This window comes from Cornus florida, unplaced genomic scaffold (genome assembly GCF_030987335.1).
Source record: "Cornus florida cultivar Cherokee Brave unplaced genomic scaffold, ASM3098733v1 CherokeeBrave_3.0.0_Hap2_Chr02, whole genome shotgun sequence".
Classification (NCBI taxonomy): domain Eukaryota; kingdom Viridiplantae; phylum Streptophyta; class Magnoliopsida; order Cornales; family Cornaceae; genus Cornus; species Cornus florida.
In genome coordinates, this window is record NW_026775572.1 from 1,194,818 (window position 1) to 1,337,640 (window position 142,823).

Consider the following 142,823-nt stretch of genomic DNA (forward strand, 5'->3'; position numbering starts at 1 on the left):
TCATAATTAGATGTTTAGTTACCGAGTGACTTTGGTTTCCCAATTCGATTCATATACCCCGATACCCTCAAAGTATGAGACCTCCTCACAATCCAATATTAGTAATGTTAAGGACTAGTGTTACGGGATTAGGACCTTGACAAGCCCCCTGACAGTCATGGGATGCTGTCAGCGTGCACTGGGGGTACCCAGTGGCATTTTAGTAAATTTGGCAAAAAAAGTGAAGCTTGAAGTTTTGGCTCGGAATCTTTATGGGAGGTACCTTGAGTCCATAGAAGATGGTTGGCGCAGACGGCACTCGATTTGGATGTCGTGCACTTTGAGACATTTATATGTGGGTGCAGATTAGTGGACTTGGCACAGGTTAGTTCACAAGGTTGGCTCAGATGTTGCTTAAAGCATGGACCACACAAGTCATGGACGTGTGGCATAGTTAAGTCAGGGACATGGGCACAAGGCAATGGGCGTAGGCAAGTCTCAGCGTGAAAGGTTGGCTCAGGGGACTCAGACATGGCTTATGGTTACAGAAGATGGCTAAGTAGGCTCAGGTGGTTGGGGAAAGTTACACTTTCCACTAAGTGGGCTCAGGTGGTTGGGGGAAGTTACACTTCCCACTAAGTGGGCTTAGTTGGTTGGGGGGAAGTTACTAACACTTCCCACTAAGTGGGCTCAATTGGTTGGGGGAAGTTACACTTCCCACTAAGTGGGCTCAGTTGGTTCGGGGAAGTTACTAGTACTTCCCACTCATGTGGGGAGTGGGGGTATGCTGAGTAACTTCCCATCCATGTGGCACAGATTTGAGAGGACAACACACAGGCGGTTGGAGATGGTTTCTTCCACTATGCTGAGTGCAACTTCCTGTGGACACGTGGCATGAGCAGAGCATACCAACAAGCTAGTAGTTGGGCTTGTCAACTACATATGTAGTGTTAGCACACTTAGTGGGTGCCAACATGACCCTAGGTGGATGGGGGTGTCATCTACTACTTTAGTGGGTAGTTGTGGATGGATGGGGGTGTCATCCATCACTTTAGTGGGCGGTTTTGAGAGTTTGCCTATATATTGCTAATGTGGGTTCTGTAGAGAGGGCAGATTGAGAGTGAGACACAGAGTTGTGTTGTGAGAGACTCTTGTATGCTTCTGCAGGTTGAAGCCTTTCCCTGTACTGTTTTGTGAATAATAGTAAAAGGTTGGAAGCCTTGTGCTTCTGTAAATTCGTGGGTGTTATTGCCTTTACATTCTTGCAATTATACTTGTGTGTGAGAGTGTTTTACTTGCTGTGTGTTCCATGCAGCATGTGTGAGTTGGTTGAGCTAAGTTAGAAATTCAGATAAAAGTGTTTCATATTTCTGGCTTAGTGCCATCACTGGCCACTAGGTTCGTATTCAGAATTTACCCCTGTGACAACTAGTTTGATGTGATGAAATGAATTGGAATGGAATTAGAATCATTTCATTCCTTTTGTTTAAATATGAAATGATTTTGATGGAATGATCATTTTCCAAGAACAGTGGAGAATAATGATTACAACTTTAAAATTGGCACCAAACACGAGAATAGAATCTTTTATTCCATTTTGCCATACCAAACTAGCCATGGTGGAATGGAATAAAAGAAAGTGGAATGGAATGGTTTTTTTTTCCATTCTCGTGTTTGGTACCAATTTTAAAGTTGGAATCATCATTCCCCACTATTCTTGAATAATGGTCATTCCATTAAAATCATTTCACCTTCAAACAAAAGGAATGACCATTTCATTCCATTCTTATTCCATTCCCACCTCTATTCTCATTCCATTCCAATTCATTCCACCACACCAAACTAACCCTAAAAGTAATGCTTCGCTTAATCAATTTTTTTGGCTGGCTCCAATTAGTTCATGTTCAACAACAACTCTTACACAATAATTACCCATCAATATTAATGGAATATTGATTCTTGTAGTTCTACACTTGCTTAATAAATAAAGTAGAGAGCTCAAGTTCCTAAAATGTGGAACTTCTTTGTCCCAAAAATAGGTAAATGGAGTAGAGGGTTCGAGTCTAACAGTCCCTTATATTCTTACAAGGTCTCGTATTAATGATGGCAATATTTCAATTAACAGTCTCTTATTTTCTTACAAGATCTCGTATTATTAATATATAAAAAAAAAAAAATCTATTTTAAAAGTTTTTTTTCGTACTAAATCACTTAGTATATGTTTACGTACAACATTTATCTTAACGACGGTCACATAATTGATAACAAAAATCAAGCAGAGTTTCTATTACTTTTTATACTTTAAAATGAGATTACCATAATTATCAAGTAATAGAAACAGAGCTTATTTTCAACTAAAAGTGTCTTAGTTTTTTATACTTCAAACAGCTTCACAATGGTGGTGGGTTGGTGTCTTAAGTAATAGACAAGGGCAATTTTGTCTTTTCAATTTGTTGATATTTTGAATTAAAAAATTAGAATTAAAATTGTCTTTTTAACTGTGTCAAAAAAATAAAATTAGATCTAAATAATAATAATTTTTAAAATATATTTAAATGTAGTATTTGATCAAAATTTAAAGGAATGTTTGTGAAATTAACCTATATATATATATATATATATATATATATATATATATATATATGCGTGCGCGCGCGTATCATCACCTGTCGCCAATTGCAAAGCCATTGTTATTCTAAGAACATGTTCACATCATTTGCGAGTCCCCACCAAACAAGTGATCCGGACACGCTTGCACCACTTCACGAATTTTCTACCCTTCCAGTTAAAAAATAATAGTATTTTCGAATGACTAATTAGACTTATTTGTGCAGGCGCGGTTCTAGTCAGCCTATGTTGGCGTGTTTCGGCCGTGTACGAAACTCACCGATATCATTAATCCTTCTCCTTTAACATCTAATTCTTCAATCTCACTAAATATTGTCAAGTCAAAAAAAAAAAAAAAAAATAGACTTATTTCTCAATTAAAGTGAAATAATTATGGGATTTGATGACTTGAAGTGGAGTTATTATAATTTTTTTAAAAATTCTTATTATTTGTTCAGCTTGTGTTGGATTAATCAAAACCGTCTATGGTTTTTTTTTTTTTTTCATGGAAAATGGAGATAACTTTGAAGAACAGAGGAATTGTGATTAATCATGCATTGTTTTTTCATAGAGAAAAGTTTCAAATGCATGATTGGGTCAGTAGAAGTTGTGATCCAAGTTCACTTTGCACCTTTAGATATTGAAGTCCTATAATTGTATGGTTGACAAATTATACCCACAGAGATCATAAAAAATTGTATGATGCACTGTAAACAAGGGCACGCTTGATGCACCAACCACTTAAAGCCAAAATGGTCAATCAAGGTGTTCCATCCATCCATAAGGTTTTTTTTTTTTTTTTTTTTTCTTTTTTCGGAAAGTGCATCTATCCATAAAGTTGTTACAATCATCTTTTAATAGAGACCAGTCAATACGACTTTTTATTAGGCTCCAATTTTGACTCACTCCCCACATGTATGATATTATTTATTCAGGATTTTATTTTTGAATTTTATCCTCTAAAAAGTCTTATATCATTTGGAAATAACACTGATCACATTCACCGCACCCTAATAATGTAAGATTGTATATCCATAATTTATTAATATGATAATCTGTTAGTATTTCACCCTCGCACACAAAGTTACACAAACGATGGAATCTAAGTAGCTAAAGAATTCCCATTGATGGAGTCCCTTGTCAGCATACCAGGGAGAGAAAGAATTCCTGTCCAAAATTGACTTTAACCGTGAAAAGTCGATAATTTCAGTGTATAACAATATTATACTTATATTTTGATTTTCAAAAATTAAAAAAAGAAAAAAATTGACAATTTTGTCATTATAAAATTTAGTCAAACAAGTGTGGTGAAAGTAAAAAATCTAAAAGAAGATTAAAGTAATTTGTCCAAATCCTCAAAGTGCAAGTGTAATTTCCGTTAATAAGAACTTAGACACTGCTATTTTTTTATTTTTTCGGAAGGTAGAACTTAGACATATTTGACACCGCGTCCTAGAGAATCTTGAGCGATGGTGAACCAATTGGAACAATCGCTTCACTTGAATACTGTTGAAATATACAAGGTTTTTTTAATAAATATATAATTTATCTTAGTTTTTGCTTTCTTGCATACATTCTCCAGATTAAGTAAAATATTTAAAGTAGCAGTAACATTGCCTGGCTTAATAGAGTATGATAATGATATATTAAGACCAAAATATCATATTAACACAAATAAATGAGGGAAATTATTAAAAAAAAAAAAAGAAAAAAGAAAAAAAAGAAACATTTAACAAAAAAAAAAAAGTCGTTCAAAAAGTCCTAAGGTGTCACAAGTACCGTTTGATTAAACATCATATACAGTACTATTCTAATGAGTAAGTTTAGATTTTAATTAATCTAACACCCTGTTAAGCAAATGGGAAAGGTCAAAGCTTCGAGAATGATGAGTTTGGTCAAATTGTCTCCGTGTTATTAATGTTTTACGGCAAATTCCCCAAGTATGAGTCCCATTTAAGACGGAAAATGTTTGGATCAAATCCAGAATCCAACCCCAACAAGGCAACTCCAACACTACCTACCAGAGGATACTTTTTCTGCACTCAAATTAGAATCATATTGATGCACTTGTGCTAGAATTGCTGAAGTTAAACTTATGCTAATCATAACTCTTGCTCTCCCAAATTTTTTATTTTATTTTGTTTTTTTATTTATCATTTGAACGCTCAGAGGCCAAGCCAAAGTGACAGTACAGAGACATAAGCCAAACTAGATAAAGACATACAAATCATGAAGCAAAACAATAAAATGAAGGACAGGCTCCAGATTTGTTAAGAAAGATCCACCGCCTTAGAACGAAAACTACCAAGAGAGAAGAGAGCAGCAGCTGGAGTGACCAAAGGTCAGGCCATCAAAAAAACAACAACTCCAAAGCTGCATCCACAAGACATCTCCACACATCTAACAGCGAACAAGATCAAATCAAGTCAAAGAAAACAAAAATCGACCTAAATCATAAATCTAGCCTAAGGAAAAATAAAAGATCCACCTTGTCGAGCCGGAAACAAACCAAATAAGAACAGATCGAGTCACCCAAAAACAAAAAACAACAAAAAAAGACGTAAAAAACTACTCACATAGCGAACTTATTAAAACGCCGAGATTATTAATCTGTGAAAGACAAGTAAGATCACCTCCCCACTCCAATGAAAGGGAGCAAACCGGAAGGGAGGAGCGGCTGAGACAGAGAAAGGGAAGAAAGAAAACAGAGGAAAAGTTAGTTTGGTTTTATTGGATATCCGTGCTCTCCGGATCAGAGAGGTAATATGGATAGGGTATAATTACACTTGGGTTGTTTGACACCTTCGTTAAGTCTAATCAGTAGAGAGCTTGTCATTAGGGCAAGCTTTGGTACCAATGCCAAACTTAATCTTTAATTCGGTGTTTTAAGTCAATTTTAGCAAACGCTATTTCAGTTTCTATATAGTACTACGTGATGCCCTTGAATTGAAGTACAATTTTATTTTATTTTTCATCCACGGTACGCTCTCTAATCCACTACCACACATGCAAGCTACAATCCAAGTGGCATCCGATAATTACCAAGTCCCAGGTGCATTGGATAATTACAAAGAAAAATTCCTGAGTTGACCGCAATCGGGCCTTCCTAGAAATTGCATTTGCTGGTTAGGCAGGTTTTAAAAAAAGGGAAAATTACATATAAATGGAGTTAAAGTTTCATATTTACTTAGAGACTGAGTCAAAGTTCCATATTTCTCTAAAATGGATTGCTGAGGTGGCACATGGTTTTTTACTGTTTAGAAAATTGTGATGCCTAAAATGCCCTTCCCTAACAAAAAAGTAGTACCTTCAGTTCAAAAAAGTAGTACCTTCAGTTCAAAAAAGTAGTACCTTCGAAGAAAAAGTAGTACCTTCGCGGGTGTTTAAAAAACATGGTACCTGGACACCAAAAAGTAGTACCTTCAGTTCAAAAAAGTAGTACCTTCGAAGAAAAAGTAGTACCTTCGCAGAAGGGTATTTTAGGCACCACAATTTCTAAACAGTAAAAAACCATGTGCCACCTCAGCAATCCATTTTAGGAAAATATGAAACTTTGACTCAGCCTCTAAGTAAATATGAAACTTTGACTCCATTTATATGTAATTTTCCCTTAAAAAAACACTGTAAAGTCTGTAATAACACTGAACCAAAAAAAAATTATTATTACAACGATGAAAGTATATATCTGTCTCATACCCGAAAAAGAAGTATTCATCATTACATGAAATCTATATGCATGCAAAATTGCAAAAATAGGAAGTACTTAAATTGGATGACAGGATGGTCGATTACTCATCATCATATATATATATATATAAACGACAGTGACAAACAGAATCTCCCTACTTAATAGATCGATCAAGCACAGCCGTCGATTGATTTTTTTTTTTTAAATCTTCCTCTCCCATTTTTTTTTCCGTTAAAGTCATCCTAAATACCACAACCCAAGTTTGATTTGCATGAAAATTAAAAATAAAAAAATAAAATCAAAGGTCTACATATCCGGACCAGCATGATGGATCTTGATCATCTCTGCTGCTCCATCATACGCGTGAAGTCCTCGAAGCACACGAACCCGTCTCCTTTGCTATCCACCCCTCTTATCATGCGCTGACAGTCCTCTAACGTGCACCGTTCATCTCCTATAGCCGAGAAAACCCTATGGAGCTCAACCGCCGTGATCTTTCCATCATGATCCGTATCAAAGAAATCAAACGCGTCCCGTAGTTCCGAGTCGCACGCCGGCGGCCAGAAAGCGGAGCTAATCGCTCCGAACGCCTCCAAGCTGATGGAACCATCGCCGTCCCTATCTACCTCGCTCAACATCATCATCAGCTCCTCGTCGCTCGGCGGCTCGGCTCCCACTTGACTCAGCAGAGCCTCCAGCTCCTTCCTGGTCACCTTACCATCACCGTCTTTGTCGATGACCTTGAAAGCTTGTACTATCTCGAAGCCTGAAAGATCTTCCGATATCTCCTGAGAACTCGACGGCAAAACGCTGGTCGGAGTCGCGGAGCCAGCTGCGATTTTTTTGCCGGAATCTGACTTGTGTTTGGACGACGACGAGTCGGACGAGTCGGACAAGGAGGTCCCGGAGCTGAACGACAACGGGTCGGATCTGGCGACGGAGCGGCTTTTCTTAGAGCGGAACAGATTTTTGGGACTGTACTTGGTGAGTTTCATGACTGAAACGGAAAAGACAGAAGAGAAACAAGAGAGAGAAAGATGAGAGAGAGAAAGCAGAAGAGAAGAGTGGGGGGTTGAGTGGAAAGAGAGAGGAAGATGGGGTGGTTAAATGGTGGGAGTGAAGGGAGAGCCATAGGCAGCTTCCAGGAAACTTCGTAGGAGGCATTTCGAGGGAGTTAAAATTTCTTTGTGGTTTTATAGTGCAGGAGTCTGACAAATTGTATATTTTTATAATCAAATGATGGAATTAGGAACAACCAAGATGTACTGTACTTTATTGGAAAGTTATTCATCTTTTATTTATTTATTTATTTTTTTTTTTTTGTCACTTTCTTTTCTTAAAGGGAGATGGTTGGGTGTGATTAATTGTGTTTGAAGTATTGGGTTAGGTAGATACGTGGCATGTGTTTAGTGGTTTGTTAATTATGTTGATGGACATTCTACCAAGCTCACTGCCAATTGGTTGGTTTTGTTAGATATTCTCAACTCTTTAATACCTTGTTTTGCTGACTTTTCCGGGTGAACGGAGAGGTTCAATTGTAAATTTTACTAAATTTTGAGGTATTTTATCTACCCATCAAAACATTATAACTTAATTTATGTTTCATTTATTTTGAAACTAATCATGTCAAACCCATACTTTATTTAACAAGTGGGACCCACTTATATATGATTTTCAATTGTTAAAAGTGCGGCTTCTTTAAGATGATTGTTAAAAACTATGAATTCACACCTTATAATATACTACGTAATTAGTAAAACTGTAATGATAGGCGGACAAATTTTGCTAATTTGTAGTATATGAATAGCGATTGATGTTATTATAAATTTAAGAATATTAATAATATTATAATAATATTAATTATTATTTTTAGTTGGTAATCACACACATAATTTTATTGAACTCTCAAACTCTGCTCCGCCTGCTAGTCAATTTATTCACTTAAAATCAGCATGTCCGAACTTTGAACTGCAAATTATTACTCTTAGTTAAAACATAACTTCTTTTTTTTTAATTTTGATGTGTTGTGGTTATAATTAATTAATTATTTTTTATTCGGGATTACAATGAATTAAATGTAGGTCACCGAAAGTTTACCGTTTCATGAATTTAGGTGGGACAGAGTAAAAGTAAGAAAGGGGCAAGTCTTAAAATTCAATCCTCGTTTTGGGACGTTGTTGTATGTTATAGACTTTTAAATGCATTGAATAACAAAATAAATAGACTATGAATATGAATCTACCCTTTTCTTTGGGTTTCCAGTTTCCACGAAAGCATACAACGCAATAGGCATCAAGGTCCCCACAATGTCATGTCTTTCAACTTAGACCCATGTACTGAGAGTGACATGAAATTAAAAGTTCTACAAGTGCTTAATTTGCAAAAACGTTTATAGTATGCATGCATACATACATATATATATATTTTATATTTTTTTAAAAAAAATAATAATAATAAAGAAATAAAACTTTTGGTTTTCATACAATTTTCAAACTTAACCAAGAATAATTAGTTTTTCAGCTAAATTGTCTGATACAATCATACAACAATTGAATTGGCTTTAATCATGTTACTAAAAGAAATATGAATCCTTAAATATTTGCAATTAGAATTTGTAATAAAATTAATTCAACTATGTAATTGTACATACTTTATTATAATTATATATTAATAATTGAGATAAAAAAAAAAATAGAAGAACTATTTTGTAAGTTCGAAAATAAAATATCTAAATATAAAAAGATGCAGTTTTATAAATATTTTATAATACTTTTACAATGGTGAATTCATTTCATCAATCTTGATATGATTTTAGTCTTAATTTTTGAGGAAAAAATCATAGGAACACGAGCTTCTATAATTTTCCTGGATTTTGTTTTTCCTCAAACAGTTTCAGTACATTGTAGCAGATGTACCAAAAGAGTGTTTTGCTTACAGTTACAGAGTTCGTTTTTATACACCATTGATAACGCCCACATTATTTGGTGGGTGGTTGGCCATGGCTGGTGTGAATTTCATTAAATAAAATAAAAAAATTAAAAATTAAAAAAAAAAAATGGAAGGAAATAAGATTGGTAAATTATTGATATATCCATCAGTGGGGCCAGCTATTATTGAATTATGTATGGCATGATTATGCGTTTGAGCATGAGGTGGAAAATATTAGTAGCAAGTAGCTCCAAATATATCATAAAAATTTGGCGGTGCCATTGAAAGGAATTAATTGGATGATGTGACAAATTCCAAGGGAGGCCCCCTCCCCTGTATTTTCTCCGAAACAAGAGGAACACTGTGCTGTCACATCTTATTGTTATCAAAATGTAGCTCCAGCTGCCTTATTTTGACAACTGCACCCAATTTCTGTATTTTGAGATTGAGATAGAGATTGAGATTGAGATTGAGACACCAGATGCTTCCTTGTTACTAGCATTCATTTCAAGAGTAGATGATTTAACGGTTTATGCATATGGGAAATGCGCAGTCATGTGCAAAGTGGAAACACCTCCCATAATGATTCTGTAAAAACGACTACTTTCAAGGAGTTTCTATCTCTTAAGCCTCATTTGAGAATTCTTTGTATGAATGATTTGTTAGACATGATTAATTCCTTTCACTGCACACACTGAAAGCCTCGTCACATTACATTAGCACAACTATACAAGAAGTATACGTAGATATAACAATTACATACATTCACAAACAACATAATATTTTACAGAGAGATTTTCACTATTATGAATTAAGAAAGATAATTTTGAAATATTCTCCACTTTCCTCACAGTACTCACCTTAAATATAACAATCACATACATTCACAAACAACATAATATTTTACATGATTCACCAATTATGGAATTTCGTAGAGATTTTCACTATTATGAATTAAGAAAAATAATATACAATTAGATGTCAAAATTCCCCCACTCACTCTCTCGTCATTTTTTTGAGATATTCTCTACTTTTCTCACAATACTCACCTTTAAACTCATTACATCTTTTTTTCACTTCTCTTTCTCTACATCTTTTACACCCATCTTAATTTATAAAGTCTTCAAACCCAATTTTTATTGTACAAGTATTCTCCAACTTGTTACTATATCAGTCAACTCTAAAGTAGAGAGTCTTCTGACTTCTGAAGAAAATATTAATCTGGTTCCAAATGGCTTAACATGATTTTCCTTATGTGAAATAATTTATTTCTCTTGGAATATTTATGGTACAACAGTACTCATTCATGGTAGCAGTCACTTATTGGATAAAATGTATGAAAATTAATTCCGATCAAATAACAATTAATCGTGTACATTTTATCTCCAAGTTTTTCAAATTTATTTTAAGGATTAATTAAAATCAAACACATTAAGGTAATTTTGAAGTAGACATGACAAAGGATGATGGGCCCTAAAGTCCCTCAAACATGGCGAGATTGGAGTGGAGAGAGACGAAGACACAGACAGATGCACGCTTCCAACATTTTAGAGAGCTGGACTTTATTTTGCGCCAACTGACAGCACACAGCACAGCACGCGGAAACGCCTAAAGCACACGGTTTCGTATGATCAGTGGCACTACTTATGTGGTAGGATATTTTTTTTTTTTTTTTTTTTTTTTTTTTTTCATGAGGTGAATTTATAATAATATATTTTTTGTCTCAAAAAGAATGTCTTGTCAGAATTTTTTTTAAAGGGAGCTTCATTGAAAAATAAATAAATTAAAAACTAATATTTTTAAAAAATAATAAATATAAGAATTTTAAAAAGTTAGTGGGGGTAAAAATGTGAAATGGAGTATTTTAAAAAATGTGAAATGGAGCATTTTAAATTTTAGTTGAAACTATAGGTAATAATGTAAATTGAGAAAAATCCAGTGGGGGCATTTTTGAAATTTTAGTTCAAACTATAAGTAATAATGTAAATTGAGAAAAATCCAGTGGGGGCATTTTTGAAATTTAGTTAAAACTATAGGTAATAAAGTATATTGGGAAAATTTGAGTGGGATATTTTAAAATTATAGGTAATAATGTAAATTAAAAAAAAATCTAGTGGGGGCAACTGCCCTGGGGCTGAATTGGGTCCGTGCCTGATTGTCATTGACCTCTTTGTTGTGATTGTGTTAGAGGATCATACATTCAAATTTTTATATTAAAATTTATTTATGTTAGATAACACTTTTTTCTTTTTCTTTTTCTTTTTTTCTTTTTAATTCTCGGTTATGGACAATGATAGATCATCGTTACATTTTGTAAATGTGGAAAATTGGATTGATAGATGGAAAGGAATGCTTGATTTGTAGGAGGATAAGTTTAAAATGTTGGTTGCCAATGAGGAATAAACACATATATAGTATAGGTTTTTTGTAATTTTTATTTTTTTTCGAACACAAATACACTCATGGGGAGAATAAGCATATGTCTTACTAACTAAGAGGAATGCTAATTGCAGTCCCGACTGCACATCCACAGTCGTCAGTTATGATAGGTTAGTTTTGAATGTATTAATTAGTTTGAGATTCTATTTTTATGGGACTCTACTAACATTATTTTTTAGACAAAAATATCTTTTTAAATTATCTAATCTTTCTTCTTCTCTCCTCTTTTAATCGAGTATATGTGGTTAGTTATGTAGTAGGATAATTCATTCACAAGAGATGGATGGATTTGGAAAAAAATAAAAGGAAGAAGAAAAAAAAAAAAAAAAGAGCGAGAAAAAAATCCAAAAAGAATAAAAAGAAAGGTAAAAAAAAAAATCGATTATATATTTCTTCCTTTTTGTTTTTTTCCTACATATATATATGTTTCTTTTTATATTAATTTTTAATTTTTACAACTATCCTTGTATAAATGGATTTAAAAAAAAAAAAAAAGGAAATAATTCCTTCACCAAAAATGAAATATATGTGTATAAAACTAATTTTGTATATATATATTTTAAATCTCAGAATCTATCTTATTCTTTTTCAGACTTTTTTTTTTTTTTTTTTTTTTCAGCATCCATTCATATCACATTAGTTATTATTATTATTATTATATATATATACATATACATATACGCACACATCCCTATATAAATTAATTAAAAGAGAAAATAAGAAGAAACAATAATTTAAAAGGGTATTTTTGTCTAAAAAGTAATGTTATTAGAGTCCATAAAAATAGAAACTCAAAATAATTAATGCATTCAAAACTAACTAATTTTAACTCACGGCTGTGAATGAACAGTAATGCAAGACTGCAATTAGCATTCCTCACTAACTAATTCATCGAATACACTTGATGTGATTTTATTTGGGAAGTAGGAGTGGTCTTTTGGGGGCGACAAATAGTCCCACGCGAGTAAAGCTTGAGAGTAACTGGACATATATATATATATATATATATATTGATGCACTCAAACAAAAACCAGGAGACTCTATCAGTGTGACAACCCACAACCAGCTGAGGAGTGAATTGGTGGGCCGCCAACAATCACACGCACAAAATGAAATGATGTTTTGACTGCTTGGCATCCACTGCTTTTCCTTTTGTGCCCTTGTCGATCTGTCCCAATTAACCAACTTATTTGGGAGCTGGGCCAACAAGAAACCATGGTTCTGCTGTGCCTTCCTCACAATATACATACACATATATATATATATGATGGCATTCAACTTGTAGATGGATTACGAAGTGACCTGTTTTGAGTGTGGGATGATGATGAGTGATCGTCTCCCCACCTATCACAACACCCTTTTTTTGAATCCAATTATAAAATGTGGGTAGTGGCCGGCCGCTTCATGTTCTCAACATTTCAAATTAAAATGTGCCACCAATAATATATATATATATATATATATATATATATATATATATTTCCTTTATGCAAGGAATGTACCTCTGCATAATGATCACTTCGATTGACATGCTGCAATTTCCCTTCAACTTCTTAATAACACCATAAAGTATTTATGCACTGTTCATATAGCACAAGTTATCTATTTCTTTCGTAACCAATGGCAACACTGTCATTGGTCCACGGTAGTTACAAGTTTTAGCAAATGTAATTTAATACGTAGTTGGAATTGGATTAACATTGTTGAGTTGAATTTCGGATACGTATTATAAAAGAATATACTTTTAACAACCAATGGATCCCTGGATGTCCACCTAATTTTCAAAGCACTCACCAAAGTTGTCCGCACCGTACACATTAGTGAAGACATTCACATGATTAGGTAAACATATACCATTGAAGGAATGAAGCAACTTGTATTGCTCCTACTGGATATATCATATATATATATATAATATATTCAAAGACACATCTCCTCCCACATTCTGTCAAAGAGAGGAATATCGTTTATAACAGTAGTAAGTTTTAATTTATTGAGAGTGTAACTTAGCAAACAAATTTTGATATTAATTTTTACCAGGATCAAACTGATAATAGAAAGAAGAATTCCCGTGATTTGTCACACCACGATGACCCATTTTTTGAAAAATAAAAATTTGAAATATTCGATTTATTTATAATTTTTACAGAAATTCAGATGGTTGACATAGAGATGTACTCTTAATACCACCTAATAAAAAAAATTAAAAAAATAAAATAAAACACTATTTCAAGTACCAACCACTGTGGCTAGAACCTTTACTCTTACGTTGTATTTGGGAGCATTTAATCGGTGTCTTGAATTTGCGATTGGAGGAACTTTAGTTCAAATTTTATACTAAATTTTTTCCAATCCCAATCCTAGTCACCGATTAGGTGACGCCAAACATAGAACATTTGATTATGAACTAAGAATGACAATAACAGTGCATTCCAAGGAGGTATGGAAGTGGAACTGCTTATTTACAAGTGCGATTCTAGCGTGGTGATGCTCGACTACTTCCCTACCCTTTTCTGCTTTTTAGTAGAACTTTCAGTTCGACTCCAGCATTGAATCCCAGTGAGTTCCCCATAGGATCACTAAACAAATAAAAAAATAAAAATGATCCTCAAATACCATCCACAACACTCTTATCATTGCCATCGTCTACACCAGAATGATCCTTGGGGTTGCAACCAGGATCTAATTCGATCGGGCAGTTTTCTCCAGTGACGTCATTCTCGCCATACTCAGATACTGAACTCTCATCCATTTCCCGATCTGGGGATTCAAGTTGCATACATTCAGCAGCAGAATTCTGCAAGGTGCTGCTGTTTTCTGAATCATGACTCCTATTAGATGGAGTTAAATCTTCCTTCCTCACAACATTGAACAAAATCCCATTTTGAATCCTTTCAGGCTGCAAAAGATCACCTTCAGCCACCATAATGGTAGAACTATTCAGGGGAAATCTGCTATTGAAATCCCTCTGATCGAACTCCGTGTCTGAGCTTCTATCTGATGTTGTCAATCTTGGGCTTTGATAATATGAATCCTTTCCCAACATCTGAAACACAACATTGTTGGTGTGAACAATCATTCCTTTATTCAGTTTGGCATCCGCATCCAAGTTCTGGACAAAGTCAACAAACTTATCTGCTGATCTAGTCCTCATCAAAGGACCACCAGATCTTGTCCAAGAATTGTGATCAAGATTCTCAGATTCACTATCACTTCCATCGTGTATGTTATGCGGGGTGGCCCGCAAATTCCGGCCAGAGGGTCCTTCTGTGGACCTTCCAACTCCTTGAGGGAGGGGGGAACTAACATCTGCAACGAGATCTTCAAGGGAGCCTGATGAGTTCTCGCGAGCAATGCAGTTCCAAGATGGAATTCTTTTAGAGGCATTAAATCGGCCTGTGCTAGCAAGGCCATGGGAAGCTGCAGCTGCTCTGTCCGCACTCCTTTTGAGTCTACGCATATGGTTGAGAATTGCAACACACTCGTCAAGAGCAAGCTCAATCCCACAGTTGGCTTTTATGGCTGAAAGCTTCTCCCAAGTGCACCTCCTGCCTTGGTTTGCTGCCTTTTGAAGCTCCAAATAAGATGGATTCTGTATAATTTTTGAGTACTGAAATTGGAAACAACAATTCGAAGAACCAAAAAGATAGTTAATTCACTAGAAGAAAAATTATCTGAAATATTTGACTAACTATGTGGGTGGGTGTGGGTTAAGGGAGGAGGGCAAGGGTGCCAAAATGTTGAAACAAGTGTGGATAGAGATTTCAACTTGGGGAAATGTAGTTCATATAGAAAACTCGAATGAGAGCATTCAAGTAATGCAACGCAGAGGAACTTAAAAACTAACTGGGAGAATGGTGGTTATTTTATTTAGAAGCCACTTCAGTCCATAGAGGAATTTATGAATTGTTTTCTAATTCGTATAGCATTGCTCAACAACAGTTCAAAGTCGTTCCTCAAATTCTGCAAACTGGATCATGCCAAAACTGAAGGAAACAGTTTTTTTGTCTTGTTGAGGCTGGATGATTTGAGAAAGACTATCAAATCAGGGCCACAGGAATAACCTTCTGTGTTCAAGGAGAGCAACTACCAAAACTTCAATAATCAATAATTAGGAATTACAGAACTTCAATATTGAAAGCTATTGTGGCAATCCCCTATTGTGAGACTCCTGTTTCCTTCCTTTTTTCCACAAGGAAAAAAGAGGAAAGAGAAGATAACAATAGAATGGAAAACTAACTCTCTTCAAAACCAGCAGCCTGCAATCAACATCTATCAAACTACTACTAGTGACAGCCTCAACAAGGAAGGACGGACCAGCAAACTAAAAAAACAATGGCTGCAACCCACTTGGCCAAGGCAGGTGGTTTACAAAGACAAACTGAAAGAAAAAGGTGGAGTGGTGCAAACGCTCCTTGCGCATTTGTGCATATGTACACTCAGAAAATCAGTGCTGCTTCCCACAAATGTGTTGAATTCATTACGATTTGGAGATTGGTTAACTTTGAAGTAGATAATTAAGATGAGGTTATACTAAACATTTTCTAAAGAGAGTTTACCTCTTTACAGGCTTTGTTTGTTCTGTTGTTCACATTTAAAGGAGAGCTCACTCCCCTCTTTCTAATTTTCTCCTATCTAGTGACTGTTGAAGGATTTAAATATTTAAGTTACACCCTCTCTAACATCTTAAGCTTTTGGAGTAAGGTCTCGAGTTCAAACCTCACCGTCACACGTGTTGGACCAAAAAAAGGCCACACGTGAGGGGCGTGTTGAAGGATTTAAATATTAAGTACACCCTCTCTAACAACTTAAGCTTTTGGAGTAGATGGTTGTTAACAGTGACTAAAATAAAAGAAAAACAATAAAAAGAAGTGGTATTTTGTCTAAGAACTTTTAAAAATTAAAGAGAAATTCAATATACTTGCACCGTCAAATTTCTCTTGAAGCAAGTTAAAAAAAAAAAATCTCTTAAAGAATTAAAAGACAATCAGGAAAGAACATAATAAGCCCATGTAATATACCTGAGCTAGGGTTGCAGGCATGACAACAGTGACATCACCCTCCCAATCTTGAGCAAACAACTTGGCAAGTCCGTTTAATGGAAAACCACCAAGTTCCAACACCTGGTGGCATCTGTGTTTCACCTCCATCTCCGCTAGATGAGCAAGCTGCACAGTGAAATGAAAGAGCAATCACATTTTTTATTTAATTTTTTCTTACTCATAATAATAAATAAATAAATAAATAAAAAGAAACTAAAAAAGCAGACATGCTGACTTCAAAATCCAACAGCATTGATATTCAATCTTCAGACCATGCATCGATTAGTTAGCAATTGTTCTTGAGTTTAGATTTCTGGGCTTCAAATCAGGAGTTGGAATGCCAAAAAATAGGCGACATTTATCCAAATGATGAAGACTGATTTGCCAAAAGAATTTTAAATGATGGTCATTGAAGACACGCTTAAAAAACTTTTTGCAAGGCATGTTTGCATTGTGATCATTTCTCATTAGGATGTAAGAAGTCCAAGAGTACATGCATGTGTGTGTGAGAGAGAGAAAGATACAGAGAAGAGTGGTGGTAATTTCCTTTTCTTTTTTCAATAATTGATTTATCTGTATGTTCATTAGCCCCTAAACTCCACTTAATCCACTAATGCAGATCTCTCTTCCACCTTTATAAGGCATCAAATGACTGATTTACCCGTGAGCACCAATGCACAATATATTATGCACCACTGACCCGGAACCAAATCAAGATTTCTATGGAGGAATATGTAAGGTTTCACCCCCCCACCCCAATAGCCAATTAATCAACCATTCTATTTTATCCTCCACTAGCCATCCAAAAAAAAAAATTGTTCTTTAATTCTTTTCCTCCTCACATATGTATCCTCTCCAATCCTCCACAATCATGTCCTATTGAACAAGAAGAAGAAGAAACAAACACCTGTGTTACATGGACTAGGGAATGTGCGTCGAGTGTGGGTAATGTGTCTAAGCGTTGGACGTATCAAATCTCTAAATAGGACACTGCTAAATTTTCATATTATTTGATATTTTTCTTTTTTTTTTTTTGTCTAGAGTAAAACAATTTATTTTATGTAACATAGCACTCAATATAGGTATTTCCCTCACTTTGAAGCAATAATGTAATAATATTGGATTATAATAAAATGTGGTTTTAGGTGCATGAACATCGAACACATATGCTACACGGTTGCTTGAGAATCTTATGTTCAAGATGAGTACTACACACTCTTGAAGAGTTCATGAAACATATAGACACACGAGCATGGACATCTTCAAAATATTTTGCGTATTTAACTAGAGTGACCACACAAAATCATATACAGAACAAGAAATGCCAACCAATACCAATAAAGATAAAGATAATTTTATTTTCGAGTCCACATTACGTACCTTTGCAGCAAAGTTGCCTCCATAAGCTCTCACAAACTCCTTCAGCCTCAGGAAAGGTGCAATATGAGGATTTGCCTGACTCACAATAAAATGATTAACATTGAACAACTCCTTTAACTGCATCGTGGGTAAATCGATCTCCAAGCTACCATCCCTCCAACGGCGTGCAGATGTGCCAGTAGCCTCTTCAGGATCCAAATGAAATGGGGGGTGATAAGGAACAATTTCTCCACTTCTATCCTTTGCCATGAGTTCCTGAGCTTCAAAAAGGCCAGGAAAGGCACAAGAAGCAGTTACTGCACTCCATATGACAACATGAGGTGAAGTCAAGTAGTTAAGGCACCTGGGAGGTTCATGCTTCCTTGGGGAGCAGACTGTAATCCCAAGAATTCGACCAGTCATGTCATAAGCTTCTTGGAATGTAAGATTACTTGTGAGATGCCTTAACATCATCTGCAATTGTCTGATCTCATGAACTGCCCCTTGTGTCATAACTCTCTTAAAAACTGTAAAAATCCCACCAATCTGGTCGAAAAACTGCAAAGAGTGCCAAGAATCCTCAAAAAAACTTTGCAGCTCGGGCCAAGACCTGGTGGCAACAACAGAGCACATAATGGAACCCACACTGGACCCGGCAATTATGCGTGGCATAAGCTTATGCTCCACCAATGTTTTCACAACTCCAACATGAAAAGCGCCAAGGGAAGCACCCCCACTTAACAACAATGCGGTTCTACCAAAAGCATGTCTTGTTTCATGCATAAAAGCAAGCTTCTCCTCCAATTGAAGCTCCTCGGAATCAGAGTCACAAACCATTCTCAACTGAGTGGAGACCTCATCGATATACTCCTTTATGAGTTTAGGCACTTGAAGCCTCCCCTTATGGAGCTCGGGGTTGCACATATTACCAAGATTTCTAACAAGATCAGCCCTCATGAAAAATATAATGTCTCTGAGAGAACCCTCTTGGCGACGGTGTCGAAGCTCTTGGAGCTTATTCCTCACTAATTCTTCATCATAAAGGTCAGACTCATTCATCTTGGGGGTCTCTTTATCCATCATCTTAGCAGCATGAGCCCATTCCTCATAGGTTAAAGCAGCTGTCATCAAATTTCTCCAGAATTTCCTCCGATAAGCCAATTCAGCCTTCAATTTTACATTTGTGTATCTTTTCAACAAGAAAGCTATCATTGTTACCATTACCAATATCCCTTGTGGGTTCCGAGGGTGAAACCATGAGATAAAGGGTGACAAATAGCTTGTCAAACACTTGTTAACTCTATGAAAGTAAAATGAAAGAAAACGAAACATTTGATTCCTCAAATGTGACAACGACTTGCAGAATAAGATTCTGAAAGCAATTGTCCGACCAATAATTGTGGAAGGTCCAATTGAGAATGGATCCACACTCGCCTCATTACTTATCTCCATTGTTTCAGGGGCAACCAAAACTCTTAGGATTTCTAATATCAAGTAGATATAATTTACACCAAAAATCTTCAAAATGAAGTTCTGGGTATTCAATTTATCAATAAATTAAGTGTTTTGACGAAGATGAAGATTAAGAAAGACAAGAATATTACGAATGGGTTTCTCTTTGCGGATTCAAACTAGAGATTTTTCGACAGATTAAAGGGAAAACAACCAAAATTAAATATTTTAACAAAAAAAAAAAAAAAAAACCAAAATTAAATATATCGATTAAGCTATAAAAAATAAAAATCAAAGAAAAAGATTCCAACTTCTGAATCCCAAATTGGGCTTCTAAATTCAAGAAATTGAGCTCAACAGGAGCAAAACCACAAAAATGGAATTACAACATTTAACCTGAGTTTCTTCGAATTCCCAACAATCGGCAAATCAATGGCCAATAGGTTCACCAATGGAACACAAAATTTAGAAATTTTGTGGGAACGAAATGGATGTCTTATAAAAGGAAGAAATAAAACCCTAGAAAATTTTGAAGATAAAAGAGTTTTCCGTAGAAAAGAAAGCAATAAACAAACTAGTGCATGTGTTGGAAGTTGGAACAGTCAAAAGGCGAGAGAGGGAGACGAATATATGAGGAAAGAGAAGAAAGTGATGTGGAAATGTCTGAAAGCGATGATATATAAGGATATAAGATAAGGATATGGTTATGGTGACGTCTGATGCGTATCCAGTAATACATATAATACATACATTCATGTAATGACAATGACATATATATATATATATATATATATATATATATATATTCACAATTTCACACACACAATGTTAAAAGGAGGAGGATAAGGAAGAGAGAACTCACTCTCTCCCTCCTTCTGTACAACAAAGGATAAAGGGTTGTCAAATGTTTGGTTCGTTGGAGGTTACCATCATCAATGCCATTCTTGGCTCTCCGTATGGACATCTTCTTTGTTTTTTTTTTTTCGGGTTTTTATAGCTTTCAATTAATAACAAAGACGTGGGTGCCACCGTCTATTTCGGTGTTGATTTCACTTTTCATATAATTAGTATTTATGTCGCGAGAGAGAGAGAGAGAGATCCTTAATTTTTTTAAATTGTAAAAAAATATTCCTTAATAAAAAATTTGACATAAAATAATATTGTAATACTCTTTACCATTTTATTCTTCTAAAAATGCTCAAATGCTATATATTTTACTAATCTTATAATATAGGTATAACGAGTGGGCGCTTGCCAACTATAGGGTAGTATTGTATACCCACTCATTTATACCCAATCACTTTCCTATCCGAATTCGATGTGGGACAAATGACCCTTATAACATTCTCTACTATCCGAACTTACAACGCACTCATTACGGTCAGGCCACCCTGCCTACCTGAGGGTGGCTCACCTGGACGTCTCCTGAGTCGGGCGCTTGGCATGACACCGGATCAAGGATTTGGTTTGACTTTAATACCAACTGTAACAGGCGAGCTCTTGCCCATTTACCCAAAATCTCAAACTATTGGGTAGTGCTGTATACCCACCCATTTGTACTCAATCACTTTCTTATTCGAATCCGATGTGGGACAAATGACCCTTGTAACAAGAGGGGTGTTATGTCAAATGTGCATATTACCTTATATATTATTTTTTTTGAAATTTTTTTCTCTATATATATATTTCTAAACTTTTTTTTTTTTTTTTTTAAACTTTGAGAATTTGTAGAATAGGATTTGAATTTTTTGAGATTTCACTTTACTATTTTTTTTCTTCTTCGTACCAACACTATTAAACAAAATATATATATATATATATCCCAACATCTGTGCACTGATTTTCACAGTTTGGAGCAAATTTGTTTTCTTTAGTTTGCACTTTATTTTGTTTTTTATTTTCTGTTTTTTTCTTTACTTTTCTTTATACTTTTATTTTTTATTTTTATATTGTCATTACCGACGTTCTCCAATAGTGTCTTTTTTAATTATTTTACAAAATTATTTATTTATTATATATTTTATAAAATAGTTTAGTAAAGATAATTTAGTCAACTTAGGGTTTAAACTTATTTGCACTAAATTAAAACTTTAAAGGTGTTTTTGTACCGGGTGTTTTCTCCCGTTGATCTATCTATCTATATATATATATATATATATATATATATATATATATATATATATTAAGCGGAGTAATGGTACAATGTCCTGAAAGTGAATTGCATAAATTTGATAATTTCCTACAAGTTAATTGGATAAATTTGATAATTTCCTAAAAGTGAATTGGATAAATCTGATAATTTTTTTATGGGAGACAATATTCACACTTTTTGTACGATTGCACTTAAATAAATAAATAAATAAATATATATATATATATATATATATATAGAGAGAGAGAGAGAGAGAGAGAGAGAGAGAGAGTTTAACAAAAACTTCTTTTTGTCAAAATTAGATAAAACATTTTTTTTATCAAAATTATCCTATCTGTTTTTTTGGATTAGGCAGTTTTTAGATGCATCAAGTGAGATTAGATGTATCTAAAGTGCAATTGACCGTTTTGTTTGAGATCAATTTGTTTTTAGGATTTGGAATTGAAAGAAAAGTAAATTTTAATTGGATTTGAAATGAAATTTTCTTTGTGTGTTTAGAATAAGCTGAAATTTAATTATGAAGAAAAAAGAAATTATACTATTTTATTCTTATCTTATTAAAGGAGGACCTACTCAGTGTTACTTTAAAAAAAGCAATTTGATAATGTCAAACTAATCTAGTTACAAATTTCATCAAACTTCAACATTTTTAATGGATTTGAGGATATTTATGGTTTGGGATTTGGACTCCCGTGAAATCTAATTATATCTAAAATTCTTTTTATTCCAAACACTAAAGAATTTCATTTTGAATTTCAAATCGCATTAAATCTCAACATTTCAAACACAGTGGACACCATTTTAACTTCTCTAATCCCGCTTATTTGTTTGCAGTTTCATAAAATCTTATTTTAAGTTAAGGCGCTACATTACTAACTATACATTAACTATTTGTGATAAGTAGGAGGAACTCTTTTTCATTCAAGTTAGGATAAAGTGCAAAAAAAACTCTTGAACTATATTTGAATTTGCAAGAACTATATTTTGTGCATAAAACTCCCTAAATTATCTCATTTTATTGCAACATACCCAAAGACTATATTATATTTCATTAAATGACCATAATGACTATTCTTATTGAATTATATTTAATATATATATTTCTTAGCTAAACAAATTATGAAAAAATTCATACTAATTTGATGAGATATTTTTCATTAAATTTGCATAAATTTACCTTTAATTTTTTTAATTAATTATTTAAATAAAAAATTTTAGTAGAATTTTTTTAAAAAATTAATTAATTTTTAAATTTTTAATGAATATATTACATGAAAAGAATGCATTTTTTTCAAAAGTATTTTATTAATTTTTCATCAATATATTGAATGAAAAAAAATGATATTTTTTACGATAAAAATGTTTAAATTGGTTATAATACGTTTTATTATAATAATAAGCATTTAATAATAAGTTAATCAATTTAGAAAATGATAGTGACAAATCTATTTATCCATTTTGTTTTTCATTTTTATGATAAATTGATACTAAAAATAAAATTAAGATAAATAGTATAATTAATATTTACATAAGAGAAAAGGTAATAAAAATAATTTAATAAGAAATAAAAATTTCAATGAGAAAGGGTAAAATAGTCTTTTAAGATTGATTTGTCCTTAATTGCAACAAATCAATAGTTCAGGGGACAGTTTTTAGTTCAGGTGGTTATTTGTAAAAGGGCAATAGTTTGAGGGGATTTTTTACACTTAACCCGTCAAGTTATATGAAAATATACAATAATGTTTAAAAAAGCACATAAAATAAAGACCATTGAAATATATATATAATAACATATATATATATATATACACACACACGGACACATTTTGTTTTTAGTATTTTTACTAATATTTGTGCTACAATTTTTTGACACATAACTTCCTATTTTTTTCCCTCCTTTTTTAATGCCTTTGTCATACTTTTCACCCAAAATTAAAAAATTAATGAGCTCGGACAGTTGATTGTTTGTCATAATTGTTAGCCCAACAACAATTGAGTCCCCCAACTGTCCCATACAGATAGAAAATGCACAGCCCACACTTTCTTCAATTCCATTTGTTGATACCATTCCTGCAAATAACATGTACTTACTCAGACAATTTAATTATAATGATTATTATATGTGTGTGTGCATATATATATTGATGCTGAAAATGTCAAAGAAACATGTCTTTACAAGTCAAACAAGTATGGAGTTCAGTCTTGTTTTCATACCCAAGCTAATGAGAGAACTTTTTTAAGTTTGACGAGCTTAAAGTGTAAGTGCGAAATAAATCGACTCAAAAACAGCAATAAGAGTGAATTAGCAAAGATAACAACAATTTGCACTTTTTGGATTGCGCTTGGAAACTATGTCCCACAAACAGCGTTTCTTGCTGTCCAATCACGTGGGATCCACGCGTTAGATGTTCTTGTGTTTACATCATTTCATTAATTTGATTGGTTAAATTTAGTGAACTGGCTGAGTTCTGTAAAAATAAATAAATAAATAAATTCCATCTGATGTTCTGAGAGCCACTGTCGACTATTATCACATGCAAATACTAAAATTACTCCCTCATAATTCATAATTCAAAAATATATGCCTAACTCATAATTTCCTCATTTTGATTTTATTTTTTCCTTTATGTTTTGATTAAAAATTTTAGTTGTCTAGTCTTTCTCTCTCTCTCTCTTTTTGAGGTAAGAAATATATATATATATATATATATTATATGAAAAGTAAATTAAGCATAGAAAAATGAGTTGGAAAATAGATGGCCCATCGCATGTAATGCAGGTCTTTGAACCAGTTGTCTAGCATTGCTACGTGTATGGTAATTAGAGGGGTGTTTCCAATTAATAATGGCACACAACCAAAATTACCAAACCTACACAAACATATTAAATTAATATTAATAATCATGTGACCACCACCATCTTTGTCAACAAAAACAATTTATACTCTTCTCATCTACACATCTCTTCACTAAAATAAGACCCATTAATTAATTGTTGGTTCCTAAATTTTAAGACTTAAGAAACCAAAACATTTTTGATATTAAGTGATTCTCAAACCCGCGATTGGCAGTTTAATCTTTTACAATTAAGTGGTAAAAATAACAATAACTGTAAATTAATTACTAAGTCCTACTTACAAAACTGAGTTCAATGCAGAAGCTTCCTATAAATTGAGAGTCAATTCAACAAATGCCCAGTCAGGACTCAAAAGTTTGTTTGTACAAGTCAATGCATAAACAAAGTTGGAAAAGAAAAAGCCAATCACTTTAGACCAACACCAAGCTTTGGAATCTTTGAGTTTGTCCAAGTCATCAAATAACCTTCCTTGCAAAAATCTACCATCTCATAGTCGTTCACAATTCCTCTGCTTTTATTCCAAAACCACAACTCTCTTTTCCATAAGAAAATCTCCATCTCTACCACTACACAACCAATTTACACCTAGATCTTCTTCTTTTCTCCCCCTTAATCTGGAAAAAAAACTGATTATAATCGTTGCGTGCTTGATCTGAGAAAATTTCAATGGCAATCAGATCATCTTCTTCTCAGGTTCAGGACAGCAGAAACAGAGGAGGGACAGAGCCGAAGAAGAAACTGAAGAAGCTGAGATCAGTCAAGCTCTCAAAGCTACCAAGCTTGAAATCATCCACAAGATGGGCAAATTCCCGATTTGAGCATCTTTCTATTGATTTATCCAACGATGACCACCCAGTTGAATTGTCTAATGCATCACCAAATTATATGAAGGACACAGGTTGTTGTTCAGATGCAAAGGAGAGTTTTCAGGCAAGTCCCATCATTCTGAATCTAGTTTTTATAGCAATGATTCATACAAAAAAAAATTCACATCGCTCGAAATCAAAAACCCATGAGCACCTTAACTAGAAAGCTTAATTTGAAATCCAAGAGACCTTTGGGGAAGTGCTCCAGAGTTGCTCCATTTCCAGACTTTAGCAACCATGGAGCTCCCTCTCCTTCGGCTCTTGTGGATTTGAAGTTTCCTGACTCTGTTGTGTCTCTCACCAGGGTGGAAGTGAATCTGAAGGAATTTCAGAAAGTCCATCCACTTATGGGTCAATACCCAGTACACCATCTTCTCAGATTTGGAACAGCACAATCCAGGGAGGAACTCAGGTGAAGAAGACACTGAAGAAGTCGAGATCAATCAAGCCACCAACAAGGAGACGGGCAAAATCTCTCATAAAAGTGTCAGATGCATTACCAAATTATTTGAAGGCAACAAGCTGTTCTGACGGGAAGAAGGCACATTTTCAGGCAAGTCCCTGTAGTTCCGAATCTAGTTTTGGTAGCAATGATCGTAGTTCTTCACAATCAAACTCAGCTTCTTTTAGTTTGAAATCTATAAGGACTTTATCAAGGACATCTAGTTTGAGAATTCTGATAAATAAGTCTAGTTTCAAATCAAAGAGGCCTTCAGTAAAGAAATGTTCTGAAGTTTCTCATGATTCGAGCGTTGAGAGAGCTACATGTTCTTCCACTCTCAAAGACTCGAAGTTCCCTCAACGTGTAGAGATTCATCATGGAGTAAGCGAGTCCAAAATAAATCCGATCATGAAGGTTTGCCCATACAGTCACTGTTCCCTGAACGGTCACTGCCATGCTCCTGTGCCCCCACCAAAGCACTTTGTCTCCAAAAGAAGGCGTTCACTGAAGACCCAGAAGAGCATGAAAATAAAAGGCTTATCAACCCTTGGAGTGAAACACAAAGAATTTCAATCAAGCAATTTTGAACCTGCAATTCAAGAGGGAGCCAATGGCACCACAGCAATGTCTCCTGTAGGAGATGAAGAGGGATTGAATAATTTCTTAGAGATCCATGCTAAACCAAATATTAAGTTTTGGGGGGGAGAAAGTGAAGAAAATGAAGATGCAGGTCATGTCGAGATCTTGTTTGGTGAAACATCATACCCTGAGAAGAGTTTTCAGGAGAATCTCAACCGAGTCAAAAACTTTGGTGCTGCGGAGCAAGACGTTTTGGAGACACCCTCCAACCTCAAAGACACAAGTTTGGCGAGCTGTTGCATTAAAACCGAACTGGATAAATCCATTTCTGAAGAAAGTGATATATACTGGAAGGATGAGGATATTTTTGCACCAAAACTTGATAACGATGACAGCAATTGCACCCTCATGGGTTCTGATAATGCAGATGACAGAATCAGCACCTGCAATGAGGAAGTTTCAAATTTGAACTCAGAATTATGTGAAGATGAACCATCCAATATAGACAAGAGATCAAACCCAAATGATACCCAAAGAGCAACAAAAGATAGCAGTGTGGTTTCTTCAGCTACTGTTTGTGACCCTTTGGAGAAATTTAGTGCAGACAAGGAAGAGAAAGATGCAGATTCTGAGCCAGATGGTGAATTCCATGGAGGTTTTATTGCAGACACAGATTCTGAACCCAATCCCACTACTCATGAAACATCCACAACACATTCTAACAAAGAGAAGCACCTCAGCATGTGGCACCTGATACATCGGCATATGGTATCAGGTCTTGCCACAGAAGCCAGTTCTCAGCCACTTCAGGGAACAGACAAGGAAAAACTAGCAGATGATGCCAACACCTTGCCTGCACAAAGAAGTTCTGGTTTATGTCCAAATTTCTCTGATTCGGATTTGGGTATAGAAGATCATGACACAGTCAGTCAAGATATTGAACTCCGCAAGATTTATGCCATCAAGCTGGTGCGAGAGGCAATTGAGAAAATTCTTCTCCCAGAAGTGCCAGACCAGTTGTCTGATAATAAATCAATTACTAGTGGCGTTACATCAGACCAAGAGCTGTTAGACAACAATCATGGTGACGGTGAGGAACTAAGCATCTTAACTTCCACCGTCTCTGCTAAAGATAGCTCTGAAGAGTGCGGCCATGATGAAGTCAGAGATAACATATTATTGGATCCAAAAGAGACAAGGCTTGCAGCTGATAATATCTCTAGCCCAGAAGAAAAGAGAACAGCATCACAGGTGAGAAACAACTCGGACAAGCAAGCACCCAAAAGCTGGAGCAACCTCAAAAAATTGATCCTTCTGAAGAGATTCATCAAGGCGTTGGAAAATGTGAGGAAATTCAACCCACAGAAGTCAGAAATTCTGCCCTTGGAGAGGGACACAGAAGCAGGAAAAGTTTGTCTAAGGCATCAAGTGACGGGCGAGAGGAGAAGTGCTGAGGAGTGTATGATTGATTATGCACTTCAACAGGTAGTTAGTAAATTAGCTCCAACTCAGAAAAGGAAAGTGGCGCTGCTTGTAGAGGCTTTTGAAACAGTTGTTCCACAACCAGAAGAGAAAAATGTTCTGGCAACATTTCCTGAGCTCAAAGAAATAAATCAGAACTGTTGTTCTGTTAAAAGTGAATTGGATAAATCTGATCCTAAAGCCGCAAACGTTGACAGGAAGGCAGGGGAAGGAAAAGAAGTGATTTTTTCAGCTTCTGTCTGTGACACTTCAAAGGAACTCACTGCAGTCAGGAAAGAGCAGAATACAGATTTGAAGTTGGAGAATAAATTTGTAGAAGGGTTTACTCCATCCGGAGATTCTGAACCAAATGCCAAAGCTGATGAAACGTACAAAAGTGAGTTCAACCAAGAGAAGCATATCAACTTGTGGCGCGTGCTACATCAACATATGGCATCAGGTCTTGCAGCAAAAGCAGGAAGCCATCAACTTGATGGAGCAGACACAGTAAAGAAAGTAAATGATACAAAAACTCTGCTTGCACAAGAAAGTTCTGGTTCTTTTGGGGAGTTTTCTGATTCAGATCAGCATATGGGTGTGGAAAATCACAATACAGCCAGCGAAGATATTGAACTCCGAAAGATTTATGCCATCAAACTGGTACGAGAAGCAATTGAGAAAATACTTCTGCCAGAAGTTCAGGACCATTCATCTGATGATCAATACATTACTAGTGCTGGAATTTCAGACCAAGAGCTTTTAGAAAAGAATCAAGGTGACGGTGGGGAACCAAGCATTTCAACTTCCAAAGATGGCTTCAGAGGGTATGACAAAAAGGAAGGGGGAGATGATTGTTCGCGGGATATACAAGGGACAGGGCTTGCAGCTGATAATATCTCTGACTCAGAAGAAGAGAAAATGACATCAAAGGTGGGAAACAAGTCTGACAAGCAAACACCCAAGAGCTGGACCAATCTGAGAAAACTGATCCTTCTTAAGAGGTTCATCAAGGCACTAGAAAAGGTGAGAAAACTCAACCCACGAAAGCCACAAATTCTGCCCCTAGAATCTGACGCAGAAGCAGAAAAAGTTAGTCTAAGGCATCAAGTCATGGAAGAGAAGAAAAATACCGAGGAGTGGATGCTTGATTATGCACTTCGGCACGTAATTAGTGAACTGGCTCCAACTCAGAAAAGAAAAGTGGCATTGCTTGTAAAAGCTTTTGAAACAGTGGTTCCACCATCAGAAGAACGGCATGTTGAGGTGACAAAGGCTATTAGTGATGACTGTTATACGTCTGTTTCTGGAGCCACTGATACAGGCACAAAGACTGAGGAAATTATTGTATCCAACCTTGATATTGGGGAAGATAATTCCATCGTCACAGATAAACATTCTGATGTGAGTGATTTTTGCATGTCCGCAGTTGAAGTTTCTCAATCATGTAATGAACTCCGTTTGAAATCAGATGACACTTTGAGCTTCGCTGGTTTGAAAGTGCTTGTGGATGAAAAAGATCGGAAAGGAGTCCATGAAGATACAGTTTTGAGTTTCAACTTGGGGATTCTCAAAACTGGCTTTGAATTGAGTGGTAAAAAGGTGGAGCTTGATTGTTTAAGTGGTGCACCATCTTATATAAATGAAAGCCCAATTGTAGATGATAATGGAGAACCAGTGGCAACTAACAACGTTGTTTCTTCAGCTTTTGAGTATGAAAGATTGGAGCAAACAACTGCAGCCGGGGAAGAGAAGACTGGAGATTCTGATCCACAATACGTACTTCAAGGAATTCCTCCACTTGGAGATTCTGAACCTGATTGTACAGCAAAAGTAGCATGCAAGTCCCAGATGGACAAGCAGAAGAATATCAGGATGTGGCACCTGATATATCAGCATGTAGCATCAGGTATTGCTGCAAAAGTTGGAACCCAGCTGTTTCTTGATGGAGACGATGAGGAAGAACAAGCAGATGATGGCAACACATTGCCTGAAATAAGAATTAGTTCTTGTGATGATTACTCTAAAACAGATTGTGATCTGGGAAAGGAAAATCATGATGCAAATCATGATGCAAGACGTCAAAGGACTGAATTCAACCATACTGATGCTGTCAAACTCGTACAAGAATCAATTGATGAAATCCTTCTTCCAGAAATTCAAGATGACTCATCTGATGCTCAATCAATTACTAATGACATGATTTCAGGCCAGGAACTCTTAGAAAAAAATCATTGTGAAGATGGGGAGCTAAGCATCTTAACTTCCACCAATTCTGCCAAAAAGAGCTTCAGAGAATATGACAGAAGTGAAGTGGGAATCGGTATCTTATTGGATCAAAAAGAAAAAGTGTCTAATATCACCACCACAGAAGAAGAGAGAGCAGTATTAAAGGTGGGAAACAAATCTGAACAGCAAAAGCCCAGGAACTGGAGCAAGCTCAAGAAGTTAATCCTTCTCAAGAGATCCATCAAGGCATTGCAAAAAGTAAGGAGATCCAATCATCAGGCACCACGACATCTGACCATGGAGCCTGACCAAGAGGCAGAGAATGTTGAGCTAAGGCGTCAAATGATGGACGAGAGGAAAAAAGCTGAACAATGGATGCTCGATCATGCACTTCAACATATCGTCACTAAACTAACTCCAGCACGGAAAAGAAAAGTGTCTCTTCTTGTGGAAGCTTTTGAAGCAGTCGTTCCACTGCCCGAAATTTGAACTCAACAGAGGCAAAAACTGCAACTTCACGCATGCATGAGATGCTAAAGTGTGATTGATACTGGTCATTCAGGTATGAACCATGATACTCAGTTTCTCCATTTATATCTATTTGTCATAGAGAAAAACAAATACTTACGGAAAATAAGCTTCTAACATACTTTTCCTTGGTCCTAATCAATGTATGTTATTTGTGAGAATTTGAACTAAAAAATTACTTTATCTACACGGATGGAATCTAATTGTTTTTTCATAATAAATGTGCAGGAGAGATGACCAGGCACAACTAAATATATTAAAGTACTTAAAATTTATCAAATGGGCAGATTTACTCAGTGGCAGATTGATTCTTCATGGTTGAAAGGTAAACACAGTAATAAGGTTTCTTGCAATTTTCATAGTTTTTGGAAGTCAGCTTTTGGGGAAGAATAAATTAAAGTTTTTGTTTTAGATGCCTTCGTAAGATATGCTCAGTATAGATTCTTGATGATGATGATGATGGTATATATTTTCAGAGATTGTTGGATGTATTTGTCTGTTTTCCAATCATCTACGAGCACTAAAGTAGCGATACCATTAGAATATGTTTATTACCCTTTTATACATTTTTTTGCTAGAAAGAGCTTATGAGTTTGGATAGGCGTTGTTTCATCCACCGACTTGAGATGGCCTTGCACCATAAACAAATAGCACTAGCAAAAACTCTTCCACAGAATTTCAAAGAAAATGTGCCTTATGCAGTTCATATTACAAACTCTATTGATTCCTAACCAAAGAGCAATACTTGGAACGCCACTATTCAATACTCCCTTAAACTGGATGCATGCACTAAAATGTGCCTTAAGCAGTTCACATTACAAACTCTATTGATTCCTAACCAAAGAGAGATACTTGGAACGCCACCATTCAATACTCCCTTAAACTGGATGCATGCGCTAGAACTTTGAGGTCACCTTCCCAATTGAAATAATTTTAGGTTTTCCTTAGTTCCTAGTAAACGTACATATAGTTAATAAGGGATAAGTGTTGGAAAGCTCTAAGAGAAGTTCACACATTTAATAAAGGATACTGAATAAAAAAATAAAAAACAAGAAGAGAAAGGAGAAATTGGAGATAAATGTTGGTCTTTTCTGCTCTCAACTAGTTTGACAAGTTTACATGAAATAGAAATGGAATGAATAAATGAAATAGAAAGGTGTATTTACTACTCCACCCTTCAAACACATATACACAAAAAGGAATCAAAATAAACAACGATTGGGGGTTTTCAGGAACACATATGGAGTACTCGAATTTTATACAAATATATAGGCAACAAAGATCTTGCATATCACAGTTTAAGTAACAAGAATGCAAGGGGTCTCCTCTCATCACCCTATTCCTCTTAGGTCAGATTTCATCCATACAATCTCTGCCATGTGGAGACTAAAGAAGTCCACAACTAAATTTTTCTGTATAAACATGTAATAAGAAACAAAATGGTGCTAATCAGCAAGTGAAACCCAAAATAAATGGAAATGGAAAAATATGGGTTAAATTAGCGGATATATGTGACCAATCCAGTGGCATCTACTGGATGGCCTCGAATACTAACACATCATCTCAGAACCTGGTTTAAATCCCATCCTAAACAAATTTTATCTCAACTGAGCTTCCTTTTGCCATTCAAGTCAAATAAAGTTGAATCCAACTCATTTAATTCTCAGAGTTGTTTAATTTTCACCCATTAAGGGTGTATTTAGAAGTCCCATGGAAATTGAATTGTGTCTTTTCATTCCGTATAACTTTTTCTTTATGCATCCCTCATCAAAAATGAGGTTGGCAGAGTGAACAAGATTATGGGTCATCATTTCATACAATTTCAGAGTTGACCCTTCACACGATGATTCTGATAATGCTCCATTGCTCCCATTTTTGCATTTCCTCAATTTGATTTTTTTGTTAGTAACTTCTAGTGCTACGTGACACAAACTAACCATTCAAATAACATGGAACATCTAAACATACACTACATTTTTCACCAACCCACTTACTCTGCATTCAATAATGTAGTACAAAAATAATTCATAGTAATATATAATGGTCTAAGGAGCATTAAAGCGTAATGATCCAAAGTGCAACAAGTAGCCATGTTTGTAGTGAATTTGTTATCTGTTTTTCTGACAGAGAATAAAATATTCTCAAACTTTTCTTTATTTACCCGACTCAGAAAGATCCACTATTGCTCCCTAAGGGGTCTTGAACCCTCCACTCCAATGTGGAAGGAGGAGATACCACTTGAAGCTAAAGTCGTTGCATTTTCTTTTTTCTATTTTATTTTTGAAAAGAAATTTCCAAAGTAAGGATACTTCGTTTCAAATTTTAGCAAAAACTATATGTTGCACCAGACTAAATTTCTTTTGAAACAAATAGAGGCTTAGAGCCGTAGGGCAAAAAGTTGCATTGTCTTTTCTTTTTAGCCTTTCAATAACAAATTCTAAATGAATAATTGAACATCAATTCATAGAGACTACACAATTTGTAAGTTGTATGCTGCAATCTTTAGTGTGTGATATTTCAATATGAGACTGCCAATCTAAGAATTCCTTCAAGTTCTTCTCATAACATGCGTCTAACTTATATTAAATAAAGCAAAAAAATATTCAAAACCTTTTAAATGTGGCAGTTAGAACATTTTCAGTAACAGATAAACAATAAAAAGAAAATCTGAAAACTGAGTGTAAACCAACAAAAACAAGGAGAAAAATCAAACAGCTGAGAGAGAGAGTACCTGGTTTTCCATTAGCTTACCTCGTGTGTAGCTTTTATTTGAAAATGATATATTAAATGCATGGTCTCACTACATGTATGTTTTTCCTCCAGTTTCACAATCATTTGTTGCTGCGGAGTCCTCACTCAGAGAAGGTGTGTGGCCTTCGTTTTTCTCTCTCAATTTATTTTACTTCTACAGTGTTCCATCCATCTACTCTTGCCCCGGTAGATTCCTCCAAATTGCCATGAAAACTAAAGAAAAAAGAAAAAGGAAAAAAACATAAAAGAAAGAGGGAAAAAAATCACAGTTCTTGTTACAGGCTAGTTAGTTGTCCGCGCGTGTTACTCCGGTAAGGTTAATTACAATTTTATGCACATATAAACCAACTTGTTCCTCACCATAATTAGAATGAGTGAATAAGTAAATCATAATTTTGGTTGCTTGTATTGTGTTAAGCTACGACATATTATTTTTCCATCTTATGTGATTGAAATCACGAAAGCCAATTAAAAAGGAAGGGATGGGATGGAACATAATAGGAAGGATGGTTTGTACTTTGTAGTCTTTGGACCAAATTCAGCTCTGGAGTTTGACAACAGAACAGGGTGCCATTTAATGGATTAAACTGGTTTATACTATCCTTATTCGACTTCTCTTTTTAATATACAAATAACCCATAAAGAGTAGATATACAATGAAGCAAAACAAGAGCATCAACATTCAACACATCTCACATTCTGAAAAATGGGCAAGAATATCTCATATCATCACATAAAATAAAAAAAAATTCACATCTAATTAAAAAAAAAATTGGTAATTTGATACATTTCTGCCATTGTAAATATCCACACAGACCAACCAACAATTTGGAACAATTACACGAATCAACTTAATTATAAGCAAAAATTCACTTGAACTTCTATTCAAAAACTCCTATACTGTCGAGTGTCATGTTATATATAGTATTAGCATTCTTCTTCTTCCTTTTTTTTTTTTCCTTTTTTCTTTTTGTTGCTGCAGAAAGTTAGAACCAGTCCATTGGTCTGATATAAGCAACAATGACAGTGATGTCATCAACTTTACCTCCCATGTATTCCATTCCTGTCTCCTGGGCGGCAATTTCGAATGGACTAGAACTAAATCTGTCGATAGAATAACTGTGACTAAACCACGCTAGAGACCAAGCTAATTGTTGTGGGGTGTACTCTTCTTCCACACCATGTTTCACCAATTCTTCAATCTCACTTGTATGCACATTGTCAAACAACCCATCACTTCCAACAAAAATGACATCTCCGAGTTTTAATGAAATGGTGAGCTCCTGTGGACCAAATATTTATAATTAGTACCAAATCAAAATGTTAAAAATAAAAAGAACTATATATGTTATATATCCAACTAGTATTCTAAAGAATGTCTTCTTCAGGGGACAACAATCCCAATTTGACCCGTATTAATATTGAGCCTAAATAACAATAGATTAATAATAGCACTACCCTGCGCTGAGCTGGGGGAATCATTGTTGTTTCCCAGCTGATATGGGCAGTTAAATCTATGCTGCTGCACTGGTGATTGATATACAACTTCACCACCTCTTAGCAGCAAAAAGCCACTATCTCCAATGTTCGCAGCATGCAAGTTCTGCAATAATTAAAAACAAAGATTGCAAATTAGTTAAAAATATATCCTTTTGCCTCAAGTGAATGAAAAGAAAGCATATATATAACGAAGCAAGGAGCAAAAGGATTGATGACATACATTGCCTGTGAGGGTTATAATGCAAGCAGTGGAGGATCCTTTGAGCTCAGTGTTTAAGAACCCTTCATTCAAGACAGTCTTTGGATCAATAGGTCCTTCGATTTGATCACAAATTGCTGTCACAGTATTAGCCATTAATTGTCGCGCATAATAGCCTGCGTCCACACCCTTCTTGCTCCAACCACCAACGCCATCTGCAACTCCAATTGTTTTCTGCTCCGAACAAATGAAATGGACATCCTGCCCTGGGGCCGTCAAGTGCTTGGGTATGTAAAATGATCCAGCATCCATCTTCAGAAAAAAATAGAAAAGATTGAATTAGGAAACTTGAGACATTCAGTTGGTGTTTAAAATTAAAAAAAAAAAAAAAAAAAAGAAAAAAAAAAAAAGAAGAAGAAGGAATTCAGTTAGTGTTTTGGAAAATTAAAATGTACCAAAATATCACTGATATGTGTGTGGAAGTGTAACCCATATATATATATAATAAAGGAAAGGGTAAAGTGAAAACACAAAATTCTATTATATACAGCAGAATGTGAAAAAAAGAAAAGAAATAATAATAAATAAAAACCCTGGCAATCAAAAACCCTCTACGTGCGAATTGAGCAAATAAGGACAGAGCAATTTGATACAAATCTTCAAATTATTGGAATTTATATTCACATACCAAATAACAGTCATATTCTTTATATATTGCAGGGTTTTTTTAACACTTCCCAATAAAATAAAATACTCAAAAACAAATAATACCATGTTTGGGAGAAGGAAGAAATTAAAAGGGTTGGGGATGAGGAAAAGGAGAAGACAAATTGATGGCTGATGGAAGATTGATAGAAGGGAGAGTGAGAAAAAAAATGATTTCCAAAAGTGAATTGAATTAAGTAGGGATTTTTCTTTAGACTGTCGAATGATTTACATACTAATTAAGGATGTGTCCAAATCCAATCACCCCCAAAACCACACCGAATCATTTTAACCCTTTGTGGTTGAAGGGTTAAATAAATTTAATTGAACAAAATTGTAGATCGATAATAACAATTTTCAAGTAAATGTATACCTTTGCGAAAGGTTGTAGGGATGTAGTGTGGCGTAGTTCTCGTAGTGATGGTAAAAGTGTTTCCACAAAACCTGATCGAGTATATTGTCTGTTCTTGATTCCGACGACGAGGACGAGAGAAGACTCCGGCGCAAGAGACAATCGTATTTTCTGTTCTTTCCTAGTCCTAGGAAGAGGTTGCGTTCCGACGACGAGGAGGAAAAAAGACTACGGCACAAGACACGATGATACTTTGTGTTCTTTGTTTTAATGTTGAACTGGTTGAAATTGAATGGTACAATGGTGAGTCTGAGGAAGAGGAGGAGACAAGACTCCGGCGCGAGACAAAATGGTGACTCCGGCGAAGACAGAGAAAACGGCGAAATGACGTGTAAAGGTATATGTAATGCACTCTTGGCCCCCAAGTGAAAGGTGGTTTTTTATAAAATTGAAAATTTTTAAGTGCTAAATATATTAATTTAGAAATTTAATTTGATATTGTATTAATTTTAGCTGTTGAATTCATTAAAAATGTTTATTAAATACAAAAATTAAAATTTGAAGGCTATATATATTACATTTTTGCCTTGAATATATACATAATATTATTATAAAAGATATTATATTAAAATATAAACATATATGTAAAATAATAAATTTCTATCAAAAAAATATATCAATTTAACAATGACAAAACTGATCATAAAAATTTCAAAATTAACATATAAAATAAATAACATATGAAAATAAAATATTTATAAGAATGAGATTAAAATTTACACACAAATTAATCATTCAATTTTTATTTATATAGTAGATTTGCATCATAACAATGGTGTGAGAATTTCATTGCATGATTATTGATTATAAACTTGAGTGAATCATACCATATATATATATATTTATTTATTTATTTTGTTCAATATTATTTATATTTATATTATTTGAGAAGAAAAGTACAATAAAACCTTTGAGATATTGGACTAAATAAATAAATAAAAAATCCATCAAAGAGAATAGAAACGCAAAGTGGAAGTTTTCTTTCCACCGCTTATGCAATTTGTGTTATCAACTCTTGTTTATTTATTTTTAAGTTGTAATTGGATTTATGTAATTTTTAATTAATATTTTAATAATTTAGATATTAATTATTATTATCAAATACTAAATACAATAATTTAATGATACTCTTGCTCCTCACATTCTAAGATTAGGAGTTCGAAATCTTCTTGGGCCATCGGCTATACTCCTCACATTCTAAGATTAGGAGTTCGAAATCTTCTTGGGCCATCGGCTATAAGAATATTAAATATATATATATATATATATATATATATATATGCATAAAAATATTTATTTTGAGATTATATGAACCAATGGTGAATTATGAAACACTCTAAGAAATTTGACATCACCATCCCGAATTAAATAAATTATAACAAACTTTAAAATCTAAATTTTATTTTATTCTTATAATTCTCCTCCAATCATAACAAACTTTTCTTACCACCTAACCTTACCCATATAATTTAACATAGGCAATGTAATAGGTAAAATTCACAATTTAATAACTCGTTGGAACAAAGAAATTTATTTATTTATTTTTTTTTAAGGGCATACGTGCCTTATAAACTCTACTAATTGATTCTCTAGAGCTTTACTTCCATTTAAATTATAAGTAATTTTAGTTTATTTTCACCAATATTCAAGTTATACAATATATAATGGGGAAAAAAAATTACTTTATATACTTTGTGGACAGATTTTTATTTTTATTTTCCATCTCTCACTCTCTGCATAACTATATATTTGTGAAATTTAAATGAATAAAATAACCACAATGATAGTTTTAACTTTTAATCACATTTATCGCATGGGTCTCTTTACTAGCGCACATATGTACACATTATCAAAACTCCTTTATGCATATATGGACGAGGGTGTATTTAGAAATAACTAAACTCAGGGTTATCTTGGCGGTATTTGACGATTTGACATACGGGTCCGTGTCGAACACGGCTAATGGTCTTTTAAAATTTAAATATTTTTTTCCACACACTTTCAGGATATAATTTTTAAATTTAAAAAAAAAAAAATGAGATTCATTGCAATTTAAAATATATTATTAATTAATTAAAAATAATAATATAAAACTTTTAAAAACAAAAATAACAAAAATCTAACTCTAAGCTCCAAAATAATGATTTCATTTAGGATTGTTTGAATAAAATGAGACAAAATGTATTATTATATATAATATATATTTTAAATTTTGGACATATTCGTATTGTATCGTATTCATATCTCATGTCCATATTTATGCTTCTTAGGTGTGTGTATATATGTATGCATTCAACCATTATTTAGATAATATATTCTTATTTTTTGAGATTTATTGTATCTAGAATGTGTTGTATTCATATGTCTTATATCTATAATGTGTTGTATTCATATGTCGTATTAGTATTCATATTCGTACTTTCTAAGTGTATATATATTTATGCATTCAACCATTGTTTAAATAAGGATTGAGTTGTGATATAAAGTTCAAAAATTACCACATTCATTACCTGAGCCAGGAATCTGGACGACAACATCTATCATTTATATAATAATAATAGGGTAAATTGCACTGACATCTCCTGAGGTTTCGGTCAATATCACTCAGATGTTGGTCAATAGATTTTTTTGGCAATGACACCACTTCAGGTTTCACAAATTTTCATTGACACCCCCTCTCAATTGAAATGTCATAAATGCCCCTGAACTTGTAATTCAAAAAAAAAAAAAAACAAAAAAAAAAAAAATCAACCCTATGAAATGACCAAACTAGCCATCCCTTAAAACTCTATAATACATTTAACCTAAAATGAGCTAACCCTAATTACAAACAACCATAAAACAATAGCCACAACCCCCACCACCACCACCACAACCACCATCTGTGATACCCCTCGATTCTAGAGCCACGGGTGATCAAGTCCGAGCACAGATCCGAGGGATACCAAACAATCAATATGTAAACAAGCAGGAATAAAACTGAAATAAGAATAAATTAATAATACGCTGAAAGAAAACTAAATAAGAATCCTCAAACTTGAAATAATAAATCAATATAATTTAAAACCGTACAACTCGGGAATCCACCTAATGGACCCCTAATCCCAAATCCTTGAAAAAAAATACAGTATTAAAATCCAAAATCAAAATAGAAAGGAAATCCTATGTAACCGAAAGAGTGAGTGTCTGTATCTGCATCAACACGATCAATCTCTAAGCCTGGTACTGGCGAATACCTGAAAAAATATGAGTGGGTCAGGCCCACATGCAAGTTCCAATCCACTACTATCCGTACATAAACCCGATACGCAGATACATCCTAGATAGCTCGGCAATATCTACAATAGTCCATATATATATATACACACACTATAGGATGCTCACTAGCCTATAACATAGTTCAACCTGAGTAGAAGGTGACATATAAAACACGCTTTTCAACGGCCAAGTACCTAGACCTACCATGGAACATTAGCTATATCTAGCTACCCAACCTATGCAATATACGCACCCTAACCGTAATCAGGAGACTCAAGCTCGTATCACGGTACCATAAATATATATATAAATTCCTTCCTAGTGCAGAAAGATAAAACAAATATCCGTTATGTCGTTCAACTGTTTTAGTTGACAGGACATGTATCCATGTAGGAGTTAACTATTTTAGTTAATCCATTCCGTATGTAAGAAGGGGTAGGACTTAACTTTTTGATCTAATCCATCCCTGATATGTCACCGTCCCATACCGGTACATATAATGCAAATGATCCACCAGTGATGCACATTCATTATAACATCAAGTATATCCATGAACCAGCATAATAGAAAATAGGTATTATTAAGATCCTATTATGCATCCAGTATATGATTATAATCATAAAACTCCTGTTAAATTGTTATAGTACTGTTAAACAATTTAAATTATCCACATCCATCCAATTGACAAAACAGAAACTAAATCAGTTCATCAATTAACAACCATAGCAGAGTATAATGATTTAACCATAAATCCTTCATTTAAATTGTTAAAGTAATGATAACCAACTTAAATTATCCAATTCCATACAATTGATCGAACATAAATTTTAACAGTTCATCAATTAACATCCATAGCACAATATAATGACAAATAGAGTTATAACTGTGCACATTATACTAGACTGCCAAAAATACCTCCATACTAGTCCAGTTCGTTTGCTAAAACACAACTAGTAATCACAACATACATCATCCTTGACAGCATGCCAAGTAATGCTTAAATTACATGATGTCCCTTTAATCCTCACTATAGATCCTGTGTCTGATATAACGACACTCAGAAATCTACCCGGAGTACATCTTATGAAACCCCAAAAGTATTCCCATACAAGTCCATTTAGTTCGCTAAAATAAAGCTAGCAACTAAAACTCCTACAACTCATGTCGGCATGTAACCTATCAATTAAAATTACATGACGACCCTAACCATAGCATAAACAACCCTCTTGGAACTGAAACATGTCATTTATATTATTGGTATAAATTCCTAACACTTACCTTTATAGCAGTTCATTTAATTTGCTAGCCAACCAACGATTCCAGTTCTCCTTCCTTCTTGACAGTATTGAACATTCTTATTTTAAAATTTATGTTGTCCATTCCCATGACCTGAATCAATACATCTTAGGTTTTAAACATGCTCTGTACACCATTTAAGAACCCCCATGAAGCTCCAAAATTACCTTTTTGCCCCTGAAGTATCAAAAATTACCAGAAATACCCCCGGAGGGGTTTCTGTTCAAAGGAGCCGGCTCCCCCCCATGGAAGCCGGCTCTTCATCTTCCAGAGCCGGCTCTCCCTGGAGAGCAGGCTCTACCTTCTTGGGAGCCGGCTCCCTCATTTAGGGAGCCGGCTCTCTTCCCCTGAGAGCCGTCTCTGCTCTATTACTTCGTCTCTGGTTCGTCTGGTTGCCGTCTGTGCTTCTGGCGAAGTCCAGTGTTCTATTCCATACCTTTTTAAGATTATTAAGGTTCCATTAATACTCTTAAACCCCTAGGGACTCCTCCTATCCCAATGTGAACCAATTGACAAACAAAACTTAAACTACACACACAATTTATGCAAGAATAAGTTTAAACTTTAAAACGCAGAACAGATTTCAGAAAACATCAAGCATGAATAAAGTCTGTTTTTAAAAGTTTAATTAAGTTCCTAGAGTCTATATAAGATGCACAGAACACAAGTTTACAGGAGAGGAATAGACTGAAACTTACCTTAAGATTCCGATTTGAAACCTTCACCGCCGTCTCTAAGTTTCAGAATTTCCAAGACTGCATTCCACCTCTGACCACCATTCCAGTCCTCTGTTGTTTCTTAATTCCATCTAGAAACAACCCCTTTGTTCTTCCCCTATTCTTCCCCCTTTAGCCTCACAGCTTCTCCCTCAAATCTCTCTCTGTTCTTCTCTTCTCTAGTTACGGGGAAAAGGGTTTTTCAACCCTTGCAGACATACAACATATATATATATATATATATATATATATATATATATCTGCCCTATCAACCCTAATCCTAATCCGAGCCTAACCATATGTCGGCTAATTAATCCCTATAGAAGAAAAACCCTAATCCTACGACCATACAAAAAGAATCCATACCAACTAAGTCATTTTAAAACACACGTCATTAATCCAAGTAAATCACAATTATTTTAAATAATTAAAGTAAATCACAATTACACAGCTAAAAATACAACCAACATACAATTACAGTTAAATAACTTATTTAAAGAAAAACCAATAAAATAATAATAATAATAATAATAATAATTTAAATAACCACTTTCAAACAAATAATAAATAAAACAAAACACCTAAATCACATAATTAAATCAATTAAACAAAATTAAATCCCCATTTTACCCTTTTAAAAACTTGGGGTATTACACTATCACCACCACAACCCACCACCACAACAACCTCACCATCACCACCACCCCTTCCCATCGTCACCACAACCCCCACCATCGCCACCATAACCGAATGCCACCACAATCCACTGCCGCCACAACCAATGCTACCCTCAGACCCACTACCTGACCCCCTCTTCTGCGTGACTCACCAAGCTAACCCACTATAACCACTGGTCCACCTCCAACTGGTTGTTTTCCACCCACCACCTTTCCACCGCTGCCGCAGTATGGGGAAAAAAACCAGTCTCAGAACTCTCGAAAGTTTAAATCGGAGATGAAAAAAATAAGATCAAGAAAAAAGATGGCAAATAGCTGGAACCACCAACATCGCCGCCGTCTGGAGGTCGCTGTCGTAGTAGAAGCGATTGTTGGAACAGGTGCAGTTGGTGTGGGCACAGATGCAGCCCGACCTGTGTTGGGATGGAGTCGTGGGTTAGTTTATGAAGAGGGAAGCCACAGCGCTAAAGGGTGGGGTAGTCAACGTTGGTTGGATAGCGGGCCAGACGTCATAGCAGTTATTGTTATTGCTAGGAGATCAGACGAGTAGTGCGAGCGGAATGAGTAAAAAACGATGAAGGTTGAGATTGAAATAAAAATTTAGAATCTTGTTCACAAAGTTGAAAGATCAATCATGTTGTTTTGCTTGTTTCCAAATTTTGTAGGAAGTTTTTAATCTATTAATGGTGAATTTAAGTGATAGTTTAGTAAAGGATGAGGTTGAGGCTCAAACTGATGGTAGGACTTTTCATGGGTAAGAAGGAATAGAGAGAGGAAAGAAAAGGGGTGTTGGCTGTGGGTGTGGTGGTGGCAAGTGTGGGTATTAACTTGAGATGGCGAGGCTATTTTGGTCCTATAAATTTAGGTATAAATGGTTATATTGGTAAATTTAATGATTATTGACAAGTCAAAGGTTAAATGGTCATTTTGCGTGTGGAGGGGGTGTCAATGATTTTTTTTGAAATCTCAAGGGGTGTCATTATCCAGAAATCCGTTAACCATATATGAGTGGCATTAACTGAAACATCAGGGGGTGTCAGTGCAATTTACACATAATAATAAATATAATAATTATTATTATTGAATGTGTTGGGCTCTGCGCTATTTATTTTCGTAATAGAATTATGGCAAAAGTGCAAAAAAAAACCCTAAATTATCATCAAAAGTGAAAAATACCCTTGAACTGCAACGGCCTTGGATTTACAAACCCAGTGCATCTTGTGGTGACCCGAAAGTTGATCTGACAACGGATCCGAAATGGGAAGCGAAGGATAACATCAAGGTCTCTAGAGATGTACGTCATCCCCAAGACACCAATGTGACCTCCCATGAGTCACGAAAACCAAAAGGGAAACAAATGCAGAAGCGACATTTTAAAAATGAAATGTTTAACCCTATGGGCAAAATGATCATTTTAAAATAGATATGGGTGCTACCGAGCACACCATTAGAAAGACAACGAAAAATTAATAAGATTGGACTCGAGAATCTTTTGATTTGTAGTCCAGATGACAAAGATATGAAAAAAGAACAAAGCGGCACCCTTCGATCAAAAGACACCATGACCCTATCTCACTAAAACTATCATAACTCTCACTGTAATTTGAATCTAAGAATAGCATTGGTACCATTAGAAAGTTGACTCAAAATTATTGTATTTAGACTTAACAATCACCCCATTTGGATTAAAAATGAAAGAGATATTGTTGTTTGAAGTCAAAGCAACAAAACTGTCCCAAAACTAATAAGAAGTGATCCTAAGGTATTTTGGTCGTTACATGAACTATCTGGGATCACAAATCGAACCCTCATCTATACTAATGTTATAAAAAGGACCTTCCCGATCACCGAACCACATTTTTTGGCCCCCATATGGTCAAAATTACCAAAATACCCCTACTTATTAATTTATATAAAAATTGTAAAATATCGTAAATATACAATACCCATAATACCCTTCATGGGCCATTTTGCAACTAACCAATAGTTCAGGGAGTTTTTTTTAATAATTTTGCCTAATAATAATAATAATAATAGTAAAATAACAAAAATAAATTGCTTAATTGCAAGATATGTAAATCAATTTTAGCCCCTCATCTATACTAATGTTATAAAAAGGACCTTCCCGATCACCGAACCACATTTTTTGGCCCCCATATGGTCAAAATTACCAAAATACCCCTACTTATTAATTTATATAAAAATTGTAAAATATCATAAATATACAGTACCCATAATACCCTTCATGGGCCATTTTGCAACTAACCAATAGTTCAGGGAGTTTTTTTTAATAATTTTGCCTAATAATAATAATAATAATAGTAAAATAACAAAAATAAATTGCTTAATTGCAAGATATGTAAATCAATTTTAGCCCCTGCAAATTAACAATAAGAATAATAATAAATAATAATAATAATAACAATAATAATAATAATAATAATAATAATAGCAGTAGTGGTAGTAGTAATGATTTAAATTTTGTACTTATATTTATTTTATGTAATTATCAATTATCAATTGCTCATATGTGAGACATATTTTATTAGGATTGACAAGTTATAAAAGAAATTATAGGACCCCTCTAGGGGCATAGAGGCGTTGACAGAGATTCGGGAGGTAAGTATATCAGGTATCGCTTTCAAACCGCACTCCTGACTTGAATAGTGTTTGTATTGTGGGACCGATACCCATGATATAAAAAAATATATAAAAAAATTATAAGACACTACTATTTTATAATTTAAAAAATAAAACAAAAAAAATAAAAATAAACAAAGGTTTTTTTTTTTTTTTTTCTTAATTATTTGGAGTGGTCAGATATTACTCTATTAGTCTATCTAAGACTATAATCTCAATCCACGTACTATTATATATATTTTTACAAACATTAATATTTATTATTATTACCTTTTAAAATTAAAAGAAAAACTTACTCATTATTATTATTTACAATATGCTTCTAATGAAATTCGAATCTCCTTCTTTCTTTTAAAAGGAATATTAAGTTAGAGGATTTTAGTAAACAATAACATTAACATATAATAAGAAAAGAAACACTCATTCTTTTTTTAAAAATATATATATATAGTTTCATTTCACCGACCTTCCTTGTGAAATACGCGTATCCCGCACCCAAACAACACTATGAACACGTTGAAATCTTTGCCGTCTATGAAATCAAAATTTTCCAATCCGTTGATCGTTGTGAAAACCTCTGTGGCCCCACCGGTTAAATTCAACACGCTGTACGCGCCTACCCACGACCGGCTGCTGACCAGTTAAAGCCCGTTGACGACCGGCTATTGCCCGTCATAGGACAACCAATGGCATAAGTCGGTGTTTCCGAACCTCAACTCCGAAGCTTTAAGGCTCGGACCATCCGGCCTATAAATACTGATTTCCCACACGCTAATCATACGTTGCTCTTGCTGATTGGTTCGGAAAGAAAGTTTTGGTTCGACGATTGGATATTTTGTTCTTCATTTCAGAGTATTGTAAGTTCAATTTCCAACAGATTTGATCGTAACCATTTCTGATTTTGTTCGTGTTTTTGATTCACTGATCTGATGTTTTTTGAACATGTTTTGATTGTATGGACTGGTTTTAGGGTTTTGAGAACCTGTGCAGTAAATAGTGAATTGTTATGCTCTATTGATTTTGTTTTAGTAACTGTCTGAGATATGGTCATGATGGTGATGATAGTAGTTTCTGATGAACTAATTATGGTTTACATTTTTGAACTTCTTTTTTTTTTTTTTGAAAAAATACTTGAATTTATGTATTACTATTTAAATCTCGATGGTTTTGCGAGGGAAGATTATCGATTTGTTTTGTTTAGATGAACTTAGTTGTATGGGATTAATTTTGTTTTACTTTTTACTCATCTGGTTAGTCAACTGTTCTGTTTCTGAGCGATCTTTCTGATGCAAGGTTTTTAATTTTATGATCTTAAGCTTGATCTGTGCACAAATTGAATTTTAGAGCAATTTTTGGTGTTCATGACGAGTTATGTGTAGATCTTGGAATTTTCTTCTTCTTGGTCTTTGGGCATGAGTTAAGAGGGTTGAATTCGTCCTTTAATATGTTTTATATTGACCAGTGTGTCCTGATCAATCTGGAGGTTATCCTTCATATCTGATCCGTGGTTCTCTTTTATCATTTAACTTTGTTTTGTGGAAAAAGTATTTGATGTCTAGGGGTTGACTAAATTGGTTGAAATTTGCTTTTTATTTTTAGGGAAAGGGATGGTCCTTTTACAATTTTGAAAATTTCCTTTGGGTCTCTACTCCTCCCCACCTTAAAAGAAATTTTCTCCCCGTAATTTAAATATATCTATATGGCAAACAGATACCTGGAACGGAATTCTTGTTCACAGTCCCATGTAGCCTCCTCACCCCATGTTGTCTCCCTTGGTTTAACAAAATATAATAAATTCAATCACATATTGATTATAATAGAAGTTGCAAACTGTAATAAACAACAACTTAATTAAAATAGACTTATCTTGGTTTATATATGGAGGCTGCCAATGAAATGCTTCTCTGGTTTTCTTTGCTATGATTAGACCTGTCAATGGATCGGATTCGGATCAGATCGATCAAATCCATATCCTATTTGTTAAGCAAACGGATTATCGGATTCGGATCACTAATGGATTCTCGGATTCTCGGACTGAATGTCCCAATCCAAATCCTATTTAGCTCGGACTCGGATCCGGATCGAATCAGATTCGAAATCGGATTAAATTAATATTTACTAATATATATAATTATAAAGAGTATGATTTTATTAGTATGTATATTTATTAGCATATGGATGGGAACACCACAATATTTTTATATAACATTGTTATTATTTTGGATTTTTGGGTTGCCTCTAGTACAATTTTAATACAATTCTAATAGGAGTATTGATATATGTGTGTAAAATTATTGATAAATAATTATATATATATATATAATTATTTATATATATAATTTCAATCGGATCGGATCGGATCAGCATAATCCCTATCCGATTTGTTAAGTTAACGGATTATCGGATTCGGATCGTAACCGGGTTATTGGATTTTTGTTCAATCCATATCCAACTAATCGGATCCGGATCCGGATCCGGATCCGCTCCATTGACAGGTCTAGCTATGATGAATTTTAGATCTCTTAGACTTAAGTCCATCCGAAAGGGCCTTTTGATATATACAGATATATACAGAGTGTTATTTATTTCTCTTTGATGTTGAGTCGGGTGGGATGCTGAAAGTTTTTTAGATTCACATAATTCTCAAACTTAGCTGAAATATGTGTTTTATTTATTTCTCTTTGAATGCTATTCAGGTTTTTTGGACCAAAAGGGAGTGGATTGAACGTGATTAGAAGAAGGTGGAATGGCATTAGTTTCTGGACGAAAATCTACACTGAATCCTAACGCCCCTCTTTTTATTCCCGCTGCTGTTCGGCAGGTGGAGGATTTCTCACCGGAATGGTGGGAACTGGTTACCACCTCAACATGGTTCCATGATTACTGGCTCTGCCAGAATCAGGGAGAGGATGGTTTTTATGGCAACGGTGATGATGATTTTGATGGCAGCAATGTTGCTGACCTGCTGCCAGATACAATTGATTTTGGTGTTGATGATGATTTCTCAAGTATGGATGCTCAGTTTGAAGAATTCATCCAACCTTTAGAAGCTGGAGAAGCAAACAAATTATCTTTCTCTGCTGTAAAAGGAATGCCTGAAAATGGTATGGTAAACTCATCCCCTCTCTGTCTCTCTAGAATGTCAGATCAAATTGTTGCAGAATCAGATTACAATATGACCATACCTTTTTGTATTTCTTAGCAATTATGATTAGCATTTGCAATCTTTGTCCTACTTATCAATTGATTTAATTGGATTTTATTGCACTTGCTGAAGTTGGTGCCATAAAAGGGTCTCATGAGTGAATTCTGAAACAAATTTCTAAGAGTGAATTGATTACTACCATAATATATACCTTGTGTTTGAGAGCCAAAGGAAAGAAGTACCTTGTTTAGGATATTGACTCTCAGATGCGAGAAACTGATTTCTGTAGCTAATGTAATGGTCTCCCAGTATGTATTACTATGACAATGATAGCTGGTTTTTGCATGTCGGCAATGGAGAATTAGTGTCCTTAATATTGTGGAAATTGATGTGGAGTGTTACAATTTACTTAACTGTGTTTTTTCTCAGGGGTAACAGGTTTGAACATTGATGCCGAGGGACTGATGAAGACTTTGAGCTTGTCAAAATCTGGGAAGGAAAGAGTTCCCAGGTCTCTGGTTGCACCGGCAAAGCACTGGGAGAAGGCAGCCAAGTGCATGAGCCCAAAATGCAGCCCGCGGCGCATCCAGCAGCCCCGCTGAATGTCAGCTTGCAAGTGCGCTCACTAGTTCAGTTTCAGTTTATCAACCGAGTCTTTGTTTCCTGTAACGTATGTATAGAGAGCAAGGTTGCAAGTCTTGTATATAGCCTTGTTCAAATTCTGATTTCTTCTGCTTCAGTTTAGCCAGAAAGAACTTCTGAAAAATGTTAAAAAACATAATTAACGAATTTTCTTTTTAGTGGTCAAGAGAGAACTTCCTTTCTTCTTATCTATGTTGTGGTCAAGTATCAATCAGATGACCAATTTTATTAATAGATGATACGAATATGGTTCCACAAACCAAAAAGCATGTACTAGAAAAAGGACTCTTTCGTATGTGGTAAAAACGTTACCAACAAAAAAACATGGTTACTCTGTATTTGGGATCTATAACCCAAAACAATTATCTACTTAAGTACTCTGGATAGCAGGAGACTCTATTTAAAATATAGACAAACTGGGCACATGAAGCATCATTGAGAAAAATTAGATTTAGGCATTACTGTGCCTGTTATATGTATATTTTTTATCCCGTAAAATTTTGCAATTTCTTTAGAATTGCGTATGTTTGGGAATGTGATCCAAATGAAATATTTGGTTACAAAAAATGAAAATTTATTTATACAATTAAGATATAATTTTATTTAATAAAAATATTACTATTAAATCTTAATTTTCTCTATAAAAACCAAATAAATCCTATAATATTACATAATATTAACAATAAGTTATACTTTTGAAATATTTTTTCCATTTTAGTTCTAAATAACTCAACATTTCACTTATATCCTTTATATAGTGGCAGACAAGTGTAATTTAAAATTAAATTTTTTAGAGATAAAATAGGAGGAGGAGAGAAACCCTAGAATAAATTAAGAAAGAAACAAAAAAAGCTAGTAGAGATAACAATGCTGTGATTGATATATATATTAGTGCCGTAATTAGACCGGTCAATAGATTGAATATTGATCTAAATTCAATTCGATATTCCGGATATGGATTGAAAATTACAAATAGTTATATTGATTCATTAGAAATTGGACAGGCAAGGAAATTTCTTGTTGAGTTACTTGCTTAAAAACTAATAAATCTAACTATCCTAATAAATTAAGAGATAAAATAGGAGGAGGAGAGAAACCCTAGAATAAATTAAGAAAGAAACAAAAAAAGCTAGTAGAGATAACAATGTTGTGATATACACACACACACACACATATTTGATTGATTAATAGTGTCGTAATTAGACCGGTCAATAATTGAATTTTGATCTGAATTCGATTCGGTAATCCAGATATGGATTGAAAATTACAAATAGTTATATTGATTCATTAGAAATTGGACAAGTAAGGAAATTTCTTTTCTTGTTGAGTTACTTACTTGCTTAAAAACTAATAAATCTAACTATCCGAATTTAATAATCCGTTAGCTAAACAAATCGGATATGAATTATGGTCGATCCGATTCCATAATAATCCGATCCGCAATAATATTATGTAATATATTAAACATATATAATCTAATTTTATAATATATAATATTTATATATTTTCAAAATATTTCATTATTTTCTCTTCTCTTTATTTTTTCTTATTCCCAAATTATATTTTTTAACAAAAAATAAAATATTTAATTTTCTTTTTCATATATTTTTTTAATCTTTTTAATTATTTTTCTTCTCTTTTGACATTTTTTTCAAAAAACTAAAAAATTGTACACACACTCCCTTATCGGATCGGATCCGATATCTGTTTATTAATAAAATCAGATATGGATTGATTCATAAAATATCTGTCCAATTATTGGATCGGATCGAGAGCATAGCCTTTTCGAATTCAGATCGGATCAATACTGATCCGGTTCGAATCCGACTCGTTTACGGGTCTAACCAATAGTACGGGTCTAACGGTAATATCTTGTGAATCTATAATTTACATTATATGACTCCCAAATTAAGATTATTTTTGCGATATAGTGAGATTAGGTTGTGTATATATATATATATAAATAGGCGAGGATCAGTTATGTAAGTGTCAATTGACATTGTGAACCACATACTGTGGTGTAAAAATACTCCTAAAATCTATTTAGAATTTTTGGTTAGTGTGTACGAATGCATTGTTGTAGAGAATTTGAAACTTCATGGGAAACAATTAAGTTCATGAGCCCATAAAATATTACATGGAGCACTTTGACTTTTAGATGTTTGATATGTTACAAAGATTTTTGTTTTTTCGGTCAGTTTGATAGTATGAGACAGTTGAGAAAAGGAAATTGGATGATTTAGGGGCAAAAAGAAAGAAGGTAAGAGAAAGTGATTTAGGGGCTATTGAATTTTTCATTTTCAAAATACTCTATTTTCAAAAAGAATAATTTTCTTTTTAAATTGTTTCAATAAAAATAAATAATAATATTTTATTGATTTTTATGTAGTAAAAATAATTGTGGTAAAATCTAGAAAGGAATTTTGAGATTAAACTTTAATTAAATTAATTATAATAGTATGAATTTATAATATAATAATTATCAACAAAGGGCGGTGGTAGTAGTGTCTATTCCTATTATAATTCTACATAGCTAATTAGAGTTGGAATTTGTAAGAGAGTGAGTTTGGTCTATAAATTGTTGGCATCTATTATGAAGCTGCATGTTGTATTATTGCACAAGTGTGTTCATATTTGTACGATGCGTGGCATCTCATAATTAAGCAAACGCAGCATAAAATTACAACACCTGTCTAACACCATTTATATTATATATATATATATATATATCTATATATATATAAAGCAGCAACTACCGTCTGTACAATTAAACCATCTCAAGTAAATTGGTAGTTAGAATGTCTCGTCGGAGGCCATCTAATTGCCCACTTTCATGGGAAGTAGTATTTCTTGTTGCTGACCACCTTGACCCAAAAACCCTAGCCATGGCTTCATGTGTTTGCAAGTCGTGGTCCATTACCATGTCTTCAGAATACCTTTGGAAACAAATATGCACCACCCATTTCCCCTCCATCTCCAACCTCCGAGCAGTAGACCCCGCCGTGCCCTACCGCCGCCTCTACGCTATCGGCTACGAATCCGTCAAACGCAGGCTCCGGGAGCCTCTAAAGCCCCGCCTTTCCCTCGCCGACATCATATTCACCATCGACATAGTCCACCTCGGCACTTCTCGAGTTGTCACCATTGTCAAGCCCGGTGGCGAACTCGATATCGTTCCGTACGGATTGTTTAGGTTTTATATTGAGCTTGAGGATGATGATGATGATCATATGGTGGTGTTTGATGCGTTAGAGGATGACCTGAAGTTCACATGGAATGTGGTTTTGGGAGGATTTAAAGGAGTATTTACGGTGATGGACGTGTGTAAGGGGAAGGGATGCTTTAAGGGGACGGAAGGGTGGTTCTTGGTGGACGTTCCGTCATGTTTTTCTGGTGTGACCACACATACTGAGTTTAAGGCAGAAATTAAATTAGGGTTAAGAAGTAGTAATTGGGGTCATGAAAAGATGGTGATAGAGAAGTTGAGTGTGGGTGCTTTGAGTGTCATGGGTTGGAGATATGCAAGCATGGATGATGTTCTTAGATACTTGCAACATTTTCTTTTTTGCTTACCGTATATAACAGTGTGGAAACCAAGTAGTGTAGTAACTTTATTTTGTTTTAAATACTGTAATTTTAATTTGTCCCTCGTGTTTATATGCCCTCTCCCTTTTATTTTATTTTTATTTTATCTTGTGCAAGAAACTTACACAACTAATTAATTTATTCAAGAGAGATATCACAAGTCCTTGGTAAAATAGATATCGTTATGCAAGTTTGGTACCAAAATTAAAATTGAATTTCCATTCTAATTTAGTGCACCATAAAAAAATTTGGGTTAGGTTTTGTTAGCCCTGTAAAGGGTAATGTAGGTGGATTTTGTTTCTTTATTTTGCTAATGGTTAATGACTCAGTTTTTAATTGTGTACATTTAGTTGTATTTACGTCCTCACATTCATATTTATTTAAGAACATATATCCTCACTTAATACATCCTTACTTGTGAGTATTTAATACATTAATAAACATCCTTACTTGTAAATATTTATTGTATTATTAATAAGATCAAGTGCAGAAGATATATTTAAAGTATGCTTACAGGGCATATCACATTGTACAAAAAACACCTCTAAAGTTTTAATTTGGTTCAAATAGGTTTTCTCACAAATTTAAACCGAAAATGACACTATTGGAGGACGCCTCTCACTTGCAAAAAATACCCTTAAAGTTTTAATTTGATACAAATAGATCCCTCTGACAAATTTAAACTCTAAGTTGACTAAATTACCCCTACGGACCATTTTATAAAATATATAAAAATAAATAAAATAACCGAAAATGACCCTATTAGAGAACGCGGACAATGGACAAGTAAAGATAAAAATAGAAAATAAAATTATAAAAGAAAAGTAAAGATAAAAATAAAAAATAAAAAAAGAAAATAAAGTGCCATCTAAAGAAAACAAATATGCTCCAAACTTTGAAAATCGGTGCACTGTGATATTGAGAATATATATATATATATATTTTAACAGTATTGGTAAGAAACAAAAAAAAATAATAATAATAATAATTAGAGATACATGGAGAAAAAAATTTCAAAAAAAAAATAAATTTATGAGATTATTAGCATATATATACCCCATTGGATATTTTCAGAAGAGTAAAAAGGTAAAACGGGTATTACAAAACTAATTTTTGTCAAATGGGTATTACAACACTAATTTATGTCAGATTTTTTATTGTGGGGTATTTTTTACACAATGTAAAAAGATTAAGGGTGTTTTTACACACTTTTTCAAATAGGGATAAAAATACTATCCAAAATATATTTTGAGAGTTTTTTATTTTTGCACTTATCCCTATTTAATATACATCTTTAGTCTTTACTTATGAGAATTTATTGTATTCTTAATATGAATAGAATATAGAATGTATTCTATTCTTGATATGGATAGGTCTTTAATGCAAATACATTCTAAATATTGTTATTTATTTTTAATTATTGTTATTATTATTTTTTGTAATTAAATTAGATGTGTCTACTAGTTTTAAGTTATCTAACCCTCACTCTTCACCACCTAAGTATTGTCTTTAAAATTGATCACAAATTCATAATTCAGCTATCCATCTACATATTTATTATTTATATATGAGTTCAGTCTTTAAATTATGATTAAATTAGGCCATGTGTGGTTGGTGCCCGGATGAAGTTAAATTTGAATGGAATTAATTTGGTTCAAAATTGAGTTTAATTGATAGAACTATGAATTCTTCAAAATATAAAAAATATATATATATATTAAAGAAAAAGAAAAAAAAAAAAAGTTTGTCTTAAGGTGTTCTGAAATGACGCTCATGTGATAGTCCCTCCGTCTCTAAATAGAAGTTCATGTTTAGAAATTAGAGTTTTTAAAAGGACATGTAATTAATGCATGGTCCCTTTTTAAAATAATCAAATTGTCCTTCTTAATTTAAATATAGTTACAAAGTTTGAAATAATATAATGAAAAGATATTTGACTTTTTAAAGAGGACAACTAATTTGGTACATATAAAAAGAGAAAAATAGACAACTAAAAGAGAAGGTTGGAGTATGTAAGCGGATAATTGGAACTTGTTTTGGTGTGCCAAGTCAGCAAAAACAATAATATAAAAACAAGAACTTGCTAAAGGAAAGATAAAAACAATAACAATAACTTTGAAGACGGCAATAACAACGCCAACGAGAAAACGGCTCTGCCATATATTCCCCGACTTCAGTTTCAAACTCTCCTCTACTACTCTCTCTCTCTCTCTATATATATACACATTCACATATACGTGTAGATTACATGAATCAAATTTCAGATTTTCTTCGATGGCGGGTCTCTATTCATCTCTGAGACCCACTTATTCTTCTTCCTTCTCTTCTTCGTCTTCTTCACAGACCTTCATTTCCAGACTCCTTTTGTTACTCACAGTCCTCCCTCTAACCCTCGCCGCCTTCGCCTACGTCCTCCAATGGCGAGGCGGTGTCGATGAACCCACGTCTCGTTGGTCTCCCGACCACCGAGATTTCATGAGATTGGGGATTTCTGGACCCGTCCGTTCCTCCTCATTCTCCTCCTCCTCCTCCTCGTCTTCTTCGGATTGTGTTGATGTTCTTGGTCGCAGTAATTTGCCTTCCTTTCCGTATTTCAGGGATTGGAAATTTAGTTATCCGTCTGATCAGAGGCCTAAGGTCAGTTCTAATTTTGGCTGGTTTTTGAATTCCATTGATTATATTAACACACACGCTTATTTTAAAGAGATGACTCAACATGTATTCTTGATTCTTTATTACTACATTATTTCATTTAAAGAACTCAAAATTTTTATTTTATTTTATTTTAATTTTATGTTTGTTACTACGTATTTAATCGATTTCTTGTAGTTTCCTCTCTGGTGTTTTAGTATTTTTATTTTATTGGATACTCAACTTTGTTGGGTGCTTCAGCCAAAGTTTTGTCTTTGGTTTGGTGCATTCCATTGGAAGTATCATAATTTGAAGTTTTGTCTTTGGTGCATTCCATTGAAAGATTTGTTAGTTGTTGAGGTTCACATTTGTGGTACTTCAATTTTTGCGCTACTGTTAATAGAGTTTGTTATGTAGTTTGTTAGAGGGTTTCTAGCGTCACACTTTCTAAAGACTGTGTTGTTATTACTTTAATGTATTTACATATTGAAGAATCATTGAAACTATGGCAATCGTGTGATTTAAATTGATTTGCAGAGGATCAAATACTAAAAGCGGTAAACAGAAATCTTATGAATCACTTTTAGGGGCCCTTAGCCAGGATTAGGATTCAATCTCATCATAATCATAGAGCTTCAAAGGCTTTTGGGTGAAAGAGTACACGCTTGGACACAAGGGTGCAAAAATGACCAGGGCCTGCGGGCTGGCCTGAGCCCAAACCAAGCCCGTGGTGGGCTAGTCTGGCCCAGCCATATAGGAGGATGGCGAGGGCCTGGGTATAGGGTTCAGCCCTTGGCCCGGCCTGCCAGCGCACCACCCAGGCCCATCCACCTGCCCAGCCCGTTAAAAAAAGAAGAAACAAGTCAGTTATGAGTCTTATGAGTAATGAGTAACCCTACCAAACAAGTAAAACTCACTGTTTAGCTACCTCCATCTCACTCCCACACCCAAGGTAATATAATAAGAAAATGCTCACAAAATATCTAGAACTATCCATTACTTTGATATTTTACAATCCCACACAGGGTTCACTTCTCTATTTATAGCCTTAGAACACTCCTTTTCAAAGGCTTCTTTCTCAATGTGTGTAACACAAAACAAACCAATTTAGCCTGCTATCCTAAAGCCCAAGGGCTGGGCTTGAGTTTCTTAAAATGCCTTCGGGCCAAGCCTGTCGAACAGTCCAAGCCCAGCAGACTCAAGCTTGGTTTCCCAAAACCGCCAGCCTGTCTGGCCTATTAAGCACCCTTGAGTTGGACATCTCCTGCTCCAATTGTAAAACTTGGATTTTCACTTGTGGAATCCATATAATCCAACTAAAGAACATATAGAACCCCCCACCTCACACACAACAAATATATATATATATATATATATAAATTATAAATATTGTTGATCCTTAAAAATAAAAAAAATAAAAGAAAACTTATAGTATAACTCAGCACAAGGTCAAAAACCAAAACAAAAAATTTGAGAGGAACCAATTGATTCCACATTGAGATTTAACCATTTAAATATTTCTGCATTCTTCATGCTTCCTTTTCTTGATTCTCTTATGAATTTCGTCATGGAAACTATCCCTTTCAAGAGAAAGCGGCATGATCACATAAAAATGTTCCAATTGTATTAGGTATAATATGAATAAAGCACTCTTAAAGTAATATGTGTATCTTTTTATCATTAGTTTCTCTTAAACTCAAATGGTCAATAAGGCCTTGTTGAAAGTGAGTTTATGATATTTTCTCAATATTTCATTTGAAATGTCAAAGCTACCTAAGTTTTTATTTTAGGGAAAAAGAAATCTTTGGTTATTGAAATGCCAATATGGATTGATAATTTGACAACTCAACTCAACTCAACAAAACCTTTTCCTAAACTACTTGGGGTCGGTTACATAAATCATACTTCTCGATTTTCTTCATAGTCTCAGTCAATCCACATGTTATTATATTTTTCCCTTATTAATTCTACCCATGTTAATTTTTGTAGCTGGTGCACTTAATGGTCTTGTTTGTACATAATCAAACCGTCTTAATCGATTTTCTATCATTTTATCTCCAATTGGTATTGCTTCAATCATCTCCCTAATGTGTCTGTTCTAATTCTATCCTTTCTTGTTTTAGCAGACATACATTTTATGATGGCGTTTCTTCGCTGCCAACATTCTGTTCCATAAAGAATGTCTAATAGCTGTTTACAAGACTAGTATTCTGTTGTTGATTGCCACTGAAAAACCATCCCCTTAATATTATTCCACATAAATTTGCCTTCCAACTTTTTGGCTGCTTTGAGTGTGATTTATTGCTGGTGTTATCCCTTTTTGGGGTTTAGTGGTTTATATTAATTTTGCTGTTTCCTTTGCACATCAGCAGTTATAAGTTCGTGTATATAGATATATTGTTGATGTTTAGTTTTGGCTCTTTTACCAATGGGTTAACTGTGTATGATACCATCATTCAAGAAATTTATTGCTCATCTCTTTCACGTTTTGATGCATGCCAGATATGTATTACTACAAGCACTTCTGCTGGCCTAGAGCAGGCTCTACCATGGATCTTTTATCATAAAGTTATCGGTGTTACGACCTTTTTTATGTTTGTGGAAGGAAAAGCTGCATCACCCAATGTAGCTAACGTCCTAGAATCCATTCCAGTAAGTCTATATCCTTGGTTTTTCTACAAATCTGTACTCAGTCTTTGGTTATTTCAGTTGGACACTTACTTGGTTAGGATAGTACACAATTCTATCATCTTGTACATTTCTTTGTCAGGGAGTAAAAGTTATATACAGAACAAAAGAACTTGAGGAGCAACAAGCTAAAAGGTTTGTCCTCCTTGCCAGTGGACTGTTATGCATTACATGCTAAACTTTGAAGCCAAGTATCTATTTTGTTTTAGTTAATTATTTTTTGCAAACTACTAGGCCATCTTTAACCCCCTTGATCTAGTGTTTTCACCATTGATCCTTAGCAACCAGTATCTCTCATGGCCATTCCCGTATAGCAAACCTATAGGTCATTGCTAATTCTGAAGCTAAGTTGAAGTTTCCCACACTGAGACTTTACAGATAGCTTTGCAAAGAGATCCGTACAGATTCTTGAAAGCGAAGGTGGAGATAGTTTTCTATTTCTGTAGAGGTTTGGTATTTTATTTTTGGGTCAGTTAACTCCATCTGAGGTTTGCTATAATAACCCTCGGATTGAACTTTTAAGAAAATAATTCTAACACTCCCCGTCAGATTTAGTCAGACAAAGTCGTATAGCAAGTAGTGTAAATTGCCCTTTTTACCTTTTTGTTTGCTTATTATAATTTTTTTTCATTCTAAAATTGCCTTATCATCCTTCTGAAGTTACATTTTTGACCTTATATCAATTTTTTGCCTTATTATTATTATTTTTTGATAAGTAAATTTTTGCCTTTTTCACACCTGTTATGAAAAAAGGATCGAATAGGAGTTTTGAGAACAAAGAGAAAATTAACGACAAGAAATTAAAATGGCACACACACAAACGAGACAAGGATTTACGTGGTTCGGCTATACCTACATCCACGGGGAGAAGACAGAACAATATTTCACTATGGAAATAAAAAAGATACAAGGCAAAGTGGCTCACACCCAAAACCCAATTACACCCATAATCTCTCACTCTATAACTAATATTTACAAACTCACAATTGATGATTTGGATACCAAAACCATGAGAAGGCCATGCTATTTATTGCCAAAAGTTCACACTGTTTCTTGAACTTGGTGACCACGAAAAGAAACTGGACTTGGTGACCACGCCATGGGATTGCTTGATGATCACAATACTTGGAGCCCAAACATTAATGATGCAAGGAATGATGTCATGGGTGAGCATATCAGAAATTGAGCCATAAAATATTCTAACAACACCTCATTCCACCAACATTGTCATCACTGCTGGCCACCACCTTCCACCTCCACCCATCACCTTTTTTCCTCTAGAGCCTGAATTTCTCCATAATTATCAACTAGGTTCATGGTGTTTGGTGGTGGTTAGAGAGTGCAGGGACCACTCTAATGGCCGATTTTGGATTCATAAAACATGGTTTCATTTTCTTCCTTCAAATGTTTTGCATTTTTATTTTTTCACTTCCATTTACAATAGAACACCCTGCCCAACAATCCATAAATAATACCCACACAATTGTTATATACAAGTATATGTATAGATATATATTATATTCACCTAGATCGATCAATTTCTTTTTCCTCTGTATCCATCGCCTAATGGTTGGTGACGGTGGTATTCTACATAGAGGATGGAGGATGGGTTTCTCTCTCAACATTCTCATTCTACATTCTTCTTATCTATTTCATTTAGTAATGGACACAACTCTTTCCTTTTGTATTCTCTAATCTATGTGTCTTAAGAGAGAACTACATATACATATATGTAGAGAGAGATAGGAAAGCCAGAGGTGGCGGCGGTGGGAGGAGGTGAACAGAAAAATAGAGAACAAGGAGTTGGTGGCAGTGGGAGGAGGTGGTGGTGGAGGAGAGAGACAACAGAGAGAGGAGAGAGGGGATGGTGGCAAAGAGAGGTGGTGGGCAATGATGGTGTTGGTGGTTGATGTGATTGTTATATACAATATATACATGTATATTACTGTTTCATTATTTTCATGGAATAAATTAATGGAACAAATTATATGAATATATATAATAATGGAATAAGTTATTGAGCTTTTTATTGTTACAAAGCATAGGGTTAAGTTAGTCATTTCACAATGACAATGATTAGTAGGTATAAAGAAGTTGGTCAATTCACAATGGCAACAGAGAGAGGCAATGAAGGGCATTTTTGGTATATAATTAATTATTTATTTTAATAAAACGGTTCTTTTGACAGAGTGGGGTTGACTGTAATTTGATCAAACCTCGGGAGAGATTGACTCAATTTTTTTCCTTCGAAATTCAGTTTGAGGGTTAATATGGCTAACCTAAGGGGAGGTCAGAGTAATTCACCTTTATTTTCTAATTAATTTCTAAAGATATTAGAGATTTATTTATTAGCAATGTATATTAGGGGTTCAAAGTCGAAGTTCTCTAAAATCAAAATCTCAGTCTTTAAAGGCAAGATTCTAACTTCAGAGTTAAATTAGAAATATACTAGCTCTAAGATAGCAAAGAAGTAGACCACAATGAGAAGATAATCAGCCAGGATAACTGGATCACATTGCTGTGCTAGTATTCATTAGATCTAGAAGTATTAAGTTCATGAATCTTTATTGAGATCCTGTGTCCACTCCTTCCTTGTGTTGGTTATCCTTGCTTTCTCAAAAGTTCACTTAGCTTGTGGAACGTTTATGAATAAGTAAATGGCTTCTTGCTTTTTGTCACGAACTTTTAACACTTTTATTATATATGCTTGCATTTTAAACTCGTTAAATTATGGGTTGTTTATGTTGTTGATCTTTGATGCCTGGGGTCTTTAGCCGGATCTGGAATGAGACTTGGTTAGCGAACTTCTTCTACAAACCGTGCAACAATGAGTTATTTGTCAAGCAATCCCTCAATATGGAAATGGGTATTGCCATGGCGAGGGTATGATCATATGTTTCCATTGATTGCTTTTCGATGATGTTCTTTTTTGTTCATAAATATGTCTTGATAAGGATCTTCACCTTGTCTTTTTAATTCTAGGAAGCTGGCATGGATTGGATCCTCCATCTTGACACTGATGAGCTAATACATCCAGCCGGCGCTTCTGAGTATTCTGTCAGGCAGGTGCTGTCAGATGTGCCTAAAAATATTGATATCGTTGTCTTTCCAAATTACGTGAGTGCTTTGGCTTGTTTTAAGTAATTAATTTTGTCTATTGAATACAATTGCTGTTATGTGACTGGCAATGCAAGATATTGATCATCACCAATATCATTTGGTGAGTTGTACTAAAATTATTATGGCATTTCTTCTTTACAGGAGAGTAGTGTTGAGCGTGATAACATAAAGGAACCTTTCACTGAGGTAAGATACCGTTTCCTTCTTTTTCATGCTTTTAGCTATGCTTTCTTGCAACAGACACAGGATATACAGTTTGTAAGTCAATTAACCAAAGTGCATCTACTCTGGAACTTAGGATTTGTTTAAAAAATATGGGGCTGTTTTCCCAGCTACTAGACCTAATCTGAGTAATGTCATTGCGTTTGGTAACATGAAACGTCAAAAATGCTAGTTTTGCTTCAAAATCTTATCAAATGTCATGTTATATGGCCCAGTGCATGGCTTTTTTATAAAAGAAAAAAACCTTTCATATATTTTATTGTCTTTCCAAATTGAAACATATTTTCAAATGCTCTGCTGAACACTAAGTGATGAATTTTATGTTACTGTAGGTTTCAATGTTCAAGAGGAACTATGACCATCTTCCAAAGGAGACATACTTTGGCTATTATAAAGAAGCAACCCGTGGTAATCCAAACTATTTTTTGACTTATGGGAATGGGAAAGCAGCTGCTCGCGTTCAAGATCATCTTCGTTCTAATGGTGCACATAGATGGCAGAACTACATGAAGTCTCCAACGTATGGTATTTTTAACATGTAACATCAATTACATGTGCCCGAGTATTTAATATAAATGCATCTATATATTCTAAAAGGTTACCTACCATATCTTTGGTAGATTTAGAAAGCCAAAAAAAAAAAAAAAGGACATGGTTAAGAATAGAAACATTACATTGACCTCCCTTGATGATAGGCTAAATGACAACGACCTCCGTTAGTTTAAAAAAATAACACCGACCTCCCTTGTCAGTGATGTCAGAGTAACATTGTTAACTAGTGTGAAATGACCTTGTTACCCATGTTAATAAACTTAATTTATGTGTTATGTAATTATAAAAAATTGTCTTGTACAAAGACAAGGTTATCCTCCATTCTAATAACGAACATTATCAAAACAGGATATAAGCCCTTTAAATTAATACCTACTATGACATTGTACCAAATGGTTTGAATTTCCATATATTCATATGGTCTTGGAATAGCTTGACGTTGGCGTAGAAGAGGTCACCCTTGGTGACATGGATGATCTTGATGCATAGTTGGTGGATGAGCTGGAGAATGCGGGTGGTGATGGTGGTTTTGCAGACGTGACATATTTGTGGAGGGAGGTCTTGTCTTTGAGGACGATGTTGTCTAGCTCGGGACATAGAGATTGTTCCCGGAGGAGCGAGAGGGGATAGAGAAGGAGAGGGAGAGGTTGGTGAAGGTTAGTGTTGTGAAGGAGGATGTGGATTAGGATTTGTTGAAAGAGAAAAAGAGAGAGAATATATGAAAACGTATATATTATTGAGTGAGTAATACAATAATACAATGGTGTTTATATAGGAGAAGCTACAGGAGTAGGTGAGTGGAGAACAAGTAAAACCTATACATGGTAATGCTATATATGGTAATAAGGGGTAGGTGAAGGTGGCTACAGAATACTGAAAACCCTAGTATACAATGTAATCTAACTGTACAACAGGATTCATCAACTGAGGTTTTGAGGGTGGAACAAATGAGGGAGTCGGGTTTGAGGTTGTGCTTGAAGGGGAGTGATTTGGAGATGTGAGAGTGTAATCGGAGCTGTTGTCTGCACAGTAGGGATCGTTGTCTGTGGCCATGAGAGAGGGTTGTATAGATTGAGTCAATGGCAATTTTGTCCGCTTGGATTGTGCCAATGGGGACATTATTATCATTTAACCTTACTAGATGTGGCTAATTATGTCTTTCGAGTCATCCTAAGGGTAAAATTGGATTTTCATTTTTTACTACCTATGACATCATCAAAATCTGTCCAACTTAGCTAGTGTCCATTCTGACAGGGAATGTTAGTGATACAAAACCATCACTGACAGGTGTTATATTTGAAAACAGAGGAGGTTGTAGTTTAGCCTATTATCAGGGGAAGTCATTGTAAATTTCCCTTAACAATATTAGATAGTAAGTTAGATATTAATTTGATTGGAAAGTGATGACTTATCTCACAATGTGAACAATTAATTGAATCTCTGGCATTTTATTTTACCTTGTGTGAATATTCCTATATTTTAGAAATATATAGGTTCTAGCCTTTGTATGAGCCTAGTTGCAAATATAGAGGAAGTCAAGAAAACAAATTTGCTTTGAATCAATAGTGGTTAATCTCTAGTATTATTATTCCCATCTGAGTTGCTGATTTTAGGGTGACACTCTTTTCGCTTTAACAATTAAGATGGGATCCATACACTTCTGATTCAGGGAAGCCAGTATATACACATTGCAGGGGGGTCAAAATGGTCTGGACTTGGGTCAGGACAACCTACATGGAACAGACTTTTGCCCAGAATAGCAGTATATGCATCATGCATGTACATATATACCTCGTATTTATGCACCTAGTGTATGATATCTCATTGGAATCTTGGCCATCTCATGTATTTTTTCATATAAATAGATACTGATAATCTTTTACTACTCATAAATCTTTCGGATCATTTTATCTGCCTTTTGGTTTTAGTGTTAGCACTGTGGCAAAAGCACTTTTTTTTCCTTCTTTTTACTATGGTTAAATATACTCAGAAGCACATGCCCTACTGGGGCTTGAGCGGTCAACGTCCCCTTTGGGGAAGTGAAGGACATACCACACAATACAGAAAATCTTGATATTCTTTTAATAACTTAATAGTGCTGAGATAGACAACTCAACTATGTAATTTTTATTAGTTCAACGTAAGCGCATAATTTCTTTTGCTACATGAATATTATAAGTACTGTTTTGTGTGATCTTTATAGTGAAATCAAGTTGGATGAAGCGGCTGTTCTGCATTACACGTACCCCAAATTTTCAGATTTGACTTCAAGACGTGATCGGTGTGGCTGCAAGCCTACAGAGGAGGATGTTAAAAGATGCTTCATGTTGGATTTTGACAGAGCAGTGAGTTCTATTGCATTTAATTTTTATTTGCCTTTTTTTTTTGCTCACTTGGAAGCCTTGAAAATTTACATTCCTTTTTTTTTCTTTTTTCTTTTTTTTTTTTTCTTACTCCTATTTGTATTTCAGTTTGCGTTTTTACTTTCAATCTGATTGTTAATTTTTTTTAATAGAATTCATTATGTTCTCTTTGTGCTGTCACTGAATATTTTTTTATTTTTTATTTTTCATAGTTGGTACTCACACGCACATGCCTCCACTGAGACTTGAACCCCTGACCTCCTTTTGGAAAGTAAGAGCTTGATACCACTAGGCCACTGGCCCGTTGGTTGCTGTCGCTGAATTAGTTTTGATAATGTTTGTTTGTAAGTCAATGTTCAGAAATTTCATATTGTGTGGGTCTAGAATATAGTAAAGCTCATGGGTTTTTGTTTTGTTAGTAGATGGGTCATATTCTGTCCCTTAATTGTGGCCTTAAGAAAGGTCGGATCCAGGAATTGTTAATGGGGTGGGCTAATATTAAACATAAATTTAGCTGACTTGGGCTTGTTTGGGTGGACTTAATATTTGGGTGGGCTAATACTAGTAATAATTTTTTTTTTGGGCTGGGCTAAAATTGCCTTTATTAATAGATATTTTTTTTTTGGGGTGGGCTCAAGCCCACCCCTAGATCCGCCCTTGCCTTAAGTCGGTCTAGAATATTCTTGATATTAAAGTTTCAATGTTTTTAATTCTGGAGACACATTGCTTGTGGGAGTTGGAGACTGCCATTAGTTTATAAATATTACTAGTATTTGTGTACTCTTTTAGTTAAATGGAGTTGATTCGGAAGATTGATAATGTGATGCAACGGTAGGGAAAGGGGTGAAGACTAAGATATTCTAGGTAGTGTTGTTAACAATTTTCTTCTCCCATTTACCCCATGTATTATTGGTAATCTTGGCTCATCTTATATCAAAGTGTAAGTAGCGTTGTTCTTAACTTTATGTTGCTGTTCTATTCAGTTCCCTTCAATACATAGATATGCATAATTAATGTCTGATTATGCATAGATATAAAGTATTTTATTTCCTAAGATTTGTATAAAAATGGCTGCTTTTCAACAATAATGAAAGACACGCTATGAATGACATTGTGCACTTATAACTGGTTAGTCATTTAAGGGCAACTTGTAGAGACTTTATTTTTTGTTGGGTGGCAATGTCTATATAGAAAGAGTTGTGGTAGAGAATGTTTTAGCAGGTAACGGCAGGTCCCAATTTATCCTCCTGGATTACAGAAGCCCCTCTCCAGAACCTTATTCTTAATATAGTCTGGTTGCAGTGGAGGAGCATTGAGAACTAGTAGAGTGTGTGTGTGTGTGTATATATATTATTAGACAAGAAACTCATACACCCACTTTGCCACTATGGGACTTGAACCCTCGACTTTCTACCTTGGAAGGTGGTGAAATACTACTAGGCTACAGCCCTTGGTGCTACAACTAGTAGTTTGATTTGCAACTTTTGAAGCGTTCCTTGAATTGGAATTTTTAATTAAAGTGGCGCTGGCCCAACTCTAAATTCTGTTTTTTTTTTCCCCTTCAACACCTGTGAAGCGTTTTCTTTCCCCCCAAATCTCTCTCCCTATGTCAAGCCTTTCCTTTAATGGTTGTTAGTTTCATATGGATGGATAGATTATACAAACAGGGGTAAATAGCTACTATGTAGAAAGAGTAATGATCACTAATTTTTTTTTTTTTTTCCTTCAACACCTGTGAAGCGTTTTCTTTCCCCCCAAATCTCTCTCCTTATGTCAAGCCTTTCCTTTAATGGTTGTTAGTTTCATATGGATGGATAGATTATACAAAGAGGGGTAAATAGCTACTATGTAGAAAGAGTAATGATCACTGATTAGTATACTAATTATTTTTCTTTCTTACTTCTCACTGTAATTTGCTGCAGGCATTCATAATTGCTTCAACTGTGACAGAGGAGGAAATGCTTTACTGGTAATAATTATACTGAAGAAGCTCCAGTATTGATTTTTGTAGCGTGCTTTTTCATTTCAGGCTTAGAAAACATGAAATCAACAATAAAGATCTGATTCCTGAAGCTCTTGTGCTTGCAGGATGCCTCCTTATATAATTTTGATTTCTAGTAAATCATTTTTGCATGGTTTGATGGTTTATAATTAATGTTCTCTTGTACTTGTGATCCAAGAACTACTTAGAGGTGCACTCAGACTTCACACTGGATTTGATTAAAATCAGAATGAATGATTAAGTCTATAGCATTGGTAAGCACAATTCTAATTCTGGCCTGGTCCTCGCCCTAAACAAATAGTGAAAAACTTATGTCAGTTGTGAAATCCTAAAAAAGATTCTTCAGTTGGAAGAGAACCTGATATGTCCAATTTAAGGAAATACAAAAAGCACTATTTTTTATTTAAGGAAGTATTTCATTTCTAGGGATGTCTAAATGGTATTTTCGTGTTCCTAGATATCAAATATGATGCTTGGCGACATGCGCAAATACATTATGCATGTTGCTTTGTTATTTTTCTAATATAGAATCTAGTTGCTACAGTACTTTTAAGTAATGGAATATGATAACCCACTTGTAACAATGCCAATAAGTTCCTCTTTATGAACTATCACATTTCCTTGTCAAAGATCAGATGACTGTGTTGGGCTTTCTAGTCATTTTCAAGAAACAATAGAAAACCTTTGATTTTGGATGCCATAGATCTCCACTTGCTCATTCTTCTCTTTACTTGCTTTAGGTACCGTGAACATGTCGTGTGGACTGACAAAAAACTGATTGTGAAACTTCTAAAGAGAGGCATCTTGACTCGCATTTATGCTCCCATGGTGAGTTAATTACACGAATGTCTTGAAGAAAATGTTCTTCACTAATTATAGTTTTATGTTTGAGTTGTATGTACCATAATTTCTAGTTGTGCGCATGCTTTCAAGATCCAAACAAAGAAAAAAAAAAAAAGTTGCTAATTCTTTTTTTTTTTTTCCCCTTTCTTTTGTGATGAAGATAATTATACAAGGATTGAGGGAATCTGGTGTTTTCAGTTCTGTAATTGCTTCGGCACAGACAACTCGTTCAAAGGATAACCATTTATCATCCACCAAGAGTGGTAACACCTCTAGAGCCATCGAATCTGGGGAAGTTGTTTCAAGAAAGATTGGAAAAAGTAGGGTATATGAAGCAACTGCAAGGAAGATTTTGGAGACTACAGAAACTGATTCTCATGCAGTTCCGCCATTATCTCCTCCTGGCATGGCTGATAATGTCATTGATATATAGTACAATTTTTATATAGAATAACTCATCTTTATGGCTTGCTATCTTCTTGCTTGAAAGTGGTCTTTGCTCTGAAGATCTAAAGTATACAAAAAGGAACACACACACACACACAGAAAGGTGATGGGGTTCTTTGGTGTTGAATTTCACGGGGATGTTCCCGATCTTTAACCAAGCGCTGGTGTACATTTCAGGCTCAGATTGTAGGTTTTTGATTGAGAGATGAAGAACAGGATTCTGATTGCAGATTCATATTTTCTTTAAGATCTCATAGATGCTTGCAAAGTATTTCTGATATATAAGTATTTTTGGCCTTATTTTATTCGTTGCATAATGAAGCAAAAAGCGCAACAAGATAAATTTGATTCTTCATGGAAATACAGAAATGACTAATTCTTGAAAATTGCTAGATGGCCATTTATTTTATGCATTCTTTATAAAAGAACATTGCAATTTCCTTCTTTTTAAAGAATTACTATGATATACATATTATTTAAGCAGGTTTTGGTCATCATTAAATGAAATCTGAGATGAATGGAGCTTCCATAGTTGAAGTCAAGTTCTTATTGAGATTAAATGATTAATAGTTGGCTCTCATTTTGCTCATACAACAATGCTTATGCAACACACATATTTATAACAATCACAATTGTATAGTATCCCTTACTATTATTTTTATTATTGTTTTCTAAAATGAATATAATTAAATAGCCAAACTAAGAGCCTATAATAATATAGATCACCAAAGCAAGCATGCAAAACTGAAAAGAAACTGAAAAGCCTACTGGTTTCTTATTTCACAGTGGTTTGGTGTTGCAAGGGAGACTTGTCCCCGTCGGTCGTCGGATGGGAAATGATATGAGTATAAATAAGTGGGTTTACAGTATTATCTTACAATTGGTATCAGATCTAGACTTACTCCTTGATCCTCTTTCACGCCAAGCGTTCGGTCCAGAAGACGTCCGGATGAGTCATCCCAGGTAGGTAAGATGATTCGACCGCAACAAGGGCGTTGCGAGTTCGGGTGGGAGAGAATCTGATACTTCTCTCTTTGTTTCATCGTCTTATGGCTGTTGAATTTACCGAAAAGAATGATATAAATGAATAAGTATGCGATACTATCTAATAAAGATTTTGAATAAATGAATAACCGCCCATTACATTTGACCACACGAGATTCATTAACTAAAAAGTCAAATATACCGTGAATTAATTCTAAAAGGACTGGGAACTATTATTAACCTTTAAACAGGCTAAAGTTCCAAAAAAATTACAGTACAACTGTACATACAATATATGCTATTTGTGATATTGGAGCAATTATATGAAATGAAACAAAAGGTGTTTTTTTCCGAATTGCATCACGTGACTAATCATAACCTAACATGCAAAATGTGAACTTTATTCAATTTTTTTTACTTACGTGTTAAGTTGTTATTGGCTGCCATTAATATTTTTTCTTTAATTAAGTGGAGAGAATAGAAGAAGGTTAAAAAAAAAAGGGATTAATTACTTGGATCTTCTCTATGATTTATTATAATTACAAAGTCTTCCTTGTTGTTTAAGAAATTATACGAACCCCCTTAAAAAATGAAGCATTCCTAGACAGACCTTCCCTCGTCATCGCTCTCGGTCTAAACAGTCTCTCTCTAGAAATCACAGAGGCACATTTCACTCTCTGCAACAAAATCACACTCTACACAATGGTCGATCCGGAGCACGAGCACAAAGAAGAGGAAAAAGGCTGCTGCTGACGAAGACGAAGACACCAGAGCACCCATGGACCCAATCATCAAAGTTACCGAGTCAACTCTCAAATCTGTCACTTTTATAAAGATTACTTGGGACCCATCCTCGTTACTTTCTCTCATTAGGAACCTCTGCAATTCCTCCTCCCCCGACGCTCTTCGCTGCTCTCTCTTTAACCTTCTTCTCCAGAGGCTTCACATCGGGATCTGACGACAATGATGTCATGGTGATCGGCGGCAGCCCAGGTGGCTAGTCCTAAGGCTTCTGATATATATCTCTGTGGCTATGTTGGTACAGTGAAAAAAAACCGAAATGATAACATTGGGTAGAATAAAAATAAAAATAAAAATAAAAATGAGAAGATTGTATTAATTGCTTGTTAGTTGATTAATAAAGAAAAGAAATGAAATAGTAATAGTAATATAGGAAAAGGAAGGAAAGGAAGCTGTTATAATGAATTTATAATCATTAGAGATTTATTTTTATTTTTTAATTTTTTTAATTTTAAAATAAGGGTAATTTTGGTATTAAATAAGTTTTATTAAAAATATTAACTTTTTCTTTCCTTTTCTTCCATATTTTGGAGGATAAAAAAAGTTATCTTTCATGTATCATTCTATTCCTCCAAATCATTCATTTTCCTTCAAACATTCTTCTTCTTTTTTTTTTTCATTTTTATTCTACCAAACTGACCCTATATGTTGTTGATACATACGATAGTTTTCAATTTGCTTAATTCTTTTGTTTAATCGATTTCACAACTGACAGTTAGATCTAATTTTTCTATTTCATGCATGTTACTAGAGTTCTTATATATTGGGTTTATGCATTATTCTGTGTTTTTGATGAATTTAAAAGATACTGGACTTTTTATTAGTTGAAATTTATGTGTTATGTATGTGTATGTATGGAGATAGTTGTATATTTCAATCATAAAAGACCTAATTAGTTATATAGAATGAGATGAAAGTATTTTAGAAATTTTTATTTATTATATTAATAAAATTTATCATAAAAGACCTAATTAGTTATATAGAATGAGATGAAAGTATTTTAGAAATTTTCATTTATTATATTAATAAAATTTATCATTGACTTGCGTTAATTTATAATTGTTATAAAAGGGAGGTTTATGTAAATTAGTTTCATTTTTAAAAAAAATTCGTGTAATTTATAAAATTATAAGGGAGATCACTATATGACAAATCATAGGAATGAACTGTATAATTAATTTTTTGTTTTTTTATTTTTTTAAAGAGAATTGAGGGTCAGCTATTATTGCCAAATCCACGTGTACGGTTCCTTGTTTGCTGAACCCGGGTTTGCTGCTAACCTGCGCCCCATCACATCATACTGCTTAATGAAAGCACCCTGTTTTTCTTTCCCCTCTCTCCATGAATGGAACAAGCTCTGAGATTAGGGTTGCAGTGCTTTGTAAAATTTAGTAGGTATATATATATATATTGTCTACACGAAAGATATAAAGTTACATTTATTTTTCCTCCTTCAACCCTCCTTTTAGTTGCTGAGAAAATTGAGTGAAAAGAAAAAGAAAGACGAGAAATTTTGGCATTATCTCCATCTATTGACTAAAGGTTTTTGGTTTTTTAAGAGCTAAATAGTGAAATTTGTGTTTTATTTTTTTATTTTTTTTAATAAGTTTTCTCGGCAACCAAACGGAACAAAGTATCTCCATTTATACGGAGGAACAGTTGTAAATGCTGTAACTTATAGTATCCCGGAAACCAAACCATTTACGTTGAATCTAATATTTTTCACAGCTAAAGTTGAACGAGAATTTTGTAGTTCTGCAGTGATTCAGCGAAATTTGAAAGTTGGGGCATTTGTTTCGGTTGGAGCAAAATCAATGAGGTCTAAACGACTGCTTTCTAATTCCTCTGTTACGGGGAAGTTAACCGAATCAATGAGTATTGATACATCACAAGCTAAGAAGGCTATTGTCAAGGTTATATTTTGCTTTGCATAAACTCGTCTTTCTCTTTTTGAATGCTTTGGTAGTCATTTGTGTGTATACTTTTCTTTGACTATTCAATTGCTTGTAGGAAAACGTTGTGGAAGGTAAAACAGTAGAACCTGAGATTCTTGGGGATGATTCTGACAGCCTGGAAAGAATGACAGTTCAACAACTCAGATCAAAATTAAGGTAAATTCTAAGTTTGAGGCTTATTTTGTTCTTGATAGCACAAGTATCCGTAACGTAATATATACTTGATATTTGATTACTGAGAAAGGCAGGAAAAGAAAAGAAATTGAATTATGAATGGTATATTTTACTATGTTCTGGTTGTAAATACTAGGGACAACTAACCTAACAAAGTAGAGTAGTTGTATTAGGCTCATTTGAATGTAGCTTTCTTGGTTCATAAATAATTATTCTTAAAATTTTAAGATCCAAACGTGTATCTTGTTTTCTTTCCTGACATGTCTTGGCATTGGAGAACTTTTTTATTTTGTCACTCTCTGCTGGAATGCTGGTTGGAGAAGTATGTGGCAATGACAAAAATTTGTAGGAGATAAATTGATGCATTCGGTACCTTATGTTTGAGTTTGATGCGTATTAAATGAAAACATGTAGCATTATACAATTCTCTTATAGAAAAAAGTAAATAATAAATAAAAAAATCATATTGTTTGTATCCAATCTGAAATGTATCTATATTCATTGGATGGTCTATAATATGGAAGCCGTATTGCCCTAGATAGAGACTAATATTATAATATGAATTGTGCAGCTCACACCAAGTACTTGAGCTAATGAGTTAGCTAACCTTCATAATTCTTGAAAACTTCTTTGACTTCCTTGTGCAAATTTTTCTTTCTGGCCGTCACTGTCTATGGAAGGGAATACGTAATGAATACAATACTTTGCAGCATTACATCTTATAATTTGAACTTTTATATTGACCTTTCTGAATTTATAGGAGTTTTGGGGTCTCTGCCAAAGGTTGTAAACGTGATCTTGTATCTGCGTTGAGGAGTTTCCTGAATAGCAAAGTGGATGGTATCCTACTCAAACTGTACCCAACTTGTAGTATTTGTAGTGTTTAAGTTAAGTTGGTGAGAAGGTGAAATTTTATAGTTTCAAATTCTTGTTCTTTTGCTTTATTTTCTTGGCTAGCGGATAGAGTCATAGAGCACAAAGCTAGGCATTCATTTACAATCATTAGTTCCCTCTAATTGCAGGTGGAAGTTGCCCCACAGTAGAAGGTCTAGCATCCTCTGAATTGGAACCAATTTATACTGAGAATAGTTCATCTAAAAGGAAGGCTGACAGTTCATCTAGTCAAAACCTTATGAATATGAACACTGTTTCAGAGGTTTCTGGACTTCAACACACTAAGAGACGAGTAAAACAGGTTCAAGTTGAGGTTAGTAGTGCTGAAGTTGAAACTACACTACTTGCAACGAAGCAAACTTTCTCGGCAAAAACCAATGATATTTCAGGTGCTTCGATTTTTACCTTCTTTTCCTTTTGTAAATGAACTAAAATTGGTGTAGTGTTACATTCGTATTGATAATTAGGTGAATGTGTTCTCCTACGGATAATGTTTGTAGGTAAGAAACCTATCCTGCCAAAGAGAAAAGGTCCCTTAGAAATTGCTAGTAGAGAGGTTGGAGCTGCTGATGGGGTAGTTCTATCCATGAATCAAGATGAACCTTGGACAGTTCTTGCGCACAAAAAGCCACAAAAAGGATGGATTCCATACAATCCCAGAACTATGAGACCTCCTCCTCTTGCTTGTGGCACACAGTGTGTGAAGATCATCTCTTGGAATGTCAATGGTTTAAGAGCATTATTGAAGCTAGAGGGGTTCTCCGCACTGCAACTTGCACAAAGAGAGGATTTTGATGTGTTGTGCTTGCAAGAGACCAAACTACAGGCAAGTTTCCCCCTTTTTGCTGTTTGTTATATCAGGAAGAATCAACTGTAGTCAGCTGCTCTAAGGGATGTTTTAAGTTGCTGATCAAATATCTCCAGAACAAAAGGAGGATAAAACTATGTTTACTGTGAATCTGCACATGATGAAAAAGTTTCCCATTTTTACTAGTGTGATTAGTTTTGTTATTTGAAAATTAAATTTCCTGACATTCTTCTAATGGTGGATTATGTTGTTAGCCATAATTTATTTTCTTTATATATATATGGCTTTTTATGGGTCAATATTGTTTATCTTTCTTGCGGAAGTTATTATGTAGGTATAAACTTTCATGTTTGCATTATTCTCCATAAGTATGCTAACTATTGCTGAACTTTCCACAGTTCTGTAAACCTTACTATTTGATTATCTTCCCCTCACAATTTTTAGAGCGTGGAAGGTTTATTAACCCTCAGTTGTTGATATTGTTGCTCTGAACCTCAGTTCGTACTATAAGTTACCCTCACCTCCGAAGAAACAATGAAAAAGTGAAGCTTGAAATATTCACTTTTCACTTTAGTTTTCCTCTCTTATTTGGATTAGGAATTGAGAGTACAAATGCTCCAATAAAGTTCTTGCAATGCTGGAAATCAATATGTTTGTATTTTCTACTAAAAATAGATATTGCACCAAGAGCGTAGCTCTAGTGCCATCTCCTCTGCTTTCCAAGTGGAAGATTGAGGATTCAAGTCTTGTAAGTGGCAATTGTGGGTTTGTGCTTGTCTTGCTTGCATAAAGGGGGGAAAAGAGAGGAAATCACTGCTATAAAAATGTTTTCCACAGTGAATGTTTTGAACAAAAAAAAAAAAAAAGATTTATTTATTTATTTATTTTTTTTTTTTAATTTTTTATAAACTTGTTAAGATCAGTCTGATATCATGATTTAGACATAGTAAGAATTTGGTACCTAACCTATGAAATAGAAAAAATAAAAAATAAAAATAAATTTATTAATTACATTTTATTGAATTTCTGAATTGTGTATCATGTTAGGTTGTGATTGGTGACCATTTTTTACTTCTTTTTTTTTTTTGAAAATGCCAATTATCTTAGCTAGTAATCATGCTAGTGGTAAACACCACATACTTGGGTTTGAGTCTTCCAAGGAACATGAATAGCATCTTCATCCCATTCCCGCTTGCCTGCAAATGGATAACTATAATAATAATAGGTGTAGAACGTATTTATTTATTTTTAAGTAACTGCATATTTTATTCCTATATGCAGGAGAAGGATGTTGAGGCAATCAAACAGACTCTCCTAGATGGCTATGAGAATAGCTTTTGGACTTGTAGTGTCTCCAAACTTGGGTATTCTGGTACTGCAATTGTATCACGGGTATACTCGGTCTTTTTTCCTTTTCGGAACAATATAGTTTTTTATATTATATCTTTAAAAATATAGTATTCAGTTTAGTTCACTAATAAAACTAGTCACAATTCTCTATTTGTGCCTGTTGCACTGTTAACAAATGATTTCTACTTTGTGCATGGATGTTTCTTTTACCATCCGCTTTAGCTGAATGTGCACTTTTGCTTACATTAGATCCTACGCTTCCCAGAGCATTTATTGAATATCCACACAATTCATTTGTTATGTCAAAACTGAACTTTTGGACTTGGTTAAATTACATGTTGAGCAGTTATCAGGAAGAGGTGGAAGCGTGGAGGGGAAAGAAAAAAGAGCAGTAGCCAGGAAGAAGAAAAAAAGACAAAAGATTTATTTATTATTATTATTGTTTATTATTATTATTATTTACCTTTCTAAAGAAAGCTACATGTTGGGACTTGAGCCCATGGAATTTGTATAATGTGGCTGATTGTATCCACACTTCAATAAAAAGTAGTGTTCTTGACAACTATATAGCTAATATTATTATTTGACCTTGATATTATTTCTTTCTAGGTTTAGATTGATAAATTTTCGCATTGGTCACCTTAGTTGATATCTTGTTTGCAATTGGTAGTAAAGAGAAAACGTTCAGTTTCATGACCTGTCCGTAAAAAAACAAATAACATCATCAACAATCATGCCTTTTCCCAATTACTTGGGGTCGGTTACATGAATCTCATATTTCCATTCCGCTGTATTTGAGGCCATAGCCTCGGTCAATCCACATGCTATCATATCTTCCTTTACTAACCCACAATAATAGTGTGTAAAAAAAAAAACTGTTGCTAGCATGTTCTGTTTTATTCTCCTGATATGCGATAGTTTCCAGCCTGATTATTTGAGATACCTGCAATTTTTGCCCTAAAAATAGTTTATATATATTTTTATTGTTACTAGATATATATATATATTTTTCTTTTTCACTTTCTGAGATCATGACTTGTCTGGCAGATAAAGCCACTTTCGGTCACATATGGCCTAGGCATGTCAGATCACGATAGTGAAGGACGACTAGTGACGGTGGAGTTTGATAAGTATTATATAATAAATGGATATGTTCCTAATTCTGGGGATGGTCTTAAAAGACTGGTACTTTATCCTGTTTCTATCTCTATTCTACCTTTTTTTTATTTTCTCCAGAGTAGATCATATTATATCTTTCAGAGTATAATTTTTAAAAGGAATTTTTTTGGAATGATATGTTTGTCTTTGGTAATAGTCTTACAGGGTTACACAGTGGGATCCGTCTCTCAGCGATTACATGAAAGTAAGTCTACATTTACTGGTCTTTAATCTTTTATATTGCATCATCGAGCACATATTTTGATACTGGATGGATAGGCCTGCTTTGATACAATTTTTGAATTAGAATGAAAGAAGGGATGGGAATTAGAAGATGAGATGAGACTAGATGAAAAGGGGGAGAAACAGATGAAGGGGACGAGGAAACAGAGTGAAGAGGTAGGCTAGACTGACTGAGGGGTAAAGAACAGCAAGAATAGGGGAAGAAGAAGAGAGGGAAGACCTCTGAGACTCACTAATTATATGAGTTGCATATATGCCCATCTATAGGCACCAAAACGTTCCTTAACAATGAAGGAAACTCAAAATATATAAGGGAAGTTACTAGCTAAGATTACACAAAAATATCCCTGCCAAAATACAAAAATATCTCTGCAAAAACTTTAATGCATCAGCCATAGCATCTTTATCTAATTTCAGCCCTTAGGATAGCCTTCTAGTCTAGTATAGGTTCGTAGGTCAGTCTATGTTCTGCATCATATTTATTTGTGTATCATATTTTTCCCCTCTTCCATATGTTTTCATTTTAAGCTCATGAACTATAGTTTTTCGTTTCTGCTCTTTTTTCTTCTACACTTGACATGCTGATTATTTTTCATTCACTTTGGATTTATTAGCTAACCTTCTCCAAGAAGAATGATCTCTGGAATAAAATCTTTAGTATGTTTCATTAGAAAGTCAGGAGAATTTTCTGAAAATAATTTCCGTTTTTACTATTCACCAATCACTTTGACACGACAACAGTGTTATATACCTTAAGAATGCATTTAATCTGATTATACTTTATCTAGTTTTTATGGTTCCAATCTTTACAGAAATGTTTTCCAATAAGAATTACAGAGACGCGGTGTGGGATGTGGGTGTGGATGGATCTTTCTTGTGGTTTCATTTCTCCTCCATCATATATCACTTCATCATAAAGTTAAAAGCAATAGTTGATGCATGATTTTTAATGGTCAGGCCTTTGTGCTTATATCCTTTTCCTTCACATGCATGATACAGGAGCTAGAGAAGTCAAAGCCTGTCATTTTGACTGGAGACCTGAACTGTGCTCACGAAGAGATAGACATCCATAATCCTGCTGTAAGTAATCAAGATTCTATCATTGTAAATGCTTTCTCTGATTGTTCTCAACTTCTTAAACATTAATTCGGACCACAAGCATATCCCAGGCAAGAAGTTGGCATCTGCTCTAAGTAGAGCTACTGAATAGCAAATGTCACTGCCTTGTGTTTCACTACCATTGTGGAATTGCTGATTTTTGTGATTGGTATATGACTGAATTAGTTTGTTTACTTCATTTCATGGCAAATCCATGGTTGATTAATGAGTTGTCTGATACGTTGGTGTTAAATTTGTTTTCTATTAAGAGCTAGTTTATGCTGTTATTGCCTTTGACTTATTGGGTAAAGTGAACTTCAGTGATTCTACACGAGTAGGTGGCAGTATATTAGGTGTTTGCAGGGTGGAATTCAGTGAGTCCAGAGCTTCCCAATTTCGACTGAGCCAGAATTATTTGCATTTGAAGTTTATATAATTTTGTTGGAATTAGATTGGAAGATTTTTTATTCGGCTATATATATGCATTATACGTATATATCAAACTGTAATTTTGCTAGTTTTGAGCCTAACAGCTGGTAGCCAAACTTGATGCAGCCCTTCGATGAGAAATTGGAATTTTGCACCCTTCCCTTAGCTCAACAACTGATCATGAAGAGCAGCCAACCAACCTGCTAATAGAACAAGAAAAAAGGAAGAAAATAGCAAGAGAAAACAATTAGGGAAATGCCCAGAAATGGCGAACAATTGGTTCTTGTTAATCTTTAGCCTACAATAACTTGTATAAAAGGATACCTTACCTAACTAAATCATTGTAAGCATAAATAAAACAAGATAAATATATCGCAGCATTGATGAACCATAATAGACACCAAGCTACTCCCAGCTCAGTGCAAGGCATTTCTTGAGTTCTCTCGCTTTGTCCATAAACCTGCTGCTATAAATACTGCTGCATCAACATCCATACTCGAATAGATTAAGTGGATTTGGATGGGAGTAGTTCATTTGTTGGTAAATAAGTTGCTTTTGTGATTTCCATATTTTTGGCATTTTTAAACTTTTCCCATCATTACATCATTTTTATTTGATCTATTCTGTTCATATCTGAATGAATTTCTTCCTGATTATCTTTCAAATTTTAATCTAATTCTGTGGTGTCATTAATAATAACTGATGTTAGTAGATTGCCATGTAGAGAAGATTTATTATAAAATTTTAAAACGGTATTGTTTAGGCATTATTTATCTGGGGTTCAAATGATTATCCATTCTGTGCATGCACTTGGATTTTGATAGTTTTCATTGTCATGCCCAATTGTTTTATAGGGAAATAGAAGAAGTGCTGGTTTTACAGATGAAGAAAGACGATCATTTGGGACAAACTTCTTATCTAGGGGTCTTGTGGATACCTTTAGGAAGCAGCATCCTGGTGTTGTTGGCTATACTTACTGGGGTTTCAGGCATGGTGGGCGCAAAAGTAATAAAGGTATTTCACAATCTACTTCTCTTGAAGTGACATTCTATTTTATCTATTGGTTGATACTTATTAAATTATCAGAGTTTTTCAGGAAAGCCAATTTTTGTTGGTATGCAATGATATTCATCATTCTAGCCCATGTTATCGTCTTTGTTCTATACTAGAATTCTGTTTCTGTCTAGAAAATAGCATTATGGACTTGTAATACTTGTGGTTCTCCATCGTGCACATAGGTCAGGATAATAGAATATGGAATGGCCCTTTTGGTACTTTAGATGATTTATTATGATACGCTAATTCTGCCTGAGTTGGAAGGACGCTGTTATATATTTCTGAAATATCATTTCTTAATATTGAGCCATTTTTCCCATGTCTACAGATTTAAATAACTTGAATAAGCGACTTTGTATTTTTGCATTTATTATGCTGATCCTAGTATTTTAAATGAATGGTTACATAAAACGATTGAATACTCTGCCATCCTTGTAAAATAGGAGAGATCGTGACTCCCAATGAAGCAGATGGGCTGTGAATTCTGGTGTCTGGATTCATCAACTGCCAGTTAGTTTTATATTCTCTTTTCCGTTCTTTAGGATGTAAAAGAGAAAAACAAAAAGGAATGATGATAGATGTTGTAAGGAAATGGTAATGCATGGAATTGACTGAGGTTTGATGTTACTGGGAATTAGGGGCAAAAAATTCCCCGTGGTGAAAAAAGAAAAAAAACCTGTTCTTTCTTCCCTTTTCCTTCCAACACAGGAAGGGAGATTATGTTATGAGCTTGGGAGAGAACCTATGGCGAAGATAACAATGGTGTGTGAGGTTACCTAAAATTTGTATTCCTGAGGTGAGGTTCCAATATTTTATTTGTGGTGTTTGATAATTGTGGTGGTGACTCCTTCTCTTTTCTTGTGCAATATTTTCATTTACAAGGATGGGTTTTGTGCCCTATCCCATGCTTACTTATATCATTTCTAACTGCTCTGCTTTAGGTATTGTTCTGTCAGCACAAACCACAAACTGCAAGCCCTTTGGGGTCTGGTTCATGCCATCTTATTTCATCTTTGATCTTGATTGTGAAACAGGATGGCGGCTTGACTACTTCCTTGTCTCAGAATCCATTGCTGACAAGGTTCACGACTCTTACATTCTCCCAGATGTTACTGGAAGTGATCATTGTCCTATTGGCCTCATTCTCAAGCTCTAGCTTCATCAGCATCATTGGAGCTGATTCCTTGGGGCCCATTAAGACTTATCTTTTGGGTATTCATCACAAAATCATGTGGCTAGTAACAATTTTGGTGGACGTAATACTAACAATTTTGGTGGAGGTAATGGCCATAAATGCAAGATTCTGAAGTTGTCGATCAGCATTGGCATGGTGTATGCCAAATTCATTTCTTGAAAATTGGCATCTTTCGTTCACAAAATTATCAAATGAAAACTCTAGGAGTGAATGGAAATTGATATTTTGAAATGTAGAAATTATGTTGATTGAAAATTTTCCGAGTTGGTTTCAATTAAAAACTGCTGATTCACAGTTTGTGCATCAATGAACACTACCAGTGGCTGTTTTGGTTAAGATCCATTCAATTCCTTTTTATGTGGAAGCATTTGTATGTAGTATGGATTTTCTTTGTAAACCTTGTAGTAAATTGCTTTGCTTTTGTAATGCAATCTATTTGGTTCTGCGCAGCATGTAATATACAATTAGCTTATTTACTTCTACTAAATTAAATCATGTCTCAACTCTCAACTTGACTTTGATGAACTTTCCAATCAGCATAAATCAAGTGTCGACATTGTAATGAATAATACTTCCTAAACTGTTGCATCCTACCGCTGTGCTACTAGCTCTAGTGATTTTTGCTGCTTGGATTAAATTTTTTAATTTATTTTTTACGAACTTCTTATATATGGAGCCAAGGCATTTATGTACAATCAGACTCAACTTTCATTTGTGTCCAACACATTTGATTGATCCCAAATTATCAAATTGGCAGTGAATACCTGTAACAAGGATCATTTGTCTTACATCGGATCCGGATAGAAAAGTAATTGGCTATAAATGAGTGGGTATGCAGTATTATTCAACAACTTGAACTTTTGAATAAATCGGCAAGCGTCCACCCGTTATAATTGGTATCAGAGTTAGATCCAATCTTTGATCCGGTGCCACAACAAGCGCCCGGCCCGAAAGGCATCCAAATAAGCAAGGTGGCCCGAACCGCAACGAAGGCGTTGCAAGTTTAGGTGGGGGAGAATGTTACAAGAATAATTTGTCTCACATCAAATCTGAATGGAAAAGTGGTTTGGTATAAATGGGTGGGTATGCAGCACTACCAGCTGAGCTTTTGAGTAAATGGACAAGCGCTCACTTGTTACAATACCCCTATATGGAAGATTAGTCCTTGTCTGTTACAAGGTGTGAAAACCATTCTTCATCACTCACTCACTAATGAGTAATACCCTCTAAATAACTTAGAAATACAACAAATTCTAGATAAGAATTTCCAGTTAAAATTCTTGAAAAGCAAGCAACATTCTGTCACGTTTTAACGAATCATTGCATTTAAATGACATGCAATGTAAAACTCAGAGAACCAAAAGCAGCTGCTCTCAAAATAGCTGAAAATCTTCAATCAACGAATGAACCTTCATATGAGAAAAATCAAATTATGAGACGGTCAAAATGATCTCTGCAGATACAAACATTATGTCCATCGTTGACTCGGGTACATAGTTATAGGAAAAGCAAATCGCATACTATCATCTCTCAAGATGCAATTTTTTTCCTTGCATGGATGATGATGGATCACACAACCATTGTCATTGTGGAGGCCAAGTGCGCCACTATTGCTGAAAGATGCTCAACAGCAAAGGTTAATCTTGGACGGCGAACATCGGCATTTGAGACATGGAAATTCCAATGAGCATTCTGTATGTTTTGGGCTCTAAATAAAACTAGTAAAAGATATAAGCCACCACAATTATGTCTTCTCACTGACGGAAAGAGGAATTCAAAAGGCATTTTAGTCAATATCCATAGCCTTCTCCTTTCCATTGTTTCTGCTTGACCATAGCTTGATAGTCCGATCATGTGAAACAGTTGCAATGTACTGTCCATCTGCCACCAAATAACAACAATCACGATAGTGGACTGCTGAACTCAAATGGAGAAGCTTTGTACAGTAGTAACCAGAAGATAGTCTAGATAACCAATTTTTATTAACCAAAGTTGAGAAAACATTCATCAAATCTTGTGCCTTGACTGATACTGAAAGATTGTGGCATTATTTTCCATAAGGAATTTTTTTTATTCAATTTCGATGGGCACAAAATGAACTTACAAGCAAGGATATTGAATCATACACATTCTGGAAAACATAGAACAAGGATTAAGAATCCATATTATAACCACAATTTCCATTTCATCGCCCAAATCAAAATTCACATACAGAGTGCATACTAGCACCTAGATGCCAATATTTAATATCATTATTACTTTTGCCGGCGCTGCTGCTGCTGCTACTATTCATTCTGTTTCTTGACATGTTTCTGGCACACAAGTCATATTTTCTGATTATTTAAATACTTCAATTTAGTGTTTTCTTCGACGAATACTTTAATTAGTGTTATTGTGTCCCCATGCCACATTTTCAAGCAGCATCACAGGCATCGAGAACTTGGCATCAGTACCACTCACCTGTATAATATTAGGTCTAGTAATCCCATCTCAAATGTTTTTCTCAAACATTCTAAAGAGCATATAGCTCGATTTTAGTAGCAAAGCCCACTGCTGGCTAAGAAAAAAATGGATATGGGTAAGGAAGAAGGAAGCAAGGTAATAGTGTAAAGTTCAGTTTTCACCAGAGGTGGAATTGGACGAAGATGGAGAGGAATTACTTCTTGAATAGAAACAAAATTTTCCTTTTTTTTTTTTTTTTTTTGGGTAGTAATTTTACAAATGATAAATAGGAATAATCCACAGTTTTCTTCTCACCTATGTCCTCGGTAAGAAAATGAAGCTTTCCCACTTCTTTCAATCAAAGTTTGAAAATATTTGCTTCTAAAGATTTTGCAAATAATTGCACATGTTTTCATAATTTTAAATGAAATCATGTTTTTAAATTACCTTAAGGCTTAAATCCCTTTATGTGAGAATTTTGTAATCTATCCCCTCAATGTTACAATATTTTTAACTTCTAACCTCACACATGAGCCCAACTCTTGGACGCAAGACTATATAATGTCCATGTATCCTAAAATGACACGCATAAACACACTCGCACACGACTCTCATTAGCATGAGCTGTCTTCACAAAATTCATGGTCTATTAATACAACAGTATGAATAAAAGTTTTTCTCATATAGTATCATTCCGATATTAAATATGAGATTGAAATATATATTGTAGATATTTCAAGTAACAGGAAGTTTTTATTGAAAACACAACACAGTTCTCAAAGTAGGAATATGTAGCAAGATAGATTGCAACAAATCAGGATACTCTAAACATGACAACTATTTGGGTTTCAGAAACAATGCTAAAACTGAACATAGCAGGCCGCTATAAATTTATTAAGGTGTTGCTTCATAAGCATATGAAATGGCAAAACATGGTCGTTTATATTTGAAACACATACACAAAGACATGCAAACACATATATCAGGATTTTATGCATACTTGGGTTCTTCAAAGTAGAAGAAAACTCACCTCCTACCACATCCAATGATGTAACTTTTGCTTCATAACCAGATAGCGTCTTGACAGGCTTAAAATCTCTGGATGACCATACCTGACATAAATAAACAAAAGACTTATGCCTAACATGAAATGATATATTCTAAAGATCCAATATCTAGGATACAGTCATGGTAGAAGAGAGAAATTGTTACCTTAGCAGACATATCATATGAAGCAGTGACCAGAAAATACCCATCTTGAGGCTCAAATTTGACTTGAGAAATAAGATTTGAGTGAGCAGGTATGGTGTACAAGGATTTCCTCTTCCTTAAATCCCAAATTCGACAAGTATTGTCTTCACCACCAGTAGCCAAGTGATAGCCATTGGGAGAAAAACTAATACCAAGAACCTGAAAAAGAAACCACATATAACAGTATTTCAGAGGACAATTTCATTCCAAACCACCCAGGAATTTTTTTCAAAAAAATGATATTGTAACAAAGTTTGGAGTCCCACCGGCTAGACATGCCCTTCAAAGGCAAGAATACTTCTCCCAGACCGAAGATCCCATACTCGAGCAAGTGCATCCAATCCACAGGATGCTGCTAAAGATCCATCATGATGAAAGGATAACCCATATACACTTCTACTGTGACCTTCTTGGAGAAGCAACTCTACACCAGTATCGATATCCCATAATCTCCAAGTCTTGTCAAAGCTGGTAGTGCCAAAGTACTTCCCTGATGGATGGAAGGCAATACGAGCTAGACGATCCAAATGCCCCTCAAACGTCTTTATGAGAGACCCATCTGTGTTCCATAACTTTGCAGTGCGATCAGCAGATGCAGTTGCTATATAGTTGTCTGTAGGAGAAAATGCAACATCAGTTGCACGTTCTGTGTGTCCCTTTAAAGCAGAAACCTTTTTTACTTGAGGCATGCTCCATAATTTGGCAACTCCATTTAAAGCACTAACCCAAAAGAGAGAAAAAATAAAATAAAAAAGCAATGGAAATATAATTCCAGACAGTTAGTGCAATTAGTAACAAACTATTTTTAAACCATAATACCAGCAAATTCCTAACTCTCCTAAAATGGTGGAATTATACAATGTATAACAAGTAGTTCGTTTTTGTCTACTCCTCCCGTGACTTCTATATTCATTATCTCCATCCAGTGCAAAAATAATAATAATAATTATGAAAAATAGTAATAATAATTCTTTCCACGCACAAGTTATAACTTCTGCAATTCAGATGCCTCAAAAGGGAGATGAAGTTGTATTATCTGCTAAGACCTCAGACAAAGACGAGGCTCCTTAATTGTGAAACAGAAGTTATTTTAAAGAACGGGACTTGTCAATATGCCCAATACCAGAAAAAACTAACTTAAATGCTTTGAAGAAGGCAATAAGGGAAACAAAGAAAAAAAATGGGGAGAGAGGGGGAAACAATATACCCTAATTACAACAAGGAGATTTTCTTGGTCTGACCACATGGAAGGCATCTATAAACATAAATGCTCACACAAATAATGCATACTGAGGGTAGAGAGAGAGAGTACCACGTGGCAAGCATCTTTCCATCATGTGAAAAGGTACATCCTGAAAGTGGCCGATCATCTCCAATTTCACTGCAATCAAGGACCAAGCTTCCAGCCTGCTTCAAAGTCCAATCAATCTCTGCATCCACGTCTTCATCTGGATCATCCCTTTTCCTCCTAGCACGCTGTAGACGTAAAGCTGCCCTCAAAATAGAATATTTAGCAATGTCCAATCGAGCTTCTAAAAGAGCTTTTGAGCCTTCAGTATAAAATGGATACTGAACCATTTCGTCATCAGCTCCTTCTGTTGTTGTTGCAGAAGCTGCAGCTTCCTCCTCTTCGTGAGCTTTCATGAGCGTCTCCAATTGCCCTTCAGCATCCAGCTTTGCCATAAGCATTCGCAAACGGTCCCGTCTTTCCATCTCCCTTTCTCCAAAAAGAGTTACGGGTTCGCCAAGCCTTCGGAGACGAACCCGCACAGCCATGTCATTAGTAGGCACCGCAAGAGCAGCAGCACGTCTCTTCATCAGAAGTTCTTGCATAGCTTTCTCATGCTGCTCCTTGACCAGTCTGCTCTCTTCTGAAATCTCATATTCTGCAGCTGAATCTGCAGCAGTCTTATTAAGGCCCGAGTCGTCGTGGTCAGAATCTGAATCACCACCCCCAGTCTCACCATTTTGTGGCCGGTGTGGCCTAAGGACAGGTGGACAGGCAGGGAGAGGTGCCAATGCTCAGGGAATTGGGGCAATAGGAGGCACAGTTGCAGGTGGGATTAGTGGTGGAATGACAGGTTGAACTGGTAGTGGTGGAATTCGATCAGTTGCAGAAACCACATTCTGCCCATTAGTCATTGCAACCACAGGCTCGTCAAGGGAGGTTGAGACAAAAATTTCCTCGTCTACCTCCATGATGCCTGAACATCAAATACTCAAACAACTATTTTTGTTCTTACAGGTGAATTGAGACTATTTATCTACTACTTTTCTTCTGCATATGGAATTTCTCATAAATGATGCTAAAAAAATAAAATAAAATAAACCCTTAAAAATTACACATTAAGTCACAAAATGTGAAGAATGTAGTCAAAGCCAAACCACCAGAATACATTTGTATAACAAAGGGTTAATTAAACAATTATTAAATCAAAATTAAGGGAAGCCAAAAAGAATCAAAAGACACACACTAAAATTGGAAAGCAGAACTCTAATATAAAGATCTCAAGTCTCAAAGAAATGCCTAGGAACCTATCAATGTATGCCCTCCATACTAAAAGATCATCGTCACTGAAACCCAATGGTGACAAATTTGAGTTCCAAATTCTTGCTGACATGGATTTTACAAATCAATTCAACCCTATTCTTTAAACTAATGTTTGAAAAGTATACCTCCTTTAAAAAATGTTGACAACCAAATCCCAAATCCGAAAAGAAAAAAGAAATACTCAAAACTTAAAAATGCCAAAACAAAGAAGAGTAAAATAAAAATCAAATCAGAAACTTTGATTTTCCTACAATTTCTCAGCCACCAGATGCAAGTTAGGGTTTTTATAAAATAAAATGAAAAATATGCTGAAGGGGTATATATCGATACATAGAACTCTTAACAAAAAACTAATAAAGAGGGAGAGACCACAAAGCTAAAAACCTGTCAGCAGTAGAAACCACAAAGGGAGCAAAAGCAAATAAGTGAAAGCCAAATGAGTATATAACACCCATCAACAGAGTCTAATTCTCATTGCACGTTTTGAAGAAGAAGAAGAAGAAGAAAATTACAGTAAAAGAAAATCATTAACCTTGGTCTTAATGGTGTGTATAGAAGAGAGGATGTGAGTATATGTGTCCATCTTGGTCGTATTTCAAACCGGAAGCGCAGCCGCCGCACAGTGGGAGAAGGATTATCGGCGGCCACCAGGTAGGACTCCACGTCAGGCGGTGACGCAGTTACAGTCACTGATCGCAGTAGTACACTGACGAAATATACACCTCCGACCACGGTAGCCCTTCCACTTCGTAGCCAAACCTCTGCCTCTGCCTTGTATATCCTTACAAACTTCTACTCGATTGTAAAATAATTAAAGTTATAGAATAAGTATGAAAGATAAATTGAATGCTCAGTGATACATAGGAATATAGGATTGGTTGGTTTTTCAATTTCAAAACCTTAATTATTGATTGCCTTTGATTCATTGATTTTTGTTTTTTGTTTTCAATTCTCTCCCAAGTTTAATCAGAGAGTAAAATGTGAACTTAAAAACGGTTACATGAATAAACTTTTCTTCAATTTTGTGAAGAAAAAAAAAAAGTCTGCTTGATTTATCAATCTAAAATAATTTTATGAGAACTGAAATTCAATTTTCTGTACTTGATTCAATTTTTTTTAAAATTATTTTAAAAACTCCAATATATAAAAAGACCTATTTTTATATAAAAGTCTTTGTTTGAGAATTGTTCTCTCATTTGACAAATTACCAAGAAGGCCCAACCTTCCCTTCAGTTAAATTCAGACTGAATCCAAATTTAAAGCAGGATCAGTCTTTAATCTTATAATCAACTAGGTTGGGCACCAAGTTTTTAATTCCGGTTCGGCCCCGGCCTGACCCAACCTATGGGTGCGGTGCGACAAACAAGATATAATTATGCGTACAAATACAGTGATGGCTAGAATGTCTATTTTGTAATGACATTCATTATATATATAACCTGACGTAGCCTAACATTAACAATTGTCCCACACAACAAATCTCAATTACTAATGTTAACAACCAAAAAGACAAAAATGAAAACAATATACAACTATTTGTACCCATAACTAATCAAAAAATAAATGCATGACGCATCCATCTAAAAACATCTGTACTTCACCTACCAAAGAAAATCATCAAAATTTCAACACCACTGTGTGCTAAAGAGAGAAGAACAAACATACTATCTGATATTATATATCCTCCCCCAATGTCACGAGCGTTCAAAATCTCAGAGAAGAAAAACTGCAAAACCGAAATACAGTACCATTACTTGGCGCCATTACGCGCCATTCTTTCTGATACACACCACAATTTAATATAGAATCAAATTGACAACATACTATTTACTTCAGATTCGAAAAAACTGGTCTCTCTCAAGTCCCATGGATTTCCTGCTTTTGCATGATCCACTATGTCTGACTGGTCGGTCACACTGATACTCAAGTCCACTGCTTTGAAGCTGGTCTTTTATCTGAAAAAGGTCGTTCATAAACAAAATTTGCCCTTTTCCTCACCTTCCCATTCCTCCACTCACGACTCCTCTGATGCTCATTGCCATGAAACCTCAAGGTTTTGTATCTTGACATGTACCTAACACTGCCTTCACTCATTCCGTTGTTGACATCCTGTGTTCCCCAAACTCTATCGGTACTGTCTTTCAAATTCTGAGACTCATTATTATTGTTCTCCCATTGATTCAAACTCTGGGAATTGTTCCAACCATCTCCCCATCCACTGTCCTTCATGGCCTCATCATCACAAACATCTCCCCAGCCATTCTCTCTCACAGCACCAGCGCCAACATCGTGAGTACAATTAAGCGCCAACAGATTTTTATTATTATCCAAAGATGAGTTAGTCGCCTTCTTTAAGTCGTCCTCTTCTTCTCCCCAGCCAGTGCAAGAAAATGATTGATTCGAAAGGAGTTGTTTACCAAAAATCACAACCTTCTCATCTTTTTCTCCCCCATCAGGAATGACATATTCGCGTTCCAAATCCAATAGCAGCTCGGGATCAATGTTGGAATTCCAATCTATTTCATCAATATATATATTTGGATCAGGCAGTGATATGTCACAGGGAAGGCCATTTATTTCTGCCCAGAACCGGTTCTTGGCATTGTAGAATGCCTCTTCCCCTGCAGAATCGTTCCATTTCACCACATTGTCATAAAGGTACATAAACTTCTTGGTTTCCAAGAGCTTACACCATGGAACTGAACCAACTGAAGTGCAGAATTTCTTCTCCCATGAAGGCACAGTTGGCTGCCAACTACCTGGAGAAAAGAAGTAAAATGTAAGTTTTCAACTACACAGGCAGACCAACCATATATACTAAAACCAGATATAAACAACAGGAAACAAAATGTGCTAAAAAAGAAAACCAAAGCATAGTTCCCAAATAGGGAAAGAAATAGACAAATGATCTGAGAAACAGATATAGGAAACAAGCCAGAAATTTCAATTAATGCCCAAAAAAACACGGTGGATATTCATCAGAAACACTAATGGAAATCGACAATCTCTCTTCCTTTACCTTTTACGTGTCAATAAAATATGACAAAAAGAAATGAATAGAAGGCACACATGAAACAAATCCTAAAGTTTTAAGAAAGGAAATTTTTGTGTTCGAAAACGACAACAATAATGAATGATAACGGCACTCAAACAGACGTACACCAATTCCTGATTTACACATCATTCTTCTGCCACATTCATCATTTATTTTTGGACATTCCTAGTTTCTTTCTAATTAATTCTAAAGTACTTCACATGCAACAATATTTCGAGTGTTTTTCAAGTTCATTTCTCATATTTGTCCCATAATTGAGATACAAGGAAAAATATACACTACCCTACCCCGGGGGTAGGGGTTACTAAATACCCCCAGCCAATCTGAACAACCCATTTACCTTGATAATAGGAAATGGGGTGTTTTGATTGGCCGAGGGAAATTAAAAACCACTACCAGGGTACCCTATAGCTTCTCGAGATACAGAACCACATATAAAACATTTCAGCCAGGAGCTTCCTAGTATGCATGCAAGTGTTAATAACACTGCAGCACAGTTCTAAAAACACACATAAATGCCAAACAATAAAAATTCAACATCAATTTCCCAATTCTCACATATTAAATCAACCACAATGCAACATGAAAAAATAAAATTCAGAAAACTCACTTCCCTTCACTAAAAACCTCCCAAAAACCACGATCAGGAAGAAGTAAGGAAGTTAATGAATTATATTAGAACTGATAAGCACGTAAGCAAAGAAGCTCTGCCGGTGCTTAAAAAACCCATAAAGTGTAACAGATAAACCACATTTAAACAGAAAAAAACGAAGCATAAAACATTTATACCAACAAGAAAAAATCCTAGTGAACCCCCAAAAAATACTGGCTAAAAAGAAAAGCAGTCTTCATAATCAAAACATTACTTTCTAAAGAAAAGCATTCTCAGCAGCAAAATTACATTTAAACAAAATAATAAACCTTTAAAACCTAAACCTCAAAAAACTCCCAGCATAGGTATAAGATAATTATCAACATTCACAAATCCTTGTCAAAATCATAAAAAACTCAAACTTTCGTCTACCAAAAATACACTGTAAATAAACCATATTCAAGAGAATTTAATGGAACAAAATCATATAACATAAAATACAATAAATGAATAAATAAAAGCTATAATAAAAGAACAACAAGAAACAGAAAGTAAACATACCCAGAGGTGGCTTTTTGTTCTGAGATCTTGTTTTTGCAGATTCTTGGCAATAATTATCACCCCTTTTCCTTCTCCAATTATCCATCATCAAAACACATAATCAAATAAACACCCTCGTTCGTGTTTTTATGAAAAAACAAAATCCAAAAAAGTAAAAAAATAAAAAACACGAACACAGAAGAACGGTACCAGAGACCAAAATTTGTAAGCCTAAATAAAAGGAAGAAGAAAGGAAACGAAGAGGGTTGTAAAATTTTGGCAGAATTATGGGGTCAGAAACTCAATTTCACATTAAGAGCGACAGTTTCAGAACCTGGGATTTTGCACAGAAAATTGAAACAAGAAAAGAAAATAACAGTTTTCTCAGAAAAAATCTAACATGGGTTTCTGATATTCTTGTCAGAAAGAAGATCAGAAGCTGAAAATGGTTTGATCGGTGCAAAAGAATTCTGAGAAGTTAAGGGTTTTCGAGAGTGATCAAGAAAAGGAAACTCCCAATGTTTGAAACGTCTGGTGCGTTGTTTTGTTCTCACAAATCAAGCAGGTGTTGTTGTTCTTTTTATTTATAGCCCCTCGCTTTTCAGCTAAATTACAACGCTAAGTCCTACTCCTCCTCTGATTAGGATGCAACCGAGAAATTACTTCATAGGCTCGTGCACTCCACGTCAAAAAAAAAAAAAAATTTAACAATGGTTTGTTAAATAGAGCATCTCATTTTATAAATAAATAAATAAATAGAGCATCTCATTAATTGATAGCTATAAAAGGGAAGGAAAAAAATTTAAAAAAATAAAACTAAAAATTCAAAGAGCTGGACTCCTATTGGTGCACACTTTTTTTGCAGATAAAAGTCATAAAATATTAGTATTATTTTATTCTAAATTTCATAATCATCACATTATAAAATATATATGCATGATTTTTTTTTTCCTTTCTTTTTTTACTTCACTTTCTAATATTATTTTTTACTCATTAAAAAGAGTATAAAAACAGTATATATACTTTACTTCACTTGCATCCTTCTGTTTTATTTTTAAAATTAGAAAGATAAAAATATCTTTTAAATCGCACTAGTACACACTATAATTATTATAAAATGTAATCTTCCATTTTAATTTTGAATAAAATGTACTTACATGGGAGTCCATAAAGGTTGAATTTGATCAGATGGTGGAATGAATCAAAATCCAATCAATCCAATAAATTTCAAAAAATATTAAAATTGAACCCATCGGTAGATTATCAGTTCAATTATATGGTTTTGGATTTTGCAATGTATATATGTAAAATATATTAAGTCACACAATTCTTTTTCTAAAAGAGTATTACTTTCGTGCTTCTCACGTGAATTGGCACTTTGGAAACAGATCTTTCATCAATTTGTTAATTTAATTTTGTTAATCCTCGAATTCATTATGTGAATTACTTAATTTAATTTGTGAATCCTCAATTTTATAACGATTTTTCTTGTAAAGAACATTTCTTAATATGTAAATTTCTCATATCGTATTTTTTTTAAAATAAAATATATATATATATATACTATAATTTTTTGTATTTTGAATATTACTAATATTATGTATCTCTAAACATAAAAGAAATAAGATTAATATAACTCAAAGGTGTTAATAAAATTACATTTTTATTATTTCACAAAGTATATCATGGTCTTTAACATATTTACAAATATTGAAAACATTTGATACATGTGCACATATATCCATTTAGTAGTACATAAGTTTACAAGCGCACAAATTTTAGAACTATTTTCGCACTACTGTGCTATGTGATTTTAGATAACACATGCATATATACCAATCAAATAAAAACTCAAATTTTAATATATATATATATATATAATCTTATTTATTGTGATATTCGACAGATATACTATTTAGTCTCTTTATAAATTAAACTTGAACAAGTGTTATTGTCAACTGTTTCATTTTCATTTGTTTATTTTGTTTTCATATACTTCTTTAATTTTTAAAACAAGAATCAAACCATTCCATAACATATTCAAATTAAATTATATAGTTTAGTTTAGTATAATCCGATTTATCGACTCTAATAATTTCTTATACACTTTATAATTATTTTAATATAAAATATACACTTACAGCAACTTTTGAGGAGTAATTTTATCATTTTACTTTCTTTTTTTAAAAAAAAAAAAAAAAAAAAAACACAAACAAACAAACTTACACGCGCATAATAGGGAAGGAAGCTCGAGTGGCGGTGGTTTTTTCCTTTATTTTGCTACTTAAACGACTTACGTCGAGTCGGTGGCAGAGTTTAACTTGTGTGTACTTGTGTTTTTTTTTTTTCCACTTGTGCGTACTCGTGGTTTTTTTTTCTTTCACTTGTTTGTGCTTGTGAATGGTCATAATTACTCAAACACCCATACGCAAATAAAGTTGCTAAATACATATGTATATAGTACAATACATATATATATATATATATATATAATATAGATGATATGGACTTACAGTGTTTGGGTTTTGTGGGTCGGATTCCGGTGCAGTGAGTAGCATTCCTGCGTAAATGAACACATTTAACTTAGTTGGAACCCAAATTACACAATCTTTTACAACTGGTGTCACTTTTACGTTCTGGACGCGCTGTCGTTCAAATTTTTATTATTTGTAATTTAATTTTACCTTTTCACGCTTTCGCTCTCAAATTTGCTCCCGCTCTCACTTTATGCAACTTAGATTGGAACTGATTTAACTTTCTCTCTTGAACCATTTAGACATGATTGTAATTCTAACTAAACCAATTCAAGAAAAGTTGAACGTCAAAGATAAAAGTGTTATTTTAGAGTTGAAGACTGATCCTTAGAGGCAAATTGAGGAATATTTGTCTAACAAGGAATTAGACAGATATAAAAAAAAATAAAAAATAAATAAATAATGTGTAAAGGATTTAAGAGTGAATATTGTGAGGATAGAGGAAAATATATGTAATTTTCAAGTGTATAGATATAGCCTCAAAAGACATAATGAGTGAGTGAGTTGAGTTTTGATATTTGGTTGTATATTCTCTTCCTAATTCATAATAGTGAAAATATATCTTTCCATTGTCGTAGTTGCAGATCGAATTTGCTAAATTATGTAAAATAGTGTTGTGGGTGTACAATTGTTATCTCCATAATGTTGTGTGATGAATGAGTGATTTAACTCTAAAAAATAGCCGACTATTGAACATATTTGAGGGAGTTAATTGTGTCCAAGAGATAGATAGATGCATTTGTATATATGTTATATATATATATATATAAAGTAGGGACAAGTGCAAAAAATACCCCTAAAGTATACTCTGCGTAGCATTTTTACCATTTATTTGAAAAAAGTATACAAAAAACATTCCTAATATTTTTATATTGTGCAAAAATACCCCATCTGACATAAATTAATTGTAACGACCCAAAATGAGGGGCACAAACAAAACATGTTGTAATACCCGTTTTGCTCTTTTACTTTTTCGAAAATGCCCAAGGGAGTATATATGCTACTTATCTCATAATATATGGGTATTATGTGCACATTACCTTATATATATATTTTAAAATTTGCTCTTTATATATATCTCTAAACATTTTTTTTTTTTTTTTTTAACTTTGAGAATTTGTAAAACAATGATTTAAATTTTTTGAAATTTCAGTTTACTCTTTTATACTATATATATATATATTTTTTTGTACTAACACTGTTAAACAAAAAAAAAAAATTTGGAAAATTTTTGTTTTCTTTAATTTACACTTTATTTATTTATTTATTTTCTATTTTTATCTTTACTTTTATTTTATACTTTTATATTTTTATCATTACTTGTCCATTGCCGGCTTCCTCCAATAATGTCGTTTTCGGTTATTTTATAAAATTATTTATTTTTTATTTTATAAAATGGTTCAATAAGGGTAATTTAGTCAATTTTGAGTTTAAATTTGTTAGAGAGACCTACTTGTACCCGATTGAAACTTTAGGGATGTGTTTTTTGCATAAGAGGGGCATCCCCAATATTGTCATTTTTTTTATCATTTTACAAAATTATTTATTTTTATATATTTTATAAAATGGTTGTGTAAGAATAATTTAATCAACTTAGGGTTTAAATTTGTCACAAAGACCTATTTGCATTAAATTAAAACTTTAAGGGTATTTTTTGTACGTAAATAATGTAATATGCACTGTAAACATACTTTAATGATGTTTTCTGCACTTTATTATATAAAAATATACTTTACAGATGGTATGTGCGCTTAATTTGAATAAAGAGAAAGTGGCATCACATCCATAGGCACTAATAGTGTACTATTAGTTTCCCTCTCTCGCTAAACCGAAATGATGAGCTTAGAGGCATAATGTATAGAAGGTGTGTGAGTTTGCTTGAATTTTTGATTAAAAAAAAAAAAATGGCATTAAAGGGGGGAATAAACCCATCATTTGTATTATTGTCTAATTGTATTTGATCAAATTTTGTATTTCGATGTTGTTAATCACTGTGTCAAATCATTTATGATATATATTTTGTAAGTTAACATGTCTTAGTAAAGATTTTTTTTTTTTTGGCCCTCTTAGTATGTTGACATAATAGGATCACAGTCATCACACATTAATTTGAATTATTTATATATAAACACTTCCAAGTTCCAACTTACTTGTGTAATTTTGAAAAAATAATTAAATTTTGGAGTTATATATTAAACCGTCCGAGTTTAAATAGCTGTATTGATTTAGTAGACCAGTGAATATATAATTGAACAAATTCTTTGTTTCCTTTTTTTTTTTTTTAATATATATATATATATATAAAATCCACTTTTAAATGAACCAAACAAGTGGTGCTTGAGTTTGATGAGTGTAGGTTAGTTGTACCAACACCCCTACATCTACGCTCGATTTTGATAAATTTTTTTTAAGTCGAACTCAAACAGTCAATTACTAATGCGAATTTGATTGCAATCCTAAACATGGAAGGAAGAAGTCCAAGTATTGCCCTTACTTGTATACTTTCTTTGTCCATACAATTAATTCATTATCCTTTTAAAATTATCACATTGTCTATAACATTTATTTTAATTTAATTTTTAAAATGAAATAACTAATTTGAGATATTCTTAAAAGGAAAAATGGACCGGTCGGAGAGGATTATTTCTTTTTACTACGTATTAATTATGTTTCATTTCTTGTATTAATTACAAAATAAATGCACATGCTCTTCTAATGGTCAATACAAAAGTTTTACTCCCTTCTTGTCCCCATTTTCCTTTTGAAATGACCCATATTAATTGGCCATTTCAAAAGTGAAACTAAGATAAATGTTATCTTTTTATAATTGTTCTTTAAAATTTTAAAAATCTCCCAACTTGATAATTTATATCTAAACTTAAAAGGACATATTAATAATTTTAAAATTAAACGCGTCCCCTTAAAAATTTATAATACCATGGGATAGATAACATGGGAGGAAGTAGTATCTTATTATTACTTCATTTTTTTTTATTCTTTTTTCACACAACAATTAATCTCACACCATTTTGATTTCTTCTGCTCCAAATTTAAAATTCTTACATATCAATACTTATTCAATATTAGGTGTATATTTTTCTTTTGCACTTTTTAATTTAATTGATTTGCAAATTAAGCAGAGTGAATTATTGTTAAATAAAAATTATTAGTATTATATTAATATAATTAACGTGATAACACCTATTTTAGAAACTATTTTGATGTGTGGCATCAAGCCGCCCTGCCACGTGGACACAGGCTTGGCTAAGAGAGTAGGGAAAGCTATGGAGGAGTTATATACGCTTAGTTAAGAAGCGTAAAAGGTATGTATATATTATGAAGAGAGCGTAAAAAGCGTTTAAATTTTACCGCGTCATTCCTCTGACCTCGTCTTTTTGAACGAAGATAGAGATTTCAAACTTTTGAGACATCTTGACTTTGCCACCTTTCAGCCTATTATAACAGTTTTTAAAATATTGAAAATGAAAATAATAATAATAATAAAATGTTATTTGAATGTAATAATTATATCCTTACCAAAATAATAATAATAATAATAATGAGGAAAATGATGAATTAGCAGGGGCAAAATGTTACTCTTTATATGTCATGGGCAGGAGCTGATTCAACATAAATGAGACCAAAAATGTAAGTCTATAGTAGTTAATGTTAAAGCTACAATTCATAAGAGCTAATTTAACTACTTTGAATTGGAGTTAGGAATATATTTAGTATGAAGCAACAAAAAGTAGTGGGTCAACAAAGCATTAATAAATATATTTACCAAACCTACCCCTTGTGGACTGAGGCGGAGGCACCATGACATATTCAATCTCTTTTTTTTTTTTTTTCTTTACAAAAAAGAGGTTGACGGGTTATGACGAGTTGACCCGGTTAAATTTCACCTAACTCGCACTTAACTTGTTATAAACGAATTGAATATAAATTACAACTAATACTGAACTCGTCTGTATTAATCCGACAAAGCGGTAATGCATGTATTTACCTAACCTACCCTTGTGAATTGGAGGCGGAGGCAACATGACATACTCTGTTATCTCCTTGTAGGTAGGGTAGGTCCTTATATATGAATGGCCATGTCAGGATCGTCTGATAACATCATTGACACTGCATATTTCCCTTTATGAGGGTGTGGTAATACATTGTACTACCACGCCCCTTACTCAAAATTGAATGCCCAACTTTATGTCTCTTGCTATGCTATGCATGTTTGTGAATTATACAAAACGTGGCCATGCCCCAGAATTCACTCACTTCTATTACAATAATATAAATATATGTAATAATAATTTTGAGACCAATCCAAGAAATTGCCTTAGGGGGCCAAAAATAAAAAAATTTCTTTTAATTTCATTTGAGCAACATTAAAATTTCGTAAGTATATAATTCAACAGAGAAAAAAAAAAATTACTAGTATATAATACTAAAAATAAATTAAAAAATAAGAGTAGGTCGGGGCGTGTGTAATACTATTGTTTTCATACATATGGTATCTATGTACAGTGTACACGTATATGTATCTACCAATATATATATATTCAAACAAGGACAGACTGTCCCCTACAGGTAAACATTTTTGTGATTTAAACATTAAGGATACTACATGTTACGTACATAGAAATGATGTGAATCATGTGAGCATTAAGATTCTAAATTTGAAGAATTGCTTTAGTAGCACTTCTTGTTACATCGTATTCACCTTTTTGCGGATCAAAGTGGTGTCAGAAAAATATTTTGTTTTCTGTTTTTTGTTTTTAGTTAGTTGGTTCCCATTCCGCGTGTCCCCATCTTTGTTAAAGTAAAGATAATTCATTTGGAGCTTATTCTTATGCCTCATGATTTTTATTTTATTTTTAATAATTTTTTTGTTCCTTTCCCTCCCACACCAGTTTCAATAATTCAAAGGTACTGTAGATGTTAAAATGGACTCTTTTTCAATGGCAAAAAGCACAAAATTAAACATGTACCATCTTATTAAACAGTTTCTCTATGGATGGAAAGACTTCGATTGTGGTAGTCAATCATTTTTTACCTCACCCTTTAGATGAAATTAAATTAACTAATAAGCTTGGTAAGCTCTCCAAAAAAAATATTTTGTGGGAGTTTGAATTGTTAAAGAAACTGGTCAACGTAATAACAACGCTTAACATTCTCTAATAGTTGAAGTGTTGGTTTATTTTTTCGGACACCCCTAAGAAACTTAGTTAGAGGCTTTGAGCCTTGTACTAAAATTAAAATTTAAACAATATTTGACTCTTTTTTATCTCTTTTTTTTCCCCCTTCTTCTGTTACATGATGGAAAGCTTTTAAAAAACAATAAAAAAAAGCAAGAAAACGGTTTTCAAAAAGCATATAATTAGGTGTTTTTCTGATTCATTTCAAATACTGGTTAGAGAAGGCAGTCAACCAAAAGAATTTTGATAATCATAATAGAAAATTGTTGATACATGATCAAACAGTTCCAAGAGCCGGTTTTTGTCAGGTTCAGCAGCTAATCTTGGAATAATTTTCACTGTTCAAATGTATAACATTTTCCCTAAATTGTTGTTTCTGAACCATGTTTCTAAATTCCATACAAATTAATGTCCCTGTTCTGGAATCCCTAACTAGTGATAATTAATGTATTATGAAAACAAAATCTCAATTAAGAGAGATTTCAAACAAAACGATGGAATGAATCACCTAACAAAGAGAATTGGACCACACAGTAAATGTGGCACATGTGTGGGACCCAGCGGCCTAGAGGAGCTAGGAATTTTGGAACACTCAGCAGAGCTCCTCTGTTAAAGGATAGTTATTTGTGTGATTCGACTTTTCTTTCTCTATCCCCGGGGATTGTTCCTACCATCCTCTGTGGTCCCCCGCTCCACAGTCTAATGTTCAAAGATTAATAAAGAACATGAGCAATTTGTTATAGAATTTCATCCAATACACACTAACAACTTTCCACCTGTTTATATGAGTAATACTAGTATAAGGAAAGCGATGCATCAATGTTACCCAGTTGAGGGGGGGGCTCTCTGAAATTATAGCGATGGCGACGGCATCCTATTATGATACTTACTACTTAGTTTGGGACTGCAAATTCCATGAATACTTTTGGGTACCTTTTTTTATTAAAATGATTATGGCTAGCTATTTAATCCCTACTAGGTATTACTAGTAGGGTTTACAAGCTCGAATGAAATTTTTATTGAAGCCTTCAAAGATTTTTGTGCACAAGTTGATGAAGTTCAAATCCGTATCCTTTCTTATGAAGGGATCTGGTCCTACGATCCTTTGTTTGCCTAGATTGTTAGTGTAACACATACAAGAAAAAGTTATTTGTATTATTGTTGTATAAATAATGAAAAGTGATAAATCTTCTGACTTTAATTGTCTACTATTCCTTCAAATATAACGTGATTGAAAATGAGTCGAAGAGAAAGAGATATTTACGAAAAATTTGTAAGAGTTTTAATGGGATCCAATTACGTTGTATTCTGAGGAAGGGTCGATAATTAACGTCAGAAGACTTATTATTTTTTATAAATAATATAATGTAGTTATTATATAAACTATTTAAATTATTGTATAAATGATCTAAATGACACATTATGTAATGCATGATGGAATGGCTTTGAAGAAGCATTTGCTATAGAAACAACTCGTCTTTAACTCTAATGGATTGAACAATTAAAGTTGTATAACTTCATCCACATTTTTTTTGTGGGCACAATAATTTTTTTTTTTGGTTAATTGTGGACACACATTTTGCTGTACTTAACTATTTTGGGGACATTGAACAGCTAGCTCCAAAGTCAAAAGCTACACTCTCTCTCATGATAAGGGTTGATGGGAAAGGCAAAAAGACAAGAGGCAGAGTAGCCATTTTGTGGATCATCGTCCTCTTTGATGCTGGGCCATGATTGCAAGGAAAATGCCAGAGACTAAACCGACAACATTAGAGTCAGCAACTGGGTGTAGTACATTCACATCATCACATGGCTTATCTAAAACAAGGTCGGACCACTTTTCCTATGGGTCCACTCCACCATGCCAATTTATTTAATCAGTATTAAAGTAGTTAAGATAATAGTGGACTCATGTATCAGACTTTTCTCAAAAGTAAAACTACTACTTGACACATATTATGAAGATGTTTGGTTGGTTTGAAACGACTTACAAATTAGTTCTTGACACCTATTATGAATTTGTCTGGAAGGTTTGAGGTGCAACGAAACAGAAAACATTCTTTGAACCCGGAAATTGCTAAATAATTCAACTGACTCAGCCGACTTCCTAGAGCTCAAATCTCTCTCTCTTTCACCATCTATTATATATATATATATATATATATATATATATATATATTTATGTTAGACTAAGATTCTCTCTCTAATTCTTTTACTTGGGAAATATCTATCAACTGTATGTCTAATGCCACGTGTCCAAATAGCATTCTACAATTTCTTCGTATAAACAGACATTTGAATCGGTCAGTATTAGTTGTGGAAATGACAGTTAAGTGTGTGTGTGTGTGTGTGTGAGAGAGAGAGAGAGAGAGAGAGGACCCACGATGTTTAAAGACTAATGAAAGATCAATTGCTGCTTTACATGCGCCTTTATCCTCACTTCATCTGAGAAAATGATACCGTGTTCTTAAGAACAGAAACCAAGGAAAACCTTTAGATTCAATAGCTTCAATGGGTCCGGAACTCTTATAGGATGAGCAATTTCACAACTAGTATGCTCCGAAACCTTTGGATTGTTCTTTGTTCATGAATCTTTTCAAGGTATGATTAATAAAAACATCATGTTTCAGTTATTGATCACCGTTATTAGTGAAATAGTATAAGACATGCTATGAACGACCATTATTTTATTTTTTTCGTTCAAATCATCCAAAATTGTGTGCGAGATTCTTGATATGCTGTAACTAGGTGGTTTCTCAGGAGATTGGACAATTTTCTTTCATATACGTTTCAATTGATGATTCTGCAGTTTTTCACAGCTCTACAAATTTGGTTATGGCATCTTTCCTTCTTTCAAAGTAAGGCGTGTAACGTGTTTGAAAAAAAGCTTGGTTTGTGTGGTCTCATGAATTTGCAATGGGAAAGAAAAGGAGTTGCTTTAGTTTGGTGAATAGATTGTGTGTCTCTGAGGCACAACCAAACACCGAAAAGGTTCATCTGCGATAGTATTGTTTCATTACTCTATTGAACATATATTCCTGTGTTTTTTGCGGATATTGAGTGTTTTTAACTTTTGTAATTTCTAGAAATCAAATAAGTGGAGATGGGCTTTTGGAAGGCTTAAGCAGAGCCCTGCAATTGCAGCAGGACAGAAAACACTGAGCGAAGCAACAGAGGAGCAGAAAAGGCATGCGTTGGCTGTCGCCATTGCAACGGCAGCTGCAGCTGAGGCTGCTGTTGCTGCTGCCAATGCTGCAGCTGAGACTGTTCGCCTAACGTGCTCCCATCAATCTTCCAATGATTATGACATGTGGACGCGAAACTTGGCTGCAACTAAGATTCAAACTGCTTACAGGGCTCATCTTGTGAGTGTTCTTTCTTAGACCTCCTCCTTATTTATGGTTTTTACAATAATTCATCATAATCACATTGGTTAAGATGCTTTTGTATCACATTGAAAATCTAAAAAATTGTGTAGTTGAAAAAGCTCCAATTTTCAATTCCATGAATTATTTCACCAATTCGAATCCCCCTTGCTTTAATCTTTTTAATTAATTTCAGTATTTAATTTATTTCATTTAACGCTATGCTTTAAACTATGGTTCCTAAGATATGAGTCCTTCGGTGGAAAAAAAAGATGCGCCTCTAACACAAAATACATTTATACTGGAACTGATATAGGCAAGGAAAGCAATGAAGGCATTGAAGGGATTGGTGAAGCTTCAAGCAATAGTTCGAGGTCAAATTGTGAGACGACAAGTAATCACCAAACTGAAGTATTTGCCTTCCCTTACAAACGCACCATCACAATTCCATCAAATGAGAGTTCCAAATGCGGATGAAAGATGCAAAGATGGTGAAAAGAAACATTTTCCAAGCTCAAAAAAGTCTTCAGAAGCAAAAGAAATGAAGGTGAGTAAGATTGTTCCAAATTGTGTTAGTCTCGGGTTCAGTTTATGGCAACTTGTAGAAAGAAAGCTACACATTCACTGTCACAAAGAATTTAGAGGATATTTAGTTTACACTTTCAACATCCATAGTTGATTTCTCATTGAGATAAATATAAAGAAAGTACCTACGAATTTAGGGAGATAATCATCTCCAAGAAGAATATTGCATACTCAAATATATTAGCATTGGAAATTCTATTATATTGATGTTGAATTATATTATATATAACATTATATACGTTTTGGTTACGGGCAGCTTGAATACAACAGTAGAAGTTGGGATTACAGCTTGTCCTTAAGGGAAGACGCGAAAGCATTGCGGTCAAGAAAGCAAGAGGCCATCATAAAAAAAGACCGCATGAAGAAATACTCCGTTTCCCATTGGGTAACTCCATTTATTTATATATCAGCATGTTTGGTGATGCTCCATTTTGTCATAGATGAAGTGAAAACGAAGATTTTGTTTTTTAAATTAAGATTAATTTAATTAAAAATCGCCGTTAGATTCCAAAATCTAACCACATAAGGAATAGGTTTATGTCATTTATGTGTCTTCACATTTATATGTTGCAAGAAAGTTGTCTTTTGCAGGAAAGAAGAAGTGATCAAAGTCCTGAAAAATCAAAATTGAGCAAGGAACACAGCCACCTGCTTGAAGAATGTGAAAATGCTGAGACATATAAAAGGAGAGAGACAGAGAAGTTGAGGTCAACTATTCATTCAAAATCAACAGCCAGTGAGACTTACGGAACACGGTTTAAACTGAGAAATGCATATAAACATGATTCAGTAGAAGAATCAAATTCGCCATCTTCACTCCCGAGGAGATCATTTTGCCGCACGAAACAGAAATCAATTGGAAATGAGAGCTCATTACCAAACTCTCCGGTTTTTCCTACTTACATGGCTGCCACAGAATCTGCAAAGGCGAAGGCAAGATCAATGAGCACGCCAAAGCAACGTCTAGGATTTCTAGATACTTACTCTGGTCACACTTCACCACAAAAGATCAAACTTTCTCCATGGTCTTCTTTTAATGGTGAAGTGACCTGCACTAATGGAAGGAGTGGCACTTTTAGATACTCACAAATATAAAAGGACTTGAAGTTCAATGGGGATGCTTTCAGAAGATTATTTCCAAGCTTTCCTTATATTGATTGTTTGTTCACTCAATGGTCTAACAAGTCACTGAAGAAACTTCAAATTCAGGTGTATTTGCATACTCTGTATGTTGTGAGATATGGCTATATGGAGTCTCAATGGTGTCCCAACACGCTATGAGAAGATGCATTTGAAACATCTTTTTTAAAGTATATTTGTAAATTATTCAGATATATATATATATTTTTTCTCCATTACTATATATATGTGTTAGGTTTTATTTATTTTTTTTTTTTTTTTTCGCGGAATCGTTTGGAGGAAATCAGTATTCTATAGAAGATTTGCATGAAGAGGCCTTTGTTTTTTTAGTTGGTACTCACGCACATGCATGTTTTCACTTAGGTTCGAACTCTGATCTGTCTTTGAGAAGTAGGGGTCTGACAGTGTCAATACTCTTTGTGACTTTAAAAGGGACAGTGTCAATACTCTTTGTGACTTTAAAAGGGATTTGAATAAGTTTAACTCAAAATTCTATTTTTCATTCAGAGATTCAATCTTTATATATTAAAATATTCTAATAACTTAAAAGACACTTTGATTAAGGTATTTTTATTCAAAGATTCAATCTTTACACATTAAAAGACTATGGAGAACTCGATTAGGTTTAACTTTAAACTCTCATTTTCATTCAAAAATTTAATTTTTATACATTAAAACACTCCGGTGACTTCAAAGTTACCATGATTAAGGTATTTTTATTTTAAGATTCAATCTTTACATATTAAAAAACTCGAACCATTTAGTACATGTATTTTTTACTTTTTTTATTTTATTTTTAACATTGACAAGATTTAAGAACGAATACATTCCCACACTGACATTCTATTCAGGGGAGATCCATGCATAATATTTAAGGGTATTGAAATTGATGTTCATGATACGGAATCCTTAAAGAAAAATATTTTGGAAAGGCCTGTCCATGAGCAATGTAAAGCACACCTTTTGAGTTTGCAGTCTTGTGGTCTAGACTATAAAAAGTCCAATATATATATATATATTAAAATTCAATGGAAGATTAACATAGTACTCCTTTTACAATATGGATTTTACATTTTAATTAGAATAATTTTGCTACAAAGCCCATATAGGAAAAGATTATTGTCCCGAATCTTGTTATTTGATCTCATGCATTTACAAACAGTCCAATGTAATAATAGTCATGTAAAAAAGTATCACACTCTTTTCTTACATAATAATAGTCATGTTTCGTCTAATTAGTGATTTACGATTTTTATAAAGTACTTCACTAATTGGACAAGACAACATTGGTACAATAGGATTTTAATCAAAAGATACAATTTAGAATAAGAAATTGTAATGACATAACATAAAAAATTGAAGTGATTAGGTCTAGCCTGACATGGTTGACTCACTCTGTTTGGTGATTTAAGATAAATTATTAAATTCTAAACAATAGCCTTCCACCCCCAAAAGTAAGAAGAAAATAAAAGAAATTGAAGAACAAACAGGCAAACCAATAACGGTCAAGGTCAAACAAACCCAATAAATTGTGCAAAACACGTTCCCGTGATATTGCGTTCTCCCATCACCTGCTTCTCTTTTCCAAATTTCAGAAATCACTATTCTTTCTCTCTCGCTCGCTATATTGCGTTTTCCATTGGAAGAATCCATCATCAGCAACCATGTCATCAGCAACCATGTCATCAGCAATCTCTCAGCTCTCGTGCTTCTCTTCCATCAACCGCAGACTAAAGCACCACACCCGATCAATTCCTTGCCTCTCTCTTCGTCCAAAGGTATTTCTCTCTACCGTTTGGTTCCTGAGAAAATGCACCAAGAAAGAAGAAATTCAACTTATCTTTCTTTGTTGAAACTCAAATTTCTGCTCATCGAACCCTGATATAACACTAATGAACGAGATTCCAAAACTTGCGTTTGTTTTGATTGCTTTTGTTACCTTGGCCAACAATATTTAGGGTTTTTTGAGTTGCGAACTGTGATCTACACACGTATGCTACTTTTTCTGTTTCTTTTTCTTTTTCTTTTCTTGTCAGATTATGCAAATTATCAGTTCTTGAATATTGGATTCTTGCGTAATTTCAAAATTTTCATGCCATTGGTAATGATTTAATGAATCCTTGTCTTTTATTATTATGTATAATCTGTCTACTTCCGTGTGTATGTATAATTTATCATATTGAGTATTCTTGCATTTTAAGAGCGAGTCCAATTGTCTGATGAGAAATATAACAAATACTTGTAAAAATGAATGGGTAAATTTGAGATGGGATCATACTGATCATTGCTTGAAGTTTTCATTTCATTAGGTACTGGTTGTTAAGAGTCGTAGTCGCCATGGCCGTGGTGCAGAAATATCGAGTTCAGAGACTAAGACCGCTCTAAGTTATTCATCAGATACATCAAAATCACAAAATGAAATGCCAACAGAGTCATATGCTACTACAGAAGAATATGCTTCTGGAAAAGTGATAAGTGAGCCCGTGCAAGAACATGTTATCACTCAACAGAAAAGGGCAGCAAAGATCCATGACTTCTGTTTTGGAATTCCCTTTGGTGAGTGTACTTCAATGTTGGTCAAGAACTTCTTGTTTTGCACTACTTGAAAAAAGAAATAATAATAATCACATGTTTACCAATTACCATCAAAGAGGCTTGTTAGTTGATGGATGTTATACTTCATGCAATTTTATTCGTAACTTAATAAAATTCATCAAACATGTTTTCCCTGGCCCAATTTATTCATTAAGTTGAAAATAAATATAAACCCAGGAGCTGTTGACGTTCTTTAGCATGTAAAGCTACACTTATGCATAGATATATATGATACATATCATTAGTATTGTTCACAGGGACGGATCTAGAAATTCATATGTGGGGGGGGGGGGGGGGGGGATTTATATAGAGTTTTTCATAATTTTAGTGGGGGCAATTTCAAAATTTTATGGGTATAAATGCAAAAAAGTTCAAATTTAAGGGTGTAAAATGTAATAACAAAAAATTTCAGTGGGGGTGGATGCCTCCACTGAGCCCACAGTACATGTGTGCCTGATTGTTCATTTTATCCTTCTTCCATTGATTATAAATTTTTTACTAACCTAAGTAGTTCTGGAGTTCATAGTTCTTCTTCCACATTACCTTCCACTCATCTTTTTCCATTTTTTCAAATCTTCAGTGGTATTAGGATGGTGAATTAGGACCTTTCAAGACTCAAGGCATGACAGGCCTCTTGCTCTTTTTCTTTTCTGAAACTATAGAATTGAATGAAAAGTAAAAATTGTTGAAAATGATTTGAATCAAGAATAGAAAGATAATCATACATTCAAAAATGGATATATGATTCAAACAAAAAATCTAATATGTAACTCCCCCCCCCCCCCCCCCCCCCCGCCCCGCCGCGGCGCGGGAAAGTGTTATTCCTTTGTTTTATTTCAGGGAAAAAGAAAAAGAAAAAAATCATGTTTGATGATAATGACACCTTTATTGTGAATCTTATATACTCTTTGTCTTTTAGACTTAAACACTTTATTACTAAATACATCAGGTCATTCCTCTTTTCAGTTACATTTCAAAAGGATGGATTACTTTCAATCAGTGTGGATCTAATTTCAATTTAAAAGAAATCATTAGGTGTGGTGGAGACTGTGATCCTAGCCATGAACATCTAGTGTAGTATCCATATACATGAGATGTCTAGAAAGATTCAAAAGTTGTTTGTTTGTAGTCTTCCTTTTGAATTGTATCTGCTCTGATCTTTGAGTTTGTTGAAACTTAGCTTTAGTGAGTACATTTTGGATGGTTTATTATGGTCTAGTAGAAATGGATGGTGGTGTAGCCACAGGTTTGAAATTTTGCAATAGAAAGGAGTAGAAATTGAGGCACAAATCACAGTTTTCACAGGCTTTCTAAACCTTGTTTACAAGGTTACTTAAGAGGAGGGTATATTTGCTAAACCAAACAATGGTTTCACCTCCTGACATTATCGTAATATACTCTGTTTAGGTTTTGTTTTCCTAAACTGTAGCCACAAACTCTAGGTTTTTCTTTTATCAGCTCTGCATGGGTTAGAAATTGTAAGCAAGAAAAGAATCGTAGGGCTGAACTACCAATATGAGATATATTTATGCCAGTGAAAATAGTGAATATTTTCCGTTTTTTGATTGAACATTAAAGTTATGCTACTTGTTTGCTGTTTTTTCTCAGGCATGGCTACATGAATCCGAGGTAAATGGTAGAAGAAAAAATCATTGGTAGAAGAGATTAAATTTCATTTTTATATTTTATATGTTATAATACAAATGTGATGTTACATAGTAAAGAATGTCTAGGCTCTTGAATTTTAGCATTCAAATAGCCAACCTAACAAATAACTTAGGAAACCGGAAACATGTGGGATGAAGCCATATCAAGTTTCTTGATGATTCCTTGTCAAAAAATGAAAAAGAAAATAAGAGATAAAATGAGATTTTCATGATGATCAATTCTCCTCGATGAGATTGCTGGCTTCACTGTCAATTAGACATTAGTTACTCTACTATTTTAGACTTTCTGTGAGCATCCTAAATGGTTTGTTTTATGAAGCATAAGATACTTTTTTCTTGTTCTCCATCTATTTCTGAGTTTAGTTTCTGGTACTAACTTTTGCTTCACTTAAGGCAGTCCACCTACAGTTTTACAAACTAAGCTGTATCTGTTAATGACACATAAAGCCCCCTCCTTATTAGAAACTAATCTTTTTGATAGTTGTATGTTATTCATCCGTAGAAAAAAATCCCAGCAACAGTTAGAAAGCTTCAACTTGATTTTTATTTTTTATTTTTCACATAATCCAGAATGTAATATTTTATTTTTGATATATACATATATGCATATTACATATATAATAAATATATGCTTCGGAGTTCTCATAGAGTGGTTTTCAGATGACGTTGATTAATTTGGTAATGGACTCATTAAATTTATGTTGGCTAGTTGATAGAAGTATAGACTATAAATAAATTTTAAGCATAGAAACGGAGGAGTTGAAAGATTGGTTACCATATGTCTTACAAAGGTAAAACATTTGAAATAAAAACTTGTTTTTGATAGAACGTCACTGTTAAACAAACTTTAATGGAGTTTCATCATTTTTAACTTGGAATTTGACTCAGGACAATTCCAGAATCACATTTTTTTAGTATTGATAACTCAATATTCTTAAAATAAGGAATTATTTGTTTATCTGAATTCAGGTCTAGTAGTCTAGCTATCTAAAATTTCTGTGGACTTCTATTGTGACTTGTTTGCAAAGGGGGTAAAAAACTGTAATCATTTATTGGCAGAGTGTAAGTTTCAATAAGGGTAGGTCCTTGCTATTATTTGTTCCATTCCTGGTTATTTTTTATCTATTACCTTTGTTTTTCGGGTATCTCACCTCATCTTCCCATTTCTGTCTTGTCTATTCATACTTAATAGAAATATCAACTTACCAAAAGCAAAAAACTGTGTGCGCGTGCTCGTGCAGCTATTTTTTTGTTTGATTATGTTATGCTGTTCGCACTAATATAGGATTATAGTTTTCCATGAATTTTAACTACTGAATTCTGATTTTGATGGCAATAATTTCTGAATACTGCATCTAGGACCCTGCATAATGCATGCATAATAAATTGGAATAATAAATGTGATGCATAGTACTCACAGAAGGCTAGCTTTGCATTATTGTTTATGAACTTTACAATTTAATCCCTGGGATACAGGAGTGTGAGCCTCAAATGCTTTGTAATTTTCTCTTCAAATGACTCTATAGTCTAATACTCCCTGAGTGCCAAATTAAATGTCTTTTAAGAATTTCAACTTCTTAATAAAGTGGCATTTAATGCACACACAATAAGATATTGAATTATAATATCTTTCATCTAAAGTTTACCTTTTATCATATTGATTTGCACACTAACTTGTTCTAACTTTTTAAAAGGGTAAATTGTGAACATTGTAAAAGAGTATATTGACATTCCAAAAGGAACATTTAATTAGGGAAATCCAGAAATGGAGGACCTTCTGCTGCTTAGCTAGCTCATGGTGCTTGATGCATTGCTTGCTGGAGCTTTGTCTTGTTTATTTATTAAGCTTCTTGTGTTTTTTTTTTTTCGCTTGGTTTGACCAAGTTTGGTCTCTTGTAATGGCTTTTGTCTCTAGCCTTATTAGCAAGGGAATGCTCTTGCCTTCTCTAATTAAAATAGAGACATTTAACATAGAATGGAGATAGTGACAAAATTTGATTTCATTATTATTCTTAGCTTCACAACATGATACCACTTCACATGTCAAATCTGTTGCATCTTTCTTATATACTTTCATTTGTTTATTAAAAAGCAAAAATTTAAAAAGAGACGCGGGGGGGGGGGGGGGGGGGGCTTTGAATTTTATGTGCAAATTAATTGATAGTATATTGTCACTTACTGGTTGTATTTTGCTGTAGGTGGGATTGTTTTAAGTGGGGGTCTTGTTGGTTTTATTATTTCAAGAAACCCTGCTACTTTAGGCACCGGTTTGCTTTTTGGAGGTGCTTTGCTTGCCCTCAGCACAGTTAGCTTAAAGGTCTGGAGACAAGGAATGTCCAGCTTACCATTGATACTAGGCCAAGCAGGTATATGCTTCTTCCTATTATTTAGGGTTTTATGGGGCTGAATTCCTTTCTCATACATTCTTTTGCTTATTAATAATTTTCTGTTGGTTTTTCATTTGGTGTGAATGACTATATATTTACTTTTCGGAAAAATACTTTACTTTGGTGTGATTTCTCCTGTGTATTCTTTGCTGTTGGATGTTTGTTTCTTTTTTCATTTGTAATTTATTTTTTTTATCTGTAGTTTTTGTTTGTTTTGGTTATTTGTAGTTTCTGTGTTGGTTAGGGAAAAATTAAGGTAATTAAGTTCAGTTAAAAAAATGTAGTAGGAACGATAGATTTGAATTGTTGCGAAAATAAGCAGAAAAATAGATCAAACGCACACAACAAGAACGCATAGATTTTACTTGGTTCACCCAAAAACTAGGGCTACGTCCAAGGGTTGTAAGAATTTCACTATGATGATCAAAATAGCAACTGAACAGAGAGTTCAGAATGAATAAATACCCTCGCACTAGGGCAACATAACAAGTGTGGAAATTACCAAAATTCCCCCCAAAAAATTCGGGCTCCACGCTACCCATCATGAATTTGCATATAATTCTGTCTTTCAAGTGGTTATTTTGCCTGATAGTTCTTATAGCTATAAATCATTTTCACACTTAAAAGTACCAAAAAGTGGTTTTTTGAATTTGATCCAGAGAATATATAATAATATTCAAAGTTGGTTCCATGGTAATATTCAAAGTTGGTGCCATGGTAAAAGCTTAGGCTAACAAGGGTGAGGGCATGGGTTCAAGTACAAGAGCGACCATTTTATGGAAAGTAATATCATAACAGCAACCATCAGCCTCACTATCACTAATCACTACTGCCAAGAGACAGCTCCTCAGGATTGTTGCTAAGATCAGTCTCATGAAATGTACATTAATATGATGCAGCAATCTGTCATTTTCCCCTTAATTACTCCCACCTTCTCAAAGCAATGTTAATGTTGTCTCAAATATATTGGGTTGGCTGTTCGTTCTTTACATAAGCTTGAACAAATTGTAACAGCTAGCAATGGTGGTCAAATTTGCCAAGACATAAGCCAGGCCAGATGTATTTTCACGTTACAAGAGTACAAAAAAATGAACTTCTAATGTGTTCAGATTAGAGTGCTTCTTAAAAGAATAAAAAGGTAATAAAGAACCCTCCACGGGGAAGGTTGTCTTTTGTATACCTGATATCCATGTGTTTGGAAAGACAATCAAGATGGAAAGTTTTACAAGAGTACTACATTTCTGTTTTTGTTGTTGCAGTAAACATTCATTTATGTTTCTTTTTTCTCTCTCGTTTTTTTTTTTTTTCTCTTCTCATTTTGGATGTTTTACTTCTGACCTTGCAGCACTTTCCGCGGTCCTTCTATGGAAGAATTTTCAGACCTACTCATTGGTATTAAACTAGTACAGCACATCAGCATAATCTTATATTCTCACTCATTGGCTTGCTTTTTCTTTCTTTCATCCTCTATTTTTTTTTTTAAACTTTAAATTGGTTGTACATGCAGACAAAGAAAATATTTCCAACAGGCTTTTATGCTTTCATAAGGTACTGTAATGTGGGTCTGCATTTTGTTTTTGTTTGTTTTTTTTTTTTTTTTTTCTTTTTTTCTTTTTTTCCTAGTTAAATGTGTTCTCTTATTCAATGTTGCAGTGCTGCAATGCTGTGCTTCTATTTATATGTGGTGCTGTCCGGAGGAAATCCACCACCAAAGAAGTTGAAAACGTCATCAGCTGCTGTCCTGTCATAATGAGAACGACAAAAAGGTCAGATTGTAGTTTGTGCTTTATGGAAAAATAAAAAAAAAATCCTGACTTTATGACTGAGATTGGTCTATAAATGAATAATGCCACCTGACATGAATTGTGGATTAGCTATGAGAAGAGCAACTATACTAATAGAATGGGGTTTTGATTAGTTGTCGGCAATGTTGCCCTAAGTAATACAAGTGGCTGGATATATCCGTTGTGTAATTGACATATGGATTTTACATGTGCTCTTTACTAGCAAGCAAATAGAAAAAAACAAACTTTGTGAAATGTGATATTGTGTTGGTTCCTTACTATTCAATCTGTCCTGAACTTCATTTCTGCATAATATGTTGGACATTAGCATTATCATCAGATAAATTATTAGCATTTGTTTATGGTTTCCATTTTTGGACTCTTTATGTGTGTGTATGTCACTTGTATTTCAATTCTTTCTCATTTCTCTACTGGGAACACTAATTTCTGATCTAAACTGAACCTTTAAACTTTTTACGGCGTGGTGGCCTAGCGTTCATGCTTAAATTTATTATATTGATTGTTATTGAAAATAATTGCATGTTATCCCAAGGGGGTAGAGTTCGGTTCCGGACCATGCCTTGTGAAGCTGTAAGCCTCTAGATCCACTTGTTCTTCCTTTACGGATTTTTTTTTCTTCTTTGGACTAATCTGGCATACATGTTTGGGGGCATGCACTTAGACCAGAGGATCAAAGTATGAGAATTACCATTGTTCCATATATACATGTATATAAAAAAAGAGATCAATTGCCCATTTTATGCCCAGTATTTAGAAAACAAAGTCAATGCAAAATGAACCCATCATCTTTTGAAAAAAATATATTATCATCTAAACAGAACACGAGAAGTTCAATTCAAATTCCATGAAGGATCGGAAGGGGATGATTTTTAAATGCTTTGCAGGAACAAGGGGTGGTGATAATTTCTGTGGGACATAAAAATCTCCCCAGGTATATTTTAGTACAGCAAGTTATGTATTAAATTGTGAAAGAATCAAACCTTTTAGGAAGTCTTGTCATGTTTTCCACTAATTGAGAGTAATTGTCTTGATCACCTCTATATGGTCATGTACTCGTGGTTCCTCTGTTTGGTTGCCAAGAAAACAAAGGGAAAAAAAGAAAATGAATACTTTGGAACATTATGAGACTGTTAAATTTTGAAATTGCACTTATGAACACTGTTTAATGAATTATTTCCCTTCAAATTTCACTGTACATTCACTTTTTTTTTTTTTGGGGGGGGGGGGGTCAAGTTTAACCTTGTAATGGATTTTGTAGGGGGCGGGGGGAAATGTTTAACATTGTTATGGAGGGAATATGTTTTACCATTTTCACTAGCTATGAGTGTACTGTGTGTTGTTCTTCACCCCTACTCGTTCTCCTTTTGACATGAAAAAGCTTAACAGTCGGACAACTCCATCAGTATGCTCTCAGTAGAGACCTGTGGGGGGTCCTTTTTTCTTCAGATAGTCCTATCAATCAAAATGCTACTGAAATTGAGCATTTGACACTCGTTTGAAAATTTTAGTTAGGCAATGACAATTCAATAGTATGAGATGGTAAAATTCTATATCTCCTCTCTGCATCCAAATATCGTTGTTCTATTTCATTATATATGATACAAGTTATTTTTTATATTTTATAATCAATAAATTTAAATTTTATTACACATAATTTATAGGAGATTCATACGTCCAGATTCTTATTATTTTTATGCAAAATGATCCAAACAATAATCAAATAGAAAGCTAGAATGGAACTATGATGTGATCGTTCCTCCATAATTGTGATGAGAATACGCAAACATGAACTCTGTTATGCAGCAAGGAAAACAAAATCCGGTACGATCAGACTTCATAATTTTTTTTTTCTTTCAGGTAATTCTATACTCGTACCTATCGATACGTGGAGAGAGGTTCATTTATGCAATACTCCAATGTTTTCATGTCATTTTGGACTAAATTCTCAATCCTTCTCACTACTAAGCTAAAAATGACCATTATTGCTACCAAACAATTGGAAATGAGAAAATTTCTCAACTCAAATACGTAGGATTATATTTTTGGAAAATTACGACACTGCTTCCAATAAATGGATTAAATAATAGCAATATAAAAAATGTGGAAAAACCCAAATCATTATCAAATACATGCTTAAAAACTTTTAGAAGTCTTTAATTTAATGAAGTGTTAAAAAAATAAATAAAAAAGAAATTAGGACATCCCGTATGGAACTTAATGAAATTATAGGGTACAAGTCTTCTTGTTGCTTAATTCATATAATATATGATGTCACAAAAAGAGCCGTGCTCTACGTGCATTCGCAGCGTAATATCAACCTTATTTTTTTTTTAAAAAAAAGGCCCTACATAAACGAAAGACAAAGAAAAACCTTTATCCTCCCCTGTTCAACAGGCAAAAATGAAAGAATCTTGCCCCCATGCAGGATCGAACTACAGACCTTCAGTTTACAAGACTGACGCTCTACCACTGAGCTATAGGGGCTCATGTTGTTTAACAATCTGTATTACCAATTTAACTGTAGTACATAATTCTTCTCATAAAGGAGTGTTTCCCTGTTTAGTTTATGGCATCTTCTTGGGATTGCAAGCCATACATATTTTTTTCTTTAATCCAAGTCAGAAGGACCATATGACTTGAATACATTTTTGGATTTGGAACTCTAATCAAGCAGTTGATCTAATTCCTTTAGCTATTTATGGATGTTTCATTTTTCAGTGATTAGATATGCTAGCTAAGAAACCCTAGAAGATGTTACAAGTAAATAGCAATGCTGTCTTTTATCTCCTACAGAAAATGTTAGTGCCTAATTTATATTATTATTTGATAAAAGGTCATCAACTGGCACAATGCTTGTATAATAAACGTGTATGGGAGATTTATTATAATTTGAGTGGGGGTGCTTTTCATGTAACAACGAACAAGACCCTTGAATTCAATTTAAACACAAAGATGTTAGGTTATGAAAATAAACACAAGCATTTCTGTCATGCCAAAATTTATATTTTTTTTTCAACATTGCCATTATTTTTCTTCAATATTGGTTCATATCTTCATGCCTTGTGTAATATCTCGCGCGATTAAGACATTTAATCAGTTCTCTCTTTCACCAATCCCTACAATTCCGTCCTCACAACAGTGCAAAAATGAAATGAAATGAATTTATTTTCCATCTAAACAGGGATGTAAAATAATCATGGACAGTATAGGCTACATTACTTCAATGACGGATCAGTAAAAAAACTTGGAACCATTGTTTGGATCACAATGGATCAAGCTTTACATCTTTGAATAATGAAAAAAGCATAGGCAACCACGAGAACCAACTAGCATGTCAATTGTTGGCCATCTTCCAACTTTTCTCCGGCAGTATAATCATATGATCATGTTTGGCCATCTTCAACTTTTCTCCAGCACAATAATGGTTTCCGGTAAAACCTCAAGGAAATCAATTTCTTCAGTATTTTGTTTCAGGCTACTGATTTCACATCGGAAGTTCGGAGTTTTGCAAAAGGTCTCCCTTCCAGGGCATGGAGGTAAGTAACATAAAGTTAGCAGCACCATTCTTCTTCTGCCACTGAAATTAGCTGAAGCATTTTGTTGAATGTGCCATCTAATCTTCAAGGTAGTATATTACTCTAGAATATGTTTAACTGTGTATAGAAACCAAAATCTCTCCCCGACTTTTCTCATATATTTCAATTTAGAAATCATAATCTGCAGTTCCTTCAAAAAGTTTTCATTCTCTAACAAAGCGGGCATCAGTCACTTCCCATCAAATGATCAGAACCATCGCGGAGTTGGGTCATCTAATGATCTGATTAGAATAGTACTAACCACTTCCCATCAATCGATCATTGCACTTTGGGATGTCAATCAACTGTACCTTTTTTCCTTATACCAACTATATATAGCTTGGATAACTTAGATATTACAGCTTCTTACCACCGAGAATGTGGCGAGTTCCCATATGTCTTCCAAGATTCCTGCCAATATCGCCTATTGGGACTGCTCTCAAATGGAGAGCTGTAAAAATCAGATGGTCTTCCAGAAGCGCTGCTTCCACTGCTCTCCTTCCGAGCTCTCCTCAGTTCCTCCTGAAGATCATACTCTGAGCGCTGCAAATAGGAGATTGGAGATGAATATTTGAGAATAGTACCACACAGAGTAGAAACAAATCAAGCGTATAAAATCATCAAATTGTTTCAGTTTCCACTGCAAGGATATACCTGAGCGGGGAGAGATTTATCTTAGGCCCCCCTGTATATTACTTGAGCCGTGTATACACGAAGGTGCTAATAAAAGTTTTGATGAGTAATATTTGTGTTTGCTCATCTTATATGTGGGAGATTTATGAAAATATAAGGCATGAATAGAAGATCTATGTGCTCAACTTGCACTTTATTTTGAAATTTACATTCATGATATTTAAGGTAATGATGACATGAAATGCAACAACATTAAGACTCTCCAATCATTTTAAAAAGCATATAAGAAACAAACAGGCTAATTAATGATGATGCAGGTGCCAGACCTTGCTGGGATCTGAAAGTACTGCATAAGCCTCTCCAATCATTTTAAAAAGCCTGTCAGCATCCTTGTGGACTTCTTCTACAATATCCTTCCAGAGTTGCCCATCATCTCCACCCTCACTTCTTGCCAGGAATTGACCAGCCTACATCAACATAAGGTCATTAAGATGAATGGCAAGGATTAAAGGTCAAAAATAAAAAACTAACATGGCATATATTAAAAGCTTAAGACCTTGTCTGGATGATGTCGCAGTGCTGCTTTCCTGTATGCCTTTTTAATTTCAGATGCAGAATCAGATGCTTTAACTCCCCTGCAATAGAATATTTGAGTTTTTATCAGTAACTTGGAAGCTTACAACATGCAATAGTTCTCGGGGTAAGAGATATATTGAATGATACAGAATGACATCCAACTTAATTGAATGTTTGTGATTATGGTAAATGGTGATGCATTTAAGACTACAATATAATGCTGGTGAATTTTTTTGCAGTTATAATACTTGTAGGCATATAAGAAACAAATAGGCTAATTAATTGACTGGAGATTTTACATAACTAGTGTAACAAAGAAGTTATTACCTGTAGCCAACACAAATAACTATCTGCTCAAATGTTTACACATGGATCACAATGTAATGATTTCCCTCTCTACATAACATAGTTCGAAAAGAAACGACGTAGAATGTGGGTATAATGAGGAATTTCACAAGCTAAAATGTGATAATCTGAGGTATCATTGAGAAATAGAGAACACAAAGAGAGATTTCAAAAATAAATCAAGATGCAGTTGATATCAAAATCCCATGGCAGCGAACTTACAAAATTAGGTAAAGATCCAATGATATTCCCTTTTTAGCCTTTTCTTCCATTAAGGAAATACGACGGCGAGCTTGCCTTAATTCTTTTACATTGCTGCCGTTTGGTCCATCTGGTGTGCTTGACTGTTGAACCTTTTCCTGTGATTGCTTTTCAAGAACACATATAAGTCTCTGAAGGTCACTAGCTGCTTGTTCATAGTCTCTAATTTTCTCATGTAAGGTGGCCCTTCTAGAAACTGCCTGCAAGGACAGTGGCAATTAGGTAAAGAAGTTAACATCAGTGAATGCCCACAAAAAGGGGAGGGGGAGGGAAGTGGAGTGTGAAAGAACATGCCCATGCACAAAATTAAACTGAATAAGACTTGGTAACTATTAGGAGAGGAAAATATAACCACCTGCCGAACTATGAAGCACATGGATACATGACACAGACACGACAATACAGCAAATTCTGAAAAGAGTAATGCTATTAAGAGAGATCCATCATGACGAGCCATGAGCTATCCACATTTAACCACTGGATTGAAAGTTGTATTAAATGATTCATCTGACCTTTTCTCAAATAACTGTCTCAATCCAGTGGTTAAATGTGGAGAGCTCATGGTTGTTGTCATGAGGAAACTCACATGATGGCATTATAGTTACGGCAAGGACACAACAAAAATTTTAAAATACACATACAAAATTAATGTAGACATGTATAAAAATTATAATATATATGCATCCATGTATAAATTTAAAATAATTATTGTTTGTCATGTTATATACATAGTTACCGTAACTTTCTGATAGCTTAGAGTTGAGGATTATAATGCATGACCAATATTTGGACTAAAATAATTATGATATATCCTCATTATATCTCAAAAGTCAAAACTTCTTGTAAGAAGAATTCTAAGTTTTTCCCAACAATTATACTACACTTTATATTTGAACAAGTTGATGTTGGATACTCATTAACATGTGCACCAAAGATCTAAGAAGTATCAGATACATGTTCAAAACATCAAGTATCGGATACATGTTCAAATTTAAAAACATATATATATATATATATATTATATTATTTCCAAATTACAGATATATTTAAGAATGCGAGTATCCGAGAAGTGTTGGTATTCGACACAGATATGTCCTATTAAAGAAGTATCCAGCTTCATAGTTGCCGAATTTTGTCAAGGAACAGTCCAAACAAATCATGTTGAAATATGAAGGAAGAGGAGTTCGGGAGGGGAGCACTAGGAGTGTGAAAGAACAAATCCACAAACAAAATTAAACTTAAGAGACTTATAAATAAGAAGAGGAAAAGATAGTCACAAATCAAATTTTGCTAGAGGAATTCTAATTGATTATGTTGAAGAAATTATTGTTAAAAGAAAGAAAAAAAAACATGAATTATAACATTAGGCATTTATTAGCAACAAAAGGAAAACAGAATCACCATATAGTAAAAGTTCATTTATCAGCAAGAATTAGTCCGTAACCTAGAGTTGGCCTTGTCAATGGGGGAAAGGGTTTTTGGCAGAGACACTGCACACTCCTCTCCCCTCCTGAAAGCTCATAACACAAAAAGGGAAAGTCATGGGGATTACTTCAAGTATCGTAGTACTTTTGTTTTTTTTTTTTTTTTTTGATAAGTTCAAGTATCATAATTTTGACACCCAAAACTTACTGATGCCCCCCAAAAGCTTCTCCAACCTCTTACGGCACTGCCAATTACTTCAAACCCATGTTAACTTTTTTCAAACAGCATTCTTTATGACCTAAAATTCATTTTTATTAACTACCATTTACTCTAAAAGCTTAAGCTGTTAGAGAGGGTGTAACTTAAATATTTAAATCCCTCAACACGCCCCCTCACGTGTGGCCTTCTTTTTGGTCCAACACTTGTTTCAATTTTTAAATTAGGGTGATGGTGAAGTTTGAACACAGGACCTGCCTGCTTTGATACCATGTTAACTACCATCAACTCTAAAAGCTTAAGCTGTTAGAGAGGGTGTAACTTAAATTTTTAAATCCCTCAACAAATTTTATTACTTAAAACCACTTCTCTTACCTTCTATACTTATTTTTCTTCCAAAGAGAAGCCACAGCTGAATTAAAGAAACAAAAATTCAGCAGAAATTGACAAGCCCTAAAAAATGGCATTATAGAAAGTACTGACCAATATCTAAACTGAAAAGAAAGTGTGAAGGGTTAAAAGATGTCCTTGAAAATTTTTAAGTGAATAACAAGAATCCTCGTAGAGTAACGTTATGAAAAGTACCAAAAAAAAAAAAAAAAAAAAAAGTGCAGAGGGTAAAAAATTCCTTAAATTTCTGATCTGGCTTTGCCAACAGCTTCATGGCTGGTCCATAAAGCCAAGAAAAGATAGACCACTGTCGAAAGGAATAACTTCATGAATTAGTTGCACATATTTCCAATGCCTTGAACCCATTTAACAACTATGGAACTCATAGGAAAATTTCTCAAATCCAAGATGCACAGCATATGTAAGGCTAACCAAAAGGACCCGCAACCTCAGCTATAATTGCAACACCCGACTGGCAGGGAATAAAAGAGTACACATCGCCAGAACATCTGTACTCCTTTGAACTCACTTAAGATTAAAACTCACAAGAAAGCATGATACTGAACACAGAACACTTTTCATATAAAGTTTGTAAACCAGGGAGCACAGATTCGGACTCGGGACACGGGTACAACATGACATGGACATGACGATGCGGCAAATCTAAAAAAAGTAGGACATGGATATGGCATGGATACGTCTAAATCCATATAATCATGAATGAAATCACTAATTTGGGGCTTAGAGCATTATTTTTCTATATAATCCATAATATATTTTAAATTGCATGAATCCTATTCTTTTAAAAAAATATTTACAAAACCACCCGCCGTGTCCTGAAAGTGTCCAAAACTCGTCCTTACCGTGTCCATGCTGTATCTCAGCCATGTCCAACCAGAAAATAAAATATTTAAATTTCAGGACACCTCTAGCCGTGTCCGATACTTGTCCAGGCTATATCCGCGTGTCTAATTCTGCCACGGCAACCCTAGGTGAAGTTCCGTACTTCTTCCTAGTCTGTAAAGATATAATGATGATTATTGTTTGTTTCAGTCCAAATAAACATTATAATTGCATACTCATTCATCTCCAAATAATCCACTCCCCTACAAGAACTTTTGGATAACCTACTCTTCCTTTCACTCTTATAAGATGAGAATTCCCTTTTGTCAGTGTTCATTTACCCCTTCTCTCCTAAATAAAGATAACTGGAAAAAACTGAAAAGAAAATAAGAACCAAAAGGCTTTGAAACATCAAAAGTATTTTTCTCTTCTTTTGGACAATTAAAACAAGGCAGAATTCAAGAGGAATCATGATTTACTTCTTCTGGATAGAAAAATGAAAATCAAAAGGCAATAAGGCATATACTCCTTTCGGAAGCTTAATCACTACAAAATCATGTCAGACCTCATAAGGTGTGTGTGTCAATAGTTATGATAGGATCGTCATTCTTGGATTAGTCCACCTTAAAGCAAAAATCAAGGCTTCATGGTCATTCTTAGCGAAACTCTTTCCATTCAAATAAAAATATTAAATTCATTACTAGGCCTCAATTTAGTTGCTGATCAGAATGAAAAAAAAAAAAAATGGCACACTATTTGCTACAAGAACAGATACAAAAAAAAAAAGCCAACAACTTGGAAGGCTCGCAAGGAAATCATCAAAGGAGAGATACATTATGAAAGTTTAGAAGTTTATTGTCAATGGCTTGATCACTTGTCACCAAATATATAGAATTTCAATGCTCTATGCAATTAATTACCTCTATACCCAAGTAATAATGTATCCAATAGGATGAGATCCATGACTTATTTTTGCATCATTCGAAAATAAATTAAAGCAGAAAGAACAATAAAGATTCGCAAGCTCTTCCAAAAAAAAAAAAATCAGACTAAGTAAGCCACGTAATATGCTCGTTAAATGCAAAACCTTTGGGTATTTTCCGTTAAGAGCTATGGCTAGACTGCAATCTGCTATGGCATCAGCAAGTTGCCCCAAAGCTTGATGTGCAGCTGCACGGTTGCAAAAACAGATAGCTGCAAAAGGACGTGATTCAAAACTGCTTGATATAGCAGCAGTGTAATGATCGACTGCTTCTGTATGCCTTGCAGACTGAAAAGCTTCATTCCCTGCATTCTGGAGTTGAGACGATAGGAGAAACAAATGTATGTTCAATCCAGAAAAAAACAACATATCATAAAACATTAAGAGGGATAAATTTACTTAAATGACGCCCGCGGCGCCGGGGGGGGTGGGGGTTCTTTTTCTTTCCCCTCTACCCCCAGGGTCCCACCCGCCCAAGTTACTGGAAATTCTTCTTCCTTAATTGATTCTTTTTGTAGAGTTTTTGGAAGACATGAGGGTATAACCTTATATAGCTTACTTTTGTATAAGTCAATTGTACATGGTGCATCCCCTTAGGTGCTTTATAATGATACTTCAATATTAAAAAATAAAAAAATCCAACTCTTGGGTGCATGGCAGATCTCGGCTTAAGCAATCCCTTAATTGAGGATTTATGCGAACCAATTGTTGAAAAGACATCCAAGAGGTTAGCCTGGTTAAATCATACAATTTTGCAAAATAGAAAGGCTAGACTCATTATTCTTCTTCACCTTTTCTTCTAAATTTTTTAGTCATTTTGGATTTTACTGTTACCATACTAAAGGTTCTCTCTCCTAGGATTTGTTTGTCTTACTATCTTAGAGTCTATTTAATACTTAGATTTGATGAATATCAAACTAAGAGTTGCATTCTTAGGGTTTTTCAAGAGAGAGAGAAAGAGAGATTCTGATTGCTCTGTTTCTTTCACCTTCTTACTCTCTCCTTTCTCTTCCACTTATCAAATATATAAATATATTTGATAAGTCTGTAAGAGTATATATATATATATATATTTTTTTCTCTCTTACAGGCTTTTTAATTCAATCACACTTTAAACCATTAAAATAGCATACCCAAAATTCTACAGTAGTTTGTTCTCAACCATCTTTGATCTATTCCACAAAATCTCTAGTCCAAATTCTTCATTAGATGGCTGTAATTTCAGATTATCCTGCACCACACATGTTGAAATGAAACCAGCAAAGATACAACTACAAAATGAGAACCAAGTCCAAAATTATTAAGAACTTTATTTATTATATATTCTTGGAAGAACCATCGATTTGCAGCATGATAAAACTATTACCGTACACTTTTTAAGGGAAAAAAAAATAGATATTATGAAAGTTTGTGTTCATTAGTGTTCAGTTTGCAATTATGATAACAACTTCCAGAAAACGCAGTTCTCTTACCACATAGATCGCTGTCTTTCATCAGTTTCATTGAGTATGATAACTTTTCAAAAATACATGGGTGACAGATAAAGTAGTAATGCTACACATTACCATGGGAAGGATAAACAAGTCACCCAACTAAACATTGTACAGCTAAGGTTCCAACATCCAAGGAAATGAACTTGAAAACAACAAACTGCATACCTTGCGGTGTAAAAGTTCACGTACGTTGACAGCTAATAAAGTTGATGATCCCTGAGGCATGCTTCCATACCTAAACAAGAACATTAAATTAGTATCAGCAAAATTGTTTAAAGGAGGAAATATCCTATTTGTAATGTACATGAAAAATATGTATTACTTGTCACTGCCAGATGTCCACAGTTCTTGTTTCTCAAGTAAATCAAGAGCCACCTCAAGCCTTCCCAGATGGAAGTAGGATTTGGACATCAAATGCCACCTCCACAGCCTTACAAATGAGTTTTTGAATTTGGAAACATCTGCCTCTGCTGAATTGTTATCAGCAACTAACACAGAAAAATTCTTTTCAGCAAAATCAAGAGTCTGCTCGCACAGTTGAATCACCTCTTCATACTTCCGCAGCTGCTAGATGCCACCAAAAATACAGCCAATGCTAAGAACATAATTACAGCAGTGTATATAAAATTTTAAGGAGTTCCTTCATCGACTTTTATGACTTCAATTAAGTCATCTAAAAGGAGTCATGAATAGTACATACCATGAAAAAAGCCTCTCCTTTCATTTCAAGTAATTTCTCTGAGTAAGTGCTTAACGATAAGGCCTCCGCAATTATGCCTAATGCACTAGTTGCAGCATCGTAAGATCTCTGTAGCAAAAGTTCAGCACAACGATTTGTACACTCCGCCACTTTCTGCCAGTCAGGAAATCACCCAATTATGCAAGGCAATATACAAAAAAAAAAATTGTAGACCATAGGGTTTGAAACTTGGCACCTTCAAAAACGCTAGTTACCTATATTCTAAATCCAGAAAGATAGACTAATAAATAGAGCAGAAAATCCACAAAGCATCACACATTTCCACTCATAAGATAACTTTAAATCCCTGAAGATGAGAAACAGCTAGCAATTTCAAGAAGAAAATGCATTTTAATCAGAAAAACTGAGAAATCACCCAATTATGCAAAGCAATATTCAATTTTTTTTTGTAGACCTAGGGCTTGAATCTTGGCAGCCTCCACGAACTGATTCTCTATACTCTTAAACAAGAGAATAAACTGATAGAGAGAGTAGAAAATCAACATAAGCATCAAATATTTCCATCCATAAGAAAATTATAAAAATCACTGAAGATGAGAAAGATTTAGTAATTTCTATCATTCTAATCAATCAAACTTGACCACAAAGATTGAACTATTGTAGATCTTTTATTATTATTATTATTATTATGATTATTTACAGTAAATGGAATATTGTAGAACTTGCCTTGTCCTTAACTAACCAAAAAAAAAAAACAAATCTCCATATTCGCACAACTATCAGAAATAAGACTCAGAAGAAAGAAAAAAAAAAAGAAAAAAAAAAAAAAAACCTACCAGCATATAATAATTTGTGCACTAAGAGAACTATAAAGCATAGAAATCTATATACTTGTACTCCATTTACCTGAGCCTTTTGTATGCCATCAGCAGCTTCAATCATAATTCTCCGATCCAAACATACACCACTCTTTGATTCCAAGCACTTTCTGAAATATTGCAGCGCATCTTCGACTTCCCCCAGGGCAAGATGACAACTAAAAATAAATAAAAAGATCATCAATGATCTACATATGATCCCCTCAAATTGCAGCATCTCAAAAATCAATCCAAGCAGTGATTGAATATAAATATCCAACATCCACCATTGGAAATTTAAACACCAACTTCTTATGGGGAAAAAAGAAGAGAGAGAGAGAGATGAAAAGTAGTTCCGTGATCAATAAAATGCATGACCATAGAATATCCAAATTGGCCAGTACAGAGTGAATACACTTGGAAAACAAATTCATTTTCTATTACTAAAAGCTAAAAAACCAATTTTTATAATACGTTAAACAAAATATATAAATTCTGGTATAAGCTCTCAAAGGTGAGGTTGAGTGTGTGCGCGTGTTTGCCTGAACTTATTCAAACAAAAAAAATTGTAAATTCTAACAAAGTGACCAACAGGTATTTTGCATACACGAAATATGAGTGTGCACGAAGAAAGCCTTACTTTGCAGCTCTAATTTGAACTTTGAGAAAGTTAGGATCTAGCTCAGCAGCCACCAGACAGTCACGTAGGGCTTCCCTCATCCTCCCAAGAGACATCCTTGTAGCAGCACGATTGCTATAACACAGCACAAGAGGCTCAAGGCAGCATCCTGATGCCTCATTATGAGGGACACAATTTACACCCTTTGTGTAAAAGTCCTCAGCTTTGGACAAATATCCATTCTTATAAGCTTGATTTCCCCTGATAAAAAATCAAATCCCTTCAGTAAAGAGTAAAAGATTGACAATGCCCAAAGTGAAAGATATGATGATCATATCTCATAGAAATAAAACCATTTAGGTAGATGCAACCTACTACAGATGAAGTATTTAAGACTACTCTTTAATTGAAAAGTTTGAAAGACAAAGGAAGTTCAGAAGCCAATGAACTACTATAATGCAAGAAGCACCTGATTCTCCACTTCTCACATGCATCCTGAGCTGCAGCAGTGGCAGGCGCTTGCTTGACAAGCTCTTCAAATGCTTTAAATTTATTCTCCCTTTTGCTCTGGAATTCAAATTTTTCTTCCTTTTTATCCTGTGCCGCATTGAGCCGAGAAGAAGTGCACGAAAGGGGCGAAAATTGGACCGAGGAAGATGAAAACTCAAGTTTTTGACTTGGAGTAGTAGAATTAGAAACTCGACCAACTTTAATCCTATATTTCTTTTTGTTTTGACGCTTTACTGCTGATACATTAGCTTTTGGAGAGATTGCCGAAAAGGTAAAATCTCTTTTACCTGTATCTTCGGAACTTGAAGCAAAACGGTACTGTTTTCTACAATCACTTTCTTCACTCTTAATATTTGAACACACACCAGCTTTATCTTCCACAGCACCAGCACTGCCGTTGATGCTGACCTGCTCAATTTTGGCATTACTGCATTCAGTGTCAACTCTAGAAACAAACTTTTCTGACAGATAATCAGCAACACAACTACTTTCACCGTGACTCATGGAACCATTCTCATTTGGCTTTCTATATTTGCTGTCAGCTTCCTTGATATCATCTCCTTCTCGTGTAGCAACCAAATCTTCATCCTTTGAATGAGTAGAAATTGTAGAGGTCCCAGCAGAAGGTGCACAGTTATTATCTTGATATGGAGAAAAATCCATGGGTGAATAAAGTCCAGGAGACTCTGGTATATGCTGGGAAATGCCTTCTTTTGACATTTGATCTTGCCTAGACTGCTCCTGAAGTAGACTAGCCAGCCTCAACTTCGCCCTTGTCTTCTTCAATCCCTTGTCCCTGGTTGATCTACTCTTTGCATTGGATTCCATAGTCTTATCTAACCCAGGAAACAGATTCAATGTAAATGAACAAGGCACATCCAGATTTGGTTTTCTAAAGTTTAGCGTGCTTGAAAAACTGAACTTGTTCCCATCTTCTACTTCAGCTGTAGAAGGTGCTTCAAAAGCAAGGCCACTTGAAGAAAATGAAGACTGGGAGGAGGCTTTATTCAGTTTGACATCATCATTCTTTTGATCTCGAGGCCCATCAAAACTCTTAGCTGACCTTGCGTGAAAAATAAATGATTTAGGAGTAGAGACACCTATAGAAGGGTCATCGGAGCTCTTCTCATTAACATTTATTGGTTGCTTTTCCTTTTGGGAAGGGGACCCCAAATTTATTTCTTCATCGGTAGCTCCCATTGAATTTCTGGTGTTTTTATTCTCTTTTCCGTTTAACTCCAAATTTTCCAAACCTCCACCTAAAGAATAAGCATCATTAACATTTGTAAATACAAAGGAATTCAGGTCACCAGTTTCAAGCTCATGTTTTTCAGACTTCTCAAAGGTACTGCCACTCCCATGACCTTCTGAATTTGAATTTTTGATCTGATGACTGGAAGCAGTTCCTGAGCTACTGGTAGAAGAACCAGAAACCTTTTTGTTACTTCCAAATACAAATAAAAAATTATTATTGGCACAAGAGTTGACATTAGAATCTTTACTTATGTCGGAATCACCAACCTTTTCATGATCAACAATTTTCAAATTCTTCATCTCATCTGTGAGTATAAGTACTGGGCTTGCACATGCACCAGAAGCACTAGCTGTACCAATACCACCTCCAAAAATGGAACAACGATTATTAACATCTGAATTGCGAACCTTCGCAAAGCCCGTGTAATATCCAGAGTCATCACCATTTACCTTGTTTGTGTCGTCACAGAACTTAATACGACCACTGAAACTGGAATTTTTCTCACTGTTATTTCCTGATATGAAAACACCTTCAGGTGTTGTTTCCTGAAACCCTGTTTCAATATTTACAATCTTGTGACCCCTATCCTCAAATACTGGTTTCCCAACATTTTTGCTGAATTCACTATTGTGCAAATCTGAGTGTGGTGCTGAAGCACTCTGATAAGCACCAAATACAGAACCACCATTGTCAAACTTCCCCAACTTTTCTCCAGATTCCATCTTCAGCCTGTCAATAGAAACTGATTTTCGCACATTTTTACCGGCTTTACTATTTTCCGAGTTTAAATTTGGCCCTAGGTCAGTCCATTCTTGGCCAAAAACATATCCCACATTATTTAAATTCCCAGAATCTGCTTCGGAATCTAATTTCATCTCCCCCCTCATATCAGAGGCCAGTAATCCAAAATTTTCACTGGATTCTTTATTTTTGGAATCTCTATGATTAGTATCAAACACAAAACCCCCCTTATCGAGTTTTCTGAACTCTGTTTTATTCTCTTCTTTCCTCTTGCCCCTTAAACCGTCATTTTTTTCCACATTTTCACTTGATTCTATTGTTTCCAACTTCAAACTTGATGTTGAACTGTCTAATTTGAAATCAAACACAAATCCACTCTCTTCTGATTCAGAATTCAAGTTTGACTTGATATCAGATATCCCAAACTCACAAGCTGACAGTTTTCTAGAACCTTCACCGGCATCTCTTTCTTCTGATTTTTTAGCAAACTGTTCTGACTTCGAATTCGAATCCAAATCTTTATTATTGACACCAAACGCGAAATCCGCGTTATTAAATTTCCCAGACCCGACAGCGCCCAAAAAATCCATGCTTACATTAGATTCTCTCTGTTGAGACTTTGAATTTGGGACCGAATCACTCTTCATGGCACCAAACACAAAATCTACATTAGCACCAGATTGTCCCGTACTTTCAGACTGACTATTCTCCAAATTCAAATTCGTCAACAAAGTATTCCTATTAGAATCAAAGACAAAACCCACGTTTTCGAACTTACCAATCTCAGAAGCATTCGATTGTGGCGCACTTCCACTAGACTCTCTATGTTCCGAATTTGAATTCGACACAGAGTTACCATTATTGGCTCCGATCTTGACATCAACAATTGAAGCACCGAACCCATTGGATGTGATAGTAGCGTCTTTAACTCGATCGGAACTCTCAGACACTGACCGAAACGGATTGAAACCCGAATCATTTTGTGGAGGCACTGTTGTTGACCTCCCATGTTGAGAACCTGAATGTCTCCTCAACTTCACGAGCCTGGGCTTCGATCGACCTGAAAAATTGGACTTCTCTGAACTCATTCCCGAAGCGAACGGCGAATGAAGGTTGGAATTGAAGCCACCTTCACTTGCCTTACCAAGATTGGAACTACTCGTAGTCTTTGAATCAGCGTGTGACGAACTTTGGCTTTGGTCTGACGAAGTGTTGGTGTTGGATGAAAAAGAGGTGAAATCGAAATTTGGTTTGTGAGTGTTTGGGCTAGGGTTTTGAATAGAGTGTGGCTGTTGTTTGGATTGCATCTGGTTGGGGGAAGTGATTGAACACCCGAAATCCACAACCGAAGAGGACATTGTTGTGGAAGAGGCCATGAAATGAAACAGGGCCCGACGGCTACGTAAGTGTCAGAATACCAGCGCGTCGGTGCCGGAGGATTAGGGTTTGAGGTTGGATTAGGGTTTTTATTTGGCTGTTTGTTTAGCACTATTTCGCTTTCTTTGCTTTTGCTTGGTTTCGAAGAAACAGAAAGTCAGATTTCTGTCTCTCCTCCCCTCTCTCTAATAAAGGAGCGAGTAAATGTGATTGTTCTTTTCTGGGTTGATTGATTTACTATCAAAGGATAAATCAAAGGTGATGTATGCATTCATATGTAACGGGCAAAGATTTTTCTGCTGCTATCCGCCCTGTTAAACTTGTGTTAAAAATAAAAGTTTAAAAAAGTTATACTGGCATGTGGGCGTATGGAACGTTGATTAATTTGTCTTGGTAGCGCAACACGCTACACGCTTAATGAGGGGCTGGGTCACGAATATAATAATGTCCATGGGTAGCCAAAAGATCTGGACCGTCCAAATACTCACCAACAGCCTACATCTACCCATTATTGGGGCCCATCAAAACTACAAAGGCTTTAGCACAGATGTCAGCATGAGAAGGTTTAGGCCCGAAGTGGCTGTTCAAAGCCCATCTATGCGAATTCCGAGCACAACCAAGAACATGATTGAGATGAAGGTTTTATTTTTGAGGAGTGGTAGGTCTTTCAATCTCAATTGTCAACTCATTTTCTGAATATAACGTAGTTGAGAATGAGTCGAAAAAAATAGATGTTTACGAAATTTTATTTTAAGAATTCCAACGTGATCCAACCATATTATATTCGAAGGATGAGTCGACAATTGAAAACGAAAGGCCTATCATTTCTCTTTATTTTTTTTATAAGTTCAACGAAATAAAATTAAACTGATAATGTTATAAAAATATATATATTTAAATTTAAAGAAAATTATAATAATAAAAATTATGTCTTGTCAAGTAGAATCAACCCCACTTTTTCAAAATTTAATGTCTAAAATAAGGGTTAAACCAATCTCATCAAATTGAGATGGATTTCCTTTGAACTCATCCAAAAAAAACATTTGGTTGTATCTCTTCGACATTAGTGGTTCAAACATATGCATTTGTGCATAGGGCTGCAACTTGGGCTGACCCAACCCAGCCCAATCCCAACCTAACCTCAACCCGAATCGGGTTGGGTTGGGCCAACCCGAATTGTACTTAACATGGTTTATGGTCAAAACTCGGACCGAATATTTTTTGGCGAGTTGGGTCGGATTAACGGGTTGAGTTTTTTATTTTTATTTTTATTTTTTTGAAAATTTATATTATATTATATATATATATATAAAATATTTGATTATATTATTATAAAAATATATATATATATATGTTTAGGGCAAATCATTCCAGCCTCCCCTATCGCCCCTATCTTTATTCTCTCGGAACTCCCCCCCCCCCCCTTCTCTCTCTCTTTCCAACTGCAAACTACAAAATCTACAAGAATCAGAAGTTCAAAACCCATATATTTCAGTTTTATCTATCTGTCTGCAAGAATCAAAAGTTCAAAACCCATATCGGCATATCATTTCAGGTTGTTAAAAAAATCAAAACCCAGATCGACATATCATTTAAGATTGTTCAAAAAAATCAAAACCCAGATCTTTCAGTTTCCATCGCCTGTTGTTCCAGTTCGAGTTCGCAAGCTTCAGCCACTGTCTTTCTCTCTCTCTCTTTCCATTGCAAGCTTCAGCCGCTATCTCTCTCTCTTTCCATCGCAAGCTTCAGATATTTCTCTCTCTCTTCCCATCGCAGGCTCTCTAAGATTGTTCAGAAAAATCAAAACCTAGATCTCTCTCTCTCTCTCTTTCCATCGCAAGCTTCAACGCTGACTGCTAAATTGTATGCATGGGCAACGAGAGAAAAAGAAAGAGAAAGAAGAAAGAGAATTTTTTTTTTTTTTTTTCGGGATTCGGGCTGAGCCCGAGCCCAGCCCGAATATGTCTGGGTTTTGACAAAACACAACTCGAACATAAACCCGATTTGTGAATTATGTGTCCAAATTTCAAAATCTCTGGGTTTGGGTTGGGCTGGGCTGGGTTGGCCCACCCAAGTTGCAGCCCTTTTGTGCATAGCTCACCAAATAGTCCGTTGATGCAATAATTGGGATTTGGTTTATTAAAATAACAATAGAGTTCGCAAGATCACCCCAAAAAAAATCGAAAAAAAATATCACCAAATAGCCTGCTGATCAAAACCCATTGGGGTGCTCTGTCCAGCCCAAGACTATTTGTTGGGTTGGGCTAGGCATGGGATTTAGGCCCATGATGACCCAAGCCCAAATTCAAAAAAGATTAATTATATAACTTAAAGGTGAGAAAAACACCATTAATGTTTTAATTTTGAGCAAATAACACCCCTTATGTTGTGTATATAAGTCCGTTAAGTTTAAAAGAGGAGCAAAAAAGGGCTTGAAGTCACTGTTAAGATATAAAATTCCAAAAATACCCTTCTCTCTTCCTATAATACCCTTATAATGGCAAATTGAGAAAAACACCCCTAATGTTTACATTTTAGGCAAATAACACTTACATCCTTTATTTTGAGTATTTTGAGTATATACGTCTGTTAAGTTTGAAAAAATGTAGCAAAAAACAGGTTTGATGTCATTTTTTCATTAAAAATTTATTTATGTGCATTACATATGACATTTTTAAGATATACAATTTTTAAAATACCATTCTCTTCCAATAATGTCCTTATGTATATATATATACACTTGTCACGTTTAATTAATTTTTTTTACTTATTTTTTATTCAGTTATAGAGGGATATTTTAGTATTTTCAATATTCATGTTCTTGTTTGTACCAAAATTAAATGGTATATATAAAGAAGGACAGTTTAGTTATGTCACATTTAATCAATTTTTTTACCCCTCTTTTTTTTATTATTATTATTTTTTATGTAGTTACAGAGGGATGTTTTTTCAACATTTAGGTCCTTATATATTCTAAAATTAAATATTATGAATTTTTGTTTTTACAATCACATTATGTAATAACTTTTACAAGTATGGTTAGATATAAGCCTGCCAAGTGCATTCCTATTATATTAGTACTAATTACATTATTAATACGCTTAAGTACTTAGATAGAGAGAGAGAGAGAGAGAGAGAGAGGAGGGGTACTTTGTGCAGTTGTCAGAACCAAATTCAAACCAACCAGGAGTCATCACGCAAAATGAAACTCACGAAGCAAAAAGATGGTATACGGTAAAAGCATCAAACAAACAAGTTTAAAGCCAACAAGTCATTACAAGAACACAGCACAAGAAGAATACGAATTTGGTACAAACCAAATTACTTCAAAGAGAACGGGTTTATCACTAAGTGGCAGTACATCCTAAGCAATAAGGAATGGCAGAACACTGAGCATGAAAGCTTCATAGGTGAACGTTGCCGACCCCGTGAACCCATTGTCCTTCTCCTTGAATTTCTCCGTTAATCCCTTCACACTGAGACAGCACTCTATGAAATTGTCATATTCAATGGCTCTGTTCTTTCCACCGCTCTTGTCAAACTTGGAAACCAGTAAATCCAGCACTGTTGGAGACACCGCAAATCCCAAGCTCAGCAGTGCCTCCCGCGGCTCCGAAGGATCAATTTTCCCGCTCCTATCTCTGTCAAATCTCTCAAATATTGCCTATACAAACACACACGAATGTTAAAAAAAAAAAATTACTACAATTCACAAATAGTGAAATGGGATCCTCGCCTCTAAAGAAGAGATCCACAGTGTGATGATATAATTAATGACCAAAACAGTGAACTGAACATATACATACCACTGTGCTCTTCTCTTCTGTCAACTCTTTTGGTTTTAAAATCACTTTGCTAAAAAAAATTTTCTTTACATTTGATGATATGGCAAAATTAAGCTAATCCACATGCAAGGTAGAATTAGGCACACAAATATAGGAATGGACTCCTATAAATGAGATCTCCCAATTGGTAAGCAATGTCAAGTTATCAAGTTAAAGAAATTCCTTTATAATTGACAAAGTTGCACTGTTACCAATACTTTGATACTTGTAGTGCATAAAGTATATGCGGAACATCTCCAAAGGCAAGGTAAAATAATTACAGGTCCAAGAATGCTTACCCTCCAGTTTTGGAGACTGTAGAACACTGCAGTAAATTCCTTCGGTCCTGTTTCATAAAATTTACCCAGCAGCGACATCAGTAATTGCATAGGTAGAATCCAAGGACAATTTAGTCTATTCATATGATTTAGCAGCTCAATAGAACGTAGCTATAAGGGAAGTAGAGAAAGTATCCAAGCAGGCTGGGACACATCACCATTATTGGAAAAAAAAAATGCTTTCTTAAAGTATATATAAATAAACAAATCAACTACTACTCAATATGATAGTTAAGTTAAATGAGCTGACTAAAATGTCGAAGTTAGATTCAAAGTGACATCATGACGTTAAGAAATATAAATTTACCTAATGGATGATTAAAAATCTAATTTTTAAATCGATCGCCATTAACATATTAATGGTAATGGGGTTAATTGCATTAAACCCCATGAGCTTTCTTCTCTCTCCCTAAACTATCCAAATGACTTTTAACCCCCTAAACTATTTCATTTGTAGTAGAGCTTTACCTTATGCAAACACAGCCTTATGCCCATTTGTCACTGTTCATCTTCTTCAACACAGAGATTAAAGACAATATTGTGCGGTGACGGTCATATACATAATGGGCGCACAAACCGAAAATAAGGAACCACTCTCTTCCTGATTATATCCGGTGCAACTCTCCATCTCCCTCCGATTTGACGACCAATCGACATGGCTTCCTCAATCAGGGCCATGGATTCTACAATCACAACCCGTCGTCGATAACTGGGTCTTAATTCATCGGTGGGTAGATTCATTCGATACTGCTGGTCTCCGCCGGATCGGAAGTGGACTAGCTAAATCTCTCTCGTCAGCATCCGAGTCCGATCTGCAGCTACTTACTCCAGGAAGCCACACAACTCACACCACTTGCAGGTCTCACGTGCAGCCACGACCCAGCTCAGTTGCCGGTGAGCAGCGTCCCAACTCCGGCGAGTTTCAGGTTTGTATCCATCTTCATCGACTCACAACAAACACCTAACAACAGGTCGTCAAAGTAATTTCCTTTTTTCTCCTTGGTTTGTCACTAAATGCAACAAAAATAATTGTTGTTTAAGGGGTTTTACTTACTTCAGGGTTTCTTGCAATCGGTCAGGTCATAGATCAGGATGTTTAATGCAATCAACCCCGTGATGGTAATATGGTAGGTATTAGGCAACCAACCACACTTGTATTCCCGTCAGGCTCAAATTACTACTATATCCTGAATAATTGAATCAGAAATAGAGAGCAAAAGGGCATTATTGGGTAAAGCTGAGGCTCATTTGGCACATTATTCAGTATACAGAAGGATACTGATTATTGAACTGAATGCATCAAGCCAGCCTTTATAACATGACGTTTGGGTCCCGCTTCAGGGAATGATTAAATCAAACGCGTGACAAAAAACATGAAAATAAAAGTGGATCAGGGGTAAAATAGTCTAATTCAGTGGAATGTTATAAACCGCGTGACAACAAGTACATTAAAATCAAAGTAGGCCAGGGGTACAATAGTCATTCTAATTACTGGCCCAACTCAAGAAGAATTTACCCAGGAAGGACCGACGCCTAAATTCTACTTTGCGCCGGTGGTTTACATCTCCCCGGCGCAATTTAAAATCAAAGCAATTGCCGTATGTTCAGTTTGCGTTACCACATCCATGATCCAGCTTTCTTTCTCTCCGGCACACCGGCGGAAATAAGAAACCATAGGTGAATTTCACCACCGGACGTCTCGACACACAATTGCTAACTTGAGCACTCGAGATTTACAGAGAATAGATTAATAGAAATAAGTTTGCAGCCCTTAATTTCAATATTGTGCATAGCTAAAAAAAATTATCACTTAATTTCAATATTGTTGCTAACCTAGAGTGCTATCAATTAATTGAAAATTCATATCTACATATATATATATACACGCACAAATAAATAAATAGGTAGAGAGATTGAAACGCTTACCGATCTTTCTAGCGTTGGTATTGGTGAAGAGATACATGAGAAGATGAACAGTTCTCAAACTAAAGCTTTGATTATAAGAAGAAAGTGCTTTCTGCAACTCCTTATCATCGATGAATCCGCTACCATCTTGATCCGCTAACTGAAAACAGGCCACAACGTTGGGATCCGTGCCAGGGGGGAACGCCGATGGCACCAGAGATGCGAAGGGGCTCCCGTACGACGCCGTGGACGGTGGGTAACCGGAAGCGTGTGGTGGCGCAGACTGTGGGTATCCGGAAGAGGACTGTTGTGGGTATCCGGAAGAGGACTGTTGCGGGTATCCGGAAGAGGACTGTTGTGGGTAGCCGGAAGAGGACTGTGGGTAGCCGGAAGATGACTGTGGGGCAGCGCCGTAGGGTTTGTCCTTGGGGGGTTTGTGATCACCCGGGCCAGTGGGTGCGTAAGGTGCTGATGGGGCGCCGTAGGGTACGGCCACGGGTGCATAGGGCTGTTGGCCCGGCGGAGGGGCGGAGGAGTAGGGCTGTTGGCTCGACGGAGGAGCGGAGGAGTAGGGTTGTTGGCCCGACGGCGGGCCGTAACCGTATCCTTGTGGATTGTATGGGTATCCAGACATTATAAGAGAGATATTTCTTAGAGAGAGAGAAAAAAAAGATAACCCTTTACGGTGCAGATTATCATTTAGCTTTATAGTGGCTCCAGTTGGAATTTACCCTGATAATTGGGTGATATCACAAAATTGCCATGCTTGACGAAATTAGTTTTATTTCGTGTTTATTTATTTAATTTTTTTTTCTTGAGGGTGGAATATATCACTGCGTATTTTTTTCATTTATATTACACATTGTAAACAAATTTTCAGTATGAACTATGCCAACTCTTTTCTTCCTTTTTTTTTTTTTTTTTTTTTTTTTTTTGTCCTTCGCAAATGAAACAAATTTGAACACATCTTAAAGTCACCTTATTTATTTATTTATTATAATATTTTTTTGGTAGTATCTCTCCTTTTTAATATCTTTCCAAACTTTAGAAGAATAATAATAGGTGGATTTTAGATTATGTCCATTTTTTGTTAGCGTAGTGATGCTTCATAATTTGCACCCATCTTTTAACTACTAGGGTAAAAAAATGAAAAAAGAAAAAAAGAATAAATAGACTAGAAACTGAGAATGCATCAAGAAGAAAGCAAAGTTATAAGACCACAATTTTGAATTTACAATTCTAACCAGATGAGGTTACATAACAGTAATGGAGTAATAGAAACTTTATGAAAAGGATCATTTATAAGTACGAATCAATACCACTTGCTTATTACCATGATCTCATCCGATTTGTGCTTTTAATACGGTAGTGCTTGGAAATAGCGAGGGACACTACACTTTTAGGTTTTCACTACTTTTGAGCTCCAAACGCGTGGAATAGTGTTAGGAATGGGGCTTAATCAATGCCACAAAGTCGGATAAAACTTATTTTTTTCAACAAACGGAAACCCTTGACTTTATCCCACACACGGTAAAATTAGACTTTTCACCCCACACGTAAACCTCAAATAATTGTTTGCTCTTAAAGAAGTCGAACCTTAAGCCTCACCAACTTTAATTTTGAAATGTTTTGACTTCAATGATAGAGCTATTAATATTCTGATCTCATTCAAATAAATTGAGGTCTGGTTGGATCAATGGGACTAAATAAGTTTTGAATGTGCTTAAAGCAAAATAGCCGAATCGAAGCAAAACTTTTGGAGTGAAAAATGAAATCGCTATGCAAAATCGTGCAAACAGCTATGACCCGCAACCGTCGGCAACGCGTCTGCGGGCGCCCCATCACATCCCACATGGCTACTTGTATCCAGCGCGAGTTGAATAACAATGCCTGCTTTGATTTCTCATCTAAAAGTATACTTCTCATGATACAGCTGACTTTGCAATCCCACCATATAAACTCTCGGGTCAAATCCAATATATACTTGCAATATCTCTTAATATAATAATAAATCGATATCCATCCACTGAACTGTAGAATGTGCTTATTGTTACTACGAATAGGATTGACTCCGACAAGAACAATACATATCACTCTTAAAAATAGTTGTTTGTAGTAGAAACAACTCCAACACAGCCTCTACGGCTTTCATTATAATAATAACGATTGAACAGCAACACAACCATCCTATATGTTTTTAACATTATTTATCTCAACCAACTACTAGTTCAGATATTCTTGATGCATCTTTCCACAGAAAACATAGCAGTCCGCAGTTCAGCAGAAGGGTCGGAAATTCTCAAAAGCCCGAGCTTCATGGAATTATAGCTTAAGAGCTTGTGAATGATGAAGGATGTGGTCATCAATGAAGGTGGCAATGAAATAGTAGGAGTGGTCATAACCAGGTTGCAACCGCAAGAGGAGAGGTACATTGGCCTTCCTGCATGCCTCCTCAAACTTGTGTGGCAGCAGTTGTTGATCATGCAAGAACTTATCATCCTCTCCCTGTATAAACACAGCGCTAGGTTAGAAGGCATAAAAAGTACTTTATTCTCTCCGTTATTCGTTTTGCTGAGCAGTTCATGGAGGAGAAAGAATATGCTTCTAGGAATAAATACTATATATTTTTTGCAGCGACTTGTACATCCGTTTCTGGACTAAGTTTCCAGAATCCCTTTCATCTGCTATGGACAGTCCTAAAAAAAAAGAGTGATGATAGGGGAACCGAAAAAGAATCACCGAATTAGTATCGAATTTGACGTGGTTGGTCATTCTTATCACGTGTTAAACAATTATTTTTGGAAACTGTTTAAGCAGATAAGGTGGACAAAAACACGTCAGATTCGATAATTATTCGAGATTAATTTATCGGTCTCCCTATCATTATGCAAAAAAAAAATCTCATCAATTTGTACTAATAACAAAGAGTGAGTTTTCACTCTCATGCCATAAATTTTTTTTTGCTTTTAATAAAAAATAATGAAAAAAAAAAAAAAACAATTCATGTGGCCAATCTATTCACACATCTTTGTCAATTAGATAGTGCCACGGTTTTCTCATCAATTTGCGCTAATAAAAAGGTGTTAGTTTTCACTCTCATGCTATAAAGAAATTTTGCTTGCAATAAAAAAGAACAAAAAATAAAAATTCATGCATCCAACCCCATTCATATGAGATAAAAGCAAGAACGAGTGATGCCATAAGAGAAATTTTGCCCCAATTCTCCATAAAGCATCAATGACAATGTGTCCTATAAGGAAATAAACCAGGTCATAGTTCTTAACTCATCATCTTAAAATCATCAATACGACTGACAATGGATGACAACCATAAGTATCTTGGATAAAATTTTAAAATTAAGCAGCAGTCCGAACAATATAGGAATTTATAAGAAGAGGTATCTATTCTGTCATTACAAGTTTCAAGATGGAGAAGATCCAAGTTTACTAAATCACATCAAATGAAAAACATGGAGCTTTTACCTGATCAATTAGAATGGTAGCAGAAACATCAGTGAACTTTGATATCAGACAAGTGGCATCATAATCCTGCATGTTCACAATTCAATTCACATATAAACATTCCACTCAAAAGCACTTTAAGAATGTTATATTAAAGGGAGTTTCACCACCGAAGATCATACCTCCCAATCAGCTTTATTTCCGCCCAAATAATTTGTGAAAGCCTTCTGGCCCCAGGCACAGTTTATAGGATTGACAATAGGTGCAAAGGCTGACACTGACTGGAAAGACGGGAAAGAAAGAAAAAACCATAAGGAGCAAAGATAACAAGCACCAAAGTAATTATAGGTCCATTCATTCAAGGTGGTATAGAGCTCAAACTGTACAACAAGATGCAGCAAGGTTTAAAATTCCTGTTAAGACGTGTTGTCAAACTATACAAGATAGAAATGAAATCTTAAAGTTTCATATATTCATAATTTGTCCTTCCAATACTGCAAATTTTCATTTAGCAAAGTTCGTGAAATCTTTAAAATTTCAAAAATTTTGTAATTTGTCATTGCAATACTGCAATATTTTATTGAGAAAACTTCACATATATATGTAACTGACTAAATTGAGTCAAAACTTATCGTCAACACTATCATCGTGTACCTTGTACTTATCCAGGTTTTTCAGGTAGATTGTCAGAGCTCCATGCCCACCCATAGAATGACCAAATATAGATGCACGTGATGGATCAAGCTGTGGAAAGTTTTCAGTCAGAAGTTTTGGCAATTCCTTGACAACATAGTCATACATCCTCCAGTTCTTCCACTTCTCCTGTGTAGCGTTGAGATAAAACCCAGCACCTGATTTATAAATTCATAGAACTCAGCATCTGGTTAGTCAACAGCCTTTACGTATATAAACAACCCCCAGGGTGGACACAAGCAAACAAGTTATAAAGCAATTCAGCCATTTGTAGGCTGCAATATGTTTGAATATTAGAATAAATGCATGCATTTTAAAATTTCAAAGATGGATGCAAAATCTCCTATAAGTTTATAAATAATAAAAATAAAAACATTGTTCTGTAATGGTTAACTAGATGAATCAACTTACCTTGAAGAGAACTACAAATTCTATTTACCTAACTGTTTTATAGCATCACAAGAACCAATATAGGTCGCATAATTGTGTATACATTTTTCCACTTAATCACAAAGTCATCTGGTAAAACAAAAAATTACTGAATAAGGTTTTTATCAATCCAAGGTAAGCTATTTATTTAAAGGCATTTTTCTTATATCCTACCACTTCTTGCTCTTGATGTAGCTTCACTCTGGCAAGATATGTGTATAAAAATAAATCTCCTCTTATACAACAAAAATCCCACTTTTTCAAAATTATTAAACAATCCGAACAACTAGTCTACTTTTTCAAAATGGTTGAGACAAGATCCATCATAAGATATGTGTGAGAATAATTGGACAAGATTTGCAAAGGTAAGTATGGCAGCTCAAATTAGGCTATCACAAGAATTTGCAGTCATCAAAATAGAAATTAGAGAGCCAAAATGTATATTACCTTGTAATACTCTTCTCTAGGATCGATTGCTATATAATACTCATAGAAGTCCACAAAGACATGAGTCATAAACTCAATAACAATTAGTCAATTAGCAAGTACCACAGTAACCAATAATGCATTGCTAGCTGGCACTGGCAGTGCCTATTAGTCATCACACTCCATTATCTTATTATATGCAACACAAGTAAGCTGGAATATGCTTATAACTTGAATGTATGTGAAAGAAAGTATTAGGTTGCCATCCATCAAAGTATATGAATGTAAGAAAAAGAAAGAATTAGGTTGTCATCCGTCCAAGTATATGAAGGTATGTAAAAGAAAGGTGGGCTTAGAGAGGTTCCCGATGAGTATATGACTTCAGTCATATCTAACGAACATGGGATCCCAAAAAATTTAGCTAGCCAAAACAGGTAACTGGCCCACAGTAGCTGGAGAACCAATAAATGTTTTCTTTTATTTATATAAAATAAACAAGAGGCATTTGGTTCAGTTCTAGTTGTTTAATCATAATTCAATTTAATTCTGAAAATGTCCACTTCATTTTCTTCCAGTGATGAAACATTCTTTTAATATCTAAAGCATTCCTTCAAACCTAAAGCGGAAGCATCTCTTTTGAAAGAGCCTTCAATGTGCATGGATCACTTTATAGTCATTGGTCCCATATGCAAGAGAAAACGTACAATAAATCTTAGTGCTACAGTAGAAAAGAAAAATAAACTCCAAAGAAAGTGGAAATGGAAGCAAAACACTCTACAGACGCACTATTTTTTTTTTTTTTAACTTATATAACATGACGAGATGATAACATAAAATAAAAAAAAAACAAAAAAATCTCAATCTTATGAAAAATGTGTGTTGCAGGTTTTAGAGATTCATTTAGATATTATTATATTTAGTGAGTAAATTAAGGTACACAAATCTTTAGAGGATCATGATTTCTTGTATAATAGAACATCATCAAGCTATTGTAGCACAGTGATAAGTATTTACATCGCATATACAAGACAAAGGTGAGGTTAGGGATTCAATTCTATTATCAGTGTCAGTAAGAACTTAAATAGAGCACCAAATTTCCATGTATTTAGGGAATACCAATGGCCACGCATTCAATAATATTATAATGGCATAACTATGACACCTTATTAACCAATTGAGGCAGCTGAGTAAAAAGAATACTTAATCCTATTGCATCATAATTCATAATGTGGTTGTGGGATAGAGTAACTACTTAAGGAAACTGAAACTTTACTGGGATCAAACCCATTGCATCAAGACCCTCACAAACTAACCAATCAAATCCAAGGCATTTGAGATGCAATAAAATCACCACTACTCAATAATACTGAAAATTTTATGCCTATCTGTCATTTACCTACACCAAAATCCCAGCTGTCTGCCTCTCCTTCCACGTTCAGGCCTCCTATAATAAAAAATTTAAAAGAAGATATAGTCAGTTCTGCAGCAGCAAGGCAGTTCAAAAGGGAAAATTTTCCATGCGATGGCATCTGAACAATATGAAACACCAAAACCATCTCAATACAAAAGAAATGATAGTTTAGGCTATATGTTCACGGACATCAAGTGTTACGTATTTGAATAAAAAAGTCTCACATGAGGTTTTCTGAATGTTTTACACCAAAGTATGAGTTTCTTACAAATAGTTTACTTTTGAAATTTAATAAGAGACAAAATCTCCAAATCTGACAGAAAAAATATGGTGTCAGATACTGAAAATGGAGGAGCAGGATCTGAATTGCTAACTCCACATATTGGTTATACTCTCAATTTATGATAGCAGAATGATAGTTTACATAGTTGAAATGTTGGGCTGCCAGCTATCTATACTGGTAAAGACTCTAGGTAGCCGTACTAGAGATCTAGGATTGAATTCCCCCTTCTAGATTCTTGTGGGAGGGTAAAGGGGGTTTATGGGTAGCTGCTACCCCACTGTGTAGAGAATTCATTGGATCCATATGTGCGTGTGTGTGTTGGGGGGGGGGGGGGGGGGGGGGGGGGGGGGTGGTTGAGGTCATTTTTTCAGCTCATCTAATAAATGTGCCCAAGCCCAAACAATCGATGACTCAGCTTTTTAGGCTTGCAAACATGGTATATGAGTTCATGAAACATAACTTGTTTATTAGGGATTGCTTGTATTTATAATCAATTCTTTCCTTATCAATTTGAGCTCCAGCTCAAAATGAGCTCGAGATCTACCTTAAAATCAGATAAACAGGCCATATGAGCTGCGTTCAAACTCGGTAAATTCTGTCTGAACCATTTATCAAAAAAAATAAATGATGTCTGAACCAAATTAGGAAGGGTGTCCTTTGACTAGGCACCAAATTAGTTTAACCAAAGCCATACATAAAATAGCAAAACAAAGGACAAGCAAAACATTGGCAAATATATTGATCTCTAAGACTCGTGGGAAAATTGATTTCCATTAACAGCATTTGCAAGTTAATTTTAAGGTATGCTGACTTACTTGGAGATGTATCCGGAGTAACCAGAGCAATTCCCTCACTCGAAGCAACACGCTGAGCACCGGACTTAGCTATGAAATTTTCATCAGTGCAAGTTAGGCCAGAGAGCCAGTAGAGTACCTGCGTTAATGGTTGCCACAAAATATGAACCAAAATTAAACTGTATCTATGAGTATGAAATTTGACAATAATCGGTGAAAATCTACATATAAATAATTAATTACAAGAGGACAGAAAAATGTACAGCAATAACAGACCTCAATTTTATTATAAAAAGAAAGTCTAAAAAGTTTTTTTTGCTGTTTTTTAACAGAATTAAAGTACTCATCAATATTTATATAAAACAACAAAAAATAAAAAATAAAAAGTTGTTGAAAACGAGAACAAGAATAAAACAACAATAAGAACCTGTTTGGATAATATTTATACAACAATATTCTGTTTATTAAGTAAAAAAACAAAATTAATAAAGAAAACATAGTTGTTGGAGGCAATACTTCAAGAATCAAACAAAAGAAGGGCTACAATAAAGGATACAATAAAAGAAGAAAGAAGGACGAAAATCAACCGACTGAACCCTAAATAAGAATTATGAAAGAAAAAGCTACAATGACACTTGATTTTGAGAATTTAACTAAAAGCTTGCAGAAAGTTTAATGGCCGGTTGGATTATACAATCTTATATTTATACAACCCAACATATTGTGACATATGCATGATTACATAAAACCCTAGGAAATGAATTAGGGTTAGAACTCTCCTTGGGAAAAATAAATAAATATTAGAACAAAACCCTATAAATAAAAATGAAATATTTTTTTATTATTGGAGTTGGGGTTTAGATAAGGGATGAAATGAGAAATGGCTAAGTGACTTACAGGTAATTTGTGGGAAGGAGAGGGAGGAGGAGGGAAGTATATGTGGAAATTCATGGAGCAGCCCAGTGTGGGACTGTAATGCTTGTATCTCTTGTTGTATCCCCCAAACATCTTTGAGCTGCTCGTTTCTGTTGGTTTCGACTCCATCTCCACTCTCTCTCTCTCTCTCAAACACGGCCTCTCTCTCCCGGTGTATTCTCAGGGTTTTATAACCGAACGAATGAGCAGAGGTTCTTTTATTTTCTACTCCATAATAATTAATAAATAGATTTAAAAGGGAAATGAAAATGAAAAGATTTTTTTTTTTTTTTTTTTGGGGAAATGAACGAGAAAGATGGGGGATTTCAAATTTGGGACACTCACGCAACAGGGGTAAATTGCATTACTCACAAAGATAAGGAGTTGGCCCTCATCTGTACACATTTCTTATATTTATAATACTTGCTTAAAATTCCAAAAAAAAAACAAATGAGGAAAAAACAAAAGCAAAACAAAACAAAAACTACCAAATACACACAATGTACTATATTGTATACTCCATATTATTCATATTTATCCATAATGTATTTATCTGGATATAGTGTCATGCAATATAAACTAAATACAGTTTTACCAATTTCCTTTATAGCACTTACTTACCACATCCCTAATCTATATAAATGACTTTGCTAATATTCAATTATTACTCAATTCAATACCATTCCCATTACATAGAAC

At 34.6% G+C, this 142,823-nt stretch overlaps 15 protein-coding genes and 1 non-coding gene across 24 annotated transcripts; 7 read left to right on the plus strand and 9 right to left on the minus strand.

The window, feature by feature from the left end:
* Positions 1-6,346: 6,346 nt before the first annotated feature.
* On the minus strand, positions 6,347-7,471 carry LOC132291102 (probable calcium-binding protein CML36). Its single transcript, XM_059790230.1, has one exon. It carries the CDS (start codon positions 7,267-7,269, stop codon positions 6,613-6,615), a length of 657 nt encoding a protein of 218 aa, XP_059646213.1. The 5' UTR covers positions 7,270-7,471; the 3' UTR covers positions 6,347-6,612.
* Positions 7,472-13,699: 6,228 nt separating this feature from the next.
* On the minus strand, positions 13,700-20,057 carry LOC132291113 (triacylglycerol lipase SDP1-like). The gene is made up of 3 exons (XM_059790235.1): positions 18,064-20,057; positions 16,663-16,809; positions 13,700-15,251 (listed from the first exon to the last, which is right to left on the minus strand). The coding sequence occupies exons 1-3, from the start codon at positions 19,492-19,494 to the stop codon at positions 14,250-14,252; spliced, it is 2,580 nt and encodes an 859-aa protein (XP_059646218.1). The 5' UTR covers positions 19,495-20,057; the 3' UTR covers positions 13,700-14,249.
* A 4,838-nt stretch (positions 20,058-24,895) lies between these two features.
* Positions 24,896-33,872, plus strand: LOC132291125 (uncharacterized). Of its 2 annotated transcripts, XM_059790244.1 has the most exons (4): positions 24,896-25,432; positions 25,673-30,638; positions 30,833-30,929; positions 33,428-33,872. In XM_059790244.1, exons 1-2 carry the CDS (start codon positions 25,169-25,171, stop codon positions 30,563-30,565), a joined length of 5,157 nt encoding a protein of 1,718 aa, XP_059646227.1. In that variant the 5' UTR covers positions 24,896-25,168; the 3' UTR covers positions 30,566-30,638; positions 30,833-30,929; positions 33,428-33,872. The 2 variants fall into 2 exon arrangements, with proteins under 2 accessions (XP_059646227.1, XP_059646224.1); XM_059790241.1 differs by lacking the exon at positions 33,428-33,872 and having other exon boundaries at positions 30,833-31,095.
* A 12-nt stretch (positions 33,873-33,884) lies between these two features.
* Positions 33,885-35,708, minus strand: LOC132291146 (probable protein phosphatase 2C 55). Of its 2 annotated transcripts, XM_059790254.1 has the most exons (3): positions 35,076-35,708; positions 34,814-34,958; positions 33,889-34,638 (listed from the first exon to the last, which is right to left on the minus strand). In XM_059790254.1, the coding sequence occupies exons 1-3, from the start codon at positions 35,364-35,366 to the stop codon at positions 34,589-34,591; spliced, it is 486 nt and encodes a 161-aa protein (XP_059646237.1). In that variant the 5' UTR covers positions 35,367-35,708; the 3' UTR covers positions 33,889-34,588. The 2 variants fall into 2 exon arrangements, with proteins under 2 accessions (XP_059646235.1, XP_059646237.1); XM_059790252.1 differs by having other exon boundaries at positions 33,885-34,958.
* Positions 35,709-45,478: 9,770 nt separating this feature from the next.
* On the plus strand, positions 45,479-48,733 carry LOC132291169 (protein EARLY RESPONSIVE TO DEHYDRATION 15-like). The gene is made up of 3 exons (XM_059790256.1): positions 45,479-45,615; positions 47,455-47,862; positions 48,333-48,733. The coding sequence occupies exons 2-3, from the start codon at positions 47,505-47,507 to the stop codon at positions 48,503-48,505; spliced, it is 531 nt and encodes a 176-aa protein (XP_059646239.1). The 5' UTR covers positions 45,479-45,615; positions 47,455-47,504; the 3' UTR covers positions 48,506-48,733.
* Positions 48,734-51,343: 2,610 nt separating this feature from the next.
* On the plus strand, positions 51,344-52,267 carry LOC132288816 (probable F-box protein At5g04010). Its single transcript, XM_059789888.1, has one exon. It carries the CDS (start codon positions 51,344-51,346, stop codon positions 52,265-52,267), a length of 924 nt encoding a protein of 307 aa, XP_059645871.1.
* Positions 52,268-54,404: 2,137 nt separating this feature from the next.
* Positions 54,405-67,305, plus strand: LOC132291185 (glycosyltransferase-like At2g41451). Its single transcript, XM_059790257.1, has 11 exons — positions 54,405-54,767; positions 57,264-57,413; positions 57,532-57,584; positions 60,224-60,332; positions 60,432-60,566; positions 60,711-60,755; positions 61,124-61,311; positions 63,547-63,688; positions 65,629-65,675; positions 66,449-66,536; positions 66,712-67,305. The coding sequence occupies exons 1-11, from the start codon at positions 54,405-54,407 to the stop codon at positions 66,982-66,984; spliced, it is 1,593 nt and encodes a 530-aa protein (XP_059646240.1). The 3' UTR covers positions 66,985-67,305.
* A 2,743-nt stretch (positions 67,306-70,048) lies between these two features.
* Positions 70,049-79,500, plus strand: LOC132291201 (DNA-(apurinic or apyrimidinic site) endonuclease, chloroplastic). 4 transcript variants are annotated; one of them, XM_059790258.1, is made up of 12 exons: positions 70,049-70,178; positions 70,537-70,696; positions 70,794-70,894; positions 71,673-71,752; positions 71,935-72,195; positions 72,307-72,632; positions 73,896-74,006; positions 75,012-75,149; positions 75,280-75,327; positions 76,365-76,445; positions 77,747-77,906; positions 78,983-79,500. In XM_059790258.1, the coding sequence occupies exons 1-12, from the start codon at positions 70,129-70,131 to the stop codon at positions 79,102-79,104; spliced, it is 1,638 nt and encodes a 545-aa protein (XP_059646241.1). In that variant the 5' UTR covers positions 70,049-70,128; the 3' UTR covers positions 79,105-79,500. The 4 variants fall into 4 exon arrangements, with proteins under 4 accessions (XP_059646241.1, XP_059646242.1, XP_059646245.1 ...); XM_059790259.1 differs by having other exon boundaries at positions 71,676-71,752; XM_059790262.1 differs by having other exon boundaries at positions 70,112-70,178; positions 70,545-70,696.
* Positions 79,501-80,522: 1,022 nt separating this feature from the next.
* LOC132291242 (U4/U6 small nuclear ribonucleoprotein PRP4-like protein) lies at positions 80,523-86,442 on the minus strand. Its single transcript, XM_059790263.1, is given in 5 exon segments — positions 80,523-81,024; positions 82,616-82,697; positions 82,798-82,995; positions 83,103-83,556; positions 84,149-86,442. Coding segments are annotated over 5 exon segments (1,716 nt in total). The 5' UTR covers positions 85,036-86,442; the 3' UTR covers positions 80,523-80,929.
* A 595-nt stretch (positions 86,443-87,037) lies between these two features.
* LOC132291258 (uncharacterized) lies at positions 87,038-90,129 on the minus strand. Of its 2 annotated transcripts, XR_009476077.1 has the most exons (3): positions 89,596-90,129; positions 87,212-88,146; positions 87,038-87,113 (listed from the first exon to the last, which is right to left on the minus strand). XR_009476077.1 is itself a non-coding variant. In XM_059790264.1 (2 exons), the coding sequence occupies exons 1-2, from the start codon at positions 89,681-89,683 to the stop codon at positions 87,311-87,313; spliced, it is 924 nt and encodes a 307-aa protein (XP_059646247.1). In that variant the 5' UTR covers positions 89,684-90,129; the 3' UTR covers positions 87,038-87,310. The 2 variants fall into 2 exon arrangements, 1 of the variants encoding a protein (XP_059646247.1); XM_059790264.1 differs by having other exon boundaries at positions 87,038-88,146.
* Positions 90,130-99,666: 9,537 nt separating this feature from the next.
* Positions 99,667-102,616, plus strand: LOC132291279 (protein IQ-DOMAIN 12). 2 transcript variants are annotated; one of them, XM_059790266.1, is made up of 6 exons: positions 99,667-99,904; positions 100,113-100,294; positions 100,390-100,668; positions 100,985-101,215; positions 101,510-101,638; positions 101,845-102,616. In XM_059790266.1, exons 2-6 carry the CDS (start codon positions 100,220-100,222, stop codon positions 102,346-102,348), a joined length of 1,218 nt encoding a protein of 405 aa, XP_059646249.1. In that variant the 5' UTR covers positions 99,667-99,904; positions 100,113-100,219; the 3' UTR covers positions 102,349-102,616. The 2 variants fall into 2 exon arrangements, with proteins under 2 accessions (XP_059646249.1, XP_059646250.1); XM_059790267.1 differs by having other exon boundaries at positions 100,123-100,294.
* A 1,248-nt stretch (positions 102,617-103,864) lies between these two features.
* On the plus strand, positions 103,865-111,195 carry LOC132291305 (protein FATTY ACID EXPORT 1, chloroplastic-like). The gene is made up of 6 exons (XM_059790268.1): positions 103,865-104,171; positions 104,703-104,949; positions 108,854-109,021; positions 110,388-110,434; positions 110,550-110,590; positions 110,696-111,195. Exons 1-6 carry the CDS (start codon positions 104,058-104,060, stop codon positions 110,790-110,792), a joined length of 714 nt encoding a protein of 237 aa, XP_059646251.1. The 5' UTR covers positions 103,865-104,057; the 3' UTR covers positions 110,793-111,195.
* Positions 111,196-113,259: 2,064 nt separating this feature from the next.
* On the minus strand, positions 113,260-113,331 carry TRNAT-UGU (transfer RNA threonine (anticodon UGU)). The gene has a single exon. It is a non-coding gene; the product is annotated as a tRNA-Thr (tRNA).
* Positions 113,332-113,990: 659 nt separating this feature from the next.
* On the minus strand, positions 113,991-127,947 carry LOC132291321 (uncharacterized). 2 transcript variants are annotated; one of them, XM_059790269.1, is made up of 11 exons: positions 124,232-127,947; positions 123,784-124,023; positions 123,193-123,322; positions 122,287-122,439; positions 121,909-122,153; positions 121,752-121,821; positions 120,199-120,405; positions 116,199-116,437; positions 115,612-115,690; positions 115,382-115,522; positions 113,991-114,965 (listed from the first exon to the last, which is right to left on the minus strand). In XM_059790269.1, the coding sequence occupies exons 1-11, from the start codon at positions 127,642-127,644 to the stop codon at positions 114,789-114,791; spliced, it is 5,094 nt and encodes a 1,697-aa protein (XP_059646252.1). In that variant the 5' UTR covers positions 127,645-127,947; the 3' UTR covers positions 113,991-114,788. The 2 variants fall into 2 exon arrangements, with proteins under 2 accessions (XP_059646252.1, XP_059646253.1); XM_059790270.1 differs by having other exon boundaries at positions 121,909-122,150; positions 124,232-127,946.
* A 2,928-nt stretch (positions 127,948-130,875) lies between these two features.
* LOC132291347 (calcium-binding protein CBP-like) lies at positions 130,876-134,390 on the minus strand. Its single transcript, XM_059790271.1, has 3 exons — positions 133,734-134,390; positions 131,769-131,815; positions 130,876-131,309 (listed from the first exon to the last, which is right to left on the minus strand). The coding sequence occupies exons 1-3, from the start codon at positions 134,344-134,346 to the stop codon at positions 131,010-131,012; spliced, it is 960 nt and encodes a 319-aa protein (XP_059646254.1). The 5' UTR covers positions 134,347-134,390; the 3' UTR covers positions 130,876-131,009.
* A 1,303-nt stretch (positions 134,391-135,693) lies between these two features.
* Positions 135,694-142,374, minus strand: LOC132291363 (S-formylglutathione hydrolase). Its single transcript, XM_059790272.1, has 7 exons — positions 142,107-142,374; positions 141,231-141,348; positions 140,118-140,165; positions 137,828-138,024; positions 137,356-137,454; positions 137,195-137,260; positions 135,694-136,217 (listed from the first exon to the last, which is right to left on the minus strand). Exons 1-7 carry the CDS (start codon positions 142,251-142,253, stop codon positions 136,035-136,037), a joined length of 858 nt encoding a protein of 285 aa, XP_059646255.1. The 5' UTR covers positions 142,254-142,374; the 3' UTR covers positions 135,694-136,034.
* Positions 142,375-142,823: the final 449 nt, after the last annotated feature.

Coding starts and splice junctions, on each gene's coding strand:
- LOC132291321 (XM_059790269.1), bottom strand. CDS start 127,644: ATGGCCTCTTCCACAACAATGTCCTCTTCGGTTGTGGATTTCGGGTGT. Junction 123,323..123,783: donor GTTCAAATTAGAGCTGCAAA/GTAAGGCTTTCT, acceptor ATTTATTTTTAG/TTGTCATCTTGCCCTGGGGG. Junction 122,154..122,286: donor AAGGAGAGGCTTTTTTCATG/GTATGTACTATT, acceptor GGTGGCATCTAG/CAGCTGCGGAAGTATGAAGA.
- LOC132291102 (XM_059790230.1), bottom strand. CDS start 7,269: ATGAAACTCACCAAGTACAGTCCCAAAAATCTGTTCCGCTCTAAGAAA.
- LOC132291363 (XM_059790272.1), bottom strand. CDS start 142,253: ATGGAGTCGAAACCAACAGAAACGAGCAGCTCAAAGATGTTTGGGGGA. Junction 138,025..140,117: donor CAGCTGGGATTTTGGTGTAG/GTAAATGACAGA, acceptor TTTATAAATCAG/GTGCTGGGTTTTATCTCAAC. Junction 137,261..137,355: donor GAAATAAAGCTGATTGGGAG/GTATGATCTTCG, acceptor GTGAACATGCAG/GATTATGATGCCACTTGTCT.
- LOC132291347 (XM_059790271.1), bottom strand. CDS start 134,346: ATGTCTGGATACCCATACAATCCACAAGGATACGGTTACGGCCCGCCG. Junction 131,816..133,733: donor TACCAACGCTAGAAAGATCG/GTAAGCGTTTCA, acceptor TTTATGAAACAG/GACCGAAGGAATTTACTGCA. Junction 131,310..131,768: donor ACAGTCTCCAAAACTGGAGG/GTAAGCATTCTT, acceptor GTGTTTGTATAG/GCAATATTTGAGAGATTTGA.
- LOC132291146 (XM_059790252.1), bottom strand. CDS start 35,366: ATGGATGCTGGATCATTTTACATACCCAAGCACTTGACGGCCCCAGGG. Junction 34,959..35,075: donor TTATAACCCTCACAGGCAAT/GTATGTCATCAA, acceptor TAATTATTGCAG/AACTTGCATGCTGCGAACAT.
- LOC132291125 (XM_059790244.1), top strand. CDS start 25,169: ATGGCAATCAGATCATCTTCTTCTCAGGTTCAGGACAGCAGAAACAGA. Junction 25,433..25,672: donor ATGCAAAGGAGAGTTTTCAG/GCAAGTCCCATC, acceptor GTCTCTCACCAG/GGTGGAAGTGAATCTGAAGG.
- LOC132288816 (XM_059789888.1), top strand. CDS start 51,344: ATGTCTCGTCGGAGGCCATCTAATTGCCCACTTTCATGGGAAGTAGTA.
- LOC132291279 (XM_059790266.1), top strand. CDS start 100,220: ATGGGAAAGAAAAGGAGTTGCTTTAGTTTGGTGAATAGATTGTGTGTC. Junction 100,295..100,389: donor CACAACCAAACACCGAAAAG/GTTCATCTGCGA, acceptor TGTAATTTCTAG/AAATCAAATAAGTGGAGATG. Junction 101,639..101,844: donor AATACTCCGTTTCCCATTGG/GTAACTCCATTT, acceptor TGTCTTTTGCAG/GAAAGAAGAAGTGATCAAAG.
- LOC132291305 (XM_059790268.1), top strand. CDS start 104,058: ATGTCATCAGCAACCATGTCATCAGCAATCTCTCAGCTCTCGTGCTTC. Junction 104,950..108,853: donor CTGTTTTGGAATTCCCTTTG/GTGAGTGTACTT, acceptor ATTTTGCTGTAG/GTGGGATTGTTTTAAGTGGG. Junction 110,435..110,549: donor ATTTTCAGACCTACTCATTG/GTATTAAACTAG, acceptor TTGTACATGCAG/ACAAAGAAAATATTTCCAAC.
- LOC132291185 (XM_059790257.1), top strand. CDS start 54,405: ATGGCGGGTCTCTATTCATCTCTGAGACCCACTTATTCTTCTTCCTTC. Junction 63,689..65,628: donor TGTTGGATTTTGACAGAGCA/GTGAGTTCTATT, acceptor AATTTGCTGCAG/GCATTCATAATTGCTTCAAC. Junction 65,676..66,448: donor GAGGAGGAAATGCTTTACTG/GTAATAATTATA, acceptor TACTTGCTTTAG/GTACCGTGAACATGTCGTGT.
- LOC132291258 (XM_059790264.1), bottom strand. CDS start 89,683: ATGATGGATAATTGGAGAAGGAAAAGGGGTGATAATTATTGCCAAGAA. Junction 88,147..89,595: donor GAACAAAAAGCCACCTCTGG/GTATGTTTACTT, acceptor TCTTTTCTCCAG/GTAGTTGGCAGCCAACTGTG.
- LOC132291169 (XM_059790256.1), top strand. CDS start 47,505: ATGGCATTAGTTTCTGGACGAAAATCTACACTGAATCCTAACGCCCCT. Junction 47,863..48,332: donor AAAAGGAATGCCTGAAAATG/GTATGGTAAACT, acceptor GTTTTTTCTCAG/GGGTAACAGGTTTGAACATT.
- LOC132291113 (XM_059790235.1), bottom strand. CDS start 19,494: ATGGAGATAAGTAATGAGGCGAGTGTGGATCCATTCTCAATTGGACCT. Junction 16,810..18,063: donor GAGGCAACTTTGCTGCAAAG/GTACGTAATGTG, acceptor TTCACTGTGCAG/CTTGCTCATCTAGCGGAGAT. Junction 15,252..16,662: donor TGCCTGCAACCCTAGCTCAG/GTATATTACATG, acceptor TTCCAATTTCAG/TACTCAAAAATTATACAGAA.
- LOC132291201 (XM_059790258.1), top strand. CDS start 70,129: ATGGAACAAGCTCTGAGATTAGGGTTGCAGTGCTTTGTAAAATTTAGT. Junction 72,196..72,306: donor AAAAACCAATGATATTTCAG/GTGCTTCGATTT, acceptor TAATGTTTGTAG/GTAAGAAACCTATCCTGCCA. Junction 75,150..75,279: donor GGGATGGTCTTAAAAGACTG/GTACTTTATCCT, acceptor CTTTGGTAATAG/TCTTACAGGGTTACACAGTG.